General features: G+C 40.8%; 1 protein-coding gene across 1 annotated transcript; it reads right to left on the bottom strand.

Moving 5' to 3' along the window:
• Window positions 1–23,760: 23,760 nt before the first annotated feature.
• On the bottom strand, window positions 23,761–90,276 carry pdgfd (platelet derived growth factor d). The gene is made up of 8 exons (XM_075473594.1): window positions 89,718–90,276; window positions 54,934–55,123; window positions 52,668–52,845; window positions 40,669–40,725; window positions 39,121–39,177; window positions 36,570–36,786; window positions 28,149–28,366; window positions 23,761–24,255 (listed from the first exon to the last, which is right to left on the bottom strand). Exons 1-8 carry the CDS (start codon window positions 89,833–89,835, stop codon window positions 24,121–24,123), a joined length of 1,170 nt encoding a protein of 389 aa, XP_075329709.1. The 5' UTR covers window positions 89,836–90,276; the 3' UTR covers window positions 23,761–24,120.
• Between the last annotated feature and the right edge of the window lie 53,903 nt (window positions 90,277–144,179).

Genomic DNA, 144,179 nt, shown 5'->3' with positions numbered 1-144,179 from the left:
GAGGTGGCACCAGAGCTAAGAGAAGAAGAGTGCTGGTATTTACCAAGCTTTGCAGTGTATCACCCACAGAAACCCGATCAAATCAGGGTAGTGTTTGATTCAAGTGCCCAACAGTCTGGGATCTCCTTGAATAATGTGCTCTTGACTGGACCAGATCTGAACAATACCCTTCTAGGAGTGCTCATGCGGTTCCGAAAAGACAAGGTCGCTGTGATGGCGGATATTCAACAAATGTTCTATTGCTTCCTTGTGGCCGAAAAGCACAGAAACTACCTGCGATTCTTATGGTACAAAGACAACAACATAGCCAACGAGGTCATCGACTACAGAATGAAAGTGCATGTCTTTGGAAATAGCCCATCTCCTGCAGTGGCGATCTATGGGCTCAGAAAAGCCATCAGAGAAGGCGCCGAGAAATATGGAGCAGACACAGTCAACTTTGTCGAGCGGCACTTTTATGTTGACGACGGCCTCTGTTCTGTCCCAACTAATGCAGAGGCTATTGGGCTGCTCCATAGGACTCAAGCCTCGCTTGCCGAGTCTAACTTGAGGCTCCACAAATTTGCCTCAAACAGTCAGGCTGTTCTGGAAGCCTTCCCAAGCGAGGACTGCATACAAGCCAAAAAGGATGTAGACCTCAGCGGAGATGAATCACCCACCCAACGCAGCTTGGGGCTCCTGTGGGAAATAGCAAGCGACACATTCACCTTCTCTGTGTCAACCGACACCAAACCATTCACCCGTCGGGGAGTTCTTTCCATGGTGAACAGTGTCTTTGACCCTTTAGGGTTTCTGGCTCCAGTTACGATCAAAGGCAGGGAACTTCTCAGAGAGTTGAATTCTGAGACATCAGAGTGGGACACCCCATTGCCTGAAGATAAGTTAGGCAAGTGGGAAGCTTGGAGAAATTCGCTTCAAGACTTAAGGCACTTTCACATACCTAGGATGTACACAGACATCTGTTCAACCAAGGCTGAGCGAGTAGAACTCCATGTCTTTAGCGATGCATCTGTGAAGGCCATTGGTGCCGTGGCCTACTTGAAAGCCATCCAAGGAGACACAGTGGACGTTGGATTTGTCATGGCAAAGGCCAAACTTTCCCCTCAATCAGACCCAACCATTCCCAGGCTTGAACTGTGTGCAGCAGTCTTGGCAGTGGAGATAGCTGAGCTGATTCAGGATGAATTGGATCTAAAGCTGGATGCCACCAAGTTCTACACTGATAGCAAAGTTGTCCTTGGATACATTTACAACCAGTCCAGACGGTTCTATGTGTACGTTCATAATCGTGTCCAGCGTATACGCCAGTCTACCATCCCTGAACAATGGCACTACGTGAACACCGAAGACAATCCAGCTGACCTGGCATCACGGTCGGTTCCAGCAGCACGCCTCACACAGACGATGTGGTTCAACGGACCAACCTTCCTGCGCAAGCCCTCCATTCAGCCAGACCCAGCTCAGCCATTCAGCTTAGTCTCACTAGAGTCCGATGCAGAGGTCCGTCCAGTTGTGAAGAGCTACATCACTGATCTACAAGGGAAAGTTCTCAGCACAGAGCGCTTTGAAAGGTTCTCCACATTCGACACTCTGCAACGAGCCACCGCACTCCTGATTCACATAGCAAGATCCTTCAAGACTCCAACAGGCAAGTGTAAGGGATGGCATCACTGTGACTTACCTCGCTCGGCCTGGATGTCTTCGGACCTTGGCATGTTCACACCAGACGCACCAGAGGGACGCAACCTGAGAGCAAGTGCTGGGCCATACTATTCTGCTGCATGAGCTCCAGAGCAGTTCACGTCGAGGTGATTACCTCAATGGACACCTCAAGCTGCATAAACGCATTGAGGCGTTTCTTTGCCATAAGAGGGCCAGCCAAACAACTGAGGTCAGACTGTGGCACAAATTTTATTGGGGCCTGTAGAGAACTCGGGCTGAGTGCAGATCAACCAGGCAGTGCGATGCAGAGGTACCTGCACCAACAAGGATGCTCCTGGGTGTTTAACCCGCCTCATGCCTCACACATGGGGGGTTCATGGGAGCGCCTCATTGGGGTAGCTCGAAGAATCCTGGATTCAATGCTCCGTGATCACAGCACTCGCCTAACTCATGAGGTTCTGTGCACACTAATGGCAGAAGTGACTGCAATTCTGAATGCAAGACCATTAGTTCCAGTATCGAGTGATCCAGAGAATCCATACATCCTCACACCATCGATGCTGTTAACGCAGAAAGTCGGCGTCCCACCACCTCCAGGTGACTTCACAGACAAGGACCTCCTCACTAAGCAGTGGAGACAAGTACAAGCCTTATCCAACTTGTTCTGGAACCGTTGGAGACAAGTGTACCTGTCAACCCTACAAGGCCGCAAGAAATGGACAAGGTCCCACCAGAGCCTGCAAGACGGTGACATCGTCCTCCTCAAAGACAACCAAGTTGCCCGCAATGACTGGCCTTTGGCAGTAGTCACAAAGGCTATTCCAGGAACAGATGGAAGAGTCCGTAAGGTGTAATTAAAGACAGCAAACCAAGGACAATCAAAAACTTACCTTAGACCAGTGACCGAAACTGTTTTGCTCCTGCGCAAGGACTGATGTTTCAGATGTAGTTCTTAGTTGAGTTTAATGTTCATGCTTGTGTAGTGACCTCACAGTGGTCAGGCGGGGAGTGTGTCGCCATTAGGGCGATATATATATAAAGACCTTTATAATGATACCTTTTATTTTGATACGGTTTCCGGTAACTCCTTACCACTTCCTGCCTTGGCATCAGTTACTTCCTACTAAGTTCAGATCTGCTAAAAACGATTTCTACTTAAGTATTCCTGACCATGAACGATGCTAGAAGTAAAGTCGTAAGTAAATTTCATTGTTAAGTTAAATAATTAATGGATTAAGTTAAGTTGAAAGTTGAAAGAGAAGGTAATAAATAGGTTTAAAAGATCGTTTTTATTTACATGTATTTACAAGGATATTTCATGAGACTTCATGTCAAGCTAAACTTTATGTTAAAAACAGTCAAACTTTGTTTGTTGCAGTTTTCACTCTGCCATGTGATGCTGGATTCTTCAAGTAAACAACAGTGAAATGTTAACTACAGTACGGACTCCTGGTTATTGCATCAGAGTTTAACTTGTTGGATAGCTTCAGTTAATACACTGCAGTGAGGACAACACACATGCGCATGTATAGAAAGGTCCGTAAAAGCACAATAAACGTCCATTTTCAAAATAATCAACTCACCGGAGTGGTTACTGGTGTGCACTGGTAATCCATATCAAATTTCGTGGCGAAAAGTTGCTTCTGTCGTGTTTTATTTGACATTTTGTACTGGATGTTCATTGATATTACTCCGCCACCGCTAAGAAAATAGTGCGAGCATGAACGAGCTGCCAAGATAAGATCAGATTCAATATAAGATGAGGGTTGATCTACTACTGTAGACAACAAAGTATATGCTATATTCTACATGAATTTTTATGTTGTAGAGTTGTGAATTTATTTTATCAATGGAGAAATTGAGCAGCCTTGCGTTGTTGTCTACAGTAGTAGATCAACCCTCATCTTACATTGAAGCTCCCAGATCGAGGAAGTGACGTCGACGCAGCTTTAGCAGCAGAGAAGCTATCAGGCTTGTGTTGATAATAATAAACTCCTGGACTATGTACAAACTTCCAAATGCATCGTTTTGTGAGTACAGACCATATTTGTACTACTGTAGAAGTTTGGTGTCATGGCATGTGATTTTAGTGTGGTAATTTTGGAGATACTGCCAGGGTCCGTTAGCGCTTGTACTAAGCTATTCGGGATAACTCAGTAACTCAGCTGATGTTCAGCCAATATCGGAAAAACTTTGGGTGGGCTACTTGGCTGGATGTCACGGTTCAAATGACCCTAGGGTGAATCTACTCCGAAACACTTTCTAAGGCTGCATCGAACGGTAACTTTGTGTCCGCTGCCATGTTGGATTAACACTCTACAAGCTTCGGTGTAGCCATAGACGTCGTCATCGTCTTGCTGCCCCCAACCCCGTTCTGTGATTGGTTCCCAAACTCTGGCAAAAATAAGGGCGGTGGTTTCCAGGCTGACTTTGCAGTGAGAATGAAATCGAGCGCAAAGCAGCATGGGAATTCCCAGGCTACATTTCTACATAAATCCAAGTAAATGATGATAACTCTGTTAAACCAAATACAAAACTATGACAGTTGGAATGTATTTTTGAGGAAAATAATCCAACCATACATGGTTTTAGCAGTTGATTTGAAGGCGAAATCAGGATCAGGTGTATTTAGTCAATGGGATGACGCTCAGGTGTGAGTGGGCAGCTCGGGGGGGGGGGGGGGGGGGGAGATTACAAGGAGTCATGTTGTAAAGACTGTTGTAAATCTCTTTTGAGGTTTAATGACCTAATGACACCAAAACAGTGCATTTCTGCCTGAATTTTTTTTATTCAATTTTCAAAAATAAATAAATAAAAAAGAGCAAAGCATCTTTGTATAAGAATTGCATCTTACCTGTGAAACGAAAAGTATTGGGATTGCTCTTTGTGAACTGAATCTCACCAGAAACGATGCTTTGATCTCAATGGAGATGCAGTGCTAAGCCTTCTATGGGATTTCCAATCATGCTCCTGAGCCATGAAAACGATACCCGAATTCTGTTTGCACGTGTGTACGAATGAATGTCTGTTTGTGTGTATTAGATGTGTTAGGTCGAGGTATTGCCTCCAGTAACATGTGTTTCCTGTTTTTGCACCTTTTTGGTCTGACAGAATCTCCTCGTCGGGTCTGCCAAGAGCACACACAAGACACAGAATTACTTATTTTTCAAAGACAAACCACAGGTCACACAGGCTTACGAAACGTTGTTTTTCTTTCACATCTCTCATATTTCTCTTTTCTTGTTCTACATCTATCTATTATCAGAAGTGAAAAAGTCAAGTGTACATCTGCCTGCATGTGTGCTGTTTAAATCTATCTATATATCTATCTATTCAAGAACGCAGTACACGACATAATGACACACAGGATAACATCAATTACCAATTTTGAATTGTGCATGCAGTCTATGTCACTCCTAACTCTTGTCATCCTGTGGAGAAAGCTGCCCACCAGTTGCCTGCTCAGATAAACAGCAATAATGACACATTCACGTTGTCTTCTGCAGATTGCTCCATCGCCGAGAGACAAGCGTCCTGACAAACCTGAAGAAGTCATACAGTGAACATCGCATGATTGGCAGTGTTCCTACTTACAAGTACTGCCAACTCCGTTTGTCGTATAGGCCGAGCCAAACACATCAGTGCCTGGAAATTTAGCTCCATTTTCCTCACAGCATGAAGGTCCAGGGTGTAAATCCGTCAGGGATTTCATGATGACTTAGATTTCCCTGTTGTTAGACAGTAAGAATTAAAATAGTTCTGTTGTTTTTTTGTTTTTTTTTTCCCCTTTAGGTTGCATAATTGTACGAAGAACTGTGTTGAGCTGTTCAAAAGTAACTGGACAGATGCACATGAAGTAAAACTGGATCATTTGTGGAAAATATGCAGCAGAGATTGAATGTCTGAAACTTTTGTATTTTTCGAGCTTAAGGCCCTCTGTGTTTCTAGTCCAGCTTTCAGTAAGTCAACAGTACACTCAGACGTGGCAATAATGTTTCTCCTCTTCACCCTCAAAAGCTTTCTGGTTGTTGTGGCTGTATGTTTGAGACTGTATTCGAGCATGAAAATGAAACGTGTGAAATCTAAGCATACAGATACTCCTAGATGTATTCATCCTCCTGCTTCCGCTAACAGTAAGTTTAACCCTAACCCTTTCCCCCCCTCTTCTATCCATCATTCTCTTGGAGTTTAATTTATGTTTTGTCACAACAGAAAACTTTGCTCCTGACTTTACCTGTTAGAATATACCCAGTGTCAATCATTTTCAATCATTTTCTTTTCCTTTTTAAGCAAGAGTCATGGCAGCACGTATCCATCTGTGTCTATTTCACCCCATCATTTAAAGATTATGGATATGCGACCAACACAGAAGAACTTGTACATAGCCCTGACAGTACAAAGCCCTGGCAGAGATGACATTACTTGTAGGTCAAACGGTGATTAGCTTAAACTTAGCTTGCCCGCAACAGATTTGATTATGAAGGAGAAGAAGCGTGAAAAACAATAAAAACTTGAGGAAGCATGGGTGAAAAGCACTGAGACAGTCTTAATTAAATGTAACACTTGTTGGCCTGACACATCAAACTGACGCCGAAAACCAGCGGTGACAAAATGCACCCTGTTGTGTCGCCTCACGTCGCCTGTGTCTGGGCAAGAAATTAGGACTTCAACTCTCAGTAGGGACACTGCCTAGGATGTACGATCCACGTCTGCACAGAAGAGACATCATGCAGATTGAGAGAAAAACTAAAAAGAAAAGAAAGAAAACTCAAAGTTTCATAAAAGTCAGTTAACTTTGAGCTGGGTGTATCACGCCATTAAGTTTCACTCATGCACTAAGCAGCTTTTGTCCACTTTATCCCTGTTCACAATGAGATACGAAACATTAATGGCTTTATCAATCTGTGAAAGTGATAGCTTTCAGTCATTCACACATTGCTCACTTTTCCATTAATGGTCCTCGCCTTTCACTTAGACATGCCTGTAAAAGTGATAGAAAGACCCAAAACGGGCCATGTGAAATGCCTCGGAAGTGTCTTTCTCTTTCTCTTCCCTCTTCCCACCTCCCTTGTGCTTGATTGTAGCAGCAGTGCCTGGTGTGTGGCTCATTAGTCACCACCCCCACAAATACCTGGTTGCAGCACTCAGGCCCCGTTTACACGATAGAAAGACGCAGATATTTTCCTGCGGTTTGGCCTCTCATTTACACCAAAACCCCGTTTTTATCACAGAAAACGATTATTTCTAAAACCTCCGGCCGAAGTGGAGATTTCTGATAACGCCGGTTATGTGTTGCCATGCCAACTGGGAGAAACTGTGTTTTAGGTTCTTAAACGTCACATTATGCGCCAGAAAATGCTTAACGTCATGCGAGCGCCTTATGTTTACAGTTTGTTTGGCTACTGATCAGGATTATCATGGATGATGTTAAAGTACTACCAAAGGTTTACGTTTGTGCAAACGATTCTGGCCTTATTGCATTTGCAACAACTGCTCTACATGGTGGAGCAGAGGCGAAGGATTGCACGGAGGTCAGCATTTTTACTGCATCTTTCCCTTCCAAGACATAGGTGCATTGCCTATCGCTCGTGATATTTGTTGGTGTCGATTCTGAGGATTTTGATTGGCTTGCATGGCTTTATTCCTTTCCCTACACTGCCGCCAATAGGTTTGGCATAGTAATTATGGCGCTTGACGGCGTATTTATGCCCGTTGATGTAAATGACAAGTTTTTTTAAAACGATGTTGTGTGCACGATGTTATTATTGAAAACGGAGGGGGGGAAATATTCGTTTCTCTAAATACCCGGCTATGTGTAAATGTGGCCTCACTTGATGCCCGATTGTTACACGGAAATTTGGGTGTGCTGCTAAAGTTATTGTTTCTAGTTGCTTACCTTTGTGCCTTGACTTCTGGGCCAGATGAAATATTGATTTATGGTCACAAAGAGAGCAGAGGCTTCAGCTACAGATCAAATACTTTGTTCATTTATGTCAGATGTGGAGTAAAAATAAAAAACATATTGCTACAGCTAATTAGCCTACTGTAAATGAAACAATTGTGTTGGAAAATGAACAGAGATTTTACTTATTCAAAATCCCAACATGTCGGTTTTCTCTGAACATCTATCTGCTAATGTGACTGTTGATGTTCACACTTGTGTCCTGTTGAAAGTGATATACATGTCACTTGGTGTGACCTAATCAGATTTCCATCTCAAAATGTTTTAGAATAAACAACGTAGGGGGTCATTCACGCAATAGTTCTCCAGGCTTTCTGAAGGTCTATTGAATTGGACACTTCTTTTTATTTCTCATTTTAAAGTTTACAGAATATAGAGACCAGCGACCTCTACAGTAATTCCCTCCAAGTGGTAACAAAAAGAACTACAACACGGTTGTTTAAAAACTGAATATCCTATTCACAGAAAATTCCACCTCAGGTAACTCACCATTCAACTCTCCAACAAGCGCTTAAACGAAAACAACCATTAGGGTTGTTTGTTCTAACCCTTAGACATGACCCATAATGATATCCTGTAAGTACTGCCTCTCCAAGCGGCAGGAGGGAAATATGACTCATCAGAGAAGACGTCATTCTGAAACCTTTTGTTTAAGAAGCCTCAAAATCCTCATAGGAAGGAAAGAGGGGGTAAATGGCACTCACAGTGCTTTCAATCATACACTTTCCAGTGATTTGAGATTGAGACCAACCTCACCAAGCTGCCTATTTTCTCCATTTCTGTTACGTCCAGTCAGTTATACCACCACACTTCACTAAAACACCTGTGTCACTTACCGGTTAGGTTTTGGCAAAAAACTTTAACTGGTAAGGGTTAAAACAGTTCACTCTTTTTAGAGCACAACCTTTATGGGAGTCATTCTTGCAGTAGCTCTCGTGATCATTAGATGCCATATGTTTTTAAATGTAATTATACAGATGAGTCGCATCTGCCTGCATGAACATGCAAGGCGTGGGCACACTGTATGGAAGGAGTGCAGTCTCCAGCTCTGTGCTATCTCTGAGCCATGTGTGAGCTCATCTTTACATCAACTACTGCAGTCAAACACAGCCGCAAAGGAAATGTTTTGTAGATAAGCATCTGCTCACATTTAAATCTCTTTTACTGTCCCAATATTTATAGTCTGGACTTAGTAAAATAGTTTTTACACAATAACCCTCATGCTTTAAAGCTGTTTGAGATCTTATGTGTTGCTTGAACTTACCGAGGTTCACATACAACCTCAATTTTAAAATAAGTTAAATAGACAGTAGAGACTGGGTAAAATGAGAAGAAAATAGATAAACGGAATACGATGATTTACAATCTTTTAAAACAATCTTTTATTCCTAATAGAACACAGAAAATATGTCAGTAATATTTCATGAAATAAATGAGCTCATCTCAAATTTGATGGCAGCAACACATGACAAGAAACATCTGGAGGAACATAACTGATTAAGTTGTCAAAAGGTCAGTAACATGATAGAGGCAGAAAAAGAGCACCTTCGAGAGGCAGAGTCTCTCAGAAATAAAGATGGGAAGAGGCAAAGCAATCTACAAAAAAAAACTGAATGAAAAAAATTACTCTTAAATGTAAAATTGTGAAGGCTCTGATGATTCTATCATCTATTATCAAAGATTCAGAGAATCTGAAGACATCTCTTTGCACAAGGGACAAATTGACACTGGTTGCCTGGAATCTTCGGGCCATCATGTAGCACTGCATTAAAAACTGTCATGGAAATCTCTTCACCTGCTTGGGAACACTTCCAGAAATGACTGTCTGCAAACCACAGTACAACATGCCATCCACAAATGCAGGTTAAAGCTCTATCATGTCTAATCATCTTTGTCTCACTTTCAACATTTCATATGTTTCCTATGTTCTGTTGTGAATAAAATATTGTTTTATGAGAACAGCATAGCATTGCTCTTTGTATTGATTTAAATTCTAACCAGCATACCAACCTTTTTGCAACTGGTGTTGCTCTCATAATTCAAAGACCTGAATTTTCCGTTCCATGGAATATCTGAGACATACTTATTTTAGATCTCCTAATCCTCTGTACACGCCACTTCCCTGAAAATGTATTCACAATGTTGACATATACGGCATCAATTGGATGGAATAAGCAGGAACCACGCATGCACTTTAAACTCGTAGCAATGAGACAACATCCGCAAAAAAAGTCATCTACTTGTGTTTGTGTATCTGTGCATTTATTAGAGAAGATCTATTCGTTTCTCAAATCAAACTGAAGTACTTTTCCTCTGGTCTTTACAGTTATGAACTGCTTTTGAATGTAAAACACATTGAGTTTACATGTCATTAAATGTGCTTCACAAATATAACTACTCCTGCTTTTTGCTACTGTAGAAAATACATCACTCTGAAGTTTAATCTCTTGATCTCATTTCAATGCATCTTAAATCAATTTTTTCCTCCCCTTTCTAGTTTGCAGCTTTTTGCTCATATTTATGCACATTTCTTTTTCTTATTGCAATATTGCATGTGCTTGATTGTGTGTACTATTGTTATTGATGTTGTGGGGGCACAAATTTGTTTACACAGTAATACTGCTTAGATAATAAGGACAACAAGCAGGTCCCCATATCATGAATCATTGAAATTAAGGGTGAAGACTTGGTCAAAGTAATGCTCTCTTAAGTGATGGATACACAACCATGTGCACCTGTTTGTAGGAGAGCTCTTTAAGCCTGAGCACAGAGTAATTCAGGTAATTGAATAGTCTTTAAGAATAAAGTGTGCCGTGAGGTTGCTGCCAGGATGAACTCCTTTTATAAGTAACACATACACCAGCTCACACAGTGTGGTGAATCACTTTCATCAAATTAAAGTGACTCCGGCGCCTCTGGGCTTTTTTTTATTTATTTCCTTCTGTACCCTTCTCCTTCCTTTTTCTCACTGATCCCTTTGGCCTGTTCTTTTGCAATAGGATGCTGAGGTAAATTTGGTTTCTGATGCTCCGTGTCTCAGGGAGTGAGGGGAAAAGAATAGTCAGGTTTAGAAGCCACTGTAGAAGACATGCAGAGCTTTTAATGCATTCTACAGCCACAAAGGGTAGCAGGCAAGGTGAAATATTCCAATTAAGAAAACATTTTTGCTTGACAAAAACGGCTGCAATGTTATTCCTCAGTGTCCTGCCTCTTCAATGCATCTGTAAGCGGGGATTTGCAGTTCCTCAGCCTTAGCAGCAGAGCAGGGCAGTGACAGAGGCCTCACATCTTCACTTGCACTTTATATTAATCATTTATTTAATGGAACAGTTTGGATCCGAGAATGTCATTTTTATTGGACTATTTTAAACGTGCAAGTGAAGACAGACAAGTACGACTGTCCTTTTTCCCCCTGTATCTGCAGATTCCTCATATACGGACTTCCTCCATTATTCAAAAGTAATATCTAATATTCATACCTAGATGAAAGCTGTTCTATAATGTAGTGTGAAAGAGGCGTGGGATGGGAGCAAGGGACCCGGATGCAGACCAGAGGCTGGGGCAGAGTGGGTGACAGGGTGTTGCGGATTGACAAGTGCTTATGTCTGTGTGTGAGTGATTTTTGACAAATAAGAGAAATTAAAAGGAGAGAAGAATCAGGCGAAAGGCAGAAAAGTGAGGTCTCGGTGGTCAAAGTCAAATCTGCACCTCAAGTTTTTTCACTCTGGAGATATCGCAGCAAAAGTAAAACAGAAAAAGAAAGTAATCATGCTGCCATTACAATGTGAATGGTGGAAATTAGTGTAACATTGAACTGTCATGATCAAACATGTTCTTTTCTCATGTTGGAAATGGGCTTATATTCAAACAGAAAGAGACTACAGACTTTCATCCATCCCTGCTGCATGTCAGCTCAGTGTTTTTGATTTAGGCCTGTGCTGTCTCTCTACATCGTGTCTCAGTTAAGGGTCATATTCTCACCACTCTTTCCTACACGCCTCAATGACTTCATCAGCTCTCCTCCACCTCCTCATCATCTGTCCATGTGTCGTTTTTTCTCTGTGTGTCTGTCTTTCTAATGCCCTCCTTTCCATCTCGAGGCCTTTTCTCGGTCTGCTTGTGTCCACTTCTCTCTGTCAACTCCCCCCATTCCTTTCCCTCAACTCTTCCTGTCAAGCATCGTCTGTCTCTCTCAAGTAAAACTTCCCTCACTGCATCTGTCTGTCGTTTAGTCAATTCATCCAATTTCTTCCGGCCCAAAACATTGGCAATGCTAATTAACAGCAAACGGCCTCCGCCCTGCATTAGATCATACTTTGAGTTTGTCTTTCTTGTTTTGCCCGTTTTTCACGAAAATATCTCATGCTCTAATTGTTGACAGATGACAATGTGTCAAGGTTGGCATGGGCCAAGTTCAAATACAGCTCATATGAGTCAGAAGTTATTCAACTTAGTTTTATCACATGATATGAACTAGTGTTACAACAGCTGCTGAGACTGTGAAAAACCTGAAAGCCAGGAGAGTTAAAGTAAAGAGTTTTGGATGTATTTTTTCTCCTAAAGTTACAGTTAATCCAATGATTGGATGAGATCAAAATGAATGCAGAGTTAGAAGATGGGTGTAGTCAATCTTGTGTTACTGAATAGTCCATCCATCCATCCATTTTCTATACCGCTGAATATGTCAGTCGGGTCGAGGGGGGGCTGGAGCCTATCCCAGCGGTCAATGGGTGAGAGGCAGGGTACACCCTGGACAGGCCGCCAGTTACTGAATAGTCATGTGGTATTATATTAATGACTCCAGATAACTTAGGGATCCGAAGAGAAACATGTTGACAGGTGTCGCCATTCCTTTGATCACAGTAGTTGATAGCTACCATTGTCATTGTGATTAAATTTGCCCAAAGCACGAATGTTTCAGGTTCAAACAGTAAGCTTGGTGATGTAAGTTTGTCTGTGTGGAATTGTGTGTGGAATTTATGTTCAACAACAAACTTGATCCATCTTTCTTCTATACCTGCTTCATCTTGTTCAGTTAGGAGGGGACTTGAGTCTATCCCGGCTGATATTGGGCAAAAGGTCACAAGTCCATCACAGGGCTAGCCTGCCAGGATCCACGAAGCCTCAAATTTCTTGCTGTTGGAAGACAGTGCTACAACCACAGACAGGCTTTATCTTATCAGAAAAAAGGGTCAATTGCATATCTAACAAGTGACCATCTTGCCATCACATTAGCTGACTTTTTATACCACACCCATTGTTTACAATTATATATCCATCCATCCATTTTCTACATCCACTTAAGGTCACAGGGGGGACTGGAGCCTATCCCAACTGCCACTGGGTGAAAGGTAGGGTGATGGACAGGTCGCCAGTCCATCACAGGGCCACACAGAGACAAACTAGCAAGCACGCTCACACTCACACTCACTCCTAGGTTCAATTTAGAATCACCAATTAACCCAATATCTCATGCTTTTAGACAGTGGGAGGAAGCTGGAGTACCCGGCGAAAGCCCACTCAAACACAAGGAGAACATGTAAACTCCACACAGTAAGGCCCCAGCTGGGATTCGTACCAGGAACCCTCTTGTTATGAGGTGACGGCGCTAACCACCACACCACTGTGCAGCCCACAGTAATACATGAATATAGAAATATATATGTTTATACACCTATACAGATATATCAAATGGTGAGTTACAAATATTACTCAAGTACTAAACTGCCTTTGTGATCGATTAAATATTCTCGCTTTTGGGCTAGATTACAGTAAAAAACTATTTAGCAACATCTCAGCTGTACAGCTGTAATGCTTGTTTAAAGACTGAGTTTTACAAATGATTTTTTTATTTTAATAGACAGACATGAAGCAATTGTTAACTGATAATTACCTCCAGTTAAACTTGAATTAGACAGAATGTCCAATCATTGCTCCTGGCAGAGTGATTCCACAAATCAGGCAACAAATTGGCGCCTTAGACTCTACTGACATATTTAGGTGTTGTGTTTGACCAGTCAATGTCTTTAGACTGTCACTCCAAACAGCTGGTCCAAAATGTTTTTTTCCACATGGAGAATATTTCAAATTGAAGAAGGCCGGCACCAAAGCCTGAATAGGAGATGATTATCCATGCTTTTATTTCTTCTCATTTGGATTACTTTAACGCACTCTTTACATGTCTTAATAAAAAAATGATCTAGATTGAGCTTGGTTATGACTTTTAGGGGCTCAAGCCCCTCAGTATATTTCACAACTGTAAAAGCTCTCAGTTCATGAAATGAGACCTGATTTAAAACCTGTGGGGGGGGGGGGGGGGGGGGGGAGAGAGAATCAGTCCTTTCAAGCAGTTGCAAGTCATTTTGTGATTTTTTTATCTGAGACTGAAGTACTCGGTTGTCATAGTTTACAACCGGAATATGTGAAATACCTTTCACTTCATACATATTTGCATTTCATTTATAACATTTGATGCATCTCCATCCATTAAACGCACTTAGTCCTATGTCAGCCTATGTCAGCTATCACCGAGTGATAGGCTGGGTACATCCTTCCATCCATCCATCCATTATCTTCCGCTGCTCCGGGGATCGGGTCGCGGGGGCAGCAGCTTGAGCAGAGAGACCCAGACGTCCCTGTCCCCGGCCACTTCCTCCAGCTCTTCTGGGGGGACCCCGAGGCGTTCCCAGGCCAGCCGAGAAACATAGTCTCTCCAACGTGTCCTGGGTCTTCCCCGGGGCCTCCTCCCAGTGGGACGGGCCCGGAACACCTCACCGGGGAGGCGTCGAGGAGGCATTCTCACCAGATGCCCGAGCCACCTCATCTGACTCCTCTCGATGCGGAGGAGCAGCGGTTCTACTCCGAGCCCCTCCCGGATGACCGAGCTTCTCACCCTATCTCTAAGGGAGAGCCCAGAAACCCTGCAGAGGAAACTCATTTCGGCCGCTTGTATTCGCGATCTCGTTCTTTCGGTCACTACCCAAAGCTCGTGACCATAGGTGAGGGTAGAAACATAGATTGACCGGTAAATCGAGAGCTTCGCCTTCTGGCTCAGCTCCTTCTTCACCACGACGGGCCGGTGCAGAGCCCGCATCACTGCAGACGCCGCACCGATCCGTCTGTCAATCTCCTGCTCCATTCGTCCCCACTCGTGAACAAGACCCTGAGATACTTGAACTCCTCCACTTGGGGAAGGATCTCATTCCCGACCCGGAGAGAGCATTCCACCCTTTTCCGGCCGAAGACCATGGTCTCAGATTTGGAGGCGCTGATTCTCATCCCAGCCGCTTCACACTCGGCTGCGAACCGCTCCAGTGAGAGCTGAAGGTCACGGCCTGACGACGCCAACAGAACCACATCGTCCGCAAAAAGTAGAGACCCGATTCTGAGGTCGCCAAACCAGACCCCCTCAACGCCCTGGCTGCGCCTAGAAATTCTGTCCATAAAAATTATGAACAGAATCGGTGACAAAGGGCAGCCCTGACGGAGTCCAACCCTCACAGGAAACATGTCCGACTTACTGCCGGCAATGCGGACCAAACTCTGACACCGGTCATACAGAGACCGAACAGCCCATATCAAGGAGTCCGGCACTCCATACTCCCGGAGCACCCCCCACAAGAATCCCCGAGGGACACGGTCGAACGCCTTCTCCAAGTCCACAAAACACATGTAGACCGGTTGGGCAAACTCCCATGCTCCCTCCAGGATCCTGCCGAGAGTATAGAGCTGGTCCACTGTTCCACGGCCAGGAAGAAAACCACACTGCACCTCCTGAATCCAAGATTCGACTATCTGGCGGATCCTCCTCTCCAGTACCCCCGAAAAGACCTTACCAGGGAGGCCTGGTTTAAAGAGGGGGACCACCACCCCGATCTGCCAGTCCAGAGTCACTGCCCCCGATGTCCACGCGATGCTGCAGAGGCGTGTCAACCAAGACAGCCCCACAACATCCAGAGCCTTGAGGAACTCAGGATGGACCTCATCCACCCTCGGGGCCTTGCCACCGAGGAGTTTTTTGACCACCTCGGCAACCTCAGCCCCAGAAATGGGAGGCCCCACGTCCGAGCCCCCCAACTCTGCTTCCTCATCGGAAGGCGTGTCGGTAGGATTGAGGAGGCCCTCGAAGTATTCCCCCCACCGACTCACGACGTCCCTGTTTGAAGTCAGCAGAGCCCCGTCCTCACCATACACGGTGTTGACGGTGCACCGCTTCCCCCCCCTGAGCCGCCGGATGGTGGACCAGAATCTCCTCGAGGCTGTCCGGAAGTCGTTCTCCATGGCCTCCCCGAACTCCTCCCAAGCCCGAGTTTTTGCCTCAGCAACCGCCGAGGCTGCGTTCCGCTTGGCCTGTCGGTACCCATCAGCTGCTTCCAGAGTCCCACTGGCCAAAAAGGCCCGATAGGACTCTTTCTTCAGCTTGACGGCTTCCCTCACCACTGGGGTCCACCAGCGGGTTCGGGGATTGCCTACACGACAGGCACCGACCACCTTACGGCCACAGCTCCGGTCGGCCGCCTCAACAATGGAGGCACGGAACATGGCCCATTCGGGCTCAATGTCCCCCACCTCCCCCGGGACATGGTTGAAGCTCTGCCGGAGGTGGGAGTTGAAACTCCTCCTTACAGGGGATTCCGCCAGCCGTTCCCAACAGACCCTCACAATACGTTTGGGCCTGCCAGGTCTGACCGGCTTCCTCCCCCACCAGCGGAGCCAACTCACCACCAGGTGGTGATCAGTTGACAGCTCCGCCCCTCTCTTCACCCGAGTGTCCAGGACATACGGCCGCAAGTCCGACGATACGACTACAAAGTCGATCATCGAGCTGCGGCCTAAGGTGTCCTAGTGCCAAGTGCACATATGGACACCCTTATGCCTGAACATGGTGTTTGTTATGGACAATCCGTGACGAGCACAGAAGTCCAACAACAAAACACCGCTCTGATTCAGATCGGGGGGGCCGTTCCTCCCAATCACGCCCCTCCAGGTCTCACTGTCATTGTCCACGTGAGCATTGAAGTCCCCCAGCAGGACGAGGGAGTCTCCCGGAGGAGCACTCTCTAGTGCCTCCTCCAGGGACTCCAAAAAGGGTGGGTACTCTGAACTGCCGTTCGGTGCATAAGCACAAACAACAGTCAGGACCCGTCCCCCCACCCTGAGGCGGAGGGAGGCTACCCTCTCGTCTACCGGGGTGAACCCCAATGTACAGGCGCACAGACGGGGGGCAATAAGTATGCCCACACCTGCTCTACGCCTCTCACCGCGGGCAACTCCAGAGTGGAAGAGAGTCCAACCCCTCTCGAGGAGGCTGCTTCCGGAGCCCAAGCCATGCGTCGAGGTGAGTCCGACTATATCTAGCCGGAACCGCTCAGCCTCGCGCACCAGCTCAGGCTCCTTCCCCAGCAGAGAGGTGACGTTCCACGTCCCAAGAGCCAGCTTCAGTAGCCGAGGATCAGACCGCCAAGGTCCCTGCCTTCGGCTGCCGCCCAGCTCACACTGCACCCGACCCCCATGGCCCCATCCACGGGTGGTGAGCCTGTCGGAAGGGGGACCCGTGTCATTTCTTCGGGCTGTGCCCGACCGAGCCCCACGGGCACAGACCCGGCCACCAGGCGCTCGCCGGCGGGCCCCACCCCTGGGCCTGGCTCCAGGGGGAGGCCCCGGTGATCCGCGTCCGGGCAAGGGAACACGGTGTCCAAACATAGTATTCATCATAGGGGTTTTGTGAGCTCTTCTTTGTCTGGTCCCTCATCTAGGATCTGTTTGCCATGGGTGACCCTACCAGGGGCTTAAAGCCCCAGACAACATAGCTCCCAGACTCATTGGGGCACGCAAACCCCCCCACCACGGTAAGGTGACAGCTCAAGCGGAGGTGGGTACATCCTGAACAGGTTAATAGTCCAAACAACCATACACTTACACTTACACCTGTTGGCAATTAGGAATCACAAATTAACCTAACATGCATCTTTTTGAACTGTGGGTACCTGGAGAGAACCATTCCCCAGATAGTGGGAAGCTTCTTGCTCTGAGGTGACTGTGTACCCCTGACACATTTCAAAATGAAAGAAAATATCATTTTGGTGGAGTTTTAAAGTTTGAAGCTGGCAACAAAACAATCAAGGCATTGCCCACAGTCCAATAGTCACCTATGCTGTAAACAAGCTCCTCCAGTTTGGATCTGAACTACAATAAGACCTGCCCAATTGGCTGATGTGAAAAAGGTTAGAGAAATGCCTATTAGTTTGTTAGAAGTTACTCCTGTTATTGACGATCGATGTTGCTGTTTTTCAGGGGTAGGGTTGGGTGATGGTTAAGGGTCTGTATTTGTTAACCCTTTCTCGAACAAAACTGGATTATGTGAAAAAAAGGCTTCCTTTTGTGATAAATATATAAGATTTAAAACCTAATCTCAAAGCTATGAGAGAAAGAGAATTGTGTAAAATGACAAAAGCCATATAAAACCTGCAAAAGGTATAGATGGAGGCAGAGGTTTAAAGAAAGGCTTTGGGGATCTTTCTACTCATCTCATATGTTTCCATTTCCTGGTTTCCCCATGAACCGCATGCTGGTGATTGGTCATGATAAAACAGAAATGCCCAACGTCACTGGCAAGCTAGGATGAGAGAACGAATAAGAGGTTAATGTGAGGGAAAGAAAAGAAATATGATTTTGATGAAAATAAGAGTGTGATGTGGCACAAGTAAGTAAGTGAAGAAGATCTTGCGTGGGGGGTGAAGCTCCAGATGAAGAAGCACAGAACTGGGTCAAGAACGAAAAGGCCTCACTGATGGCACTGCACTGCGGTCATTTAAATGTGTGCATGTTAAAGAAGAATGAAAACACAGCCTGAAGGCAGCCTAATCTGTAAGACAAAGCGAGTTGACATTTGGTGTGGATGTGTGTGAGTTAACCCGCAAGGAAAAGATAAGAAGCTGCTGACAGACACAAAAACAGGCGTGTCAGAATGATGGGTTCAAACAAACAACATGCCCTGTTTCTCTCTGACCTTTTTTCTGATTGATCTGCCTTTCCCTACAGTCGCTCTCTCTGTTTACTTCACATAACCCTAATCTTAATTCTGGTCACTCTTGTTTATCTCGCTGTATGTTTCGTATTCAGTCTTGCTCATGTCTGTTGGGACTTTGAAGAGTTCACTTTGCTGTGTTAAATTTCCCTTCTTGAAAAAAAGCAAAAAAAAAGCAACAACTCAGTGATGGGTGTCGAATGGACAAATGTCTGGCTGGTTGGTAGACTGTGGGATGTGACTGTCTGGCTGGATGGGGGAGACTGCTGTGCAATGATAGCAGCACAGGAAGGGTTGCCACAGCAACAGCTGAGACAGGAAACAGCCTTGAGAGATGTAGAAAAATATGTGTAAAATGGTTAGGGTAGCAGTGTTGCAATTTGAAACAGTTGAGCCCTGTTTTGTCATGATCTTCTTTTGAAGTCTGTGGCTCATGCTGCACCCATGTCATACAGGGGTTACAGCATTCTCTGATTTGTAGATGGAGGTCAACATCATCAAGCATGCTGTAAGAAGAAACATGGAATTATGAGCGCCTCGTGTCAGCTAATCTCTCTTTCATGACTCATGGATAGTCATTAAATGTAGAGATGCTCATGTCCCCCACAGGTTCATTTTTCACGTGCGCCATCCTTGCTTTAAGTTCAGTTTACAAAGATTAAAAGTAACTTGGTAAAAAATATAGTTCCCAATTTTAACAAAGGTATTTTTTAAATTGAATTAACTGCTGATATGATGTTGTTCACTGGCATCTCCTCCCCATTCGTGCAGCCAAAATTGATTATGGTTTGTTTTTTATTAGTCATTTGTAGATATTTTTCAAGAGTTTCCACATGGTTCCAGTCAATGTGCCTTTTTAAATTGGTTGCCAACCTAGGAGATATTCTACCTTGTTTTTTTGTTTGTTTTTTATACCCAGTGGGCACAATTTGCAAAGACTGTGGCTGGAATCTATACTGATCCATCAGTAAAATTTCATCCACATCATGGCACTGCAGCACTGTTTGCTCTAATGGGAGCGAACAGTTGTCTCATCATGTTCTTCAGCTGGAAACATTCTTGTTTGGTTTATAGTTCACTGACAACATGAAGTACTCTTGTAACATCCACGTGCCTCAGTAACTTTGGTCCTCTCTCTGTTCTTTGTTATCGCCACTGACAGAGATTGACACCAATCATTATGACCACATAATATGTTCTCATAATGCAGGCAAAATAACTCCAACCAGACAGAGTATGGATAAAGAACATCTGAGGGTGTCCAAGTGTGTCTGGGAAATTAGAAATAGATCCTTTGGGCTCTACAGATGACACCAGATCCTATCAGTTATATGAGTTACCCTTAGTATTGTGCTTTCCTCCTCTCATATCCCTGTCCCACTGTCAGTTTTAGAGCGTATGCGAGCTCAATAAGCTGCTCCGTAATATTTTTTGTTGCTTTTTGCCTTACATGATTTCTTCTCTCAATTGGAATCTCTATAAAGTTTGCTAAATTGTCCACATCCTATTCAAAATTCTTCCGCTTGGAGGAAACTGAACTAGTTTATTTGTTTTAACAGTTCCACCTATTCGTTTTCAACACAAAGACTTTAACCTTCATCAAGTTTATATAGTTCTTAATTTCACTCTGTGCACTGCTGTTAGAAACATGAACCCAGCTCGTATCTAAAGATCTGCTCTTAACAACAATATCTGGAGCTGTATTTGACACTTACATTTATTATTTTGACATTTTACAAATTTCCAAAATCTGACGAGCGAGCAGTGAAACCTCTTTCCTTTGTATTTGGAAAATTCTGTCGATAATCATTTATGTATTTCCCACCCAAACGCGTTTTTTAATGCTGTATCTAAGATCAGCAGGTTTCAGACACTGAACTTTTAAAAAAATCCTGTTTTATATCTAATTATTCGCTGCATCAGTTCATTAGCATTCAAATGTTGTGTTGTTTATGAGTACATTTAATCTCGATTTTTGATTTTATTGGGTGCCGGTAAGAAAGTTCGGTTTCACATGGGCTTTGACTGGCACTTATTCTGGGTAATAGTAGTCATGGGCACGTGTGTGGCTGTGTAGAAAAACTCAGACAGAAGAAAAAAATAACAGAGAGAACCACCGTGATGGGCAGAGCTTGCCTAGAAGTCACTCCAAACACTGCTGACTCTAAGCTGGAAAAGAACAATTATCTTGCTCCCAAGCAGAAAACCAGCCACAAGAAGCTCACACTGAATGGCAAGGTGGAAATAAAATGACACTTCAGTCTGGTCACCAGAACCTTTTCCACGTGCCATGTGGCTTCTCTGGGGCTGTGTCCCAGGATCACAGCACTGCCAAGGCACAGCTGTACAATAAGTATAAATGGCTATAATAAGTCAACTGGCTCTACTATGTCACCTCTACTGAACTTAATGCTTATACACTGCTCTTAAAAGCACATTTATGGTCTCCACTGTGACCTGTGTGCAACATCTTTGACATCTAAGCTGTGCAACAGGCTCAACCTTCTTCGTACTTCTCCTCTTCGTTTTGCTGTCTTGTGCCTCTATTCACATGTGCAGCTTCTCAGTTTTTCTCCACTTCTCTCTCCAGGTGTGAAGTTTCCACTAAAACACTTTTCCCGTTGTATCCCACAGCTGATCAAAGGAGCTTTTGTTCAGCATCACATGAAATCTGGTGCAGTCAGATGTCTGATTTAAATAAATAAACAAAAAAAAAAAACTGTTTTTGGAGAGACAAAAAAACAAAGAACTGGACACAGTAATGCTAGAAATGTTTTATTTATCAAAACCAACCAGCTGATCTTTTTAATAAAACAATACAGAAGGACAATAAATTATTTAAGAGAAGCATAGAGTTTGGTCATGAATATTTTTTCCTAAATGCAGCAAAGCAAGTGGACTCTTGCTTGTTAAAACTGACACCAGTAACTTTTCTCTGAGTTGAAAACACAACAGCACGGCCGTTAGAATAGACAGAAGTAAAACAGCAACTTTGGTTTATATCTGCTTAAAATAGGGACAATGTGAAAAGTTTCTAAATTGTGTGGTTTTGATGTCCTTACTTGGTGCGAATAAACCAGTTCAGGGTCTAATTCTATTGTATCGAGCAGGAGGAGAAAACAAAACAGCTGCGTGGAAAAACAGGGAAGTCAAGGAACACAGAAGTCACTTTGGAGCACACAACTATGGAATGTGCTGATGGACGTCAGCAAACTGGCAGACATAGGATGCACACACACATATTCACTCTCATACTTTTAAAATGGTAATTAATTTGATTAATTCATGGAAAATGAATTAATGGATATTCATCCATGGAAAATCCGATGATATATAACAAAGATTATTACAAATCCTCTCCACTTTCTTTTACTTTCACTCGAAAAATCACAGACATGGTCAAGAAAATGACCAGTTGCCAAAGATTCTTCTGCTGATGATAAAATACTCAGCCAATTCTATCAGGGATAAAAGCCCAAACCTAATCATTTTGTAATAAAGCCTCTCGGAAAATGACTTGATACCTAATCTCACCGGATGGAAAAAAGTAATGGGTTGATGAACCTGTCAGTTGTCTTCAGTGAAACTGACTTAACTTCTTGCTTGAAGCACAACACGTAGAAATTAAAGCAAGCCCCTCAGGCAAACAGAAGGCGAAAGCTTTCAAGGCTCACAGCAAAGTGGAAATGCTTTTGTTGGACGAGCCACAGTCCACATCAACGAGTGCGTGTATGCGTGCACATCATGTGTGGCATAAATTGTTGGCACACTGCCCGACACCAATTGGAATAATTGAAAGTATCAAATGTCCCACATCTGCTGAGTAACACCCGTGTCTTACAATACACACGTGGACGTAGAAATGCTGCTGTGATCAGGTTTCACTGTGACTGAAGAATCATCTTGATGTTGAGTCACTTCTTTTTCCGCCTTCAGAACAAAAGTAGCGCGGATAATCTGATTTTCTTTGCTTAAATCCAATCAAAAAAGTGTGTGGCCGGTGGGTTTTAGAGGTCACCGTGGTGAGATGACAGATGACAATGTATTATTTCCCGCAGCTGGATCATGTGTTTGGACGCTGGAATTCTTGCCCTGCTGCTTTGATGCTCCTGATAACTTTGAAAGCAACACACAGTTGCACGCACAGTCACATGCTGACCGTTCACACGCTTGTATCTGCTGCCAGCTCCCTACCCGACTGTTGTAACCCTCCACCCCTAAAACAAAAGGACGTCTTCCTGAGCTGTTACGGGCAGGGTTAGGGTTGGGACAGAAGCACATACAAACAACGGTTATATTTTCAGCAGACAGCAAGGAATAGCTCTGATCCCTGCAGACCCCCCCCCCCCTTCCCAAACTTGAGAGGCGATCTTTTATGTGCCGCTCGAGGATCGACAGCATCTCTCATCCTGGAGTGCTGGACATCTACAAATAGAGGACTTGACTGTCCCTTTTGTGTCAGCCACCTCTCCGTCTCTCTTCCTGAGTTTCTATCTCCCTTTCCTCTCTTACGTGTTTAGGGTCTGAGGATCACGGTTTTATCCACGGCAGCAGAATTCCGCTTAGCAGCTGGAATGCCAGGAATGCTCCTAAAACTGGGCACAGCGCTGTGGCTTGATCTGACATTTTCTTTGATCTGTTAGGGAGTGAGTGATGAAGGGAGTTAGAACAAGAATGTGCAAAAGAAAAGAGGTGTTTAGATGGACGGATACACGACAGGAAGTGCGACTTGCGGACAAGAATGTGAGCGAAACAAAACAACTCCCAGTTTTCTGCACATATGACTACAGCTTTGTTTTTAGAAGCCTCGAGTGAATGTCTGCACGAGAGTGTGTGCGTGTGCTGGTGTGAAATTTTAATCTGGCGGGTTTGTAGTGAGCCAAAGTTCACATCAAGATAGTGTTATTTTGGTGTAAACTTCCTCCCTCTTTCTGTTTCTCACTCACTCTTCTCTGGGAGAAACCTTGCCTGAAGTTTTTCGAAATAGCCTCAACAAAAAATAGCTGCAAGTGCACACAGATGAAACAGAACTAAAGACTGCTTATACAGTGGTCGGAGTCAGTCTCCATCGGGACCCTTTAAAACATGAATCTGCTGTATACACTATTGGTATAATTGGTAAAATATTTATTAGTATTTTGTTTTCAAAGATTTCGTTCTGCCATAGAAAGTTCACTACCATTTCAACACTTCATGGTGTGCATGTGATGTTAAGATATGGGATAAATAGTGACAGTTTAAGCCCCCAGGTTGTAGGAAAGTTAAATTACATTCATGTACTTTGGCCTGTGCACAGAGAAATGTGGTTTCCTTGCAAGAGCAAATGTCATTGTGTAGGATACAAGCTGCAGTTTTATCAGTCAAATGGTTGCCCTCTTCTTTGCTGCATGTTGGCCAGCGTTTGTTATATAAAGTCTGATGCAAAACATATAAAAGAAATCATCCATCAGTTCCGAGCGGAATGAGGGTCTCAGCGAGGGGGCTGGGACGGACACGCACACTCACACGCGTCGTGATGTGCAAGGAAGATTTCATCGATGATCCAACGCACCCGCGGCCTCTGATGGCGCTTATACGAATTGCTCTCCGGGGCGTACTTCAGCACCTAGATGAAACGGAATGAGAAACAACAAGAATGAACAGACTGGACAGGAAGCAGGTCACGCCAATAAACCGGGTTTAATATGAGAGAAAACGTAAGAAAAGATATAACATTAATCACAACGCAAAAGAGAAGTGCTCCTATCTTAAAGTTAGGGCTGCATGACATATAATTTCATCATAGTCTCCTAAAATGTAATGCTTTTTTCTCTGTTTTAAACGCTTCATTGATACACGGGGAGTTTGTAGCTGAGTTGCATCCCAACTTTGCATGTATACAGCAAAATGATCAAGAAACAGGATAAAAAAACTACCAAAAAGCAAGATTTAGTTGCAAAGCTAATGAATCAGACTGTAGAGGAATGAGAGACTCGTCTCATTCCTTCTCTGTCCATCAGTCTGTCCACTCTTTTACAGATCGCTTCCAAGAGTGGGAGCCTCTCTGCAGCTTTGAGGCAGAACAAAGAGAAATGACTGCAGTTCTGCCATGAGCCTCCATCGTTCAGCTCCGTTCTGCCCACTGCTCTCCTTAATGCCATCGAGCATAGCCTCACTCCAGGGGTGTTAAAATATACCAGTATTGATAATTATTGTTGATATAATAAAAGAATGAAATATCTACATCATGTACATACTACAAAAAGTATCATGATGTGATATCAGCTGATTAAACAACACTGAATGTAGATTGTTTTTTTTGTGCAATTTTTCCATTCTTTCTTTTAAAGTTCAACAAAAAAAACCCTGTCTAAGCTTTTTTCTTTTTATCATCTTTGCTTTCTATGCGCATTCACTCCCCCAGAAAAACACTCAATTCGGTCAACTGATCTGGTGAGAGCTTCTGATTTTTTGTCTTATCACAAAATAAATCACGCAGAATAAATCACGCAGAACAAACTATTGCGACATCTGCTTTTTCAAGCATTGGGCAGCCTTAATGGCAAGTGAGCAACATGGACACCCCACGGATTAGATGGTACAGGCAACATTTCCAGGACTATATACTGTACATGTGATCAAACTTCCATCCCCACATTTACTCTTACCTGACTGCACTGAAATTCATACATCATTACTAATTTATTCTCTCTTAATTTCACAGTAAGTTTGAACTCTTCCCAATAAAGAACCACACAGGACAGGAGAACAGAGTTTTCAGATATTACATACATACATAGATACATTTACATTATTTTCACTAAGTTACCATTATTTTAAAATGTGTTGTCATGTCATTGTGCTGACATTCTCTAAAATTGTTGGTTAACTCTTTATCAAAACAAAGTCAATTAGCTGCAGAAGGCCCAATTATTTGTATGTTCCACCTTTAGTGTAGAAATAAAGAAGAGGTACAAATACCTCAGCAAAAGACGAGGCACATTTGTTCTCCAAAGCTCAATGAAAACGACACTGTTAGTGATTAATGTCCCGACTTCCCAGCACTGAAACAATAGAGGGAGTAATAATGTGCTTCTTTAGAAGTTAAGTCACTGAAGGAACTATTTAAGGTCTGTGATGTCGGTAAGGAAAGGAGAGGAAGCTTGAAATGTCACACACACACACACACAATTTCACACAAAACTGACTCGTGAGTCTCCAAATTCATGCTGTTCAATGCTGTTAAACCACATGCAGACACAATGCAGCTTTTTCATGCTCGTATACATTGTGACTTACACACACATCCATGCACGCACACTCACAGAAGACGGGGCACAATTACAACCCAAATCCCACTTTTGTCTAAATTCCTATTGTGTGATTTCTAACAGCGAGAGAAAGAGAAGCAGAAAAAGAGCCCTGTGGACCACGTTTCAATAATGAAGCTATGCAAGAACAAAGACACAAAGAGATGGAGGGAAGTGGGAGAAAGAACTGAATGACAGGCTTAAAGAACAAGAATGGTGCATCGCAAGGGGACAAATTGAAAATGGGAAATGGGGAGAATGAAAGGATGATGGAGCGCAGAGAGAGAAGGAGGAGGATGATGGAATGCTTGAGAGAGATGTGGAGGGACTGGAAATGAAATGAGAAGCAGAAAGAAAGCACAAGTCTGCTGTTGCGCTGCTGCTTCACTGTTGTTGCTCCGCCAGCCTCTGCACGCTCAATTTCTTCCTGCTCCTCCCTCATTCAGCATCTGAATCTCTTCCTCTTTCTCACTCTCCTACTTTCACACGCCATCTTTTTTTAGTCTCTTTCAGAAAATTCACCTCAAACGTTGTGGATGTGTGAATGTTAGTCACATGTTTGAATACCCCCTGGGTCACTTTTCTGTAACACAAGTTGAATGTAGTTGGATTACTGCAGAAGCCGAAGTTCGTGTCATAAGCACAATAACATCATCAAAGATACTGAGTTGTTTTTTCAAATTATAATCTTTAAGCATTATAATTAGAATGAAATATGCTTAAAATTGTTTTCACGATGTACTGTACGATTTCAGTGGCTCAACAGTTCCAGGCTCACTTTGTTCTGTTTTTCATGTCTTTTTATATGCCTAATGCTTCAATGGGTGACTGGTCTGGACTGCATCTAATGTGTGCAGAATGGATTCCGCCAACGTCTTGCTGTCTAGATAGCAGCTTACATTTTGCTCAAAAGGCCGATGTGAAGGTTACCCATGTCATATATATTGTTCCTCCCTCATATCACCAAGGATGGTAACTTTTGAACTGAGCGCTGATTACAGGTCAGATGGTCCCTCTGCTCAATAGCAAGGATGCAGCACTCAAGATTTCCAAAAAGAAACAATGAATTAACATGGTAGTTTAAACTTTCATTTGTGGATGCAGTGAGGAGTGTCTTTAGTAAAAAATGGTTTTCAGCAGTGTGCCTGAGAAAAGCATCAATTATTTTCTACCTTGCCAGATTAGTACACAGATTTCTATGGCTTCTCTGACTCTCTTAATGATATAATCCAGGGGCGAAAGGATTACCTGACAAAAGGCATGACTTTTAACAATAAAGATGTGATTACATCAGTACACATCCTGGAAATAAGGAATTTTATCATAATCCTCCCAACAATGGACAGATTCTACAGTTTAAAGTCAGTTAACTCGTGTTTTGATGTACCTCCTGCATCACTGATTGTAATCACATAACTGATTTCACACATGAATGTATGCCGCATTCAAATGCTTAAAAAACGCTAATCAGAAAAATAAACTGATAACAGATAAACTAAAACATTCTATTTTTATTCTTGTCCTTTGTGAGTGTGTTTGTTTATTACATATAGCACAATATATGAAACACGCAGTCTTGTTCTTGTTAGGTCTACATTATTCTCTATTGTCGCACAGATTCTAGTGTTACTTTACTCAAATCTAATGTTAAGATTATATAGATCTATTTTCTAATCCACAACCTCCCAACTGTTTTCGAAATAAGTTGTAAAGTGTAAAGAGTATTTGTCTGTTAGATCTACAAAATGACGTAACTGGGGACAAAATTAACTGAAGGCTCATGACTGTCTCTTTTATTGTACTGTCACTTTTTAATTGTTAATTTAATTAAGACTTCAAAGATTCAAATTCACTGAAAACTGTCACAAACTTCTTCAACACACAATTAATTCCTCTCTAGCTCACCTCAGAACCGCAGTTGTGACAAAAGGGTCTCTCCCACACACTTTGCCAAATGTCACATGAGCCACTGACATAATGGAGACTTATGTTCCTCACATATCAGTTAGATAAAGGGTTTTGCATTTGCACCTTTTTCTGCATCTTGTACCTCACCTCTATTTTGTAATGGATCCTATTGGAATCATTATACTATAACTTGTATTGGTAGTTATTAAAACTGAGGAAGCAAAAGTAAGACAGAACTACATATGTTAGTTTCTATCATGCAGTGTGGGTGTTTTAGCTGTGTGTGCGTGTGCGTGCACACCTCATGCAATTTGGTTGTTGTTTTTGAGGGCCGACAGGTGCAGCCATTATTCCAGTTATTGGTTCCGCAGCCACAGTTGCCTCCGCAGCGTTTCACCAACAGACATCGGGGAAAGAAAACGGCGCTGGTCGTCTTGAGCTCCTCACGCAGGTTCACTGAGTAGTTGCGAGGAGTGCAGCTATATCGCTTAACATCATCATAGAGACGATTAAGATCGACTGGACAGGAAGTGACAAAAGAGAGAGGAAAAAAGAGAAAAATATTACTTGTAGTTATGGCCTGGAAACGCAGTCTTCCACAAACCCAACAGTCATTAATGGAGTCCCACACAGTTCTGTGATGGGGTCAATACTTTTCATTTTAAACATGCCTACGTGAGGCAGCATTATTTGTAAACACAGCATGAATATCCATTGCTATGCAGATGACATTTGTCTGTATTGTCTATCTGACACATTTCAGTTACACAAAGTACAATCATGTCCTAACAACATAAAGTTCTGGTTGAATTGTAATTCTCTCTCCTTCAAAATGAAAAAAAAAACTGAGGTGATTATTTTGGGGTCGAAATGCCTCAGAAACACACTATATGACCTTGCACAGTAGTTACTCTGGATGGCAACACATTTTTCTTCAGTACTACTGTAATGTGAGGAGCCTTAGAATTATTTCAACCAAATAAAGCTAATATCTAGCACCACCTTTTTTAATCTGTCATATTGTCAAAATTAGGAACATTCTGTCCTAGAGTAATGCCAAAAAGCTGTTATTGCGATGCCCCCAGAACTCTAAAAAGCCCCCAGCAATTTGAGCTTCTCTTCTTTAAAATATGGAATCTTAAAAGAGTTTAAAGTATTTCTCCTCACACATAAAAAATAAAACCGTACTGGTCAAAGTCGTATCTTAAAGACTTAATAGTTCCATATTTTCTCAATAGGGCGCTTTGCTGCAGGCTTATTTCGTGGTTCCAGGTGTTTCTAACAGAATAGAATGAGGGGCTTCAGCCATTTGACTCCTCTCTTGTGGAACCAGCTCCATTTGCTATAGGCCCAGACTGCTGGTAGACCACCCATGACGAACAGAGAAGCTCCCCTGTATGTGCCTTTACTTCATGTCATTACCTCTGTGTCTTTCTCCAATAGTTTGAGCTTTTTCTTTCCATGTATCCTTCTTCAGGTCTCTCGGATATCTCTGGGTGCATGCCTCTGATCTGTGGTTAAGGACCTGACAAATCTACCAAGTGTTTATTGTTTGTCTCTCTTTGCATTTCTGTCCAGAACTTTTCCATCACACTGTCAATTAATACCTGGTCTAACGGAACTGATAGACTCTCTCTCTATGAAAAGGGGTCTGAGATTACTGATATATTGTGGAATGAGCACTATATATCACCAGAATGAGTTTGGCCTTTACTGAGATTTTTTTTAATCCTAATCTTTGTTACTTTTTGTATTCATCATTCATCATCACAGCAACTCACCTTCTATATTTTTTTTCATATATATATATGAGATAACTGCAAGAACAATTGACTGCAGAGGTGGTTACATGAGTGGATGAAAGACGGACACAAAAAGAAAAGAAAGGGAAGTACAGGATATTAATTGATTGTAGATGTCATGTCTATTAGTTTTATCATGTTTTATGTTCCTGGTTAGTCTTCAGTTTTTGCCATGTTTTCCTCAGTTTCCTCTGCCCTGCCATCAGCTTCACCCACATCACCTGTGTTTCTCCCCTCAGCTGCACTCAATCACTAATCACCCTCCTCAGTATTTAGTCTCCAGGTTTTTTTTTTCATGTTCAATGCCAGATCCTCACCGTCATCAGGTTTGTCCTTGTTGCCCATGGCAGGTTTATCTTTCATCGTCAGGTTTTTTTTTGATTCAAGTTTTGTCAGTTTAGGTTTTTGTATTCCAGCTCAGCCGCGCTTTTGTTTGGATTATTTATAATAAATTGCATGTTTTCTTTGAAATATCTGCATCCGGGTCCTCCTTCACCTCCACGCTACACCACCACGTTACAGTAGATCACTGTATTGAGCTCAGTCTTTCTTCTTATCATCAGTCTGAAGTAAAATTGCCTAATTTGTGCACATAAGACGTTCTGCAATCGTTCAGAACACATTTCAGAAAAGTCTAATGGTGCTGTGACCCAAATTAAGCGACACAAGTATCTTTTCATGAGGGCAAAAACCCGGTGCAGGAGAATAAATTGATCCCTAATCTACCTCTATATTTTACAAGATTCATTAGCCGCATTCGAACAGAGCAGTTGTGTCCGTGTCCTATGAGTAAACATTTCAGCCGTGACAACATGACAAGGGGCGAAGCTACCAAACAGCTACGTCAGATGTGTTTCTATAGAACCCAGAAAAGACCCAGCCTCGGAGAAGGAGCTAAAATGGTTATAGGAACTGAGGGCCATGATCCCGAGTTCCTGTATGTGTGAATGCGGGAAAAAACGGCCCTGTTCCTTAAAAGGTTATAGGAACTGCAAAAGATTCCTACAGTGCGAATGCGGCTATTATTAGAAAGCTCTGACTGAATGACACAAGCCTGCTTTGTTTAGCTGCTGTAGCATGTGAACATTTACTCTGAAGCTGCTGAATGGTTAAAATAGACGGATTAGATTTGCAATCTGAGATTGGCTTCAAGAGAAAACCACAACAAATATAAAAATATCTGGGAGAGAAAAATGCCAGAAAGAAACCACATCATTTCTGTGAGTGTTTTCCATTATTCTGAATATAATCCAGTGTAACCACAAGTGGTACAAAGGATAGAATCGGAAAGAAAATGAAAAGAAGGATGAGAAGAATAGAAAAAAGTGGCAAAAGAAGAGCCACAGTCCGTGTAGAATTGAGTGCTGTGTGATTGCAGTCAGCTGGATATTAATCAACATACCATCCATACCAAGGGCGATAATTACACCACCAGTGATTCTCTACTGTGATACAAATAACTATAGAGATAAACTTGAGTAAAGAGAAGTCATTAAACTTATAGACCCCTTCAAATTAAAATTAGTCTTTTAGCCTTGTTAACAAGTTAATATGGTGGTTTTTATGTGCGATAAGACATAAAACAAAGCAAGTAGTCAGCACCGTTGCTTAGCATCTCCACCTTGAAACTGTAGTGCACCATCAGTCTGAAAAACAGTGGTTTAGGTGTAACCAACATAAGGAACTAACACAAGGCTATGGGGCAGCCTTTGAGAGCTGGTGATTGGGAGCAAATTTGATCAAATAGTAGCAACATTATAGAAAAAGACACATAGAATACCTTACAATTTTGACAAACTATTTGTCGGAGACCCTGCGATTTGCTTTTCTTTACAATAAAGAAAGGTTTTTAATAAATCTTTGGCTGAATTGCACCAATATAACAATGTGCTGCTGTGTGACGTGGATTAGTTCTACAGTCTCAGAACAATGTCGAAGGTGAGTAGCTGCGACCGGACGAGCGAAAAAGATAAAGAGGCAGAGGACAATTTGCATATTAATAGGTCTGCGCATATCAAAAGAGTCAAAGGTGTAGAGTTACATCGGAGCCATTTTAAGCCATGAAAGGATTAGTTTAATAGAAAAAAGTAAACATGAGATTCTGATGAGCAGAATTTCACCAGAGGAACTTTGAAGAAACGGAAATGTAATTAAAAATGTCGGAAAAAATTGCACCACTCTTGCACATGAGAAAGGACAAAGTCCTAAGAAACTGTATAGAAGTATTGCGATGCTTGTGCCTTTGAGCTCTAACCATCTTTAAAGTATGTAGTCGCATTGCAAAGAATATGTTGTACTGTATTTAAAGAGACTAACTAAAATCACAATGATTCTTTAAAAAAAAAAAAATCTGTAATAAAACCTTTATATGTTAAATGCATTCAGTCTGGATATTGGCTCTGTAAACTTGCCTCAGGGGGAACTTCTGGAACCTCAACGAAGTAAAGGACGAGTAAAGGTCAGCACAGCCTGATGGACATCATTGCACAGTGCCAAAGCAAAGTCATACTATCTGTATTAAGTTGGAATAGTTATTAAAAAGGCTCAATGTGGGAACGGTGTGGGAAACTCCAAGTCTTCGATCTGATCAAATTACACTGATGTCATAAGGTGAAAAGAGTTACGAGTATTCCTGTATTGATTTCCCAAGATTCACAGGGATTATCCTTGAGCGCCATGGCAGGCACCCAATGGACTTCTGTCTGACTTCTCACAGCCTGCAGAGCCAAATTATGACAGAACAACCTCTTGGCAAACACAACATAAAGAGAAGAATTAGCTGATACATTCACCTTTATGGTGGAATGTAACTACCCTTTGTCCAAAAAAAAAAAAGTATAAGAAACCATTAAACTAATCAAAGACCGCAGTGGCATGAGCGCTCACACCCATAAGCCGAACCATTTAGGGAATGATGATGGACTTAGCCTATTCACACAGAACAGTGTGCACCACAGAGAGGAACAATCAACACTCTGTAACCATTCAGGGTTCAAACCATGAGCGGATCCCCAAGTATTGGCATCTGCTCTCTGTTCTGTTCACATATTGATTTTCTTCTGTGTATTGTGGCTTTGTTCTCTATTCAGGAGTCATTTCAGTGCCTGTATGACTGCGCGCCGACCCGACTGAATTCTTGCACACCCTCTATAGACTGAAAAGTAGTTGAATGCCAGTTTGTGCACGATGACTTTGTCAATATCCAGCACAAGGTGAAGTTAGTTAGCTAATTACTTCTCCTGAAAAGGTCCCTACAAACTATATTGAGACAATTTGTTGGTGGAATCCTTTTTTGAAGACAAAGTAGAACATTTTTTTGGGACGTCTTAATTTCCAGTGAAGATAAGTAACATTTTTTGGGGGATTACAAGATTTTCCACTTTTATTAAGCCAGTATAATACTTACAGACTTATCATGATCAATATTTGCAGTTCACTGCAGCAATGTGTCTTGGTGACACTGGTTTGTATTCGGTTTCAGTGACTATGGCCTAGTGTCACCAAAGCAGATCAGTCACAGCAGTAGAAGCTTTCTAATACCTGCATGCACATTGTATATGTATTAACAAAGACAAATCTGCTCGAACATGCTCTTCATTATCTCAGTGTATGAGGGGCAGAAACCTAATGAAAGCATGTTCGGAGTCAACAGAAACCGAATGCTATTGATAATCAATAAGCAAGTGCTCACAAAGGGAATTCTTATGGTGAGACTTTCTATTCATGTCACATGCTGGGAAGCCCAGTCAACAATACTAATCTCAAAGGTTTTATGTGATCAGGCAACTAATTCAATTAACTGTCTCTGAGGAAAATATTAGTAGAGGTTCACCCGCCTCGTAAATACCACATGGGCAAACTGTTCAATATGTTATTCTTCTTCTTGGAAATCATGGATTTCAAGTCCTCTCAGATAAAGAGGAATGAGACAAGTTAGTTTGGTATTAGTGCAAAGTTTAAAAGACAGAATTCATGATTCTCAGTGAGTGCATTAGTTTAGGTGACTTGCACGTCTGTGAAGGTATCATTATTGCTCAAAAAAGCTTAGACATTCCGTATGTGCTGCCATCCAGACAGCATCGCTTACAGGGAAGGCATCGTTTCTTTCGGTAGGACAGGTCTGCTCAGGCAGTTGGCTGCTGGAGGTCCGCTCCCACTGCTTCGCTAGGGAATCTTTTATGAAGTGGCATGATATGAATACATTTATAATGAACTAGATTGAATTGGACCATCTCTAATTGAACTTTCTCTTTAAAGTGCCTTGCGATGACATTTATTTTGAATGGATGTTATATGAATAAATTGAATCAAATCTAATTACAACCGAATGGCTCTTTGGTGAAACAGGTTGGGTTCTTTACTGGCCTGCCCGTGGTTCAGACCTGTCTCCCCCTGAAAGCAATTAGTATGTTATCAAAAAAGATATGGAGGATTTAGGGGTCTTAAGGAGACTCAGTGCGGTTGATCCTACATAAAAAAAATATATATAAAAGCAAGACTAGGAAATCTTTTCTTTTCCAAAACCCCAGCAATATGTCTCAAGTTCCCAAACACACAGAGTGTGTTGTTTAAAGAAGAGATGATGCAACACGTTGGCAAACAAGCCCTTGTCTCAACTTTTTTTAAACAATGCCAGCATTAAATGCCAGTCTCAGTCTAAGCTTCTCCTCCTATTTTTGGTTAGATACTTCAATTATTTGCTTTCTATTTTCACTTACATATGACGCAAAATAGTTGAGTTGCGACGTCATACAGGGATTATTTAGCATAAGAATTCATCTGGTCTGGAGCCCATTCCCAGCATTCTGCCACAACAGAACATGCTTCTTCTCACAGCCAAATCGGAACAATATTTTCATCTGTCATCTCCTTTTGAGAAAAAAACAAGTGCCAGTGAACACATCATCTCTACTATTTGTGAATTTTTCAAAAGAGCAATGGGGAAGTGATGGTTTCGTGGTCTGTGTGATAGAAGGCCCGATTTAAAAGTGGTGTTCCTTTCAGCCTGTGCTATAGCCCTGGCTCTGATGGGCAGTGTGTGTTGTGGTTAGGTGCACGTTTCTATGAGTGACAGTGACCACATAGGTTGTATTTGGGTGTTAATAGTGTGAGTGTGCTGGTGCATGTGTGTATATGTGTGTGCTAGCAGGGTTGAGCTTGTGTCTGTTAAAGGGGAATGCGTGTAATTTCAGGAAAGCTGTGGTGTGGAACCCTGTCAGGGTGTGAGGGAGGGAGAAAAGCAGAAGACATAGAGCGCAAGTAAGACTGCAAGAATGACTGTCACTCACGCAGACAGCAACACGAGGAAAGCGTAGTGTCTGTGTATAAGTGTGGGGAAATTACAGCCCAGTTCCTGCTGCAATATGCAGCACAAATACAAATAAAGCTTTGTTTATTTGAACATCATTATTATTTCATTTAAACCTGGGTGAGGCTAAATGTGTGGACATAACCTACTCCAATTAATTTTATCATCAACCATGTGGACCTTCATGACAGCAAAGATGAGTGTGAGGTTGTGTATCCTAATGAAAACAAAGCTAAGCTGCTGACTCTGGCAGATTTCTGTGCTGCGACACAGGTTGAATTTCCAATTAGAGGGTGCTACACTGGTTTATTAAGGACCTCCAGTGCCTACACAGCTTTATGAAGCCCTGCCAAATGCACAAACTTCCCACATACAAAGCCTTCCCATGCCACCAGAGCACACACATGCACTGTAAAATAGAAATAGATTTGCTGTCAAGTGCAAATATTTACTAAGGAACAGGACATCCCTCAGTTAGACAGACCAAAACAGTGCAGGCGAGGGATATAAAGGCACAGATGGGGGAGATGGGGTGCTTTTATACAGACGTGTACACGAAACACATACTCTCTAACATGTGTACTTACAATAATATTACTTTCATACCTCAAATACAGCTCTACCTGTGATACATTGTGCCCTATCACAGTTAGTCCTATGGACAAAATCTATGGCTATATTGACTCCATGTTGTTGGCGATGACTTCACAGTAAATAGTTGCCTTGAACTGCTTTTGTTTTGTTTGTAAATCTCTCAGTGACTCAATATGAGACCTCCCTCCCTCTTTCACCCTTTCCTTCACATCACCGAGCTCTACACTTTGACCTGTGTAATGCTCAGCCCCTGAGCTCCAACTATAGCCCAGTCAATGAGAGAACAGTAGGCTTCCTGCTGTGTGGGTCTGTCTCGGTAAGCACAAGGTCTCACATTCTTCCCTCCTCTCTGTTATCTATCGGATACCAACGACTGCACCGGACTGCAGAAATACTGTGAACTCAGCAGAAAAATAGGATGAAAGCATTCATCTTTCTGCATTAACTGTTCAAGATCAACATGTCAGTAAATCTCTAGGCTCATTAAAAACTTTATATAATATTAGTATCCACATGACCGGTTAATTAACAATTAAAATGATTGTTTTATGCATCAATAATTTTGATTTAATTGTGCTGGTGGAAGACACCACAGGGCACCCCCAGCGCGCTCAAGTCCTCAAATCTCAAAGGTCAGAGTTGATTTCACAGCACAAGGGAAGCCTGCACAGAATAAGGCAGATGGCTTTGATGATATTGCTGTTCCATGTCTTCAAATTTCTTGTGAACATTCTGTTTGTCATTATCTTGCCCAATGTCTTTTTTCTCAGACCCGTTTTGGAGAAATGTCATGAGACTGTAGAAGCACATTAACAGCCATAGTGTTGATAAAGTAACTGAAAGTGAAATGCAAACACATGCAGTATCTGTGTTTGACAGAATCAGATTGATGAATTTGTTTTAAAGTGATGTACATATGCATGTTTCTACGTGCAATACACATCCACAAGATTTCCACAAAGGAAGTTATAGACAGGTGTCAGCTGCCTTGTAAAACCTGTAGATCTGTATATCTTACCTTTATTGTGTCTGGTTGCCAGATAATAGGCCCTGGATCTATAATGAATGAACGTTTGAATGTAGATGTTGTCCAGGTCTTGCCTCCAGGTGTCTGGGTTCAAGGACTTGAGAAGCTCTTCCACCGTGTCAAAGGCTGCTATGGTTCTGTCCAAATCATCCAGTGACAAAGGAGCATCTGTCACTCCCGTTGGTATCTCCTTTTCACCGATGTCCATCTAAAAGCAAAAGGTCACAAGGTAAAGAAGGAAATATAGACTTTATCGTCAATTCAAACCTCTGTTAAATCCTTCTTGGGAGTGTCACTTTATTCTTTCGTTTCAATTCATTTTCCAATCATGCACAAAGGAAGATGTTTACATCTTCACTGCGTGAGTCTTGTAAAGCAAACTGTTGGCTGCTAATCAGCAGAGTGATACAGAAAAGAAAATAATCAATTTTCTGAACACGACAAGATCCTTAATATTTTTAAAGTTGCATATTTCTCTGCATATTTTTAATGATTAGTCTCCAGTTACACTGTATTGTGGCGAAGACAACAGCACTGTTTAGAAAACAATGAAAAGAAATCCAAGAATTCAAGGATAGATTTGGAGATATCCAAGCTCCACAACCGCACTACCACCTACCATTAAACTTCAAGTGAGATTCGCTCACTGTCATTCCAGTTCTCTCATGAGCTGTGCTTATTGTAATACACAGCTGTTACTTTTTAATCGTGAAAAGTGAAGAAAAACAAAAAAAAAAGATCCATTCTCATGAGAAGAGACCTCTGTTGAATGTGACAGAACTGTATTACACCTCAGAAGGCAGTTTATAAGCAACCTTTGTTGTAAAGTAGACCTTGAATCAAACTTAAAATGTAACTTTATTCATAAAAATAAAAGCAGGGATTCTTTGGCATCATTAAATCTCTGCCTTAATTTGCCACTGGAGCAACTATTCATTTGAATACCACTATGAAGCAATCCCCCTTTGTGTGGATGTACACATTTTTCTTGTTATAGACACATAAATAAACAAAAATAAAGATAAATTAGAGCGTTATAAAGATTTTCTTATTTATATTTTTCTGTTTGACAAGCTTTCTGTTCGACATCTTTGATGCAAGATATAGGTTTAAGAAGAAGATTCTTCAAAGGCTATTTCCTTCTCCAAATCAGTGAATGCTGTCAGTGAAATGACACAAAAGTAGCGGCTTATCACACTGATGATCATGGAGGGCCACTGGACCCTTCTGTGGGCCACTTCTGTGGATAGCACAAAACTATCATTACACCGGGGACTATTACATCATTGACATTAGCTGCTATACTCAGCCATGTCTTCAAAGGACATAAGTGAGTAATGAGAAGACTGAAGTAGCTTATGGAGGAGAGATGGAATCATCATCAGCCAACACTGGAACAGAAGCACTCTGCTGGGATTAAACATTTGTTTTAACATTTGTTTAAGTAAAGTGTGTTATTTATTGTGAGGGTTCAAATAAAATAGCCTAATGGGCATAAATCAAAAAAGATAAAGTGAGTATCACTACATATTCAATAGAAATGTGACCCTGGCTCATATTAAATAAGTTACTATATCGTTATGATATGGATTTAAAGAAAAAGACCCTGTGACAGACTTTCAACCTGTCCAGGGTGTATCCTGCTTCCTGATAGGCTCCAGCCCCCTCCCTGAATTGGATTAAGCGGGTATTAAAAATGAATGGATGGATTTAAAAAGGCATAAGTTCAACAATATAAAAAAGAAGATGGAAGTTAAAAAATATCCTCATCTCTATAATGAACTATAAACGATCAAGCATAACACCTGATGCATCAAAGTACATAAAATCTCTGTCGTAGAAAGCAGTTTCCAACTTATAATAAAACAGCCATAAAATAAATGAGAAGACCTATATAGTAGCCCTGGATGTAGAGTGGAAAGAGCCTACAAATCACACAAATCATCCAGTCTGCATAGCCAGTGAGATGTCAATACACAAACACAATCAATCCACATAGGGAAACTTCAATAGAGACCTACACACACTAATCATTATGAAACACATGTATCAATGAACTCCATCGAAGTAACACACACCCCCATAAATTATTCTAATTGCATGTACTTACAAAGAGTTAGTCTAAGGAAGCATTGCAACCTTCATGCATAATTAACAGTACACAGAAGAATTAATACATACTGCGTGTGTGCATGTGTGCTGCCTCATGCAAACGGACCCTGCAGCATGTCATAATCATTTGCATAGCTATCATTTCTTAAGTATAATTAAGTGCGCAGCAGCTAGGTTAGAAGGCAAGTAACCTATATATGTGTATTGTGTAGGAAATGGTCTCTTGGAGGTTTTTATCTAAAACCCCAATATTAGTCTGGAATAAAGTTGTATAATCCTGATTATTCACACTGACCCAACCGGAAATGTCTCTGACATTGAACTAAAACAATAATAACCTTCTTCCCATGGTTAAAGTATGACTAAAAAGCAGGTCTGGTTATCTAATTGGACTTGAAAATGTGTGTGTATATGTGTACGCATGACTCACCGACATGGGCATAGTTACAGCCTCCCAGTTGGTTTTGGATGCAGGGAGAGAGTCAACCTGCAGAAACACAACACAGAAATAACCGATTAAATGAAGAGCTGCACAAACCGCAGACGAGAAGCTACACAGATGATCAGAAAAACAGATGGTTCACTACTAAAGAATGACATTCGTTTGTGATTCTCATAAAGGTGATTCCATGCCTTCATGTGTCACAGTCATGCATCTTTTCATATGGTGACAATCAGTGTTGGGGGGTATTCAGATTGCTCTGCGTTGAAGTTGATGTCGACATTTAGCCATATATATGCTTGCATGACACAACATACAGTAACAAAAAAGGAAAGAATAAAAGAGGGAAATTCCCTTCTGCTCCTCAGCAGGCAGTCAGTCCTGTGCAGCTCGGTCAGACAGTGTGAGAACAGTGTTCACATCATGGAATTCTATCACTATTTTCAATTTCTGAGAGAAAAAGACAACAACAACACCACAGACACAGCTGAACAAAACATATAAAGCTGCCAGTGCTTCAGCTCAAAAGCAACAGCGGCTAGCTTTCAACTCAGCCAAAGTTGCCACTCTGAGGGAGCATAACTCTGTTTATTTGAAGGAAACACTACCAACATCAGGAACAGAGTTGCCATCTTTTTCTAAGATCATCAGTTAAATACCTACAACCTGTCAGGGTAATTGCTTTGAGCGCTTGGTGCGATGTTTATTTTTTACACATAATGATTAATGAAGCATCTATCATTCCAGTTGGTTGCTTGCAAAGTTTCAGATTATACAGCACAGAATAGAACCTGCTGTGATCTAGAGTAAGTAAATAAAAAAAAATAGGCATTTGCTGATATTAAAGCAAAAGTGAACCAGAAATTAAAATGGGTGGTTCATATGTGGTAACTACAAAGTATTCTGTTCTATTCAACGCAAGTAACTTGACTTATTACTTTCTATTAGCAGTCATCCTATATTCTTATTAATTACTTTAAGGAATAGCCTTATCCAACAGTGATGTCAAAAGTTGGCTAACCATAACTGGTAGAGGCTATAAAGTCAATTAAAATAGATGAGAGTGATTCTTAGAGCAAATGAATATCTGATTTCAAAAGTAACATAACACATGTGTGACGGTATTAGCAAACCTTCATACATGATTAACAGTAAACAGAAGAATTAATACATACTGCGTGTGTGCATGTGTGCTGCCTCATGCAAACGGATCCTGCAGCATGTAATAATCATTAGCATAGCTATCATTTCTTAAGTATAATTAAGTGAGCAGCAGCTAGGTTAGAAGGCAAGTAACCTATATATGTGTATTGTGTTGGAAATGGTCTCTTGGAGGTTTTTATCTAAAACCCCAATATTAGTCTGGAATAAAGTTGTATAATCCTGATTATTCACTCTAACCCAACCGGAAATGTCTTTGACATTGAACTAAAACAATAATAACCTCCTTCCCATGGTTAAAGTATGACTAAAAAGCAGGTCTGGTTATCTAATTGAACTTGAAAATGTGTGTGTATATGTGTACGCATGACTCACCGACATGGGCATAGTTACAGCCTCCCAGTTGGTTTTGGATGCAGGGAGAGAGTCAACCTGCAGAAACACAACACAGAAATAACCGATTAAATGAAGAGCTGCACAAACCGCAGACGAGAAGCTACACAGATGATCAGAAAAACAGATGGTTCACTACTAAAGAATGACATTCGTTTGTGATTCTCATAAAGGTGATTCCATGCCTTAATGTGTCACAGTCATGCATCTTTTCATATGGTGACAATCAGTGTTGGGGGGTATTCAGATTGCTCTGTTCAAACTGGCAACATAACACATTAGTATTGCAATTCAAGTCCCTGCGTTCAAGCTGATGTCGACATTTAGCCATATTTGCATGACACAACATACAGTAACAAAAAAGGAAATAATAAAAGAGGGAAAATCCCCTGATGTGTTATGTTTCCCTTCTGCTCCTCAGCAGGCAGTCAGTCCTGTGCAGCTCGGTCAGACAGTGTGAGAACAGTGTTCACATCATGGAATTCTATCACTATTTTCAATTTCTGAGTGAAAAAGATAACACAGTTCAACAAAACATATAAAGCTGCCAATGCTTCAGCTCTAAAACAACAGCGGCTAGCTTTCAACTCAGCCAAAGTTGCCACTCTGAGGGAGCATAACTCTGTGAAGGAAGGAAACACTACCAACATCAGCAACAGAGTTGCCATCTTTTTCTAAGATCATCATTTAAATACCTACAACCTGTCAGGGTAATTGCTTTGAGCGCTTGACATGCTGTTTATTTTTTACACATAATGATTAATGAAGCAATTGAGCAAATTAATATCTGATTTCAGAAGTAACATAAGACACATATTGGAAAACCTAAAAACCGAGTCTATCACAGAGGAAACACAGATAAAACATGTAACTGATCTGCAAATAAAATAAAAAGTCACTGATTATGTATGGGTACCTTTAGCAAATCATTAAAAGTGGATGATTTCTATTTTTAAAGCTGTTCCAAACGATATAAACTGCAATCTTCAATGACATGATCAAACACCCTGTAAGAACCCAGCACTCCACCCTTTATTACAGTATGTGACCTTCTGCACCCGTGAAGTACAGTCGCCCTGCATAAACATTAGCACATTGCGATCAGGGGGGATTTTTGTGTGTGGGATGTGGAAAACGTAATTAAATATACGAGACATAGGAGTCACAGTGCTCATATTTCCCCATTAGCTCAGTGTCTTGAATCTGCAATTTCCACACGTGCAAGCCAAAGGACAGTAACTTGCAAGTGATGGATGCGGTTATGCATCCCAGACTAAAGGTTAGGAGACAATCTTAATGGAGACCCAGACAGCTAAAGGTTTAATAACCCGTCTACCAGTTCAGTGCTCCTCTGTTTTTACTTTTCAGGTACTTGCCACTAATCTCAACTTGCAAAATTTTGGGTGGAGCAGTCATGTGTTTTCCAAGAATTTCAGCTGTCTGGCTGAAATACTGTCAGTATGTCAGCAGAATCTTCCCAATGAAGCCAGTCACAGCACGTCTTTGTAAATCTGTATAATCTATTTGAAAAAAGCAATCAGAGTCTGGTCAAAGTGCTTTTTGATAATCATCTGACTCATCTGACTTGGCATATTTGGCATCGCGCATTCACACATTCTTTGTTCATCTCTCCCTTTCTCCTGAACACACAAGCACACACGTCACTCTATCACCCTGTTCAAACACACACACACACACACACACACACACACACACACATAAAGTCTCACCTGCAATCGGATCTGTCTCATTGAAGAGTCTTAAATACCGTCTCTGGTCAATGTGGAACAGTAAATCTGCCTCAGCTGCACTTCAAAGACAGAGAGCGCTCACTTTGTCTTAGTGTGTCTGTTAATGTAACAGAGTTGACATCAAAGCCAGCCAGGTTGCAAAGGTTTTTTTGTCAAACAGATTCTTGTATGTGGCTTCTGGATAAATGTGCTCATACACAGAAATCGACACTCCAAGCAGCTGCAAATGAGGTCAGAAAGTTTCCTGTAAGAGCGTATGTCTGCATGTGAGTAATTCCATGTTTATGGGATTCTCGTCCCAATTTCCTTTTAAGATCAAATGTTTAATGTAGAGCGCATCTGGACCACTTAACAAGCTTGAAAATGAGACTGCTATCATTATAAGGCCGGGACAGAGAGATTTTGACAGTAATAAAAATTGTTGTTGATTCGACATGTAAATACACTGCCTGGTCAAAATCTTTGAACTATCTTCAGCTTTGGTTATAGCCTGCCTTTTATGTGGCATTACTGCGATGCATTTACCCAATGTCACAAAATCTATTTCCATCCGGAGTTGCATTCATTTTCCCCCAAGATTTTGTATCAATCAGAGTAAGATCATCGAGTAAAGTCTTCTCCAGCACATCCAGCACATCCCAAAAATTCTCAATGGGTTTAAGGTCGGGACTGTAGTGGCCAATCCATGTGTGAAAATAATATCTCATGCTGCCTGGCAATTAACTTGGTGATTTCCAGTATGTTCAGGTAGTCAGCTGACGTTATGTTTTGCAACCTCAGATCATATGGCTGCCTCCCGCAGGCTCTTACGTTAAATTAAACATTGCTGTATTGTTGTACGTTTTAGTGCTGACTTCTTTGATTTGATTTCACCAAACAGTGAAGCCGAGCCATAGAATGACTGCTAAATCTTCCATCTGTGAGAGGATTAATAGAGACATTCCTACTTCATTAAAAGATTCAGTAACAAGTAGAAACATGACAGAAATTCATGTTTTCTGGAGGCTCTGCAAATGCTCTGAGACACGATAGTTTTGCAACTAACTGTTCTTCTCGTGTCCTCTTTCTACCACATATATATGATAACATGGTTACCAGATCACACTATTATATATTTTTGATTATATATCTGTATGTTGGCAAGTGGCCAGAATGAAGTGGAAACTTCCAGCACACTGAATGTCAGCAAAAAAACAAAAAACAGGAGGTTTGCCTACTACAATGATTTCTTAATTGCGTTTGTAGAAGACTAGTACACAATGACATCATTTCATGACTTCAAAATAGCTCTCATTGATGCAGAATATAAGCTTATATATCAACATTGTGATTTTCACCACTTAAATACCGAAGCAGAGGAGATGAAGTTGTTACTGAAGTCCGCAGTAATGCCAGAGATACCTGACCTCTCCAAGGGAGGCCGAAAAACTCTGGAACCTTTACCCATTTGGGTTGTTTAATTTAGGCTTATGTAAAATCTGCTGAATAAACATTTTGGCAGGTAAAAAAAAAACACGACCAAGTTTTGCGTAAAGTCTTAGTCTGAAGTACGACATTCAAGTTGTGTTGGAAACGGCTGATGACCCGCTGGTGGACCGCTAGCATTTTAGTGTTCTGTCCGATCCTGAACCAGTGAAGTCTTACTTCATTCATGGAATAGTTTATTTATGATAGTGCTCTTATTTAATCTAAAAAAGCGCATGTTATGTTCCAACTGAATAGATAATCAGCTTCATGCTATCAGAGCCTTTGTTGTAACAAAAAAGAAAAAGCAAGTGTTGTTTATTAATTAGCCTACAGGCTCCTGGTTATCAAAAGGTTTGCCTGTTTACAACTCTGCGCTGGTATGCACGGCCCCACGTAGACTGCCCTGGTCAATATCAAAATGAGCTGCTTGCGTCTGCGTTTGCAAATCAGAACAGTTTCAGAATGTCACATGCAAAACAGGAGACGCTATTTATGATTTGTGACCACACGCTCCTGACAAAAGGGCGAATATCATCACACACTTCTTTATAGACAGTTTTGTAAACATACAGCAGGGATTGCTCTGCTGCAAACTATGGATTGTCATCAACCTTGAATTATTCTAAGCATCTTTTTCTGCAATATGTAATGAACACAAATGCCCAAAATATATCAGCATTTCTGTAATGAAACATTATGGATTGACAATATTGGTCTACTAACTAAGTGGTTCCATTCCAGAAAACGCATGAAAATGTCATTATTTGATGTTTTTCTATGCTTCATAATAACAAAATGGTCGAAACAAGAGTTAAAATTCACTTTGAACATCACGTAGCAAGTTTGAGAAAGTAGATTGAAACCTGCAGCTTGAAAAGAAGTCAAGAGGACAAACTTTTAGTGAGCCTTTGCAATAACAAGCTAATTCTGCGGGTGAACTGCTTTTGAATTGTATGATTTATGAGGCAAATTTCCATGGGGGCAAAAATGTTATATTTCAAAGACCACTGGCATGGTGACTGGAGGTGAATTCATATTTATAGTTGCAGTCTAGTGGAGGGGACATCGGGGAGCTGCCCTTTTCAACTCCATTTTGTACAGTCGGACACTAGAGCAGATAAGGATTAAGTGTGTGGTAGACGGTGAAGAAGGAGTGAGTATTTCTCTGTCATTTTTTACAACGCATGAGCTGTTCTCTTGCTCACAGCCAGAAGACATTTGAGTTATCAGATAAACCGCACTGGTTACATTTATGTTGTTTCATCTATGTCTGTGTCCAAGATCATTTTTTTAAGTTTTAGTCCTTTAGTCATTCTCAAGAAGCACTGAGGCTTTCCTTGTAGTTTGCTATTGCACATCTGTTCCCCATCAGTAATTTATTTTCAGGTTCGATATTTTCTCAGGGTGATTGACACTAAAATGGTTGATCCGTAATGACTTTACTCCAAAATTTGTTTTGCACTGATTCTTGGATTGGGTCATCAAATAACTGGAGAGGTGTGTCTGTAACTACACAAGAAGCAACAATAAAGGTTAAACATTTAGTTACAAATAGACTAGCAAACCAAAGAGTGCCAGCAAAGGAGTTTCATATAAACATGTTTTTTATCATTATAGTCGGAAAATTGATTCAAATAATTTTGCACGATGAAACGTGCATTATTGCATGGTCATATTTAGAGAATATTCAGGAAAAAACACGGTGAGAAATGCACACGTTCTGATTGACTCTAAATGTGATACTGGGACCTGACTTTCATCATGTCTTCTGCGACTGAAAGAGCAGCACGTGCCAGGGTAATCACTGGTACTGGCATGGTCTCAGACAGTTAAATAAATAAATAGATAACTAAGTAATTACAGGACACTTAAAACAAAAACAAGAAGGCACTATAATGTCCTGAAGACATATGAACAGAGACTTCCAGCTGCATCTTTTAACTATAAATATCACAAGGCGGGTTTGAGCACTCATTTTCCCCCCTTTTCCAACATTAGCTCCGAAAATGTTTATCTTACGCAATCAAAAGCGCTCATTACTTCGAGAAAGCCTGCACTGCAGATGACGAGTCACGCCAGCTGACAGCAAGATTTGAATAGGATCAAAGAGGGATAATTTTGAAGGAAAACAGTGGCCTGAATAATGAGTGAGGCGTCGAGGGCAGAGCTGCTTTTCGCTTCTTGAGGATAGGGTAGGGTTAAGACACGGAGGTTACTTTTTCCCCAAGAATAAAAACAGCTATCCAAACTCTGTTTGCATAAGTGATGTTTTTCAGATGTGATCAGAATCCATGCATACAGCTCGCCCCCACAAGGCCAAAGGGAAGAGATTTTCAACCAATTTTTCCTTGAGAGGTTGAAGTGTCGAAGTTTCAAGTAAAAGCCAGCAAGTATTGTCACTTTAAAAAAGAAAAACTCACAATGCTACCACAGCAGGATGATTACTTGGTGGCCGCTTAGCTTCAATAATGAGCAAGAACACAAGAGGTTTTTAAAAAAATATGTCAAATATTTATTTATATATTTATATATTAGTCTTTTCAAACGTGGATACAATATACCATATGCACAATTTCTGTGTCAAATTGCAAAAAACGTTGGTTTTTCAACATCTACAGTGCATACTATTGGTAAGAGATTCAGGGAGTCTGATGAAATCTCATTATACAAAGGCCAAAGCTGGAATCTGATGCACATGACCTTCGAGCCCTCGGGCAGCACAGCACGAGAAACTGTCATGCCACTGTGATCATTATAGCCACATGGGCCAGGGAGTACTTAGGAAAACTCAGCAAAACTGTTCTCCGGACAAAACTCATTTCAGATGGACGGAAAGACAGTGGACACGTGTTTTGTGGTCAGATGAGTCCAACTTTCAGCTGCTTCTGGGATAAAGCTAACGTCTGGTTCCATGTGCCAAAAACTAGAAAGGGGAAAAATCCAGTGTTTGTAACGGTATGGGGGTGTATCAGTGCCCATGGCATGACTGACCGGCATACGTTTGAGGTGACCGCTGATCCACAAGCTTATACTTGAATTAACATACATATGTTACATCTTTTCTCTGGAAGTCTGCGGTTACTTCAGCAGGACACTGCCAAACCTCCATCTGCACGACTTGCAACTGTGTGATTTCATAGACACAGACTGCGTACTTGGCCAGCCTGCCCAAGTCTGACAGACAGACCTGTCTGGTACTGAAAATATATGGTTTGCTGTGAGAGGGAGAATCAGACAACAACAACCAGAGATGGTGGAGAAGCTGAAATCTCGTATTCAGCAAAAATCTACACAGATTCTTCTGAAAAACATCAGTTGCAGAGAGTTGCTAAAGCATTAAAAAGTGTAAATAAAGAAGGGGAATGAAACCCAAAGGTAAACATGCCTCTCTCCCAATTTTTTTTTTTTTGTTTGTGTGTGTTTCTGCTTAAAATTCTCTGGGTGAGCTTACATTTACTCAACACAGCGGAGTTGGTTAGTGAAGAGACACAACAACTTTCCATTGTACTTGTGTCTGTTAAATTAAAAGTACTACAAGCAAATTACTTTTTGACAGATGATATTGATATTTTTTCTGTTTCACTGCTATATATTGGCAAATGTTATTAGAGTTGACGGGACTAAATGAAAAGGATACACAATATCCCACTAAAAAGAATGTAGAACATGGCTGTAAAGTCGAGGCCAGTGACGCCTTCCCTTCCTGTCATCTGGTGCCCCCGACTGGACCAATTTTTCCCATTATTATTATTATCATCATTATTATTATTAATACATGTAAGTAACTAGAAATATGTTGTACCGTGTTAAGTAGTTTGCTAATGAAATCTTTAACGACCATGGGGCTACTGCTAGTTTCAAAACAATTATTTCAATTTAATTTGAACATTAATTCACATCTAGTTTATTAAAGTTTAGTATATAATAATAATAATAATAATAATAATAATAATAATAATATATTTTATTTATAAAGCACTTTACATCAATTTAATGACCTCAGAGTGCTACATTTTAAAACTAGAAAAAAAAAAGAGCAAAATAATATTAAGATAATTCAGGCAAACTGAAGGCTTTTCTAAAAAGGTGAGTTTTCAGGCCTTTTTAAAAAGAATCCACAGTCTGTGGTGCCCTTAGATGGTCGGGGAGAGCATTCCACAGACTGGGTGCAGCTGAACTGAAGGCCCGGTCGCCCATAGACCTGAGCCTTGTCCTTTGGAGCTGGAGGAGATTTGCCTGTCCAGAGCGGAGATGACGTGAGGAGGAATGGGGGGCGATGAGTTCTTTGATGTAGGGGGGGCAGTGCCATGGAGGCACTGGTGGGACAATGGAGGGATTTGAGGATGGGTGTGATGTGGTGGTACCCCCCCCCCCATCAGGTTCTGAATATACTGCAGCTGCTGGAGGTTCTTGCTGGGGATCCCGATGAGGAGTGCGTTGCAGTAGTCCGGCCTGGACTACTGCAACGCACGCAATATCGTGTACATATTATAGCTGCAGTCCCCATCGTGCCTGTGCAGGTGGAACAGTACATTTCAAAGAATGCTATTTATGTCGACACTATCTACTGTTCAAAAACGAGATGGTGTCTTTCTGGTGTCTATGGCCTCAAATGCGGTGCAAATGTTCTGGCCTTATATACTACAGAGATAATTGCAACCAAGTAGCGCATACGTGGGCCGTCCGGTCACAACCAAGTGGAGTCCAACACATATGAACAGCTATGTTCCTCATCTCCCACTGAACCTTCTCCTGCCATGCTGTCAGGTGCTGAGTCGGGCTGAAGATACTGAGAAGCCAGAGGCCCTGTGATGACTACTTAAATGACTCATATGCAGAAAGTGGAGAGAGGTATAAAATGCTGATTTGAAACACAACAGGAGTTTAACAGTAGAGTTTTCTTTTGTCCTTGTCTTCCATCATGAACTCCATTCCGACTTTACCCTCTTTTATATACGACTGTCTTACTTTTCCTTTTGGCTTTTCTTACATCAAGTTCTCCTCGGTCCACTCCATTTTGCTCAGCACTTTGCAGCTACCTCTCTCGTGCTCTCTTTGTCCCTCTCTCAGTTCAGGTTGTTTTAGTCATTAGCTGCCATGCTGATACCATCTCAGACACCTGTTCTCTCCATCCAGTGCTGCTTCTCTTTATTCTCTCCATCTCCCTCTTCCTACTCTCCACTCTCTGCCTCCTCTCCTCCTCCTTCTTATCTTTCCGACAGGTCTGGAGAGAACAAATTAGACCTGCTAAATTAAGCCACACACAGAGCACCCGTCTAGCTGGAGGGAGGCTATAAATGCGCGTGTGCACGCACGTGTGTTTGTGCATGCGAACGATGGAAAGGCACGACGCACAAACACAGTTCAGCACGGAGGCTCTTTGAAAAATGGGTAAAACTGATCAAACGAGATAAGCCTGAAGAGTTGGATTCTGTGCTAAATGTAAAGAGGTGCGATTATTTGACCAAAGGAGAAATTACAAAGCTTGAGGAGGGAGGGGAAAAGACGTGAGAGTCTGAGAGGCAGAGATAAGAAAGTTGTTTGTGGTTTATGCAGTGGTGGAAAGTAAATAGTTACATTTAGGTCAGAACTTCAATATGGCAATATGGCAGAGTGAGGGGCGACACTCACTGCAAGGTGGTTGTGGGTCTGAACCTGCTGGTTGGCTGTAGTCTTTTTATTTAGAGTTAGCCTGCTCCCCTGTGCCTCAGTTTCTCCAGCTGTTTCCTCTCACAGTTCACACATCTGTGATGAGGTTCATCTGTAATTCTAAATTGTAGTGCGAGCGTGGGTGGTTGTCTGCCTCGCCATGTTAGCCCTGTGATGGAGTGAGCCAGGGTCCGCCATGTAATCCAGTAGGTGACCTATAGCGGGTGGATTAACAGTGGTGGAATATAACCGACAACAGTCTGCTCAATCTACTCGAGCACTTTACTTAAGAACCGGTTTTGGAGTCTTTCTTTACACAATAGTTTTTACATATTCTCCCCCACATCTCTGGGGGAGAATATTTTCAGCTCAAGACATTTATCTAAAGGTTTAACTCTTCATGTTGCTTAACAAATTGAGATGAAAATGAAGCTCATGGAAGAGCCACAAAAAGATAAAGAGCGCCCGTCTCCACCAATGAGAAGGTCAGCGGCTTTTTTTCATCATTCAAACTAGCAAACAGTTTACGAGAGCACAGCTAAACAAGTCTGATTGTGTCAGGATCTGGGTTTTTGGTTATGTTTTTGGACTTGGTTGTTGGTGTTATTTTTATTCAGTACCCTTAATGTTTTCTGTATTTAGATTCAGTCTTTGTTTCACCTTAGTTCTGTTTATCAGTATTCAGTTATGTTTTATTAGTCCTTGTTCATTTTTTGTGTTAGTGTGCTCTCCCTCGCCCCCTGTGTTCTGCTATCTCTCTCTCTCTCTCTCTCCTCAGTCTGTCTCCTGCTCTCATTCACTCTCACCTGCAGCCCGTTCCTATCAGCCACCAGTTCCTGCTCCAGTAATCACCTCCCCAGTATATATGTCTTTCTTGTTCCACCACTCCTCGCCGGATCCTCGTCCTATACTCCGGTATTCCTTGACTTGTCTTCATCTAAAATCCTAGTCTGTATTCCTCGTCTTCTAAGTCTGTATTTTCTGTTCCTACATCTGTTTTGTTATTTTCTTAGTTTTATGTTCAGTTTACTTTTTCAGTACTCCAGCCTTTGCTGCGCTTTTGTTTATATTTTTGAAAATAAATCCTTTAACTTTATTTTGGCTCTCGTCCGTGTCTGCACCTGGGTCCTCCCTTAAAGCTGCAGTCTGCAAGATTTGTTGTTGTCATACGTAAAGTCCTACTTTTTGGCATTTTAAGAGTTTACATGATCTATCAGAACGCTTGAAGTTGAAAACGGTGACCTCCGTAGTCGCAAAATGCAAGAATGCTTATTTTTTAACCGAAAAATAAAAAGTTATTCAACTTCCTGTCCCGCCCCTTCAAAACACATGAGAACTCGTGCACGTAGAGATGCGCCTACACGACTCCTCATTCATCAACTCACCTGTCATTTGCGATCATGGAAGACACAGTAAGTAGACAAGCCCGTAATGAAGTTCAATAGTCCAGATAAATAAGCGTGGGGACGAGCATACCTTGTATCGCGCGTGCACAATCGGTGATTGACAGGCAGCAGAGCCCAGCTCGTAACCTGATTGGTTACCTTTTACCGGTCCGGTCTGCAATTTTGTAAACAAACCTGCTGGCTTTGGAGGGACCTAGCGGGACATATAGGGGACCTAGAGAACTCATTTTTTTTTTGTATTGGGGTATTTAATGTACTACTTTCAGAATCCCCGGACAGTTCCAGGCATTATGCTTGAAAAAGAGTTGCAGACTGCAGCTTTAACACATCATGACAGATTGATTCATTTGCTGATCACAATAGCATTGGCAACATTTAGCCCGGTGCTGTCATTTTTCTTTTAAAAACCTCTCATTGTTCCGGCTTTAAAAGTCTAAAACGTTGCCCTTTCTACCTTCAGTCTTAGAAATTCTGAAGTACCTTCAACAATTTTGAGGCTTTGAAGCTTTGTTGGGCAAAATAAGCACGGTGTAGAGTCAGGGTTGTCACTTTGGACTCGGTAATTGCGAAGGACTTTCTCTGAGTTTACAATCGGTTGCTTAATGAACGCAGAAATCGTCAGATCAATTTATGTTAAAAATAATTATTTTTCTCATCTATATACAAAAAAAAATAATGAACTCCACCTGAACTACAACAGTAAAATTATGATTTTACATTATGGCAAAATGACCAATAACAAATCCAATTTTCCAGATCACATTTGATTTTAATTGAGTTTGTAATCGTGATCTTGTAAAAGAGTATTTTTACCGTATGATAGGAGTCATTTCACTTGAGTAACAAAAAGAAAGTGCAATACGTCCTCCACCCTTGTGAAGTATTGCTGTTGATTGTATCATTTCTTCATCCAGTGGTTTCCGTGAAGGTACAATGGTTCTGCAATCATACAGCTCAAGCATTCATTTCATGGCTGTCTCTGGTTACTGTGAGTACAAACTGTGATGACAGCTCCAATAAACGTTTTAATATCACATTTATAAAAATGAAGTATTAAAACGACACTCTGAAAGTGAAGGATCATAAATAATTACAGCATCCCCCTCGTTCTCTCTCTGTCCGTCTTGGCTTTTATTCCATCTGTGCTCATGCCACTTTTTTCCCCCACATAATAAGCAGTGTCACCAGCTCTTCATCTCTCCCACCTCTTTAGTCGTATCGGAGGAAGCATTTTTAAATGTCTCTTTGACTCTCTCGTCCCCCTTTTTCCCCCCAGTACAGAGTGGGAGAACATTTTCTTTCCTCTTCCTGACAAAATGACAAAGCTAATCTCCTTATCTATTCGTCTGCCAGCCTTTAAGAGAACATGTTTGCATTCTTCCCACCTCCTGCCCACCCTCCCTTGTCCGTCCATCTCTCCTCTGCTGTCGTATGGACGTGTGAGAAAAGCACAGTTCGCTAACACATTCTGGCATTTAACTGACAGCGTTACTCTGACCTCTCTCTTAGCCTTCCTCCCTTCTCTTATATCTCCACTATCATCGCTTTTCTTTATTGTCAAGTGCAGGTATAACAGTGAATGAAACATTCTTGACGCGAACAGTTACAGTGGCACTCAGGCTGAACCCGATGTGATGCAATCATTTTAAAAAAAACAACAAAAAAACCCAACAACTTTAAGCTGTGAGCTTTAAGGTGAGTCTCTGACCTGCAGTGAGTAGTTGACTTTGAATCCCGGCTTTGCGACAAAGTAATCATCGGACTTGAAGGTGATTCTGAGCTCGTTGCTTATTGACTTCACACTTTGTGGCGCCTTCTGCCCGCACCAGCGTCCCCAAGTTATGGTCCTGGTCTCTGATTGGTCCTCCACTTCAATAAAGTCATACCTGTGGTCACAGAGACGGGGAGGGATGGAGAAGCAGATAAATATGTGGCAAAGAGAAAAAGAACAGAAATTGGTACACGTTGAGAAAAAAAGGCTGAAAAAAACGATGAGTGTGACCTGTGACAATGTGTTGACAGATTGAGGATGTAAAGCATTATTTCTAATCTTGTTATTTATACATTTATATGTGTGTGTGTGTGTGTGTGTGTATACATCTACATATATATCTATGTGTGTATGCGTGTTATATGTCTATGTGCCGGTTATTTTTATGATGGTTAGGTCAATTTCTAAATTATTACAAGGGTTACAGTAATAGGGGTCTTGAAATAAACAGAAACAATTAAATTGCTAATTGCAATAGTTTGTATGTCAACTAATCCCCAACTACAATTCCAAGTACTCATCAGCATTTAGCAGCCAAATTGAAAAATATTTGATTCTTACTCAGCTCACCAAGCATTTTATTTCCACTTCAGAAAACCATCACGTTGTGACAAATTGCTATTAGAAGCACGCCAATGAATTTCAGAGCACATTAGACCGAGTAGTGTTGTCTGAAAGGTCCAGCAGACTGCCAGGCCAACATGACAACATGCTCCAATTAACAATACTAACATGATGATATTATAATGGGTGACGTCATCATGTTCATCATCTTATAACAATGCAAACAACTGTCGAACTAGTTCAACCGTTATGAGATCATGCTGAGTTCAGATATTTCTGTGAGGTAAGGCTTTACAATAAATCTGAAACTATTCAAATTAAATTTGACACCTTTTACAGATATGGATAAGTTTTACAGTTGGGAACCTCATAATAAATGAGTGTGTTTTTTTTTATTGTGTGTGTGCCCCTTGCTTTTATTTATTCATTTGCTATGTACAAGAGTTACAAGAGAGCATCTTCAGGTAATAACAAGTCCTTGGATAGAAATCTTTCTTGTGTCGGTGGAACTTGAATGAGATCTGTCTGTATTACCACTTAAGAAAAAGTGCAGCAGGGCTTGAGAGGAATCTCATTCAGAGATTATTCAAATGGTTCAGACACATTTCTGGGGAAAACCACAGTCAGGTCTCATCAGAGAACATGGAACAGGTTAGTTGTTCAGTGTCGAATTAAAATGTATAACTCAATGTAACGCCATCCACCATCCTTTCTGCTGCTTACAAGCGATAAAAATGAACAATGTGCATGTGCAAGCTGGGTCTCCTCCATATCGAGGTAATTAAGTGTTGAAAATGGCTTCAGAAACTGAAATGCTTTGCATTGACACTTCATAATGATCAGATCTGTAATGAGACTAAGTTTCAAATCAACAAATCATAATGATGAAGTAAATGACAAAAGCAGTGGAAATAAAATTCAAGAATAACTCTCACTAACTGTCCTATAAATCAACACCCCTGTCGCACAGACACATATAGCCTGCACACAGGTTATGGGACAAACGATATTCTTAAAGCTCATTCCTCCTTCTCCTTGTCTCTCTTCATGTCTCTTTTCTCTCGGCTGCCGCCCCCCCTGACCCCACCCCGTATGTCTTTTCAGCAAATTGCTTACAAAGACAACTGAGTTGCATATGTGGATTAAAAAGTCTATTTCCTTCCATTGGCCCTCAAGGACAAACTTCTTATATTTCTTGCCAAGAGAGCAAACTTCCACAATCCATCTCACTCACGTCCTTTCAGTTACAGTTTATTGTTGCTGTGCCAATGTGAACACATTAGCAAATAATTCTCACTTATTTTACTGCTGCCCTTTTTTCCATTTGAGTCTTTTACGCAATAAACTTTTCCTGTCCTCTCTGTCACTTTAAACCCTCAACTCCATCTTGCACTTTTTAATCACTTTTGTCTTTCATCTGACTTTTCTCCTTCATAGATGCTTGTAATGCATCAGTGCTGCCTCCTCTTTGTCCTCTCTCTCCAGGTATTGTCTTTCTCTCCTTTGATCTTTATTCACTAATACCTCTTTATGTCATCCCCCTTTGTGTCTTTAAATCATCTGTTTTGATCATATTTTTTTTTCTAGTTTCCCACCATCTCCTTCATTTCCTATTATCTTTCTGAATCTCATGTTTTACCTGCACACTCCACTCTCTGCCTCCTCCAGGCCGAAGTGTCCGTCAAACTCCAGGTGTATGCGGCTGCCTGGTGGTGACTGCAGTTTCCATGACAACAGCAGGTTGCGCGGATAAGCGTTGGGGTAGCGTGGGCTGTGGATGACTCCACCCATTGGTGTTACCGTGATGTTTTCCACTTTGTTGTACAAGTCTGTGGTGAGGCGATTGCTGTGTGTTAGTGGTTACAGCTAATCAGTTAGTTAGTCCAGTTCACAGACACGTGCACACAAGATGAAAATTCACACACTTGGGGAGGTTGGCAGAGATAAACATTTTTAAAAAGTGAAGCGCAAAACATAAAGGACAAGACAATAAAACACAAATTCAGCAATTGTTTGTTTGAATGACCAAAATATATACAAAGTGCAGTTAAATACTTAAAATTTTTTAAATGATGTTTAATCTAATTGGGCATTTCCATACTGTATTTTCTCATAAATATCGGCTCACGGTGCAGATATATCTGCAAAATGATATCTTATATCGACCTGGTTAATAGATTGGTTCACCGTAGAGATGCAGCAACTGGAGTTTTCTGAAAATGTGACCCTTGACTTACAAGTGCAAAAAAGGGTTGTCACCAGAGCTCTTCAAACAGCACACAGTATTTGTTCAAAAATCCCAATTTCCATTTTCCACTTTGCTCTACCAGGCTTTTCATCGTGCTAATTTATTCATAGTTTGTTTTGCTTTATTTGATGTTTGACAGGTGCTCTTTTATCACGTCACCTTGTAGCGCATCCTTCTCTTGTCCGGATGAACGAGCACTTAAAGATGAGAAAAGGATAAAAAAAAAAAGCATTGATTTTTGTTTGCCAATTATTTGAAGAATTCCTTCAAATGTACATTTCATTTTGGATGAAACCCCAGTTATTTGACGGCATGCATAAACATTTTTTTGCAACATCTCTTCTGGTGGAAAAGGCCATTTGATCGTAATAAAATGACTGTCGAAGAACAGAAAAACTGCACCAGGCTTGCTCTCATTTAAACAAATCTCAAGATAAAGTAATTTATGTTACTCGAGGTGTTTTTCTGTGCAAATAAAATCCATCTGAAAATTAATTGTTGGCATAAAAGACAGCAAAGGCTGCTGAAAGCATGCTCTCATAGGCTTTAGTTTGAATCACTTTGACTTTCCTAGGTACTGCAAATAAGACGTGTTCAGGTTTAGATTTGTTGTTTCATATGTTCCTTTGGCTTCCTATCATGGTTGTGCACTGTGGACAGCCGCTGCATGCTTGCACCTGTGACAATCCTGAACAGTATAGAGATTTTTCATATATATTCAGCTCATAAAACAAGCCGTGTTTTGTTTAGAAATGTCTATCAACAACAGTATTGATCTTTTCAGTGAAGGACGTTGCGCTGCTGCCAAAACCAATGCCTCAAACACACACATACACACACACACAAGCAAGGATTTACAAACTCAGGTCGTTCTAAGACAAAACTATATAAATGTGATGACGTCTTCTCTCTGCCCTATCCTGCTTAAGTCACATATTTGTAAAGAAGACGAGTATCCCTGTAATATCTGTCACATGCTCAGCTTATGAGCGTTACAGCCTTTGTGACTGTTTTATCTGTAATGACAAATTCTGAGGTTGTGTGTAAAGAATAATAACCGATGGACGTCACAATCACACCGACTGAATATCTAGCCCTCACCAATCAAAACAATCACAAATTCAGTTTTGATCGTGGTGTTGACTTCCTTATAATTAGAAAAAATGACTTACCTAACACACACACACACACACACACACACACACTTAGTGAGAAGGTCAGGGTATGTGCTGAAGTAGGCTGACAGGGCTGTATTTTCTGAGTGGTGTGTGTTTTTTGCGAGAGAGCTGAATGCATAATCAAGGCACCGCAGCATGCACCCCTGAGAGATGATGATGATGAAGCTTTGGCCTTCTCCTCCACCTCTTCACTGCCAACTTTGCTTACTTTCTCCTCTCATCCCATTTATCCCTTCCTCCTCCATCCTTCTTCTCCTCTTCTTCTATGCAGATTGATAATTTTGCTGATCGTCATTCCGCTTTATCTTCTCGTCGTAGTTTCACCAAACACAACCGAAGTTGCACTTCATACAGCATCGAGCAGGAACCAGCATGTCATTTGAGTTTGGAGAGTTTGTGCTCATGTGAATGTGCAATTGTGCCTGCGCGCATGCGTGATGGAAACAGATATGTTTGTAAAGGAATTCTTCCACTCCGCTGATCAGAGGTCTGAGTGTGAGGGTCCACTCAGTCATAAAAGTGCTTTTGTGTGAGGAACTTTCACCCACTAATGTCTCTGGGGAGCGTGGCTCATAAAGTCATTTGTAAAAAATGCACACATCACCATTACAAATTCTTGTATGCAACACTTTTGAGTCATTTGGTCATTTGAGAGTCTGCATAATTTGTGTCAAGCCAACATGTGACATTATTAGCTTTTAATGAAAGTGAATAAATTGATAAATCCGCCTTAACAACACTTGTTTTAGCCATTTATGTCACTTAGGGGCAGTCGTGGCTCAGCTGGTAGAGTGGCTGTCTTCCAGCCGGAGGGTTCGCAGATTGATCCTCAGTGCATCCACGTGTCAAAGAGCCCTCTGGCAAGACACGCTGAACCCCGACACGTTCATCCATGAGTCAATGTAGAGAAAAAAGCACTCCACACTCTATATAAAGTACATATATATGTAATAAGAGGTGCTGTATTAGTGTCTGTGTGAATGGGTAACACTGTGTGAGTGTGTGTATGTCTCCTTTTCATGACTGCACCCATCTGTGCACACAGGTTATGCGTGTGAGCATTAAGAAGAAGGAAGAAACTAAATTGGGAAAATATGCAAATATGCCTGAGAAGCACCGGTCTCTTTTGGATGTTTCACAGTCACTTCATTGACCTTAATATAAATCATGCAGTGAAGTCAGTGACACTATTGCAAATTAATGCAAATGATAAAATGATTAGGAGAGAAGTTCCTGCTAACTATCAGTCCAGAGACTTGGCAGTGCTTGAAACTGGCAGTTCCATTTTCTGATTTTGGGTAAAAAGCTTATATGAACGAAGGATTAAGCAGAATCCTGAGGCAAATCCTGCGGGCACAGAGTGCAGTGCAGCGTGAACAATATTTCAACAGCGAAACAGTTTTGTTTAGCTCTCCACTGTAGCACGGGCTAATTGAAATTAAATCACAAAATTACAGTTTAAACTTAAATGGTGTTTGAGAAATTTGATGAGGATTTAATGGCTTGTGCATGATTTCTACACTTCTTTTACATTCCCTCCCACCCATTCCCTGCAGCGTGGGTTTGTTTCCAACGCTTTCAAGACCACGTCGAAGGTCTCTAATCAATCCTGCATATCAGGTTCCTCTAATTAATGAATGAAGGCTAAATATTTGATTTAGTTGCTCTATTTGCCATTATTTTAATGTAACATTTTGCATCCTCAATACTCCCAATCACATTCCATAGCGAGATCCAACAAGTATAACACGCATACAAACAAAGAACAATTGGAGGCATCACAACCTAAATAAAATGAACTCATCAAAGATACGCATATAAACATATGAATCATAGATAGCGTATCACTTTTTCTTACATTTGTACATTCTTACATACATTTTGCATGTGGGAATGATTCGAGTTTTTAAAAACAACTGGGAAAGAGTTGGATTACGTGAGTGATCGAACCATCAAACTGAATTAACAGTTTTAGTCCAATATAAATCACTCCGATTGTATGAAAATGTATATTCCTCAAGCTTTACTATGGTTCTTTAAGCATCTTTTTAAAAAAAAATATACAAAAGGAACTTATCAAATGATAACCACGAAAAATCTTAATTCCAGCAACCCCCTCTCCATCTTGACTTGTGAAAAGCTGGATTTTTCAGTGATTTGTTTGGCATAAAACCAACATAATTTTCAAAAAGCAACACAGCAATGCGAATTGCCTTTATACTATTTTTTAGTTTAAGTACAGAATTTGAAGGATTTTAAAAATCATTGCATCATTGTTTTCATTTACACTTAAATAGAGCCTTGTTTTTTTTTTTTTTTTTTCGGAAACGGAGTGTCTCTGCACTTTCGACTGATCAAAGCCCATGCAGCTGTGCGCTCTTCGGATCAAAGCAAGAAAACTTGAAAATCAGTCTCATTAAAACATATCTTCCAGGACCTATGCAATTTAGCTCAATATCATCTATATCTTCAAAACCGAAAATATAGTTAATGGTTTGTAATCTCAGAACATGTACTCAAAATAATACTCACTGTCTGACTTGCATCCAAGATGTAGAAACACCCGCTTTCTCTCTTTCACACATGCACAGACATGTAATATCTGACTCTGGCAACTAAGCTTTTAAACTCCTGATCTAACTATTAAGCGTCTGACAGTGATGCTGCGTGACTGTGTGGTGAGTTTGTGTGTCGTGAACGGATAAAAGTGAGTTTGTGGATGTGATCGCCTACAAGAGAAAAGTTTTTCTTGCCATGTGTGTATTCGCTTGCATTCATGTCAGGGAGGTTGCATGTGGATAAATTCTCACTAATTAAACGTGGCTCTCCCACCTCCAGTGCCAGGGTGTGATGTTCTTCATGGCTCCCAGATCTATTTCTGATCCAAGTGCCAATCACACTCAAATCACCCAGCAACATGGTGCATCAGAGACTGAAAATTAGCTCGAGTGCGAGAGCGCTGAAGTAACAAGTAAAGACTCGATAACAAAGACGAAATGTTTATTTTTCCTTTTTTTAGTCTTAAGCCCACAGTGATGTGGGCAGGTCACAGCTGTGCAGGTGCCTTTTATTAATGTAAACCCTTTTTTAATACAAGTCTCTGTGCTGTGCAAACCAAACTACTTTTCATGACTGACGGCTGATACGTTCCCACTCAAAGTTATACTCTCACAGGATAATACACATAACGAGGCGAACCCATTTCGTAAATCTGCTGTCCGATGTCTAACATATCCTGTCTGACTTTGAGCTTCTCCCAAACCCAACACCAACCCAGCACAATCTTATAGGACATCAATAATACCTTCACTTTCAGATGTACAAGAAACTCCAGAAACATTTGGAGATAGGCTTTAAAGAAGACATTTGACAACTTTTTTTACGCAAGGAGACCCAATTACTTGAGGTCTGTGACGTACTTAGCCCATAACATCACACGGACAGAATACAACCGCCTCCCTTTCCACACATTGATTTACAGCTCATGGTGTGGGATGTCTTCGCTAAGATCTATCCTATTGCTTCAAGCTACCATGCAAACATAAATCTGGACAAAAATTTGACTCAGTAACTCTTGAAGTGCGTTGCCTTGCTCATAATAGCACACAAAGCAAACCCAGCTCACACTTCCACAAACCAAGATGATTCTGCAATTTCATTCTCAAATACTTCCATTTCCTTTATCTGCAGTTTGATCACACACACTTTTTACAAATCCAACTTTTTAGGGCAAAATCTTTCTGCGGATCATGTGTTGAACTGGCCCAAGTTTTTACACCATAAGAAAGCCAGCCAGCCAAATAATTTACCAGACAAAAATCATGCTGTACTTTCCCCATCACATACTGTATCTGGTCCCTTAACATTTGGTTTCACCATTGTTGCATTTTTTCAAAAGCTTTTCCTTGTATTGGCTAAGTTAAACTATTTTTGACAAATAGAAAATCTGAATACCCAGGTTCTAAGTTAGTAATTACAAAAATATATAAATTACAGAACTAAATAAAAATTCAGATCACGTTGTCAGGATGCAAAACATTAAACAAAGTACTGGTGTTGAAAGTAAATGAGAATTTGCTGTAAGCGCAGCAAAGCTAAAGCCAAAGAGTTTTGATTTCCCACTTCTCAGGTACAGCGAATGCAGGATGATTTGAACTTTAAGATGGATGGAAATAAAGATGAGGAGTCCAAATTTTTCTACAACACTGAACCTCTCATGCTGGGAGTGCAGCATAGAAATGTGCTGCAAATCTGAACCACTCACTGGTTGAGATATTTTGAAACCCAGGGGGCCCGCAAAGAAAGTGCCTTTTGAATGGAAGTGACTTCATACTCAAATATGTTGTCGAGCACAAAAAACAAGGACAAAATGAAATAAAAAAGTTATCACATTTCCCCTTTAAGATCACAAAAAATAAGTTATTGCAGTCGTTTTCTAAAATCCGGACGATCTCACCACGCATCACTCGGGCAATAAGTCAACATTTCTGGCAACTGTGTGACTTAGATGAGCTTCTTGAACTTCGGTCTTGCTCAAAGACAACAATCTCTACCACCAGCACTTTTAGCTGTCATGTATGAGCACGGTACACCAAAATGTGTCCATCAGAAACCTGAATAAATACAATAAAATAAATAATTAACTTAAGAAACTTTGGTCAATCCCCTACTGCAATTTTGGTTGAAGTGATTCAGATTAATCAAATTCCTATTTTCATCGGGCTTCCCTTCGGTAGAAGAAAACTGAGAATTTCTTGCATTGTGCAAGTTGCTTGACAATTTCACAAAGAGTAATAAGATGTTAGGTTACAAGCTTTTATGATGAATTGGTAAGAATGTTGCTTTGTATGCAGCACTTTATTACTTAGGCCTTAAGTCATTGCATGGAATAAGGACTAACTAAACCATGCTGTCTAAACATGATTTGAGCTTCAGCAAAGACAGAACAAGGTAACTCACCATAGTTTAGGCATAAATTAACCAATTACACTCACTACAAAAAAGACTTTGCAACTGACTTCCAAAGCAATTATTTTATGATCATCACTATCATTTGTATAGACACTTTCTGCAAAAACACTTTCTTTGTCTGTTTGGTGAAAGTTTGGAGTGTAAATGATTTCCCACTTGCAACTAAACCGCTGCTAAACACAGTGAGCATGTGTGTATGTTTGTGTGTTTTAGGGTACAGTGGGTTTATATGTGCACATCTGTTCGTCACTATATATGGGTCGGTGTTTGTGTGCATGTAAGTGTGCATTGGCTGTTGATGTGGAGAGCTTTACTTGCGCCCTCAGAGTATTTCCACCCTTGAGAAAAAAGCAAAGCCTTTTCCATCTGGCTAAATGTTAGCTCAAGGCCTATATGAAAATTTGTGTGTGTGTGTGTGTGTGTGTGTCTTTATGCATCGCTGTGCTGCCTATCAAAGCCTATGCTGGCTCCACTGTTTTGCCACTCTCTCATGACAAATCAGCTTTAAATATTCTCCCCTGTTTCCCAGTCACGCTCACACAAGCATATAGGCATAAAAAAAGACACACACACAAACACACACCCCGGGGGTGAACACTGCATGCCAAGGGGTGTCAGCTTTGGTCAGCATCGGCTTTCGACCCGCATCTCTCCACGACTACTCCTTCACTTCCTCCATTCCCTCCATCCTGCACCATCTTCCCGCTTCAGTTTCCATCTCTTTCTGACCACAAGACTGAAGCTCTGTTTTTTCTTTCTCGGTTTACTCAAAGGGACAACTGACTCAAGTCTGAAAATAGTTCATGCAAAGGGAACCAGCCAAATCTGTCTGAATTAACTGCCAACCGTTCAAAAACAGTGTATCGTTTTCTTCCTTTACTCCATTTTCTCATATCATTATTCTAGCCCTACATTTGCTGCTGAGACTAATGAACTTTTTCAGTTTTCTTTGATGAAAAAGAAATGTATGTTTGTTGCATTGGTAAAAGTGCGTGACCTTTTGGAATGGAGTGATGGTGCAGTTAGCAATGTAGAACGGATTGAGAGACAGGGGGGACTAGTTATTCTCCACTCCAAATACATGTCAAAGAAAGAAGGTGTGGGAGTGCCCCGTGCATTTAGAGGACTGCCTAAGAATTCATCTGATGTGCTGAGGCAGCTGCGGTGTACATATTCATAAATTATAAAAAAAACAGCAGGTCTATAGTGGAGAACGCTCCACATGCATGATGTCCCTTCAGCTGGACACAACACATTTGCTTGATGATCATCAAATTTTGGTGATAAATAGGTTAACATGAATGTGGGCTAAAAATGTATAAAACATAAGTGACAAAGCAAACATTCATTCTCCTGATGAGCTTTCCTAAATTAATGCCGGAGCTTCAAACCACAGAAGAGATCTTTTGAATTAGTGTGTGAATAGTAAAACTATGTACTTCTGAGTCATTTAAATGGCATTCATTATGCACATTTACGAGCTCGAGAGTACCCTGTAGTACAAGCCAGCCTAGAAACCGCACATCATAACTTTGGTTACCAGCCTGGCTTCACACTGTTTTGCATTGTGGTACCATGTCACACGCAGGCAACTAGATAGCAAAATGCTTTCCCCACGATACATTAAGTCAAAAAAGACAACAACAAAAATAATATATACATGCACACACCTTACCCTCTCTCTCATATTCTGTCTTGCAGCAAAAGTTTTGATCAAAATTTCAGTAACTATGAATAACTGTAAAAAGCAAACAGTGACTTTATTTCCAAATGAAAACGCGACACATTTTCTTTCATATCTGAGATTTCGTTCTTGAACAGTATTAAATGGAAAAATGTAGGCAGCCAGGAGTTCTTCTGTACTAGTTTGAGGTATTTGCACTCATTCTTTCTGCAAAAGGCCTCCAGTCTTGTGAGATCTGCAGAATTTAAATGTTTAGAAACATATGAGGGCCGCATCAAAACTGCAACTTGTTTCTTTAGAGTTAGTCCTCTTTAGGCAATGTTTACTCCTTTCAAATTGGCTGGTATTTAATTGAAAGAATTTTTACCACTAACAGTAAACAGCTCCCAGAGCCTATGGCTGGAACACAAGCCCAATGCTTGATAAAGACACTTAACTGCTGGAGAGGTGGTATTTCATGCGTGATGCCCCGCGTTCTGGTTTCACTTAATCAGTCCATTGTACTTGTTTCAAAAATGCATCAGGCACATTTAAATGTTAATTTGTGGACTTCTGATGCGGAATATTGTGGTGAGCACACAGGAAAAAGGTTTTCTTTGGATCACTTTTCATTGAAAATCACATTTGGGTGAGTTTTCTTGCACAGTAACAGTGCACCACAGCTGCTAAATGTTCCTCAGGATCTTTTTTTTGTTTATATTTTGATACGCCTTTCTGGCAATTCTATGAGCAGCTACCTCGGAAAATGTTCTTACCTCTACACAGATAGTGAAAACAGTCGTTCTGAAAATGCTTTGCAAGGCTTTTATAGCCATCCCCTGCTTTCTAAGAATTAATTCTTTTATTTCTTTATCAGTTGCTTAGAGAAGCTCCAGATTGTTGGTAAAAAGTTTAGAGGAGTTTTCATAAAGCTTTGACATTTGCATCACCTGGCCTTTCCTAACAAAGCCTGAGAACAAAACAACCTCGACAAGGTAACGTCTGAGATGTTGGTGAAAGTTATGTACCTACATTTTTGCAGAAGTGCTGCTTTTTCCTTTTTCACTCTTCCACCTTTAACTTTACGTCTTTTGGATATCAGTTGATCTCCAATTCACCAATCTACAAAGGTCATTGTGACCAAGATATACCAAATATTGTATGCCTTTCTTTATTTCTTTCTCATTCTCTTGCTCCTTTTCTATCTTTCCCTCAAGACAATAAAAATCAAAGCTCATCATGACCTAGCACTTGTCCTTATAGCCCCCTGCCTGGGGACAATTTTAGTACAATCCAAAACACTGTGGGGTGTTTGTCTCTCTCTGCGTTCTCCACTCCTGGAAGGGGTAACATGCTCTGTGTGTGCCTGTGTGGGTGGATGTTTTCAGTGTGACAGCGTCAGCATGTGAGAGGCTGCATGAGAAAGACTTTGCATGCTATGTGGGCGTTCGGGTGAATGCATACCTCTGTCGAAGGATTTTGAAGATTTTGTATAAGTGCAGCTGTGTGTGTGAAAATGTGTGTGAGAATGTGTGAATATTCCTTTGAAGCTGAAACAAAGGAATGCCCTGTGACACGGACAGGGGAGGTTAGACAAACAAATGTGGACATGACCGGAGTCCTGTTTACTGAGCTGGAGGACTAGAGAGTGGACATCCTTACGGGGGGGGGGGGGGGGGGGGGGTATAAGAAAACACAGAGAGAGTGACAAAATAAAAGGTGAGGACAGGATGAGATACAAGACTGAGACACACCGCCTTGATGAATGATGGTTGCATGGAGGAGAGAGCAACGGGGGGAGGTGATAAGCGAATGTGGAAGAAAAGTACAGAGGTCAGAAAAAAGGGAGACTGCGAGGGAAACAACTTGAATGTAAAGCCAGAGCCGATAAGGAAAGACTGCGAGGAAGACACCTCCACGGCTACTGTGAAAAAAACGAGGAGGACAAATGACCCCACAACGCATCAAACACTGCAGAGGCTGAACCAAGAGCATGTCTGAGTTGGATTTAGAAATCTGCAAGGACACAAACAACTCTGTATGTATTTTTGATGTAACGTTAGTGTTTGAGTACATCTTTCTCTTGCTTTGTCGGAATCTGTAAAGATTTGTGCAAATTCCAAATTAATTTGTTTTCCCAGCACTTTCAGAGGCAATAGAAGAAGACACATCCCTAAGGAGCCATGATTCATCATGCATGTAACATTTCCTTCGGTTCTGGAGCATTTCAGCTGGTCCTTACATCGTCACCAGCAGGTTTCAATGGCCCTTTTGGTCCTTTGATTAGCAAAAGCGTCCACTTAACTTTTACAAGTGCCTCTTGTGCATGTATGACTCAACACCTTTTGAGGGGACAAATTAGCCTAATGGGTACAGAGCAGGGGGATGGGCTGCTCTGTGCCAGATGTGGCACAAAATTAGTGGTTATGAAACTGAAAAGATACATTTTTAGATTCATTACATCTTTGGTAAATTCTCTGTGCTACGATTTTTTCAAATGATGTCATGATTTGTAAGCAACATGAAAAATCCAAATTAGTGAATGGCGGTAATCAACTTCATATAAATGCAGGTTTGATGCATCTTTGGCTTTAGCTTATCTGTAAAATAACACATTTTCACACATCGTGCATTGTCCTACACGTGTGGTGTTCAGTTCAACAGGACTCAACGAAGCCTATTTCATGGAGGTTTCATGACTCCAAAATGAAGAAACTCTTAAATGGTGTCTGAAGCAAGAGTACCGAATGCTCACGTAACAGTGCAGTAATCCCAGTTCATGTCCTCTTGGGTCACAATGTCAACAGTGGCAGTAACTTGTGGCAGTAAAACATATTTTCATGGGGTTCATTGATCATTTCCATTAAATACAACATGTTAAAATTCTCTTTGCACTTCATCCAGCTGAAAGCAGAAATAGACATGAACAGAGCTTGTTGAATTTTCATTATTATTAATTCCACCCGTCTTAATTCTAATGGATTTCATTACAATAAATGCATTTATCACAAAAAATAAACTATTGGTAAATGTGATTCTGCAGAGGTACATGGCAAATATTAACTATACGTGGCATATTGGTATTGTCTGTACCCCTTTTGTTGGGATGACATCAATTTCTGTTAAGTATTTGTACTTAGATTTCTATGCTGCGTTGCTTTGAAAGCCAGAAAATGTTGTTGGTCCACCAGAGTGGCACACCAACATCCCTCAAAGTGTGTTTCGCATGACTTACTTTTACATTCCATGGAAAATCTGCAGAATGCTCTAATTGGGACAGTCCTTGTTATTTCTTATGCATTGCATGGCGGGATAATGTGCTCATCAGGGTTTAGGGACTCAAGTAGATTTACTCTGAATTCCAACATCCTCATATTCAAGTTGAAACCAGACCGAATGGAAATGTGACAAAGCTTTGCTCTTGTTTCTACAGGCTAATCCCTGCATCGCACAAAGCTAAAGTCTATATTCTCCTCAGCTTGTGACAGTACACTTAGCAGGCTGCCGTCCTCTGCTGTGATGTGGTCCTGTTTAACACCTTGGTTTTACTTGCTGAATAATGCAGTGGGGGAGCAACTCCCGCTGAGTCAGCACTGAGGACAGGTCAGCGGAGACGCTGTGTTTGAACGACTCTGGCAGCCTTGACACATTAATGCAGAGGCGGCACAGACAAGCGGATGCATGGGTGCTCAGCGTTTTCACATAAACACAGGTAGTACAATGCATAGTACAATGCAGACGAGGAAGACCGGGTTAAAATGCATAATCAATGCAGATTAAAGCATGCTTCAGGGTCAACACATTTTCCACTGGAAGAATACATTAAGGCACACTAGTTAGCTTCCCCAGCTCCTAATTTATTCCCACTACTTCACTTACAGTCTCCCTGCATACACAGTTTAAACATTTTAAACTACAAATTGGTATATTATCAAACCGTGTCAAGCAAAATATCCTTTGAATACATTTTTTTTTTTCTTTTAGCATTTAGGTCACTTACAGGTGCTACAATATGCATGGGAGAATGTTATCACAAGAACAACACAGAGGCATACAACATTCACATGCTGTGTCATACACAAAGACAGTACAGCTTCAGGAATGGATGGATGGAGGAGAGGTAAAACGGACAGATTTTTGCGATATACAGAAAATCTGCACCTTATAAAAGGAGAGGGATAAAAAAAAAAGAAAATTCTGTGAAAAGAGAATGAGCGACAAATGGAGTGGCAGAGGGAAGGACAGAAAGACATGCAGAGATGGGAAGGAGAAAGAGAGAGGAAGGAAAGCAATCCCTGACTGGAAGTAAGAGGAGGAAGCAGGTGGGACGGACGATGACAGACGAAGAGAAGGGGTTTGAAGGAGGAGGGGAACTGAGATGGAAAGGGGTTTGTCCCTGTGTAACCTACTACACTGTGATGGAGCGTATTTACTGAGGCTTTGTCAGCAATATCCTCCCCATATGTCTCTGCAGTATGTGTGGCTTGATGAAGAGTGTTGCCTTGCACGTGGTGTATCTTTTATGCTATCTCTGTTCAGCACTGCCTCTGATATATTTAGAATGTGAAATACTGCACTTGGAAAACAAACAGGTTTATTTATTTATTTAGTTCCTCTTTTTTTTAGTTGTTGTTTGTTTTGTATGATTAGGCTTAAATTTGGGCGCGGGGGTGGCGCGGGGGGGGTTGGGTGTTGTCACGTATCAGACAACTTCTGGGGGATTTTCATCGGATATCTCTGACATCTGTCATTCAGGACAGGCAACTAAACGACCCTGGAAACAGCCAGCCTATTCTCATTTTGTGGATCTCTTTAGCGTCTTGCATAGGTGCGTGTGTGTGTGTATTTATAAAGGTCTGTGCCAACATTAAGAGTCAATGTAATAATGTTCGTGCTCGTGCTCGTGTGAAAGTGTGTGTTTGTGTGGCTTGTTAGAGAGGAAGCTAGACCCTGCTGACAGCTACTGCAGTCTGAACAGCAGGGCTGATGAGGACAATAAATTAGCCCTGATTTGCACGCACACCCGCACCCGCACACAAACACACACACACACAAACTGATATTCATGTTAATTTGTGCACAGTATAAAACATACACATTTTACCTTCAGAATATATCAGAACCCCTTAAAAATTTCTGTATTTGCCGCCTAATCAATAAAAACATCATCTACTTTGCACACGTTGTAAAAGCAATTACAGAGAGCAAATTAGTTTCATTTGTTATTCTTTGCACAGTTTGATATTAATTAATAGAGAGAATTGATCGTATGTTATGTATCTGTGAGGTGAAGTCTAACTGGGTTGGGCAGTGTATTGACTTTTTGATCAATCAAGCAGAATATAAAATGAGACTGTTCATAATGATATAGTTTGAATGTGTCAGATAACCCGTTTCTTCAAGATATCTGAAAGTTTTCACATCTCTTCTCTTTCACTGACCCCACAGAACCACCTCCCTCTGAGAGCATGAGCAAACGCAGTGGGCTGCTGATTCTCTCACAGCTACTGGTCATAGTTGCTAACGTAGCAACTTGGTGTGTTTTTTTTTTTTTTTTTTTTGTCCTCTTAAAAAAAAAAAGCACAAAGTCACAAATCTGGCTTCAAGGACTGAGCCCCCCTGCTCACCAAAAAATACAAATTAAAGCCTCTCTGCGGTTTGATAAAGATCACATGGACAAGCCAGAGGGCTGTTGGCAAACACATTTTGCAGACAAATTAGGTGAACTTGTAGGTTTAATAATAAATAATTGGGAGAGATCAATAACTGGGGACAGAAGAAATGCTGCATTCCAGCATATCTCATATGTGGTGGTAGTATTTTTCTTTGGATGTGTTTCGAAGCATCTAGTTCGACAGAACAATGAATTCTGAATATTACTAGCAATCATCTCAGGATATCTGCAAAGCCTTCATAAACAGAATCTCAAGAGAAAGTGGCTCATGTCACCAAAGTCATCTTACCAAAGATTGGTTGAAAATTAGATTGAATGTTTTGGATTGTCCCAAGTTAAGCCAAGCAAGCAGTTCATGTGAGGAGACCCATCAACATCCCACAGCCATTCTGTTTAGAGAAAAGGACAGAAACTGGGTGTGGATACATAAGGTACTCCCGCCCTCACAAATGTACAACACTCCACAGTTTCCCTGATGAATAAATGACAGAAATATTTGGACTTATTGATTTAATTGTGTTCTCTACTTACATACTTTTTAGAAGAATTTATCTTTTTTTTTTATTATTATTATTCGTGTTCAAAAACTTTACAACATGATATGCAGCCATAATCTAAGAGATATTCAGTAAATGACCAAATGCAGAGAAGTTTAACTTTCTGCTTTTAAATACCGGTAACTGTTAACTTTATTAAATGAAGGGAAAATATTTTTCTGGGCTGTGTACGTGTGTGTGTGGCATCTTTTTGGGCCCCAGCTGGGTTAGCACAAATTTATCAAGTTTATCAAGTTTGTCCCTCTAAGGACTGCTTGAACACTGTTTGCTAGATGTATGTTTGTGTGTGTGTGTGTGTGTGTGTGTGTTTGCTGGGAGCACTGTGCGTGATGCTGAGCAGATGCTGATGTTTTGACAGCCATCCTGCTCCCAGTCTGTCTGCCTCACATCAGCTGTGTGTCTCCATGAGTGTGCATTTGTATACATTTTTGTCAGCATGGGTTTGCCCAAATGCAACACTGCCTGTGTGTGCTTGCGATGTAGGGTTAAGCAGTGGTCTGACTGTCAAGTGTGTGTCTGACCTTCATCTACCACTGGGATCACTTATCCTGCTGCAGGCTCTGCAGTAGCACAGAACATCCTCCTCCTGCCATTTCGCCGCCACTTTTTCTTTAAAATATCTATCCTCTTTTTCCACTTTAACCTTTCTTTCTGCCACTGTGTCTCATTTTTCTGTTTTGATAGCCCTCTAACAATTTCCCCTATCCATGTCCCCGATCCCCAATCCTCCCTCTCCGCTGTGTATTCATATTCTCGGTTTCTCTCTCTACACTTGCAGCTGCCTCTTGCCCCTCCCCGTGCTGCTCAGAAAGCAAAGATCTGAGTGTTAACTATGAAATGAAAACAGGAGAGGGGAAGCTAATGAAAACAAGAGAAGTCAGGGGTAGAGAGGGTGAGACTGCAGAAGAAATGCTGAGATGCACAAATGAAGAATCAGAGAGAGAGAGAGAGAGAGAGAGAGAGGGGGGGGGACATATGGTGAGAAACGCTGACAGTTGGGGAAGTAGAGATAAAAGTGTTTGACAGAGGAGGGAAAAAAAAGAGTCTTTCATTTGTGTCAGGACACCATTGTCGGAGTAACAAAGACATAGCTCTCACAGTGCACTAGAGGATTTGTCAGACACAGTCAACACACACGCATGCACACATCTAATATAATATAAAACATACAGTGTTTATCTCTTTCCTTCAGCAGGGTTGAATCTCTCGGGGTGAAAGTAGCTCCCGCTCTCATCTTTCTTCAGTCACCTCTGACATTTGTCACGTTCTCACCCTCACTTAGCCCTGCCAGCGGAAACCTCCTGGCATTGTGACTGTTTTAAAATTCATTTTCATTTTCAATTTTTTATTTATTTATTTTTTTTGGTGGCGGCGGAGGAAGAGGTGGTTACGGGGAGTTTGAATCTTGTATTCTAAAGTTTTAGGAGGAACTGTAAACATTTGAGGATGGATTCCTTCGTGTCTCTTTTCGTGAGAATATATCTCAACAACTTATTTCCAGCAATCCTGCAATTCACAGAGGCTTCACGTTCAATAGGGAGCCATGGATAAGCCTTCTTCTTGTGATATTAACCTGCTGAATGAAAGGCCAGCAGCGAATTTGCTTTGGTATTTGGAGCTGTCCATCTCTTTGTGTCAGACTGGAGTGGTTTTGTTTTAACAGTCATATAACAACCAGGGCAACATGACAAAAAAAAATGCATCACAGTATTATTTTCTTTATTCATCACAGTCTTGATTAAATTGGCACATCGGCTGCTGTCGCATTTGTTTTTGGCGAGAGACAGGCCGTTTGGCCTATACGTGGACAGACTGAAAATGTGGAACGCTTTTCACCAAAGTCAACAGAAATTTAACTTGGCTCTAGCTTTGAGACTGTTTTACTGCCCAGCCCTAATTACAAGCCAAATGCCTTACAATACAGGACATTTACATTACATCTTTTTAGCAGCTTCATCCAAACCAACTTACAAGTAAGAAACACATTGATGGGCAATGTGGGGCTCCAGCCGAAAGACACTTTGACACGTTAAATGGGGAAGTTGGGGATCAAATCAGCAACCTTTCGATTGAAAGAAAATTACATTCCCTCCTGAGCTACGGCCGTTTTAAGTTGATTTTTGGTCAAAATGTGAGCTCACCACATCCCCAAAGTTGCACTCAGGTCAAAACAGCAGACATGGAGGAGGGATAGAAATGCTTTTCCTCCCTTTGTGATGTAACCTTTCCTCAAAACATAAACCGGTGGACACGGGGTTGCAGATCGGGCTTATGAAACGCTACATGTGGTCTGCGGCACAGTCTGAACAAAGCAGTCATGGCAGCAAAAATAAGAGAAAAGAACACTCAGCTTGAATACACTTGATGCAAAGAGCTCACTCACTGCGGTGGGCTGAGTACATTGGCAGTGAATACAGTGTCCAAGGGCCATTTTCCTACTTGGGACATGTAACATTAATGGTTTCATCAGACAGTATACAGTCACTTTTAAAAAAAAGTTTCTCACACCTTCACTCAGACAAATAGAGAGCCTTATGAGAGAGTCACAGTCACAGTTTGCAATAGATATTTGCCATTCACACGATATTCTTACAACTCCCAATTCCAAAAACTTGGGATGCAGTGAAAATGTAAATGAAGACAAAATGCAACTATCTGCAAATCTCACAAACCGACACTTCCTAATGTTCTATTAACAACAGAAAGGAAAGGACACATCAAATGTATAAAAGTGAGACATTTTAGTGTTTCATGAAAAATATCATCTAATCTTGATTTGATGGCAGCAACACATTTAAAAACATATTATGGCAACAGCAACAGAATGGTAGAAAAGCAAGTTGTATGAAAGAGAAACAGCTGGAGGATCATGTTGCAACCAATTACGTTCATTTGCAACATGTTGGTAACATGACTGGATATGATGAGCTGATGGTAAAATGTCTCACTTTCAGCATTAAATATGTTTTCTTTGTTCTGTTCTAACTAAAATAGTATCTGAGTTTAACAACGTTGCATTCTGGTTTTACTTGCATTTTACACAGCATCACAACCTTTTTGGAGTTAGGGTTGTGCAACGAATGAGGTCACAGTTTTATTATTACAACCAAACTCCACCATCAAGCCACTTCTCCCACATGACGTTTCTGCCGCCACAAGTCATGTTGCCGTGATATCTCATATCAAACAAGCATTTATCTGCAAGTGTACAGTTGAAAATATTGCTTTTCGTTCTGTTTAAACCTGTTGAGCAGGTGGTGTAATAAAGGCTTCTTCCTGGCCTCTGGAAAACCAGACGCGTTACTGCACTGCAGCCAACAAAATCATTGCTGTTGACTTTACAAAAACATTCTCTTTCACTTCACCCGGGTTCACTGTAAGCACAGCTGTCTCTCAGAGTGCAGAGGCTGCGACTCAGCCATAAATGAGACAGATAAACAGCAACATGCAATACAAAACATTTCAGGTCAAAGAGGCCAATCTTCCTTTAAGGGCGCCATCACCAGGATGTTCATTCAAACATGAGGCTGACATCTTCATTTTCTGTCAGATTAATGGAAAGTCTAACTGATGTATGCCTGCCAAACATTTTGACTGCTGAAAATGCTTGTATCTAATAAGTAATACACATTGATAGAAATCCACTTTTTAGAAGCTCTAAATGGTGAATGTAATTCTTATCAAAATATGACAATATAACAATTGATTAGCTAACGAACTGTTTCTGAGCCCGGTCCACATTTCGATCAAAACTACACACTTGTGAAACTGCATGATGGTTTTTTTCTATCCTCAGTAAGATAAACATAGTAACACCGCCCAAAGCACTGCAAACTAATTTGGTGGCATTGCCACCGTCACATTTTTCCATGATGAAAAACACACACACACATCGCGAAACCATTTGCCATATTGTTGAGGCTGGTAATCATCTCTCACACTCTGCTCATTGTCTCTGACTCAAACACAGCCCAATTCTCTATCATTTCATTAATGACTGAGGACTTTGTCTGTGGTTTGCGACGAAGGCAAGGAGGGCTCGGGCTGAATGCAAACACATACCGAAGTGCGCAGGTAAACATAAAAGACTGAGGCCAACAAGAGCACAGACCTGTAAGTCAAAATAACTATCGGAGCAGCAGAAGAGTGAATTTTGTTCTTATACTATACCTGCAGTTTGACTGATCATCTCTACATCTCATTATTTTATTACCTCACTCAATACTTAATAACTACTAAATATGTGTAAAAAGGGGGTTTTAAACTTCTCCAAACAACCTCCCTCAAGAGCCTGTTTCATTGTAGCCCCTTGCCTGAGTGGACATACAGTAATTCACGCAACAGCCACAACGACACCAGTTTCTTGTGTAAATATGAAATGTAATGAAGCCAAAATGACAGCTTTACACCACATTTGGGCATTCTGTGTTTTTTCTTCCTTTAGTGTTTTTGATAGTTCACTCAATCACTCACTTCTTTCAGTCAGTAGCCAGTGGCTCTATAGCCCACTATAGGTACATATACCCTAAGCTTCACTGCAGTGTTAATTTCATTAAACGAGACGAGACTAAAAATGTTCGTTGACGAGCCTTTCCCTATCACAAAAGACGTGACGATGACGAGACTACAGTGTTCTAAAAAAACACAAACGAAAACTGTGTCATGAGATGCATTTCGTTGACGAACAAAAACGAGACGAACATGCCATGCTAGAAATAAAAACGAAACAAAAAAAATCCATTTTCGTCGACCATATAATTTAGAAGATCCACCAGAACTTTTGAAAATGATTAAATGTGTTTCAGCCAGCAGTTGACATGTCACGTTCAACGTCCTCTTGCCACGCAGGCTTGCAAATAAGCTGCGACTGCCTGCCTACTTCACAGACAGTGCTAGCTAGAAGGAAGACACAGCTGCTGAAACAGCATAATGCTTGCCCTTGTTGGTCGGAAGAGGAGGATGGATATCTGGTCCCACTTCAATTATATTGAGGGAGAAAAAAGATCGCAATGCGTCAGGTGTGAGAAAAAGGTCGCTGGGAAAAATACAACTAACCTGAAGAGGCACCTTCATCTGAACCACGCGGATATCAAGGTAAGGCGTGAGTCTGAATGCAAGCTAATCTAACAACTAGCGTCCATGGAAGTAGCGATTCAAATGGAGGTACAGTGGAAACCGCTTACAGTGATCACGTTGGTCCAAAGCCAATTTGAACACTATAAGCGGTTAATTACGAAAACCGAATTTGTATTATCTTATTTTTTTTGCTATTCTATTTTTTACTCCCTTGATTCCTTTCTGGACGTCTGCTTCTGCCTCGCTAGCTAACGTAACGGGTTGACACCGGGCAGCAAGCCGAGATGCTTTGACATACTGGTGAATACATTACAAGCCATGTCAAACTGTTACAGCTCAATAGTTTTCCTTTTTCTTTTTTTCATAAAACGAAGAGACGTGAATAAGGGCGTATTCAGACCAGGAAAATCCGATAGTTCACTTGCTTTGGTCCGAACCTTTTTTTTTCATTTTGGTGCGGTTCGCTTTCAGACTGTACATTTCAGTAAACGGACCAAAATATGTCAACAAAGCCACGCGCCCTGAAGTCGTTCGGCTTTTGGTCAGAATCGACACGCGCAACACAAAGTGCTAAGTTCAAAAGTGAATGTAGTCATGGACGCTTTCCGTGCCGTTATTGCTTTTAATATAATCAAAACTATATGTTTTTTCAACGTTTTGCTATTTTCACAACTGTGTAATTACTATGCTGCTGTACGTTTGTCGCCTACTCATTTTCGGTCAAGAAATATTATTTTCGGTCTTTCGTTAGCTTTACCACAGCCGGTCTAGTAATTAGAAGAACGACGCTCTGTTCTGTTACCTAGCAGCAGACAAACGACGGATGCTCCCGAGGTACAAAAAAGCAAAAAGTCTGGGATTAGGTCCGGTCTGCTTTCACACCTCCAAAAGATCCGCACCAGGGTTCGTTTGATCCGGACCGAGTCCGACCTTCAGCTCGGTCTCGGTCCGCTTGTTTGGTCCGGACCAGAGTTCGGTGGTTTGTATTCAGACCATCCCAAAAGGTCCGAACCAACGAAAATCTGGTCCGGACCAAACGAGGTAGGTGTGAATACGCCCTAAGTGAGCAAACTAATTTGTTCTGTTCATTAAATATTTTTACAGTTTACCACCGCCCATCCTCAAACACTCACACACAAGCTCCATTCCCTCCTTCTATGCATCTGAAAGACGCTCACACAAACACATCAGCAGTTTCCTCATATATATATGCTGTTGAGTCACATTAGCTTTGTTTGTCAAGGACTGGGACAGAGCCAATGCAGAGAGAAGAGCACTACACAGTTAATCTACATCCTTTTAAAGTACACACTCCCTTCTTGCAAACTGTGCTTCCCTCCCTTTATTATCCTTCATTCTTATTCATCAATGTTCCTCTAAGTTTTGGGAGTACTGTGAATCTCTTTAAACTTTTCTCTCCATCTATGCTTGTCTTATCCCTCAATCACTGGTTTACTTTGCTTTCACTGCTTATTCAGCACACCCCTCCCACTCATGTTCCTCTATTGTGATGCCACGCACTCTTTCCCCCATCACTCCTTTCACACCTCTACTCTGTCTCTTTTCATATCCATCACACTCTATTTCAGTTGTCCCATTTCATCCCTCTCCCGTCTCTCCGGCTCTTTCGCGAGCTCGTTCTTTCGTGTGCTTGTCAGCTGTTTTTTGTTGAAACTCGCATATTGGCACACGACAGCATCTCCTCTCGGTTCCTTCAGTTCCTTCTCTGTGCTTCACCTTACTCAGCCTTTCATCCTCCCCTCATTCAGAACTTTTTTCTACTTGTTCATTCTCGTTTAGCTCTCTTAACCTAGTGCTTTGCCATCCTCTCAGAAACTTCTTTTTCTGCCATATTCTCTTCACCTTCCTCATATCATCCATCCTTCCTCTTCATCTTCATCTAATCATGTTTTTCCCTTGCCACTCTCGTTTGACTTTCTATGCAACCTCCACCTCCTTCCTCTCTGTCGCATTATCCTGCTCCTCTAACTGCATCCAGTGGTGGTCAGATTGGCTTACCTGCCAAGACTTACATGTGCTCTCTAATTCTCCTCTACTCTGTCCCCAACTCAGCTCATTTTCAGAAGTGCTTTATTGGCTTGTAAATTGAGCTAATATTGCCAATGGATGACAATACACATGAGCAGAGATAAATGAGCCTACACAATCCACAACAACTTTGCAGGAAAAAAAGAATCTGTTTGGAGATGTATGTTTGCTTCACCTCCAGGCTAAAGAGGAGAGGGATCGTCTGACTTGTCATTAGCAAACAGTTCAAAAGCCAGCTGTGATGGTATGGGGATGCAGCTGTGCACATAGCTTTGGAAACTTGCACAACTGTGAAGGCACTACTAGTGCTGACAGATATGAATTAGTTTTAGGGCAACATGTCTGCCACCCTTTTTCGAGGAAGCTCTTACCCATTTTGTACAACATTGGACAATGTTGCCCCTCTGAAAATGAAGAAGCTGGCTCCTTGGTATAATTCACAGCTGCATGCTTTAAAGCAGGCTGCAAGAGAGTTGGAAAGAAAATGGCGTTCCTCTAATTTAGAGGAGTCTCAGTTAGTCTGGAAAGATAGTCTAATAACTTATAAGAAAGCCCTTCGTAAAGCTAGAACTGCATACTATTCATCATTGATAAAAAAGAAGAAGAACAATCCCTGGTTTCTTTTCAGCGCTGTAGCCAGACTAACGAAGAATCCACGCTCTGTTGAGCCGTGTATTCCTTTAACTCTCAGTAGTGTTGATTTCATGAGCTTCATCACCAATATATTTTTTTCTATTAGAGAAAATATTAATGGAATCCATCCCACTATTATCAGTGATGTATCATCAAGTACAGCAGCTTTAGAAGTATCTTTACAACCTGATTTTTATTTAGACGGCTTCTGTCCAGTCAAACTCGCTGAGCTAACAACAGCAATAGTCTCTTCTAAACAATCAATTTGTAATTTAGACCCAATCCCAACCAGACTGTTGAAGGAAATTTTCTCCTTAATCAATACTTCCATCTTGGATTTGATCAGTCTGTCTTTGTTGACAGGATATGTACCTCAGACTTTTCAGGTTGCGGTAATTAAATCTTTACTTATAAAGCCTACTCATGATCCAGGAGTGTTAGCTAATTATCAACCTATATCCAAGCTCCCTTTTATGTCTAAAGTTCTTAAGAAAATTGTTGCAGCTCAACTTTGTGATCATTTACACAGAAATAATCTGTTTAAAGAGTTTCAGTCAGGATTCAAAGTGCATCACAGCACAGAAACAGCACTGGTGAAAGTTACCAATGAACAATGTGTTTTGCATTAATGAAAACCCATTGCAGACATTAAAGTTTGTGTATTTTGCCCGATAAATGTCAGACAGGTAGACAACTCATGAGGAAAAGAGTAAACACAAAAGAGCATAATTTCCCTCTTTCTTTAACTACGGCTGTAACATGATCTTTCTCCTGTGTCTTTGTTTACATTCATGCTATTAACTTTTGCACACAGTGACCACTCATTATTCATGCAGCTTCCGTTGGCTAATCACAAGCTGTATAATTGCAAGTGTACTGCCTCCCCTCCTGTCAACTGTTGCCTTTTCCTTTGCACTATCTTCAAGTCCCACTCCAGTAGCTGTTAATCCCCGGAAAATAATCATTTCAAAGTTTTTACCATAGAAGAACTCTAATGTGACTGCACCATTTTCTTCATTTGGTGAATGGGACTCTATGAATAACCTAATATTTCCCTGCCCACATTTCCGCCCACCAGCAGATGACACAGCCTGCCCTGTCTTCAATTCTAATTCTGGGATAATTCAAACATACATGCTAAAACCCGAGAGAGCGATTTCAAGAAAAGGGAACTAAATTATACAAGGCCGCATGCAGGTGGAAGTATGAGAATGGAAATGTATTCACTCTCTGTTGCCTTCAACAATGTTAGAAATGTAACAATATTACGCCGGTCCACCGCAGGCTTCCCACATCCCCCTGTGTCTCAGACACACCTCTTGAGTGCAGGAATCGCAAATAAGAAAAAAAAAATTGTAAAAATCTACTTATAACCTAACAGACAGGCCTACTCATACTCAAAGTTTTGCTCAGGTAAAAGGCTGGAACAGCCTAAGACTTTATAACTATTTCAGTTGCAAAACCCAGCTGTTTTTGGGTCAAATTTGCAAAGATGTTTCCTGAAGATAAAGGCTGCGGAACAGTCAGTTCTCTGTTTTTTATATGGGACTAAACTGAATCCACTTCTGTTGTAGTTTAACACCTTTGGGAAGGATGAAAAGGCTTATAGATGGAATTTTGTTTTTATCACTGCCATAAACTAGCCTCTCCCAAAGCATACAAGCTTCTTAGGTCATCAGTTCCCAAAAGCACATGCAAAGCTGCACAGTCCCACCCAGCAAATAGTCAGGATCAGTTACTCCAATATTTCATATAGAACATACTGACCATCTTCTCCAAGGCTGCAGGCTGTGCTCTGCTAACGCAGCCGTGGTGTTGATGGCTGATGTTGCTAACAATATGCCTTGATGTTGGATTGGTGTTTACATTATTGTTGCTTGTTTTTAAATTCATTTAAATTATTTTATTTGTTTCTCTTTATATTCTTTTATGTATTTTTAATGCTTCTTCCACTCCCTGCTGCAATGCTTTTATTTTATGTAAAGCACTTTGAATTGTTTTGTACATGAAATGTGCTATACAAATAAATTTTGATTTGAATTTTTGATTATTACATTCATATCAAGAATGAATGAATGAATGAGATCCTTCCCCAAGTGGAGGAGTTCAAGTATCTCGGGGTCTTGTTCACAAGTGAGGGACGAATGGAACAGGAGATTGACAGACGGATCGGTGCGGCGTCTGCAGTGATGCGGGCTCTGCACCGGCCCGTCGTGGTGAAGAAGGAGCTGAGCCAGAAGGCGAAGCTCTCGATTTACCGGTCAATCTATGTTCCTACCCTCACCTATGGTCACTAGCTGTGGGTAGTGACCGAAAGAACGAGATCGCGAATACAAGCGGCCGAAATGAGTTTCCTCCGCAGGGTGTCTGGGCTCTCCCTTAGAGATAGGGTGAGAAGCTCGGTCATCCGGGAGGGGCTCGGAGTAGAACCGCTGCTCCTCCGCATCGAGAGGAGTCAGATGAGGTGGCTCGGGCATCTGGTTAGGATGCCTCCTGGACGCCTCCCCGGTGAGGTGTTCCGGGCCCGTCCCACTGGGAGGAGGCCCCGGGGAAGACCCAGGACACGTTGGAGAGACTATGTTTCTCGGCTGGCCTGGGAACGCCTCGGGGTCCCCCCAGAAGAGCTGGATGAAGTGGCTGGGGACAGGGACGTCTGGGTCTCTTTGCTCAAGCTGCTGCCCCCGCGACCCGATCCCCGGACCAGCGGAAGATAATGGATGGATGGATGGATCAAGAATATTTATTTTATAACTTCATACAACACTTCTCTGCCTTTGCAGCTCCTCAAAATAAGTTGCTTGATTTAGATAATAGATAGCAAATGATGGCTGTTACTTGAAGTAACACATCAGTGGAAAAATGTAAATGTCTTTATATAGAGATTCTGTTTATTTAGAAAACAATGCATTTTTCGAAACAATCATACATGTGGCGTGAGATGAGGATACTAAATTAGACCTCGACTTCACTGAGTGTACAGTGAATAAAAGCTAACAGTCTTAAACTGGGGAAAGAAAGTCATAATTATGTCTTCTTCTCCCTTCAGCTACAGCTCTGATCAGATACTGAGATCAGATAATCTGCTTATGTTTGATACTACACTTGGTGCTGCTCTCCGTTTCCAGCAATTTCTTATCGCCCCTCTCCATTCCTCTATCAGTCCGACAGTACTTTCGTCTTTTAAAGTCTATCCATTTGGCTTGCCGTTGGTCTTACTCTATCTCTTTGGAAGCTGACGGCGCAGAAAAGTGGAGGGACCAGTCTTTTAACTTGGCATATCTCTCTCTACACCTTTTCCCTCTCCTCCTCCTCTGTGCCCTTCAACTCCCTTTTACTCTTACTCTCCCCCTGTCCTCGTTTTCCTAAAACCTGAGCACCATCTCATGCATGAGCATACACTCCACTCTCTTTCCAAAGCTACATTTCCTTCTTTGTTCTCTTTTGACACACGCAACATACACTCCACTCCCATAAGGGATGTCAAAGGGGTCACAACCCTTTTTCCCTGTGCAGAGGAGGAAAAGAGTGTCTGCCAAACATTTCGAGGTGGGGTAACTTTGGCTCATGCAAAGTGTGTATATGTTTATGTGCATGATGACAAGTGTTTATTGGGGGATTCCCTTGAAAGGGAGATCCTGTAATTGTGTGTAATTGCGTGTGTGCTGGCCTGGGTGGGTAGGCTGGAAGCATGTCGGGTGTCCTGAATGTGACTCATGAATTCCAATAACCTCAGTTGACATTCATTCCCGCCGCAAGCGTTTTATACATTGACCGAAAAAAGGAAAAAAAAAACGTGTGGAACATTGTTGCTGTCAGTGAGAACTGATCACGTGATATGCCAAGATGGGGTGAACAGGTTCATGGGTGTTCTCACGTAGAGAGACAATCTGTTTCCTATTTCATACATGAAAAATGCGTTAATGACTAATAGCAGTCGGATGGGTGCTTCAAAGTCCCGTCTTTCTTAGACTAGTCCTTCCTTGGATTTGAAAAACACCCAATGAAACAGACCTAAGAAGTGGGCAACGGCAGCCATTAAAGATCCTTCCTTGACTTTGAGAAGCCCCTTATCGGCCCATACCCATTTTAAGCTTTTTTGTTCATACGACCAATAGGAGTGTTCCTCTAAATCAGCGCCCACACAGGCGACATCTCGGATTTAAACAATCACATGAGATGCTGTTTGTACCCTGAAACACAACTCACATAAGAGTTTCCAAAAGTCATTAGGAAGTGTTTACTTTAATTAGCCACAAAGTCCTGATAAAGAGGAGGAAGAAGGGCGATGGAGCCAGTGAGTGCAGCTCTTTTTGGAGAGCTTCTAATTGGAGACTTTTTTTTTTTTTTGACGGTCGCAGTGGTGATGCCTTAATACAAGATTTTCCATGGCACAACTGCTGGAGGTCATTTTTAAACCACAGGTAAAGGATTATGCACACTTTTGAACAAATGGCCCATGGGGTTGTTTTTTCTTTGTGTGTGTGTGTGTGTGTGTGTGTGTGTGTGTGTGTGTGTGTGTGTGTGTGTGTGCGTGTGTGTGTGTGTGTGTGTGTGTGTGTGTGTGTGTGCGTGAGACTGTCTTGTGAATAAACACTGAGGAAAAACTGTCAATTGATAAAAGCAAAGAATAGCGCTTGGAACTCAACTTTTAAGTCAAAACAAATATAAAGAAGAAAGTTACGCGCTTTGAGAATAAACCAACAACTTATTCAAACAAATGTAAGTTTTTTTTTACTTTGGAAACGCAACATAATCAGTATGTGTGACATTTGTGGGACTGTTGCTCTTTGTGTGGATGTGAGTGACTTTTCACACTGTTGGTCCCCTTGAGCTCTCATGGCAAATAAACGATACTGCAAATATCCTTTTGTGTGCCACATTACCTGTCCCTATGCTTTTACCTTGCATATTGTTTGTCCATATTGGCCCCTGTTTTTATAGGCATGTGAATAAAGGTCTTTCAAGAGGAAATTTGTTAAAATATATTTTTGGGTTTCCAAACTACACTTGACAAAACTTATTATACTCGTGCAAGTCCCCTTTTTTTTCTTTTTTTTAACTTATAATGCCAGCGTACATATGTGTGACACTGCTTGTCACATTATATTTGCTCCAGAGCCAGTATGGTGAAACGGCTTTTGATTAAGAACAGAGGGGGAGAGATGGGAAGATAAAGACAGAAATGAGAAAGAAGGAGATTGAAAGAGGAGGATCTGGGGAGATGGAGTGATATGTAGCATTGCATAGACTGATAAGACAGGACTGAGAGAGGAAGGCAAAAGATAAGAAGAGAATTATTAGAAGAGAGAAGAGGAGGAATAGGAAGACTATGCCAGGACACTAAATACAAAATATTACTGCTTTGTTGCCACTAAGAAAAGCTATATCCTTTGTGAAGCAGAGTTGCGCTACAACTAATTAATGACTTTATGACACTGAATGTTTAAACCAATATGACCAACCAGTTTCTGCATGGTAGGTTAAACACTGTTTTTACTGTAAGCTTGATGGCTCTCTACATGTGACATTGTATAAGTGCAACTGTGTGCATCGCATGCTTGTATGTCAGTGTGAATGTCTACTTTTACAAATGTGAGACGTGTGCATGTTATACTGTTAAGTAGCTTCAACTTGAAGCCATTAAATCTGAAAAAAAGATAATGCACTTTAAATCTTCAGAGTATTTCCCACATACCGCTTAAAGTCATAGCATTGTGCAATGTCTTCACAGGACCTCAGCGTGCATGCATGTTAGATATTTTACACCACAGTGTCTCAGGACGCCAGTGGTCATTCAGATAGCCTTCCTGCACCGTGAAGGGAATATGTAAGCTTTGTCAATGCATGCTGACGTCAGAACTTTCTCTTCCAATTTATATAAAATGCAGATATGACTGTGAGAGGAGGAACCCTGCTCGGCGCTAAGAAATCACTGAATAAATCAAACAACGAATGAGAAGCTGCTGATTTCGCTATTTCTCTTTTTTTGGACTGAGTCTTCACTTTGATTGTATTGTATTGTATCTGTTTAAATTGTATTGTATTGTATTGAAAACCTAATGGCGGAACTGTAGATCGCTGTGAAAGGCAAAGATGACCTGATTTTTCAAAAGGCAAAAAGCTAAAGATGACACATTTCTTAAATATTTCAAGCAAGATTACTTTGTAGTAATCCATCATTACATTCTAATAAAAAAATGTAAAAAAAAAGGCCTGGCGCGAAAGTATGTTCATTACTTAGTAACAACCCCTTTAGCAAGTATCACAGCTTGTAAACACAGTTTTCGTCCATCAGTCTTTCAGTTCTTGTTTAGGAGGTTTTTCATCCTTTTGTCCTTCAAAAAGATGCATGAGCTGATCTTTTAAAGGCAATCCACATTGGCAACACATTCAGTGATATTTAAGTTTGTGACAAATCTTTGGCTTTTAAGGTAGTTCATTCTGGATTTTAGATGTGCTTAGTGTTATTATCACGTAGAAGGTATCCACTTCTTATTAGGTTTCTGGTATCATGTTACCTTCAAGAATGAATCTTTCCCTTAAATGGGGAAATGTTCCCCACACCACTGGCTGCAACATAAGTACACAGCATGTTCCACCTATCCCTGTCTTTAACACTTAGACACATGCCTTTAAATTGAAAACATTTGCTCGTTAACCAAAAGGTACGATTCTTATTTTTGTTAGTCCACTCGACTCGCTTCCAAAACTAATCCGGCTTGTTTAGATGTTTCTATTTCAGAACTGATATACTGAATTTTGTGGTGCGAACATCCATCCATCCATTTTATAAACCCACTTAACCTGGAGCTTATCCCAGCTGCCTTTGGGCGACAGGCAAGGCACACCCTGGACAGGCCGCCGGTCCATCACAAGGCCACACAGAGACGAACACACATGCATACTCACACTCAGTCCTGGGGTCAGTTCAGAATCACCGATGAACCCAGCAGGCATGTTTTTGGAGGTTTGATTTGCCTTTCTCAGCTATGTCAGGTTTTTTTTTCCTGGTCTCTCTCACCTCTAACTGGACCTTCACCATTCCCCCTAACCACCACCTTTTATTTACATTATGAACCACAAAAAACTGCTTCCTGAAAACACTGTGCTATGTTTTTACGGCTTTTTTTCTTACTTTGCGGGGATCAGTTATCTAAAATTTGTATTTTACTTCATTTGTGACAAGCAGCTGCTTAGATAAGTCCAGCTGCTGATTGTTGGTACAAGATTTAAGGAGTCAGAGCGTGCATAAAGCTTTGAATCTATGAGCAACACTTACGAAAGCTTAATATTCACCATTTATACATTATACTTGAGTCACCAAAGTATATTTGGCAAACCATTTACATATCTATATGTTATGTTTTGGCAAAATCTTTAATCTAATCTATCTAAAATGGTTATTTTTTATATCATTCTCTTTGTTACACATGCATACAACACAGACTTATCCTATATGTGCACACACTCTTCTTCAAAATGGACAGGAAGAGTGATTGTTGGCTTACGCAGTTTAGCGTCTCTCCCCTTAACACATAGTAACATTTCAGAAACCTTTGATAACCTAAAAAGTGTTTAGGAATATAAGGTTTTTTTTTTTTTTTTTTTAATAAAACCAATGCTGTTTTTCAGTGGAAGAGTCTCCTTTTAGGTTTTTTTTTTTTTTTTGGTTATTTTTATCTTGCATGTTACGTCCAAATGTAGCCTAACGTACAGCATTTATAAACCCCTGTCCAACCAAGCTAACCTTCCAGTATTGTCAAAACCCAAATTATACACTTCAAATTCCTTTCACTTAATCAAGTGCAATAAGAAAAGTTCAAAGTTAGAAATTATTACCAGGGGTGCCAAAACTTACCATTTCATTAGTGTCACAAATGCTCTAGTGCCTACTGTAGATACTACATATTAATAATGTCTGTCACATATTCTCATTGGGACAAACATTGTCAGAACAGGGCTAAGATAAGCTGACACAGATAGAAAGTAGATAAAATAGACGTCCACTTACACCCTGGTGAATATGTGTGAGGGATTACAATGTTTAAAGATGGCACTGTTATGTCTGGGTATGCGTGTTTGCCTGTATTCGCGTATGTTGAGATAAGTTTCTTAAAGCAGAAAGACACAATTATGTGTGCTCTCTTCAGTGTATTGACATGTGGGTTTTTTGTTTTTTTTCTGTTTCCTTTTTTGAAATATACAGTCTGACTCACCCCTTACCTCACCCCAACCCCTTTTATGCTCACACAGACACACTTCAATCGAAGGCTAAAAGAACGAGCAAAACGCTTAACAACCTCAGGAGGAAAAGCTCGGACGGGGGGGGGATTCCTCGACGTGAGCTAAGACATTCTGTCGGAACATTTATACACAAACACTCACATTCAAACACACGGGGGTGCGCTCACAAGCACGTTCACACAGCAGTTATTGGACAAGCGGGAGCTGCAGAGTCTCTATCAGCATGCACAAGGAAGCAACTCTAATCAGCACCAGTCAATCAAATAACGGAACTAAGCTCTCATGTTCCACATAAGCTGTATGTTAAGGGAAACACACACACAAACATACAAGTAAGGATAACTTCTAAACAGTGAATTATTGCAAGACTTTAGTGGATTAAAGAGCTTTCTCAAGAGCAGCGATCACACAGCCTGTGTGATCATGACACAAAATTGTTTTATCGTACCAATCTGACTTGACATTATCAGTTCAAATATATGGTTTGAGAAATGTGTCAGGGGAATCCTCTTTAAGTACCCGCCCCATCCCACCGAGTGACAATCTATTACAAAATTATCATCTTAGCTCAAAAATTCCTGTGTCAGCCTCATAAAGCATTTTGTGGTTTCAATGAGAACTAAGTCAATTTTGACTGTAATATTAGAAGGTAGGGCCCGACCGATATGGTTTTTTCAGGGCCGATACCAATACCGATAATTATGGAAATGGGAGGCCGATAACCGATATGTGCAACCGATAAATAGAAACATTATTCACGATAAATTAAAAATAGCACACACTGGCACAAACTTTCATATTCATTAAGTCTTTTTAATTGTAAAAATGAAAAGTGCAGGAAGCTGCCAGCAGCATTTGTAAAATAAAGCCAAACATAACTTAGAATAAAACGGGAAATAAAATAATAATTATCAATAAAAAAATAAATCACTCCCTGCTATGAGAATACTTGAATATATGCTATTTTTATATTAAGAAGTAATAGAAAATGAACTGACTGAGAACTAAAAATCAAGTGTAGGGAGCTGCTTATAGCATTTTTAAACAGTAAAATAAACATAAACATCCCTGTACAACTTTACAATGAACCATTTGAGTCGCGTCGCGTACGGCTTCATGAAGTTGTTCACCTAACACCATGGTTGTTAGCGCAAGCCTGCTAGCTACTTGGTGGTGGTGTGACAGCCTGTCTGGCTACCCGTAACAAGATGTTACTCCAGATGTTTGAAACGCAGCGACTGGCCAAAACTTAATTCTATTAAAGTTAATTAAGAGGGACATTACGACCAATCACCATTGGTTCTAATGTGCTGGGTAACCAGTTGTTACGGAACAAGATAGGCTCTCACACCGGCAGGCTACCAAGTAGCTAGCAGGCTTGCACTAACAAATGGTTAGTCTCAAGAACAAACACGTTTTATTTGGTCTTCATTGACCATGGCTTTCAGTCCACTTTTCGTGTAGAACTACAGACACGTTCACGTTTCCATTTGGGGGTTTTAAAATTACTGTACACTATGCTGAGACTGCTTTATGGACAACCGTTTCAGTGAGGAGTATTCACTGTCATTCTGGTTATCCTTACGTGAGCTAAAGGTTTGCGTCGTTACACAGTTCAAATGGACCATTTTCACTAGTTGTATACACTAATAAAGACGTTGTGGTGCCGTGCTTTTGCAACGTTGGTGTGTTTGTGACTTATTGCAGGGGATAAGGCTTCGTATATGCTTACCTTGAAGGGAGTTTGTTCTCTCTGCTTCAAGTAGTACTGCCACCACCGTGGCCCCACTTGCACCCGCACCGCAGCCGCCTTGAAACCGCTCACAGCGTTCAGTAGCCACCCCGCCCCCAACTTGCACCACGGCCGCCTTGAAACCGTTCGCAGCCTTGCGTGTTGATTGGTTGTATTCCGTGTGCCAAACAAATCAGATGCTGTGACGGGGCGGGGCAATGCTCATGAACTCAAAGTGGCGAGAGCGAGAGCAGAAGACGCGTTCAGAACCAAACGGCTGCAAAATTGGTTATGAAAATTATATAAACTTATCTGTGGAAATTTATGGAAAGTATGGCCGATGCCGATATCCCCAAAATGCTAAATATCGGCCCGATATATCGGTGGGGCCGATAATCGGTCGGGCCTTATTAGAAGGTGTCTCACAAACATCACACACAACTGCGGTACAACAGCAGTTATTAAAGATAACCGTGATCGTTTTGTAACCTAACCAAACAGTGAGGTAAGACAAAGTGACCGAATGAATTCTTAGGATTTACTACATCCACCACTGCCTATCCAACACCCACTCTACAAAGGCAACAGCCAATATGGTTTCAAGTTAAGAGAAGAATACATTTTTTAATTGTAAATCATTAAAGAAGAAAAAATCACGTTGGATTTTAAAACTAAGGCTGTTGGAAAAGTGGAAAGTTTCGGGACAGGGCAAAGTTTTTGAAAATAACAGCTAAAAAATGCTGCCAAAAAAAATGACAGGAGGCCACGATGAAGGCAAGGACAAAAAGATCAGAACAGGCAACTGCGTGAGAGGAACACTGTGTGAGAAAGGGTTTGCTTTGAATGCTTTGAAGCACTTCACTGCTGTCCAAAAAAAAAAAGCATTTTTAATTAAAAAGTAAACATCAGACTTTTATCATCAACCTCTTACGTGCATATTAATTTTTGTTCATTAGTACTTTTATTTACCTTCATTTTTACTCAACTTGCTATTTGTCTAGATGTGCTTATTGTTACTGTCCTAAAACATAGCAGCAAAGATGTCCAAACCTACTTGGCAATAAAGACAATTCTGATTCTGATATAATTCAAATATTTCTATCATTAGACTTTGGGAGTTGAATCAATTTGTTAATGAGCATCCAAATATGCAATTTTATCTGATCTTCTTGCTCAATACTTTTTCTTCACTTGAAACTTTTTATTTTGCTGCTGGAATTTTGACCTTCACCAAACAGAGCTGGTGCAGCTGTTGTCTTCTGAGAGCATTAACTTTTAGTTTGTAACAAGCCATTTCTTTCTCATTATTTCCTACATTTCTATCCTGCCGCTGCCCTCTCACAGTGCTGCTACAGCACAGCTGTGGCTACTTGTTGAGCCAGATCATTTACAGTGTACACATGCTCGTTTGATGTGCAAGACATGCACATGTGACAGTGCAATCAGTCAAACGTGAAGCATGTGGATGCTGCACACTTAAAAGCCAAAATGATACAACTCTGCTGCAGATTTATGGAAAAGAGGTCAGATATATGGCCGGCTTTGGCTCAAATGATTTCCCACGAACAGATGATGAAAAATGAACGGTTGACAGTTTTAGGGGAGGATTTGTGGGGCAGCAAAGGTCATAGAAAGGGAGGCTTTTTAATTTGCCAAGAGTCAAACTTTTAGTGACCCTCTCACCTTCTTTTCTGTTATCTTTACACACACAGAAACACACAGGGGTGATTGGTGAGACAGGCCAGAGGGGCAATCATCCAGGTTAGAACTTAATACACTGGTATTTTCACGTTTCAAAGCCAAAAGCAACCTCCTCACAGCTGAGAGTGTGAGTGTGCAATCAAAGGCTGGCCACTTCACCCTGGCTTTAGCCTGAGGGCCCAGATAAAAGTAATCATGGCACACCTTCAGGAACTTAGATATGCAAGAGGATCGGGGAATTTGTAGACCTCAGCTTGCACGAGGGACAGATGCTCTGTATCCATAACACGGTGTCATTAAAAGGATTTTAGCACCCACATGGCTGAGGCTTCTGTGTCCTGGATTTGACTTACAACTTGGAACAATTTGTGTTCAAACAAAACTTGGTTTGCAACCGCTTAAAATAATTGAACTTCCATTGGTTGCTGTGCAAAATGTGACTTCAACACCCCAAAGCTGCTCCACACAATCAGTCAGGGTCATGTTTCTCCATTGTCTCATAAATACCTAAAGGCGTGCTCTCAACTCAATTTCATAGCTGTGACGTAGAATGCACAAACAAAAAAAAGATTACAATGCTGCATTGAAATTCGCTTTCGAAACTATATAACAGACAGCAGAAAAGTGAGCCAACTATAACAGTAGCAAGAGAAGATAAAAAAGCAAACAAATTAAAATAAAAAACAAGACATCTCACCGTTTCTCCTGCTGTTACCCCTCAACACTTTGGCATGAGAAACCTGAGCCTTTACAACTCCGGTTATGGTCCCCATCAATAAAACCATCCACATCTGAGCAACCACCAGTCCTCTCATGGTGCTGACAAACTCGTGCGCGTTTTCGAACCTCGTCCTCTTCACACTTCCAGCGGGTCAAATGAAGGATGACTTACTTAAAACACCCCGAGAACAATTTAGTTTCTCTTTGGCAGCTTTCCATTCAGCAAAGTTGAGCTTTCCCCAAGTATGGCTCCTCTACAAGAGCATGAAAGCCACTTGTTGACTCCGACTACAGACGCCCGGACACGATGTCCCGTCTTGTGCCAAAACTTCGGAGAGCTTGCTGTTAAAGTTAGGCGCACCCGGAGACTCTGACGACAAAACTCCGAGACAGTAACGAGCAGGTGGAGGATAATATATCTCCTTTCACGGTCAGACATGAGATTATCGGCGCCGAAATTCTTATCACTGTGAAGCCCAAAAAATTCTATTCAGTCACTGACAAATATCCTGCATTGCTCAGCCTGGCTCCTATCTGACGCCTTTGCACAGTGAAAGTCAGCGCGCGTCAAACTTTGCCAACTGACCGGTGCGCGCTCACGACGTGTGTATCGTGGGTGTGTGATGTGGGTGTGTAACAGCAAGAGGTGCTGGGCCGGGAGGTCAGACAAGGAGTAATTAAAATATATACATATATATGAATGATAAGATAGAATAAAAGAAGAAAAACTATAACAAAGACAAACACATCCATCTGTCTGCAGAGACAACGAAAGAATGTGCCACTGAAGATGATTTTTATTTTAAGGAAGCTCCTTTGAGTATCTATCCATGCTGTCTGCTGAAATAAGGCAAGGCAAGGCAAGGCATCTTTATTTATACAGCGCATTTCATAGGAGAGGAGAAATCACCACAGGCAACCACGGATTTAGCCCTAAGACACCTAAGTATTTTATGTATTTAAATTTTTTTTTTTTACAAAAACAACATGTAAAGTCCCAGTAAACAAGACGTTGTAATAAATGGTACATTACCAAGTATTTACTGTAAATGACCCTCTCTCCATACAATACGATTTAATCTTAATCTATGTTTAACAGAAAATAATTGGATGAAAATATGTCATTAAATGGGCAACTTTGTGAAATGCAGGTCATTTAGAGAGTCGTTTGATAATGCAAATCTGGAAGGAATTTCTGCAGCGCTGCCAAGGTTTTTGCGCACTGAATGTTCTATATAAGCACAGACTGTTAGACGATAAAAGACAGTTATGGTCTCAGGTGTCAAGAATGTATAGCCCCTGCCCTGTGTGGGCGCTGTCAACGTTCACTCTGCCCAATGTCCAGCAGGGGGCTACTTCTGTGGTTATAAAAGTTGTTCATAACTCGCAAAAATGAATGACTGCGGGTTTTAACTCTATGAGTACACAGTCCTGGTCTTCAGTAAAACATGATGGTCCCATTTAGCATAAAACTGAACATAAGGAAGCATATGGTTTAGGATCATCATACCTTGTGACCTCAAGGTCAAAGGGCACGCTTAGTTTGCATACTTTGCAGTCATATTCAAAACTCGTGTCATACAACTGGTTTCGAAAGAGGAAGATGATAATGGCCAAAATGCAAAACACAATGATTCAAAAGGGAATGATTCACAAACCAGCAGTCTTTTTCTCACATCACTTTTAATGGGGACTGATGGGTCTTTGTTGTGCATCTGGAGCATCTGTGACTGTCAATTCTCTGTACCACGTCAGGGCTTTTTTTCCCCAGAAAACTTGTCACGTTAAAACACTGTTGGGTTGGGCAGTGACAGAGATCACTATGACCGACTGTTCAATGTAGTGAATGAACTTTGTATCAGTAAGTTAATGCAACTTTAACTGTGTTGCCTTTCGGTGCATTAAGCTGAAATACTCAATAAAAACATACGTCTACAAAACAATCCCTGTTTAAATGAACAAATTATGTGAAAAATGTGTTATTTGTAGGGCTAGGCAAGTTAACTCGTTATTATCACGTTAACGCATTTCAATTATTTAACGCTGATAAATATTTTATCGCGCATTAACGCATGTTTATTTATTTTTTTAATTTAATTTAAAAAAAAAAATTAATTAAAAAAACAAAAATTTTGGGGGGCTTTTGTACCTTAAAGAAAGTTCAGAGAGACAGGAAGCAGGGGGCAGAGAGAGGGGGAACGACACACAGCACAGGGCCGTCCGATGCGGGACTCGATCCGGGGCCAGCTGCAGCGAGGACTATAGCCTCTTGTACATGGGGCACCTGCTCAACCCACTACACCACAAACCACCCCTGTTTTATCATTTGTTTTATTATTCTAAAAGTCTGTTGCTCACAGGCTTTTATTTTGTAAAAGTCTGTTGCCGTCTGCTGCGGAACCGGAACAAAAAGTAATTGGCGGATCCACCAAACATGGAGAAGGGTACGGAAGGGACCACAATGGAAATAAGCCTTAGGGCTTTTTTGTGTTATCCCTGACTATTTATTTATTTTAATGTATGGTTCAGTTGCTGTACCATGATTTACAAAATAATAGTCAAATAAATTAATTCATTCATTCAACTTTTACTTGGAAATTTTCATTTTAAAGTTCTTCCAGACAGAACCAAAGTCATCTGTAAACACTGCCAAGTTGAATTATCTTATCACCGTAGTAGTTCCAGTCTAAAATATCCCTTAAAGGCAAAACACACAATTGATACCAGCAAGTCATTCAAGGAAACAGACAGTGGAGCGAGGCTTCTACATAAAAACTACATAAAAATGTTAAAAGTGTGTTTGCACAACAAATATTATGGCACTTTAATTCATATGGCAGCACATTTAAAATAAAACTAAATACTAAAAGCTTTACACTACTTTTGAATAAATGTTTGGATTTTGCGTACAATGCGATTAATCGTGATTAATAAGGGAAATCATGTGATTAATTAGATTAAAAATTTGAATCGTTGCCCAGCCCTAGTTATTTGAAACTGAAACATAGTTGTTGTTTTTTTTTTTAAATCAAAACACATTAAAACAGCCTATAAACAAATTAGAATCATACTGAATGATATGAACTGAACTAATAATGAATTGACTTAATACAAACATTGTTTCGTTTACGTTTTTTACCTATTGAATTTATAGTCTCCTGCTCCGTTCTGTATGCCAAAGTTGTGTCCTCTTGAGCACAAATACATAGTACGTTGAGGCCAGAAGAGGTTATCTTTGTGGGGTTTTCAATTGTTCTGCCCGACACACCGCAGGGGGTCCGCCTGTCACCTCTTGATCCTGACATCACTTTGGTGTATAAGAGCTCCTAAAGCCGGAGTTATAGTTGACGCGTCTGTCACGGCGGTGGCGGACCGTGACGTCAAAATGACGTTTCAGGCATGGCGCTTCCCTTGAAAAGACGGCGCAGCGCGGCATCGTGCACCAGTCGATTTTTGTAACTTGGCTGCGCCGAGAACAACGAACCGGATGGACCAATGTGAGACCAGGCTCAGTCAGGAGGTGCGTTTGTACAGGTACCTGTACGACACTGCAGTGAAACAGCACAGGGAGCACGTAAACTCCCAAAACTGGTGGACAGAGATTGGCAGAACTTTGGGGAAAGAGGGAGAGTTCTGTAAGAATGTGTGGAAGAAGCTACGGGACAGATACGTGAAGGAAAGAAGAGGGCAGAGACTCTGTTGATGCCGGGGGCTTCAAACCTTCACCTCTATTAACTGAATTAAAAAATTTAAATGATCCGAATACTGCAGCAGTATCATTAATTACAGTATTCCTGCTCTTGACAGCGGCATTGTTTTCTTCTCCACTTTCGTGGTTGTAGAGTAGCGGTAATCTTCACGTGGCAGCGCCACCTCTGTGACGGAGAAAATTGCAACGACTGGCGCATCGACTTGCGCCACTATATATGGCGGGCACGAAATCGTGACGTCATCAACACCGGTCGCGCTAGCAGACGCGGCAACCATGCTAGAGCCTTAAGGGGGCGCCAGCACCTCAGAACACACTGCTCTAAGTAACAAAGCTGTAATCACTCAGATGGTTTTCTAGGATGTTGGCTTGATGTGTGGAAGCACATACTGATGTGGCGCTGAGACACCCGAGTGTGGTTTGTGTGAATTACAAAAGAGGAAAAGCAGGCTTTTTTTGAGGGTGGTTTTCCCGTACAGATAAGGTGCAACCGGTGTGTGCAGAAGGCTGATGGCTCATGGTGGCCCCATTCATTTTGAGCAATCTATGCGTTAAATAAAGCACATTCCCAAACATCTCAACATCATGCTAGACTCTTTTCGGACAAGAAACATTCCTCACAAAGGTAAACTGACAAACCAGAGCCATTTTCACACACAAACTAAAGATGATGATGATACAGAATTAAGCATGGACCCTGTTCACGCTTGCCTTTTCAGAGCTGCACCAGACAACAGAAGGCTATCTGTGTAAGACACATACTCACCTGTCAGGATGCAGCACTCTGGAGGCTGAACATGTTGTAGCTACACAGTGGAATTTGCTGAGTTTTGTTTACAGCATATATTGGTTTTTGGACAACACTTTCTTCTTATTGCCATATGGATAAGTGTTTTTGAGTTAATCATTCCTTAAAGGTGGGGTAGGGGTTCTTTTTCTGGAACATTTTTTTACATATTGCTTGAAATACTCTTCACACCCCCATTGCAACCAATTAATTAAAAGTTTTGACACAAATATGAAAAGTTTTAGTGGCCTCTAGAATGTACAATCTAGGAAAAACACTATCCAATCATACTGAACGGACCGTTAATGATGATTGGATTCTGATGCCGTCTATCAAACTGCAATCTGCTCCTCCCTCCCCCTCCTTCCCCCTGTGCGCGTACCCTGCTCCGTGAACGAATTAAGGCTCTAGCATGGTTGCCGCGTCTGCTAGCGCGACCGGTGTTGATGACGTCACGATTTCGTGCCCGCCATATATAGTGGCGCAAGTCGATGCGCCAGTCGTTGCAATTTTCTCCGTCACAGAGGTGGCGCTGCCACGTGAAGATTACCGCTACTCTACAACCACGAAAGTGGAGAAGAAAACAATGCCGCTGTCAAGAGCAGGAATACTGTAATTAATGATACTGCTGCAGTATTCGGATCATTTAAATTTTTTAATTCAGTTAATAGAGGTGAAGGTTTGAAGCCCCCGGCATCAACAGAGTCTCTGCCCTCTTCTTTCCTTCACGTATCTGTCCCGTAGCTTCTTCCACACATTCTTACAGAACTCTCCCTCTTTCCCCAAAGTTCTGCCAATCTCTGTCCACCAGTTTTGGGAGTTTACGTGCTCCCTGTGCTGTTTCACTGCAGTGTCGTACAGGTACCTGTACAAACGCACCTCCTGACTGAGCCTGGTCTCACATTGGTCCATCCGGTTCGTTGTTCTCGGCGCAGCCAAGTTACAAAAATCGACTGGTGCACGATGCCGCGCTGCGCCGTCTTTTCAAGGGAAGCGCCATGCCTGAAACGTCATTTTGACGTCACGGTCCGCCACCGCCGTGACAGACGCGTCAACTATAACTCCGGCTTTACACGTCCAGAAGCTTGGCAGGAAGCTAAACTAGAGCCAGCTTGGCTAGCACCTAGCATTATTAAACGTATAGTTAGCATATACTAAATACTAAATACTAAATACGGCAACGATCGATGCTTGCTGTCAGAACAGCGCTCGTGCACCTTCGTGCTCGTGCGCGTTCATGTACTCTAGAGGCGTGCCTTCGGGGGGAAAGTGAAGAAAAGGGTTGGGACTTTTTACCTGTGTATTTTCAAAATGCAGCTTCGCTGGACTCAAAATCCAGGATCTCCTACCCTACCTTTAATTGTTTTGTCACCTGATGGCCAAATACTTATTGTTGGCAGCTTTTCTTTGCTTTAATTTCTTGTCACCATCACACCTAATTTTGATCGATATTTAGACTTTATGGGATGAACTTGCCAACTTGAGGTTTCAGCTGGTTCAGCACAAAGCCTTCCCATTACCCTGCAATTGGCTAATGACTACTGCAGCACCTAAAAGTTGGAACCACTTAGGGAATTATATAGGTTATTAATAAAGAGGAGAAATTAATTAAAATTAAAGGCTATTAGACTATCCTGCTAAGCTTCTAAGGCATATGCACCCTGGGAGTGAATTGTAAGTGCACATAAAGATCGCTGGCAGGCACAAATGTGTCATACCTCATGTTCGTGCACCTACACCTACACACACACACACACACACACACACACACACACACACACACACACACATACATACAGATGACTTACTGCTATTTCTCACTGCATTGAAAATATGATCCGCCAAGACTTTAATGAAAGGGAAACAACGCAAAATGTCACACATGAGCAAAATAAATCTATAGAAAACATAACCATTACCATTGTGATGCACACTAACTATTGTCAATAGCACTTCACAATAACCATATTCTGTAATATTGGCTTTTAGAGTATCGATACTGCTGTGCCAGTAGCAGATATAATATTTCTCTAACTGTATTCTCTACTCTCTCGGTTCCATCTTTGTGTGTGTGTGAATGTGTGTCCACAGCATGTGTCTGCTTGAATGATCTGGCATTTGTCTTGTTTTCCCTGAAGCGAACACACAGTGCACAGACATACTGTTACCCTCATGTCCAATGTGTGTCTGTTTATATGAGTGTAGCAAGCTTTCTTTTTACAATAAATTGATTTAATCCACCTCAATGACAAGCCTGTTGTGAGTGCTGAAGTGCCCTTTGGCAAAACTCAGTGAGTCTTAACTCTGAATATTTCAAGAATTTTTCTTACATCAAGTCATTGAAATTTACTTGAAAACATACCTTTATATGTAAGCAATGGCAGTCTTAAAGAAAAGTAAGAGCTTCTGACTTGCAGCGGTTTAAAGAACGTTGCAGATTTCACTCTTCACTGTTCACTGAATTTCTCCAGCACCAACAGGCCAATCATTACGCTGTGAGCTTAATCTGGTGGTTGTAGGCGATGGGTGGATGGGAGTCTTGATTCTGCCACAGTCATTGTCAGTAATTTGTTGGGAATTGTCTATGACAGGTAATCGCCCAAGCCTTATAAAGGAACAGTGTGTAACAATTACTGACTTCCACCTATCGAGCTGGAAGTAGCACCCAAATGCTTTCCACCCACTATCCAGGACAAATTGCACCTATATTGGTAAGTTTAATCATGGTCTGTGGAGAAAACAAGAACCTTTGAAGACCTTCATCGCCCATTTCCATTGGGGAAGAGCCACACCTCGTTCTTTTTCTTGTTTTCTGGCTTCAGCTATTTTGAATTTTCTTCACCTCTTCATGCCTCTGTCTCTTTCACAAGGTAGCTCACATGATCCTCTATTTTTCAAATGTGTGCCCTCAAACTAATCCACACAAACAGTATCTAAAACCAATGTTTCCCCCACTTTTGTCTTCATCATCACCCCTCCGAATGGCACTCTCTTTGTGTGCCATTTATTGAGGTGGGTGTTCTGTTGTGAAGAAGCACAGCTGCTCAGACAGATATGAATGGTTCATTCCAAAGTTGTAAAATTGGTTTTGCAAAACGATTACATTCGGAAACATAGTTTTTCATTGAATTATTTTGTCTCCTTTGTTATTTTTCCTCACTGTTTCCTGAAACTAAGATATTTTTGAACCGGAACTATTTGAATGTTCATGCATTGTTGATATTTCAAAGAGATATGATTTAGAATAAAAACAAAACAATTCAGACAAGGTACTGAAACACTTATGGAAGAATCTAACACAAATTGACATCAGAGGCACAATATCTTACATATCCTCAAGCATATCTGAAAGGCATTGCAACTTACTTTTATTTTACAAAGTCATCAAAATGTCACCGTAACTTCAAGGTTGCTCTGAGCATGCTTGGAAAACTTTCTGAAGTTTTCTGTTGATTTAGGCTATCTCACTTGCTTCTGTCTCATGTAATCCACGACTGATTTGATGATGGAGAGATCGGGGCCCTGCAGGGGCTGTGCCATCTGCTGCAGGGTTTCTTGTTCTTCTTGTAGATGATGATTGTTCTTAATGACTGCCTGTATGACCATGGTTGTTGACATGCTTCAGTATGAATAAGGGGCCAATCAGACAGCTGCTGGGGGGCATTGTCTTATAGGAATCTAAACATTTGCAGTGCCTAAATCTCCTTCGCAGTATGAGCTCTAATTCAGACTTTGTAGATGTAGCTATTGTTTATATCTGTACATCTCTAAATTAGTATTTTTCCAGTCGTCATTGTAGCATTACCAAAGACATAAGACAAACGAGGCTAAATCCAAAGACAAAGATGCTATATGTGATGGTTTTGGGTTCACTTATATCTCTGGTTTTATTTGAAAAGTACTCTGTTCTTGTGCATTTCTGGTAGTGATGCTTCCCATTTTTGTTTCACTCCACACCCATTTTGAGCTTTTAATGATTAGCTCACATCTTTATTTTGTTCAAGTCATACCGTCTTCTTTGTCTCAGGCATCACTCATCTGGTATACATGATGGGCCCAAATCGTCCTCCTTCCTTGGGAAGGTTCATAATAGGGTGAAATGACCTGGAAATATTTAAGTGGCAGCTATGACAAAAGCTGATGAAATTCCCAAAATGCCGAGTAAAAGTGCATTAATGTTTTCTTTATTATCTCCGTATAAATAATAAACACTGGACCATCTCATATGAAAGGAAGGGAGATAATAATTTCCCATGTTCCGCAGTTACTTTTATATCCAGCAATGTATAAAACAACCCTGGATTATTTTCATTCAGTCGTGATCAACATTTAAAAATGACAAACAATTGACTAACTATCTTTTATAAATTCTACAAATTGCAGCATGACATTTTGATTCATTTTTTAAAAAAATGAAAAAATGGTTTTAAAATCACTTTTAAACCAAATAGAAATAAAACTGAAACTGAAAACTCTAAAACAAACTGCACTCAAATTGTTTCCCAATGACACTGAAAGCCTCATTTAGTTTCCTAGCGACTACGAACGCAGCATGCTGTGGTTAACTTCACGCAGAGTGGTGTAAAAAGAAGAGGAAAGAGATTGATATATTCGAAACATATAGGAATGAAATGCTAATAACTGAGTCAAAATGGGGTAACACTGTTTTTTTGGAGAAACGGGGGGAAAAAAAAAGAAGAAAGAACTGGAGATTAACTTCACATAAGGAGCCGGATGGTTTAGTCAGACAGATACTATAAGGCAGTTTGTATGTGTATATGTATATTTTGTCTCGGTGTCTCAGCCTCTATGATACAGTTGTCGAAATGACAGAATAACGGACACACAAAAACTGCCGGTCGTGTATAGAACACGCCGCAGTGATGGCTTTGTGCTTCCAAGATGCTCCTTATGTTAACATGCATCTCAAATGTTTGTCCTCAGACACTTGCAAGTAATGCATGATGCAGCGGCCCGCTTATGCATGTGAAAGCAAAGAATAATGCTATTTTTAAAACTTTTTTAATAGACTTTGAGCATTTTTATGCACCTTTTATGCAGGTGGTGGGATGAGGCTATGGTGCTGTAGGACAGTATCTAAATAGATGTCGCGCTGCGCCCCCATGACACAACAGTGGTTTTGATGCCCTCATCCACGCCTGTTGTTTTGACAGATTCCTGGCCTTCTCCTGTGGCTCATTATGGAAATGCAGTACGTATGTGTGTGTGTGTGTGTGTGTGTGCTGTTACTTGAAATATATTAGCATTGAGGACTACATGTGCAAAATGAGCTCTGCACATGTACAAAGTGAAACACCTACTGAAATATGGAGTTTGAAGAAATGTCAAAGCTACGTCAGTTTTAGCGGTAGATTACACAGTATGATGGCACTCTGTGTGTGTGTTTGTGTCTTTATGCATTGATTTACGCGGCACACGTACATGCTCCGTCAGAATTTAAAAGTTGCATTTGGACTTATTAAAGAAATCAAGAGTGTTGAACCTCTTCCTTTCCAGTCTCGGGGAAGCGTCATACTCGGGCCGTAACTTTGAGATTGCTCCTTCTGGTTTATTTGGTCCCAAAGAAACATTTTCATGACGGCACATACAGTAGTTCTTATACTGTCAAAGGACAAGCTGTTTGCAAACCTACAAGCCAAACGCAGTTTCGAAGTGTATTCTCCCACTCAGCTCTTTGTGCCCGTCAGAGACATCAGAACCCATAGAAACAAAAGCCTATGATAGGCTGTCAGTCTCAAGCATCTCACCTGACATCTCCCTGGGCAGAGCTATGCGAGCTGATACTGATCACTTTGGTAAAAGGAGTAAGCTTGACTGATTACACTGGAAAAAGCTGCCACTAATGTTCTGGATGTTATTCCTTTGCTGTTGGAAAGGAGGAGACGTGTTCGGTCTCTCAGGTCAGGCACCAATTTCTACAGTTGCTGTGCTTTTGCAGGATTCTGTACAGGTGAAACCGTGGCTTTAAAGGGAAAACGGAAGGTCTTTTTCCTTAACAAAAGTTCATTCGGTAAAGGTTCTGTGGATGGAAATATTTCGGCTGTCATGGAATTTCTGCTTTGCACAAGAGCAAAAACTAGATAATGTCCATGCGTCGGGCCTATTGCCTCCTTCCCTTTCTTCTTCTTTTCTGCTTTCTTGTTTCATTCCCTGCAACCTTTTTTGATCCTTCGCGCCCTTCGACTTAATACCAGGTAAAGGGAATTAACTTTGGAAGAAGTAGATGTGCTCTGTGTTTTGGGAGTCATGACACAGAGACTGAACTAAACTTTTATCACTTAAAAGTAAAAAGCAAAGTTTGAAAAGGAGGTGTAGATTATAAATGACACTGGGAATACTGGAGTTATTTGGCCTGTTTTAACACACATGCTTGAAGGTGTACAGCGGCCTTTAGGATGTGGGAGTTTGGAATATCTTTTGCATACAGATGACCAATATGGATTAGGTTGCACAGCTGCTCCGAGACTTGTGTGTTTGAACACTTGTTCCTGTTGCGCATTGATATGACATGAATCGAAGCTGACCAAAGCAGCTGTTTTAAAAGCTCCTTGACAGCCTTTTGAGTCAAAATACCACCTCCTTAAGCTAAAGTTTCAGCATTCAGCCAGTTTGTTTGATTTAGCGAGTGTTGTCACACTGTGTTGAAATGGGGGGGCTATTGAGACATTATAAAGCAAAATGTGGGATTGCCTGTGACTGATGCTAAACCCGTCTTTTATTTGATTCTGTATAATTTCAAGTCATCAGGACAAAGCACCACGTCATCTTCCTTAATTATTTTCTTTCCTCTGGGTATTCAGTGTGTCTCTTCAGGTCAGAATAACAGATTTCTCTTGGTTCCCAAAGCCTGTCTGTCTTGGCTGCCCTCTGGGTATCTCTTAATGAGCTCAGCGTTTTTGTGTGTATGAGCAAAGAAGTTTGTGCGTACCCTCGTATGTTAGTGTGCAAGAGTTGTGTAGTACGAATAGGCATGCATGCGACGTTGGTAAGGTTTTTTTTTTCCTTTTTTGTGTGAGAGTTTAGCGAAAGCAGAGAGGTATTGTGGACGTCTGCTGTGTAGGTTTAAGTAATTGTGCACGAAGGGCAATGCGATCATATCTGTGTGTGTGTGTGTTCTGACACGAGCATCCCAGCTTTTGATATTTTGAGACTGTATATCATCTGTGGGCATTTTGACCGAACTTGTACTGTAGATTAAACAATTCTTCATACTCTGGCTTTTCATTTGTCATATTAGGATTACACTGGACACCTGCTTTCCTGAGCTATTCTCACCAAAGCTTGGAGCTTTCCGCATCAACAGTTATATGTCCTTATTAAATCTGACTTGCACTGAAGCGCTCTGAATTATGCATGATTAGGTTCTACAGCTAATTATCAGGGGGGAAAACACGAAGCAGGGAAGTTTAGACAGTTATTTATCTGATGACACAGTCTGACAGATTCTTCTAAAAAAAAACAAAGATCATATGTCCAATTAAAAGCCACAAGTGTATGTGCCGACCTGATGATGTCACGGCTTGCAGGCCGGACTTTTGAAAGTAGTACGTAAATGTTAATAGGTACGACCTAGATTGTTGATCAGAGTAACAAAAGGCAGCGCTTGTCTGAAAGGAGCAAAAGTCATGTAAAAAAACAAAGTACTCCCTCTTTCAACTCTAGAATGTTTTTTTTGCATCAGGACAAAGCTACAAGTTGAACTCTCTGTGTCACAAAACTGGTTTGCTCCTTCTCTCTGGGGTGTACCACGACTGCAAGTTATGCAGCAAACCCAACATTCTCCTGAGTAGGTTAGGTTTGGAGAGTTGTAAAAGCGCTTGCACTGCCTCCTGGCCAATCAGTTCTTAGTGAATCGGGGGAAAATAAAAACCCAAAATAGATGAGTTGCAGCTGAGGACAGTGACAGTGTCTCTCTGATGCTGGAGCGAAAACAGTGAAACGCTGTTTGACTTCCACTGAGAGGCATCCTCGTGAGAGAGATCTCAGCAGAAGAAAAGGTTTTGCTTAAAGCAGATTCTCCTGAAAGCTCGTTTCTGCAGGTTTTTTATTTTTATTTTTGCCTCTTATGCCTGTATTCACTGAACAAAATGTTTTAAAGCTAATTAAAATCACTGCTCAACTAAAGCCCTGCAATTGAAAAAAAAGGAACTTAGACTTTTGCAAAAAGCCCTCAGACTGGTTTGAATCGCTGGTTTGTTATTTGGTGCAAAGAGCATTTTAAGCTGTCAGTTTTGCATCTGACAGAATAAGACTGAAACATTCTCACAGGCTTCAATAATACACTTACAGCACATTCATCTAATAGAATATGCAGTCATAAATCTTCAGATCTTGTGCATTAGTCATGTGGCATAAGATATTGATCAGCTTATTAATTTACGCATTTACACAGTCGGCATGCTTTCCCTTTTCTGTTAGCTTCTCTTCCTGCTTCGGCTGCAGTAGCAGTGTTAACTAGTCTGGTACAAGTATGACTGGAATTGGTTGTCTGATACCAACTCCACCTATTTCACGTGAATGCCAACATATCCAATGTTGGAAAACCTAGGTTGACTTACTGAGTTGATAACCACTGTCGTGGTACCCCTCGAAGAATAAAAGCCAGAAGCAGTGTGTGAGAGAAACTAAGAAGCAGTAACTTGAAGTAACTGTTTTCACGTTGTTGTGGTTGAATTTTGGCCATTGCAATACAGTGTGAATGGAGCGTCACTGCTGTTCTTCTACCTTTTTGTTGGCGAGCTTTTTTGAAGGTGCACAAAACTGATGCTTAAACGGCTCTAAATGTTATTGCAATGCATATGTCAACATGTTTTTTTTTTCAAAACCCAGCTCTTCCTACATGTATTTATCCTTTAAGTCACTGGAGTTGTGAGATGTGCAAACAGTAAGCACTTTTTGGTTGTTTTTGTAGTTTCCTATGGCTTTGGTTTTAGTCTTTGAAACCAATTTAGAGGATTGCAGCAATTTCCATGCTCTGATCCCCCTGGAATTACAATTGGGCAAACAGCTTTCACTCAATATAGAAATTTCTTATTCAATGATATAAACACAGAGTAGATGGTTTTCCTTCGGCTCAAATTGCCACTTTGGCCAGTCAGAATTGACTTTTTTTCAAATGGTCCCTTTTCTTTTAACAAAGTAACATTTGAGTAATTTGCCAAAACTGAAATTACTATCTGTCATGCCAGGTTTTAGCACAACGATTTTATAAACCTATCATTAAGAGGGGGAAAAACATACCCAACAACCTTGAAGTTAAACAGTCTGCATGTTGATGTGTATTATCTGCAACAAAGCCTTGTTATTATATCATTTATTCATCTTTTCTTTTTAAAAGAAATTGGAACAGAGCCTGTGATTTTGAATGGTTGCAGTTGTATATGCTTTTCTATTCATCGTGTGTGTGTGCTGCACGTGTGTTTTGGTTGACTGTGCTATTCTTATCGGTGTATTAAGCTGGCTCGATACACATATCAGAGGGAGGATTATCAAGACAAGCTTATCTGTTGCCTGAAACTGTTAACTGAAATGTCACAAACACGCACAAATGAAAACACATATATGTGTGGTCATGCAAGTACATGCTGACATAGGAGCCATTCCTGTATTAGACACTAGCCTATGTTTTTGGCTACATGCTTTTTTTGAGAAAAAGTTTCAAAGGGTCTGAAAAGACTTTGAGAAAACCGAATCATTTAGGTAGCAACAGTGTCACTCAACAAGCCTAGCTTCCATGCGTATTGATTTGGTGTAAGTGAGCATCTAGAGGATCAATCAGAGATTCATTTTAATTTGATTTTGATCTAACCTTGAGTAAATGATAAATGATTTTATCCACATACTTGCAGGATGTCTTGAATCAAATGCATTCAGTTTAGAGCACGGCATGGAAAGAGTACTGCACGCACATTTTGCAGTGGTGGTTAGTTCTGTCGGCTCACAGCGAGACGGTTCTTGCTGACTTTATAATGGAAGATACATTGTTTTACACCTCAATCTCATGAAGGTCTGTACTAATTTTCACAGCAATCAATCCAAAAGTTTAGCTAAGAATATTTGAGTTTTTTCTCTAAAACAAATTTCAACCTCATGGCAGCATTAACACTAAAATGTTAAGGGATTAGCAAAGTTAGCTGCAGCTGTCCTCTGGGCTGCGTGGCCACATGTACACAATTTCATGGCAGTTAATCCAGTTGTAGATATTTCAGGCTGCATCAAAGAGGTGGACGGATGCCATCCCTGCAGCTATGCTGCTGGTTTGCCCATGAAGCTGCTGATTAAAAGTCTACAGTGTGAACTCATGAGCTCCAGAAATACATAAATGCACTTGAAAAAAAAAATAATAATAATTCCAGTGCAGTCTTCAATAGAAATTTTAAATACAATGTTAGTGAAAGAAAATAAGGGAATGATGGTAAGGGCTCCACAACAGTTCAGAAAGCTCCTTCAGCATCTTAATGACTGTTCATCAGTCATAATTTATAATTAAATCATAATCTGTTGTGATAGAAATGGTGAAGGTTGGATGTTGGCATGAGCAGCACAAAGAGAGCAAATTCTCAAAGATGCAGGTAGTTAAATGCATTTTCCTGTTTTGTGAATGGTTTCAAAGTGAGTACTCCCAAAGACCACTTCTCAGATTTTTTGGTCAGCTACTTTTCTCCATTTTCATTGCAATATAGCAAATATATCATTTGCGACTTTAGCTTCCTTTGCTTAGGTTAGGAGGTTACCAGAGCTTGCATTAGGCCAAACTAATACTAGTGTGCCCTCTGCTGAATCAGACAGCAAATTTCTTTAAACAGCCTGATGCATCTTTTCACGGAGCCTTCGCTCTGGAGAACATGCAGACCATACATTTAAAAAAAATCTGTTTGAATGGGATACTGTTGTTCAAACTTCAAAGAAAAAGTGACAGCCAAAGCTAATTTGTGGTGTGGCATGCTGTTGAGTTAGCTACATTTGCTAACATGATGTACACACAATTGCTAAATTTTCCAGCACAGTCTCGGGGCACAACAAAACCCAATATTCAAGTTTTGACTGGTGGACTTGTATTCTTGACATACTGCCAAAGCAATGCTACATGTTAGGGGGCCAGAGACAGGGAGGGTAAATAAAAGAGAAATTATATAATTTTATGTTACATAATTATATAATAAATATATATATATATAATATTTGAAAAACCAGCAGCAGAAATACACCCGGAACATAATAGGTTCTGTTCAGGGTAAACCTGCGAGGAGAAACTCACAGGAATCAGGAATCTGATTGAGCAAGAACAGCATGCTCTTTGAGAGTTTAGTCAAAGTGAACAAGAAAAGGTGAGCAACAGGAGTTGAACAAGCCAATCTTCTGCTTTGAATACTGCACATCACTCCTTACACACCTGTCTTTGATACCCTGATGACTTTGATCAGCCTATTAGCCAACTGCACCCATTGTCACAGTTTTGCAAATCTAAGCAACACAACACTACTCAACGTGACAAAATGCTTGTAACATTTTAGCTAATGTTCACAAATTAAAAAAAAAAATTATTATTATCAATTTGAGCGAACTGGTATACAGAAGTTCAAGTTTAGCTGAGAAGATAGCTAGCGTGGTTAAATTCACACCATGACTGATGCAGGCTCGTTTGATTATTTCAAAGCCATACCATCAATATGTCAGTGGATACCTTGTTACACTAGAATAAGAGGTAATTCCCTTTTAGTTGACTTATTAAAGATACTGGTGCATGAATGATAAATTGTTACTGATATTTTCTGCTTCTCAAGTGGCAAACTTGCACCCCTATCATTTTATCCTATACTCATACAGAAGATACTGTAGGGTAGTGCACTTACATAGAGGTATGTCACCAGGTGTTTTTTTTTTTTAGGCACAGACCTTGGTTGACCTTGGACCTTGTTGGATCTCTATAAGGTTCTTAAAGGTATTTTTTCTTTCAAATGAAGGTGAGGGGAAATATTTTCCTGGTAAAAAAAAGAGGCATTAGAAATGTCAGCCTCGAATGGCCCATTAATTCCTGTTCATGACAGATTGTGGTCTGCGGAGGCATTTACTGTAACTGCATTCACCGCCATCCCTCTATGCTTTCCAATTACTCTAAGGATAATTCCTATGCATTACCCCCCCAACCCTTTTTTTTATGGCTCAGTAGAAACAGGGCAGCAATCTATTTTGCATTTTGCTTACATTTTCTTCACTAAGTGTAGTTATGCAGACACAGTTTTCCAGCAGTTTCTCATTTCTGATTAATATACCAAAAGTTTGTATCGTCACTGCAGGGAGCCACTTTTGACCTCTGGGCTGCCCCATTGAAGACATTGGGGTTCGAGCGTCTTTTTGTCTCTGCTAGTAATTCCAGGGATCAGATTAATGATCCTCTTCTCACATTTAGGTCACCGCTACTTAAAATGGTGAAGAATGCAACTGTGTCCTCATTCATGATAACAATTATGTTGGGTTTTCTAGCCTTCTTCAAAGTATAAGATGATATTGATTTTCATATTGTAATACTTACACATATGACACAGTAAGGACTCTTAAAACCAATTATTTTTGCAACAAGACGTATGGTGCCATAGATGTAGAAAAAGTAAAAGAACAGTGACTTAAGTGGCGTTTCGATTGACGTTATGCAAACTTCGCACCATTAATGCAGAGACACGTTTGATCCCTGTAAATGGTGAGAATGTGATTAGGCTTCGCTTTCTAGATGAAGAATGATCACACAACACAAACGGCGTCATCACACTGGGCAATAATTGCTCAGCGATGAGTTTCCTCACCTGCCGCAGGCCCACAGGAGGATCTGGCTGGGAAATAATTGGCCTAGAATGATTCCCTTTCATTGACGGTACAGCGTCTGATTCCTCACCGTACTCCTTGACAATACATGCATCTAGACTGAGGAAACCGGATGAATTGGAGCGGGATAATTTCCACCTGGAAAATCACAGGAATGTAAAGTTATTCTGTTTTTCTGTCCAACAGTATTGCCAGCCCAGGCCCTCTTTAGTCAAAGTCGTTTTTTTTTCACCCAATGCACCAAAGGTTTCCAGTGGGTAACGCATCTGGAATTGTAAGCAGGCCAGTTGAGAAAGTATTCTCACCAGGGCTGAAATGGGACCGATTTTCAGTCAGGGTGTTTCATATCCAAGATTAGCCCGGCGAACACAAGGATTTACTTTCCAGTCCACATTAACATGAAAGCCTCTGAGTTCTCTAGAGTGAGCAAACTTCTACTTGTTCTTCTTAAACTTCAGTAGAAGTTTCTCTCACTGAAACCTTGAGTTGGTGATTGAACAATAGATTTTACGACTTTAATCCATTTTAATCCACGAGTTGCAGTGCAGCACATTAAATTTAGAGATTTGAATTCTTAAAACAAAAAGAAAAAATAGTGATTGGGCTATCTTACTCTGATAGACTGTGGTTGCTTTAATCTACAACATAAACATCAGAAGCCTATGAACATTTAGATTTCATGTAAAATCCACCCGTTCCATTCTGTTAAACTGTAAGAACACATATTCACCCGTATTGTTTGAACTGATTCACATTATGATCCACACTGAAACTACCCAGGAGCGGCCATTTTTGCTCTTTTTGTTCTAGGTCACCCACCAACAACTAGATAAAGCCACACTTAAAAAAAATAAAAAACAAAAATGAAATAAAGGGAAAAAGATACTTTTGCCTTTTCAAGTAAAGTTCAAGGGGGGAAACAGATGATGTTGTCACCAAAAAAGTTAATGAATAAGAAAAGAAAACCCCAACAGAACCTGTCTAAAAAGTGTCATGACCCAGCCGTGATAAAAAAATGGGAAAGGACACGCAAAGTGCAATCAATATCATTAATTGTATAAAAATATAGGTTAAGCTTTGAATAAATAAGAACAAACCAGAACAAACTAGAAATCAACTGAAAGAATGCATGGCATGGATAAGGGTGAGAGAGAGATTAGTGAAGCCTGAGCGTTTTATAGCTCCGATGCACTGGGCCCAGGTGCTCTGGAACCACCCACTTAGGAGGTGGATCCACCTACGGACAGACAGAACTGTGAGTCTGTGTTCTCAGAACAACATAAGAATTACTGGGGGCATCACAATAGTCCAAACAAGTATTTTTAAATGAAAAGTGCTGACAGTAGCAGTATTTTTTTTTTAATTAATTAGAAGGGACCACAATGGAAATAAGCCTTAGGGCTTTTTTGTGTTATCCCTGACTATTTATTTCTTTTAATGTATGGTTCAGTTGATGTACCATGTTTTTAACAAAATAATAGTCAAATAAATTCATTCATTCATTCATTCATTCATTCATTCAGAACAAATAAAGCTGGATTCAGTTATTTTCTGTTGGCGATCACATATGCTCTATGGTCGTTAGGAAAGATGTTGGTGTTCAGAAAAAAATAAAAATAAAAAATACGAACGCTATGTGTTGCGCACTACCAAGCCAGCCGAAGTTCCCAAGCAGCGACTTTCGTTTAGTTTAGCATTGTCTGCTGAAATAAAAAGACCTTTTGTAAAAGATGCTTTTCCCCAGATGGCAGCTTGTGATTGTCCAAAAACTCTACAGATCACTGGAATGCCTTTTACAGATGTGCATGTTACACATGCTGTGGGCACTAATCCAACCCCATACGTCATCCATGATGGACTGGCTGTTTTCTTAAGCTTAGATTTTTCAGCTCACACAACAGTTTTCCACTTTTCATTTGTCCATTTTAGATTAGCTCAGGTCCAAATGCTGCAACGGTGTTGTTGAATGATGTCCACGTGTCATTTTCTTCACACGCTTTTACACATGTGGATGCAGCATCAAACGGCCGCTACTGTGCCGTTTAATACAGTATATACGATACTAATGTTAATAAAAGCATGATTGGTATAGAAATGAGATAATTACATATAATTACATAAAGCAAATATAGATGGTGAACTTCTGTGCTAAAAGAGATGAACTGTCTCCAGTCTAAACGCTGGTCAGACTGTTAACCCTGATCAAAGCACCCTCTAACAACCACGTAGTGTGCATTATATTTTATGCCATATATTCTTATTACAGTCATGTCCTCTGGGCTAATTTTTTGTGACAAATTTACTCCCTTAAGGGAGTGAGTAATCGCATCTCAAAAAAGTTGTGTCTGTTGGAGGAAACTGATGCATATGAATGAACTGAGGAGAATAACCACCAAACCTGTCTACACTGAACCAAAGTGCACTGCTGATGAAACATCCACTCCTGCACACATATTTTTTCTCTTGTTGTCTTCACTTCCATCTTGTCTAATCTATCCAAGCTTTTCTTTTGGACGCGAAGCTTAACGAAGACACTTTCTTGTAAAATTTAGATTCCAGTGTAACAGGGTAAATCTTATATTTGATGATACTGGAAAATGGAGAATGTCTGTCATGCCTCCAAGACATTCTTTTTTCATCTTAAGAACTTTGGTGATCAGTAGGTGGTTTTAAGAATGAAATGTTTCATCCATGGCTGGATGAGCAGTTATGATTTTTGCTCCCGATATTAAGCATCTCCTCAGAACTAATCCTGCTGTAAAACTAGTCCTTAATGGATGCCTTGAATTTTTTCCAAAGTGCCGCTTCGGTGTTCAGTTCAAGGTAGACACTATTTGAACTTGGTGCGCAACAGCATGCAGACTTCAGCCTTGAAAAAAGCTGTGACTAAGTACAGCTCTGCAGAGCCAATGACATGACTCTATGCTAATGTTGAATCATTTATGTCTTTTTCCTCATATCACTGTTTCATATAATTCTTGTCCCTATCCATCCGTCCCTTCCTCTATTGTTAAGTCTCTTTATGTCGTATCTGATTCGCTTCTACTGAACCTCCACCTCTGAACAACCCTTGCCTCCACCTCCCTCTTCTTCCCTTGTTCCGCCCCATCCTCTGCTCCTTTTGTCCTCTCCCTTTATCCCTCCACCTCCCGGCTTTTCCTTCTGTCTCCTAATCATCTCTCGTTTTTTTAAATTTTCCTGGTAGACGGCTCCAGTGCTGGTCCATTTAGTCACAGGCTTTTAATTAGGAAAAAGCAGATTAGGAAGGCCACTCGCTACTCTGCTAATGGTGAGCAAACATGCAACAGCCCCCAACACCCAGCTACCTTTTCACCTCCACAGGCACACACAGTAAAACAATGGGCACCATTCACCAACTATTCTGTTGAGGAAATTTATTCACGCGGCTTTGAATCAGACATTCTGTTGCTTCTCATGACGTGCATAATTGACACGGATTCTACAAACAGTTTGCACTTGAACAAGGAGCTCCTGGAGACACATTTTCAATCTTTATTAAGCGAGAAAACGCAACAAAACAAACAAAAAAGCTGTTATAGTTTTTTGACTGCCATAGCCAAATTGAGTCAGAATATTCTTTGGGCATCTTTTTTAATCATTTTTGGTTTGTAGAATAATGAATGCCTGTCATGTGTTGTGTTATGTTGTGTATACCTTCTCCCCTCGGCCATCACAACGATGTGCATCCTTACCCACTGGGCTAAGACGACAGATTTGTGGTTCAAGCTTGATAGAAATTAATTCCCTAATTGTAAATAAATACCGTGAAATTAATTTGACTTTGAATGTTTAATTAAAGCTTGCATTTGTTCCCAAGAAAAAGTATCCCTTGATAACACAAAGGTCTGGCTTCATTATTCAGTTTTTGTATTAAGAACCTGGCCTTTATTAGAGACAGGTCTTTATTTTGAATTTCAAATTATTAGTATGACTTGTCATCTCTCTGCAGAGCCTTATGAAACGTCCAAAAAAAAAAACACCCCAAAAACCAAAGGGAAACCTGGAACAGTGCACATGAACACTTCCACATTCCTGTGTGTATGGCAAAAAATTGAATATTTGTAGTGGATTGTGGAGAGAGATTGCACTACATGCCAGTTAGCTGGACAAATGAAGTACTGCATCACACAGGCTAATAGACCATTAGCTTTAAAAGCTGCGTCTGCACACTTAAGACTGCCTACTCTGTTTCAAATTAAACTCCCTTCAGAATTGAATTGGATAGAAACGCTCCCCTTTTTAATTTTTTTTATTTTGTGTCTATGCAACAGCTCCCTGGACTGATACGAGGTGGTTCAAAATGAAGGAATAAAAGGATAACTTTGACGAATGCTAAATCCAAGAAAATATTCAAGACAGCAAGGTTATTTCATTAAATTATGAAGAAAAGATCGCTTGTCTTTTGTATGCATACTGAAAAGACAGGCGTGTTGTTTCATTTTCATTTTCTTCGTCTTCTCATTGTCATTCTGTCCCACCTGTTTCTCCTTCACAAACTGTGTTGGGAGCTTATTTCTATTTGTTCAGGTCAGCCTCAACCCTAACCTCAGCAAACTGAATCATGTTTTTTTTTTAATTTGAGTAAATAGGGTATGTAGAAAATAAACCTGCATGGCCAATGTCAAGTTATCAATTGCCAATATCCCTTGTTTTGACTGTCTTGTTTTTGGTTCTGTTTTTGGGTGGCGGTGTGTGTATTTGTGTGCATACTGTGGTGGTAGAAGTGGGCGACCAGATCAGTAAGGTTGTTCTTATTATCAATGAGTGTTCTTTGTGTTTGATGTCCTCTAAATGCAAGAGCAGGTCAGACAAATCGGAACCCTTCGGACACAGACTGAGTGCAATAGCAGGAAAACTTATTCTTGTTACAGTTGTTTCTTTAAGTGAAAGTATAAAGAAATCCTTAAGCATGCAAGAAGCCAGGAGTGAAAAGAATCAATTATGAGTCATGGAATGTGGTCTTTAATTGGTGTGTGGGAGGTACAAGATCAGCTGCAGCTGTTACAGCCCTCCATATTTCAGTGACAATTATTTCTAATGCATGAACAAAATTTGCCATGTTCTATAAATGTGAAATCCACCATTTATTTCACCAGTTTTAAAAAGAAATGCAATACCTTTCCTCAGACTATAACAGTGCCATACAGTCAAAAGTAAAGTATTATATGAATAGGTCTCATGTGTATTTCATGTAACAGAAGATATTGCTGGTTAAATCCCCACTCCAACTGTGCAGTTTGCAGGACTCTGAATATGAATCCAACTTGTATGAAAGGGGATAATCACATCGGATAAGAAAGTTCACTCTCTGTGCAATCAAGTCGTGCTTTTTGTGGCCACTGCAGATAAGTGATAAAGCCTTTTCCAGATTAGATGAAATGCATGCTGCTTACTCCCAGCACCTGACAGGATATAAACACAGCTCTCAAGGCAGGAAGTGTTTGTGTATGCCTGTGTGTATGTTTGTGACTGAGCCTTTTAACATTCTGACTTGCTCATCGTACTCTTGTTATCATCCAGTTTATGCAAGGGCTAAATTAGTATGTCTGTCTGTCCTTTTATTAAGGGTACATGCACACATATTTGATTATCATTATAATGAGTGTCATTCCTCATAATGGTGCTGGTATGAATAAATAAGAATTTCTCCTCTGTTGCTTTTTTTTTTGCCCAGCAGGAAGCCATTATGCTAAACAACCGTTTTGTTCTTTGTGTTACAGAACAACAAAACCGGACCATCATGTGCACTCTTTGGGGGATGTTCTAGTTTGTTAAAATATAAATGTGTTGTGACTTTCCAGTTTGTTTAGAAAATGACCAACTCCTTTTTGAAAGCAGAAAAATGTATGCAGAGACAGAAAGGGTAATGTGTCATTAGAATTCGTAAAATGCTTTCAGTTTGACTTTTTTGCTCATAAAGTCAAAGTAAAGCAGTTTTGATTTTGTCACAGACAAAATGCGCCGTGAACTGCCCAGCCAAGCATGAATGATTAAAACAGTTAACGGGTTTATAAGAATTAAGTTTCAAAATCATAAAAAATTTGGCTCTCTACTCTTTCTGAGCCACTTGGGGGATTTCGCTGAGTAAGCTTCCCGATATTATGTAAGTTTAGGCTCTAATCAGAAAACAATGGGCATGTCGCATCCTACCAACTATGTGGGTTGTTCTGCAGCTTTCAAGACATTGATGATACGGAACTAAAAATTAAAGTCACCAAAGTCCACAGGTCTTTGGTCAGATGCAGGTTGCAGGGCACTGCTTCCTATTGGTGCCAGTGGCGTCACTTGACGTGCTTCATGTGATGCACCGTTGCAGTGCACCAATGGTGTCCTCATCTGAGGCTACAAGAAATTTAAGACCTGAAAAAGATATGAAGTGGCCGCATTCAACAATTCTGTACTTATGTTTTCTAACATGTTTTAGCACTAATTTTTGAACATGTATAAAGTGTTTTCATGCAAACATCTAAATTTGCTTTATTCAGGTTTAGCCTCCTCTCCTTAGAATACCTTTGTTCACGAGTTGTCTGTAACTAACTTTAGCTTACCTAAGTTTGTTGCACTTTGCACTTTTTCTAGTTGAACTTTCTCTAAACTTTCCATCTGCTCTTAGAAAAAAAAACACCCACATACTCCTCCAAATGCTAAATCAGTGTTGTTTATTATTGCAAAGACTATGATTCACAGTGAGTGAGCGTCTGGCATTTAACAATACAGAAGAAACGTCAGTCTCATTGTTGCTTATTCAATTATAGTGATGCCAACAATACTACACAATTTGTCTCATCTTCAGCACTTAGTTAGCAATGAATCATTGTCCTACTTTTGATTTAGTTTAATTGACTCTTGAACTTTTTGTGGTAATTTTATAAAAAATCGTGACTGCTTAATTTACTGCATTCTTTGATCAACCAACATCTTTGAGACTACAAGTTTGCTCAGAAATTGAAGTTATTTTTCTCTTGGATTTGTGACTGCTTTACGACTGTTAACTCGACCCAACATTACAGTTTATCTAATAGCTAACCAGCATTGGTTCACAGTGAGGCCAGTTTTGAAGAATTCATAATAAGTTCTGCTTAACATTCCCTACTTTTTAGAATTAGTTTGTGACATCAAAGGAAAGCATGCTCAAGTCTCTGCCTTCCCAACCCCAATGCTTTTCCCTGCACGCCGTGGGTCCACTGAGCAATCGCTCCATGTAATTTCTTCGGGCTGTTTCAGACCAAAGCCCCATATGGCATCGCTCACCCTCTAAGTGCCTGCATAAGAGCTCCGCTCCTTTGCCTGGATCATTCACTCCAGGTAAGGTGCAGCTGTGTCTTGGCCATGAAAGGTCCAGGTGAGATGGTTTCTGCGTCTCATAAAGATGCCTCCTGAGAGCCCGTTTTTCGTACATGCCCATAGGAGGTCCCAAGGTAAAACAAGAATTCCCTAGAAGGATTACATGTCCCATCTAGCTGGGGAAAGCCTTAAGCTCCCCCAGGAGGAGCTGTGAAGTATAGCTGAAGTATCATCTTTAGAAATTGAATTATTTTTCAGCATCATAGGTCTCATGATAGATACAATATATATTGAAGTATCCAGTCTTACCATATCCTGCATTTAGCCACTTGTTCTCACCAGCACGTCTTAGGAATTTTCCATCTATAAAACCATTTGAAAGTTGTACCTTATCGTCTGTCTCTGCTATATTGCAAAAACTTCTCCAGAATGTGAAAAGTCGAAAGCGCCAACCCAGTATTCAGAAAACCCTCAGTAAGTCTGTAAGATGTACCGGAAGAAACCTAACACATACTCTAAGGACATGCTGCCACCGCCCTGGTGACAGACAGTTCAGGGCAAACCAAGAAGTCCGAGTTCAAGCTGCTGCTGCTGTATTATGGGAAGCTACACATTGTTAGACACATGGGTATAATGTCGTGGCTTATTTATATACATGTGGATGCAAACATAATGATACAGTTGTCTGAATTTGGGTGTTTTTTTCTGTATGTACTTGGGTGTCTGCCTGTATATGGACGCTGAACTCAATAAAAAAGCTGCTGTTATTATAGCAAGGGTGGAACAACTCAGCTTCAGTGCGCAGGCCTCAACATTAATTCCAGCTACGCCATCTTTGTTCAAACACAAATAACTTTCTTCAGAGTTGTTCTTTTCATGAAAATCCAATTTCAGCCTTGAAGCCTGCCTCAGCGTATCATTGAGAGCCTATGTCCTACTTTTTTGTAAAATGTACTTTAATATTCAAATTCTGTCCTTTTTAATGAGCAAAGTAAGCTACTGTAATGACATAGTTCAGCTGTCGAAGAAAATGGCGAATGACTGAATTAAAGTCTAGGCTATCATTTCTGACAGTTTTGAGAGATCGACAGCAAATGACTCCATGCCTGAAGTGACTTCACCTTCGCCTCATCTCATGTATGAGGTTCATTTGCCCAACACTATGGCTCAGATGTCTGACACACTTAGAAGCTCACAGGCTATATACAAAGTGATATAGAATCTTGACATACATATTTATTTTGACAGTGTCAATTTTGTTCTTTTTGGCTTTCTGCATCACCACATTTCTTTTGATATAAAGTTTAAGTGTGAATCAAATACCACACGTGGCAACCGAAGATTTTTATATTAAATCCCTTCCAAATGAACTCACACATGGCTCCAAGTTAGTCACAAATTGAGACTTTTTGTTTAGTCAAGGGGTGATCATGTGTGTGAAGATGATCATAAAAAGCAATGTTTACAGCATGTAAAGTAGACCACGGGGCACAAATATGGTGGATGACCAGAAATGCTTTCGGTTTCATTGCTTTTTGGATGCTTTTTATTTCTCTGGAAGAAGAGAACTCCCAAAGGATTCACCACAAACTGGACTGATGACAAAACAGCTCCATCAAAATGATGAAGAGTGGAAAGTGGGGGGGGGGGGGAAGGAACATGATTCATACCACCTTGTCTTTCAGATTGTTTTGTCATGGCTAAGGGCATCTGTCGTGGAACAGGAACATTTATTGTTTATATGACTGCTTTTGGAAGCACGAGATAAAAGGAGTACGCTTGGATTTATACCACCTTAATTGAGAACAGAGAATATGTGTGTTGCTCATTGGCTTTCCAATGGCACCGCCATCATGTAATGATGTTTTTAATGGGTGGTTATTTATATTATGTCATGTATTTCTGTGAGATCATGCTGTCCTTGATAAGTCTGAGCCTTCATTCCACTTGCTTTGACCAAAAGCTAAATGCAAAGTGAGGGTAACCGGACTGAAGATCTTTAATAAGAAAGGAAAAAGGAAACCCAGGGATGGCATAGTATCTGCTGATGTCTTTCAATCAAACACTTTTGGCAATTCCTGACATCATGGGAAATCCCAAATAATATTACGGTACATGTGATGGTTTAGAGAAACATCAATTTAGTCAATTTCTAGTGCCATTCTGAGCCACTGGAAAGGAATAAAAAGGTCAAATCTCTTCGTGCCTGTTCTTATCAAAAAACAAATTCACTTTTCTTAAGATTATGCAAATAATACGGTTTAGATATATAATGACTGCAACTCTTGTAAACGTATAATATCTTTGTAGTAAACCAGACTACAGTCTGCATAGTATAACCAAGTGCAGCCAGTGGTTAAACATCACCACAAAAAAGTCTGATAATTCTTTAGTTCCTTATTAGAAATCAGACTTTTGAGTCCAGGAAGCGACGAGATAACAAGTTCAGTCAATGATGCTCATTAAGCTATCGTTAATTCAACCGTTAATTCAAGACAAGACAGCCTAATGCCCTGTTTATTTGTCTTTATCTCAGCACTATTTATGAAGCCCAAACCTTTAGTGTGTGTCTTTTGCACAAAAAAAGCTTCAGACACAAATATTGAAATGTATTTGTTTGTATCTTAAGGTACACAATGCATCATGAATAAAGTTTGTAAGGTGCACGCAGTGTTTATTGATTTATTGATTTATTTTTTAAATAGAAAAGGCCACTAATAAAAGCAGTATACTCACACATACAGTCCGTAAAAACATAAGACACTAACTCTTTGGACAGCTCCTCAGAATGTCTTCTTTTGAAGCAGAAGAAGAGTGTGAAGTTTCTCCGGTGCCATTCTGTCTGTGAATGTCAGTCTTCTTACCTTCCATTCCTTAAGAAGGTCAGTGCTACTTTTAGAACAACAACAAAAAAAAATAACAGCCAAGAGTCTCTTTTAAGCTTTATCGCACTGATGTGTGATTCACCAGACGAATTCTCATTCAGTTTCAAAAGTGGGAAATTTCAGAATTACAAAAGAGTTGCATGATATTGGAGAGCAGTAATTTCGTTTGATCATCTATCCGTCTCTGTTCTATACCCACTTAATCTGTGCAGGGCTGCAGTGGTCTGGAGCATATCGCAGCTGATATTAGGTGAGAGTCTCTCTCTGTCAGTTCTTTTTTGTGCGCTGAGCCTTTATGAGAGACAAGGGATGTTCTGGTGTTGCTTGTTTGCAGGCTGAAAATGCCTCACAAGCCTCAGGCTTGCACTTGTACAGATGTTCTTATATATATATATATATATATATATATATCTTTGTTTGAGCCAGCCATGATTTCATTCACAGCAGTGGATCATTACTGTATAAATTCTAGGTGTGGATTTGTTTTCCTTCCTCACCACCGGTGTTCAGTTGCTGATGGCCGAGGTATCCGATGTTGATATGGCTGCATTGGCCCATTAGTAAAATGTTGGGAACAGGATGGCTGTGAGCAGTCTCACCTTCGTGTGAAAGAATGAAACTTGCAAATTCAAAATGCCATGAGTGTGTGCGTGTATATGTGTCAAATAGTGTTTTTTTCAAATGCTCAGATTAGGGTTGCTAAAGGGCGGGAAATTCCAGAAACTTTATTTATTTATTAAATAGTTATTCTGTCAAATAAGATCAGAAAGTTAAGAAATGCAATGATCCTCAAAATATTTTACAACAGATGTATACAATTGTGTTTGATTACAGAAAACCATCCAGCAGGAGGTTTTAATAACTTCTTTAATGCAATGGTGCTAGCGAGCTTATTTTTAGCATATCTGGCTTACCAGTTAGCTAGTTACTGTGTGAATACATTTTGATTTAAGAGTTAGTTAAACTTTAACACCAAATATCTCTACCTCATAATATCATCAAACGTACATGACTTTATTTAGCGCTTGGGCTCCAATGTGTGGCTTTAAAAGTTCAGAATTCTAGAAATCCTCTGTGCGTGTGATGGCTCAGTCGCCTTCAGTTTTGAAAATTTCCAGTTTATTTCTGTTAATTCCCATTAATTTACTGTTAATTTCCAAAATTGTGCCTTTGAAATTTCCCAGCATTTTGCAACCATATCACAGAATAATTTCAAGCTCACAGTAGACGAGCTCTCTTTCTCCTTCAGATATAAAATTTAGCACTGAGTTGAGATACAAGTGGTTCATCTTACAACAGCTCTATACAATCGTTGATCGTTTTATTGAACAAGTGTATTTTTTTATGACCATTTGAATTTAACATTGTTGTTTTATTGTACTCCTTTCTATAGATGGCCCACGTGTCGGTGCATGTTTTTTAAAAACACACTACATCAGTGAATGTACAATAAAGAGCAGACGGACGATAAAACAAAGCCTTCATAAATGTTTATCTGAATGTGTATGTGCGTTAATTAGTATTTACACTCTTGCTCCCCAGCCAGTTAAAGTAGAGCAGCAATAAAATAACCTAATTGCCCTCACAGCCCCTTGAGATAAAGGACAGAAAGCAAGAAGGGATGTAATGAGTAGAAGAGGAATGAAGGGAGGAATGAATGAAAGTGGTAATAGAAGATGGAGCGGGATTGAGCAGAATTCTGAATCACTATTTCAGATTAAAAACACACACACACAATTTAACTCTTTGGATCCTGAATAAATGAAAAGTAATACATTTTAAGATATATGTTGATGTTTTCAAATTGACGCTGGCATCTCACAAATAACTTTCCCTTTTTTATGGGTGATTTGACTTATTTTCACTGATTTCAAAAACATGCAAAGTGACTTTATGCTGGGAGTGAAGGCAGTTATATATCTTCAAAACAACTAGTCACAGTCTGTGAACTCAGACCTCTCACACTGCGTGTTATGTAGTCTACTTAAGAAGAGTGGTAATTCCTCCGATTTCTCATTGAATCATTGGATCTTTCTCGAGGAGATTACTGCAAATATTAGTTGATCCCCTTCTGTGTATCATCTTTTATGTGGCTGGGTGTGTCATTCAGAATGCCCCTTTTTTCCTTTTATGTATCACTGAATGACATAATAAATGGTCTGTGAACAAGCACTTAAATACATGTAGCTCTGTTAGACAATTACAGCGGTCTTCCCGTCTGAAAACCTCAGGCACATACATGTGTGTATTCTAGTTTTTATACGAAACAGTATGTATGCCTTACATGTGTACCGATCAGCCAAGAGTACCATCTCGGTATTAGGCAGGTGGTATTATTGTTATGGCTTTTCGCTGTCAATATGTGTGTGTAGTTATGTGAGTGTAATCCCATATTGTGTATATAAAGTCACTACTGTGCCGACAGTATGCAAAAGGAGACTGACAAGCAAGTGTCCATGCATGAGCACGTATACATCTCGGTTCAGATGATCTAGTATCTAAGATGTTTGTGTGTCAGTGTCTGCACCCAAGCCTCAGAGCTTCCCCATGTCATGCATTTTGAAATTTGCCCTGTGGCTGTTCCACTGAACAGCTGCTCTCTCCTCAAAGGCTTCCTTTCGTCTTCTGCTCTCTTTCCTCCTAAGACGTGTCTTGCTGTCTCTGTCCGTTTTAATTTTCTCTCCTCGTAGTTCATTTGGTAACATTTGTTGGTTCTCGCTGATGTACGTGCATCTGTCCCATAAAGAAATATGCAGATCCTTGCACTTCAGTGCTTCTCTTTACAAAGTAGAAACCTTCACTCACTTTACATAGTCCCATGTCTAATCCACCTGAATTTTACTCCATTTTTTTTTCTTTAAAAGACATGTTTATTGCTGAATCTTTTGATTCAGACTTAAAACTAGTGAGGGTCTAAATTATGTGACATTATTGTCTTTGCGTGATATATTTTACATGACCAGGATGTCGACCGAAACAGCAGAACCAAAACCTAAACCTCTTCATAGAAGTTTTGCCTCTTTGAGCTCTCCACAATGGAATATTCAAAGTTGAATTCAAAGGACATCTATCAGACCCTAGAGATTTTACAATTATGTTCGAAAAATCTATATAATTCTATCATTTAGCCAAACTCCCAGGTGATATCCACATGTGCATCAACCAAAAACAGTGTTGTTCCTGCGTGGGGCACAGCCACTCTGCGAGGCATCATCACAAATGCAGCAGCTCTCGGGCGCTGGAGCTACTGTTGTCTGTCACTGAGTGAGCAGTGTGGGAGCTGAGAGAGGTGATCCCGAAGCAACAAAGAGATCTCATTCGAGAGGGTTAGTACTTGCAACTGATTGTCCTGGATGTTGTTGGATTTGTTTTTAGGTGCTTTTTCACTCGTCTATCCAAACGTCAAGCGAGATGAAAAAAGACAATTCAGTCCAAAGCTTAATTCCTCTGGTAAGTTCTGTCGTAAATGTGGACTCAGTGCAGTGGACTATAGAACCACGCTAATCAGTGTTTATGAGAAAGAGCATTATTCGTTGAATTCATGCAAAATAAATGGTCTTCTCTTCGTGCTGCAATGAATTAAATTTTAAATTAAATGGAAGAGATGTCTGGCATACTAAAGACGAAAAATTGATGGTTTGTACCCTCTGAAAGTAGAGGCCTGGAGTAGTACTGTAACTTGGCTTTGTGCTGAAATAATCCACACAGAAGTTATTTTCTTAAAGGTCCTATGGCATGAAAATAAATGGAGGCTTTTATATATTTTTATAGGCTTTAGTGGTCCCCTAATACTGTATCTGAGTTTTTTCTTGGTGCAGAATTACAGCCAAAAATGAGCTTTCCTTACGGTTCCTTGCGAATTTTCGCACCGCGTTACTCGCACGAGTTTTGCCGAGGGTGTAATTGAATTTACTCGCGCTATTCTCACGAGTAAAAAACGAGCGAATAACTCAAGGGGCTATCCATTTCATTCTCTCATCAACCATGGCTGATATAAGTACCATCGCGTCCTTGTACCTGCTGTGGCAGTCCGAAATTCGTCGGAAACGCACACGCTGTCGTGTCTGGGTCAGTGACATCATCCGGAGGTGCACTCAGCTCAGAGAATTTCACCACCTTCTCCAGGAGTTGCGTCTGGATGACGGCCGCTTCCAGCGGTATTTCAGGCTCACCAGGAGGACCCAGTTTGATGACCTGCTCGGGAGGATCGGTGCCGTGATCTCTCGGCAGGACACCAACTACAGGCGCTCCATTTCAGCTGCGCAGCACCTGTAGTTCAACGCCTGCCGAGAGATCACGGCACCGATTTCAGGTGATCACGGCACCGCAGCTCCATTTCAGCTGAGGAGCGCCTGTAGTTGGTGTCCTGCCGAGAGATCACAGCACCGATCCTCCCGAGCAGGTCATCAAACTGGGTCCTGGTGAGCCTGAAATAGCGCTGGAAGCGGCCATCATCCAGACGCAAATCCTGGAGAAGGTGGTGATGTCAGACACGGCTCCATTTCAGCTGCGTTGAGAATCTCAACGCTGATAGGCTGTCGTGACGCGAATATTTCGGCAAAGTTGGATTTTCTGAACTCGCGCGAATTCGCATCTTTTCACTCGCGCGGCGGCATTTGCCTCATTCGCATCGCTGGCTCGAATCCGCGTCTATTTGCGTCTTTGCATTGACTTTGTATGTAATCACGTCGCGCGAACGATTCCGGTCTGAACGCACCGTTAGGATCCTCAGAATGAGCTGTTTGCAGGGTCTGCAGCTTTAAATCCAAAGCGGAGGGTGGGGGTGTGGCCTTACTTACGCCCGTTGTACCATGCGCAAATGTTTTGTGAATCGCTATGGCACGTAGATGGCACGGCAGCCCTATGCCGTAAATCTAGTGAAACCTGTTGAAATGAGCTTACTTTGACAATATGACAAACTAGTTACTGAACAACTCTCCTAACACAGTCAAACATCAAGCAAGTGCTACACAAGACACAGCAAGATGACAAAAAAGGCATGCGTGAAGGGGAAAGCAGGAGTGAGGACTTTGACATTCTCATCTGATTGCTCTGGTTTGCAAAGATGCACGTAGCGCTAGCGCTGGAACCATGAATGAATCATTATCCCGATGAAATGCACTGAATTTGCGGATTCATTCTTCTTCAGGAAGCTTGAAGTAGGGGGTTTTGGTCTAAAATGAGCGAGCTAACCATCTCATGGGCATGCAAACACCTCCAACAGCCCAGTTGGCATAGATAAGTGCTTGCAGATGCTATTAGCTGCATAGCTAACGATACAAACCCTTTCTTGTGGTAACAAGCTATGTAAATATACTATACATACAGGAAAGCAACACAATAATAGAGCGTTAAATTACTTACTCTCGGGAATGAGATCCTTCCCCAAGTGAGAGATGAATGGAGCAGGACATTGACAGGCGGATCGGTGCGGCGTCTGCAGTGATGCGGGCTCTGCACCGGCCCGTCGTGGTGAAAAAGGAGCTGAGCCAGAAGGCGAAGCTCTAGATTTACCGGTCAATCTATGTTCCTACCCTCACCTATGGTCACGAGCTGTGGGTAGTGACCGAGAGAATGAGATCGTTTGATGAGTTTATTGGCTCTGGGTGGAAACAACCTCCACTACATAAGCGGCGCCACGTCATAAGCGGCAGCTTTCCCGATCAGGCCATCTGCATGGTCACATTACCAAAGGCGGAGAATAATTTCCATTGCATGGTTTAGGTCTATCGTCATTTTTAGCCACTGGGGGACCGCAGGCAGGCTAGAGGAACTCATATTAATGTTAAACAACCTTAAAAAGTGAAAATTTCATGCCATGGCTCCTTTAAGGCCTTACTATAATAACTCTTTTGTTCTCCAGTACAAAGTCTGTCTTTGAGGAGTGATGAGCACCATCCCAGAAACATGGCTCAGTGGAGCATCAATCAGTGCATCAGACATTAGTCAGTTGGAGATGGAACAAATCAAAGTTTGTGCGCCTTAATTCCAACAGAGCTACTGTTGAGAAATGTTATGACCACTGAATGTGACCTTTTAGATAAGTAATGCTCAAGTTAATTTTACCCAGGATAATCTGACTTCACTAAACCTTGCAATCATGAACGATCGTTTTTGGTCTAACAGGGTATGTTAACATAAAATTTGCAATCACGGACAGGTCTAAAGCCACACGCTGAAGGCGAACAAATGGTACCTTTAAAGTTTTTACATTTGATGACAATCAAGGTGACAAATAACAGTTCCAAAAGCAACCCCCCCCCCTTTTTTCATGTTTTGTTGCCTCACAACCTGGAATTAAAATGGATTGTTTGAGAGTTTGCACCATTTAATTTACAGAACATGCCTACAATTTTGAAGATGTATTTTTTTTTTTATTGTGAAGCAAACAACAAATAGGACAAAATAACAGAAAACTTCATCGTGCATAACTGTCCACCCCCCCCTAAAGTCAGTACTTTGCAGAGCCACCTTTTGCGGCAATTACAGCAGCAAGTCGTTTTGGATAAGTCTCTATAAGATGCCACATCTTGCTACTGGGATTTTTGCCTATTCCTCAAGGCAAAACTGCTCCAGCTCCTTCATGTTGGATGGTTTTTGCTTGTGAGCAGCAATCTTCAAGTCTAACCACAGATTCTCAATTGGATTTAGGTCTGGACTTTGACTCGGCCATTCCAACACATTTAACTTTTTCCCCTTAAACCACTGGAGTGTTGCTTTAGCAGTATGACTCTGGTCATTGTCCTGCTGGAAGATTTACCTCCGTCCCAGTCTCAAATCACAGGCAGACTGACACAGATTTTGCTCAATAATGTCCCTGTTTTTAGAACCATTAGTCTTTCCCTCGACTCGGACCAATTTCCCAGTCCCTGCTGCTGAAAAACATCCCCACAGCATGATGCTGCCACTATCATGTTTCACTGTGGGGATGGTGTTCTTGTAATGGCTTTATTTTGGCCACTTTACCATAAAGCCCAGTTCTATGGAGTGTACGACTTATTGTGGTCCTATGGACGGACAGATATTCCAGTCTCTGCTGTGGAACTCCTTCAGGGTTACCTTTGGTCTCTGTGCTGCATCTCTGATTAATGCCCTCCTTGCCCGGTCTGTGAGTTTAGGTGAGCGGCCATCTCTTGGCAGGTTTGTTGTGATACCATGTTCTTTTCATTTGAAGATGATGGATTTGATGGTGCCCAGGGGGATCATCAAAGATTTTGATATTTTGAAGATATCAAATCAAAAATCAAATCAAATTTATTTGTATAGCACATTTCATGTACAAACAGTTCAAAGTGCTTTACATAAAATAAAAGCATTGCAGCAGGGAGTGCAAGAAGCATTAAAAATACATAAAATAATATAAAAAGAAACAAATAAAATCATTTAAATGAATTTAAAATCAGGCAACAGTCTAGATAAGTTAAAAGATATTTCATGCATAGACACATGAGAAAAGAAATGTTTTTAACCTGGATTTAAAAATGTCTACATTTGGTGAAAGTTTAATCTCCACTGGCAGTTTGTTCCACTTGTTTGCAGCATAACAGCTAAATGCTGCTTCTCCATGTTTAGTCTGGACTCTGGACTGGACCAGCTGACCTGAGTCCTTGGATCTAAGAGCTCTGCTGGGTTTATATTCTCTGAACATATCACAGATGTATTTTGGGCCTAAACCATTCTGGGATTTGTAAACCATCAGCAGGCTTTTAAAATCTATTCTATGACTGACTGGAAGCCAGTGTAAAGATTTTAAAACTGGTGTGATGTGTTCAGATCTCTTAGTCCGGGTTAAAACTCTAGCAGCAGCGTTCTGGATGAGCTGCAGATGTTTAATGCTCTTTTTGGGAAGTCCAGTTAAAAGAGCGTTACAGTAATCGAGTCTACTGGAGATGAATGCATGGATGAGTTTCTCCTGGTCTTTCTGGGAGAGGAAACCTTTAATTCTGTTGATATTTCTGAGGTGGTAAAAAGCTGCCTTGGTGACAGCTTTGATGTGGCTGCTGAAAGTCAGATCTGAGTCTATCAACACTCCGAGGTTATGAACTTGGTCAGTGATTATAAGGTCCCGAGTCTCAAGATATGTACCAACGCTGACCCTCTTCTCTTTGCTCCCAAACAGAATGATCTCAGTTTTGTCTTCATTTAATTGTAGAAAATTCTCTCTCATCCAGGTGTTTACTTCCTCCAGACACTGACACAGAACGTCAGCTGGGCTGCAGTCGTCCGGTGACAGAGACACATAAAGTTGTGTATCGTCTGCATAACTGTGATAATTGATGTTAAAATTCTGCAATATAACTTTTGAAGGTAATTGGTTGCACCAGATCTTTTTAGGGGCTTCATAGCAAAGGGGGTGGATGCATATGCACATGCCAATTTGCAGTTTTTTATGTGTTCAAAGTACAAATAAAAAGAGAAAACTTTTTTTTAATACATATTTTTCTCATTTCATTTCACCAACTTAGACTATTTTGTGCAGATCCATCACATAAGATCATAAATAACAAAATAGGTAAAAAGTTAAGGGGGGGGGGATACTTTTGCAAGGCACTGTAGCTGAACAGGCCTGCTGTGTTTGCTCATGATTTTAGCACAAACCAGTCTGTTTAGGTGTTTGGAACAATCTGTGCTAAAAAAAAAAAAAAGAGGAACTTGGTTGTTGTCATGGCTGCAACAATATACATGAAGCGAAGGTTATCAAATTTTTTTTTTAAAAAACAAGTAAAATTGAAGTTGACTATTGATATAAAATGGGAAATGACCAACCATGTCCAACCTTAAAGTCAGATTTGGTCGTCCTGTCATTTCAACATCTCATTCCACTTTAACTGCTTGCTAAGATGACTTTGTGACTCCCTAACCTCACACCTCCTTTGCTCCTGTCAAAAATACATTCAGTATTCGATGTCATGTTTCATATTCCAGCTTTGAAATATCATCTTTTTGTATCCGATCAGTTCCCCATTTATCTTATCCCCGTCCTTTTTATAAGTCCAACCTCTTACCCCTCCGCCTCGCTTTTCAATTAGGCAAGAAATGGAAATGAAACACGAAATTGAGGTATTCTTTCCATTTCTGTTGTCTGAAAAGGTGCAGACTATTGAATACTGGATGAGAGCTCAGAATAAAAAGGAGAGGCGGGCAAGCTGGTGCTGGTATGTGATGGAATGACATGCTCCCCTCCGCTTTATGGTACAAAACAGAAATGCTATATGCTATATTGAGCCTTTTCTGTGCCTCAATTATTCATTATGTATAACACTACTTTCTCCTCTCATCATGTCTACCTCCTCTTAAATCTCTTTACCTGTCCATCTCACCCTTTAATCTCACTCCCCTATGCACACCATGCCACCCCCTTCTTCCCCTGATACAATCTTTAGATTTTTAATGAGCCTGCATTTAGCCTTGCTGGATAGGAGGAATGTCTCTGAAGCATTTTACCTTGAGCAGCATTTTTGCTGTCACCTTGGACATTTTTTTGCCATCTGCCACATGCATTTTATTTTCCCTTTGCCTCGTATCGCTCCCTCTATCCATCATGCCTCCAAGAGATTCATTATGACACATTAGATACATTAGTGGAGGGAATGGAGGCCAAATGCACTTGTATTCAAGTAGTAACACGTTAAGTCCATTAGGAACCTCTCCTGCTGTTCTAAATACCTCCAATACTTTGTGTGTGTGTATGTGTGGTGTTTGGCTGCATAATATTGTCAAAATCCTCCAGGAATTTTATAGTCTCAAATAGAAGAAAGGTGCATCACTGAAACCATATCTGATCCTCTATAGGCCGATGTGGCAGCAACAACAACTTATTTCAAACCTGATTTCATCTTCACACTTATAACTGCCACACAGTCGTAACGCCAAATGCATTTAGTATTTTATAATAAATACACTTGTAAAATGCAGAAATCAAAAGACAGAACGTTCAGTCCAGTCAGAGGCCACATACCTCCACCAAAGCTGTATTGAAAAATTTCCTGCATCCAAATATTGTTGACATCAAAAGGTCATTATGCCATGCCACACCTATGGTGACATTTTGGTGCACGTTCATCCATTACTATTTCTGCTAACAAACAGATGAGCCAAATTAACCACAGAGCTTCTTTGGCTGATGTAAAAAAAATCCAGACCTCTTTGGCTGTTGTAACAAAACCTGCAAATCCTTGTGACAGAATGTCGTGACCCCATTGAAGAAAGCCTTGGCACTGGGACTGGCCCTCCTGGCACAACGTCATACTGACTAATTAGTGGTGGGTGGATGCTGAGGAGAAATACAATTGCAGGAAACCCATGTACATGCGCACACGCACGTGCGAACAAAGTTGTGGAAGTAGGGATGGTTGAAGCGGAGATAGGAGAGGATTCATACCCCACACATGCACGCAGGGACATTTCTCAGCTGATAAAACTGTTATCCAGGGTTGATGGAAGATCAGTGCTGTTCCATTAAACTTTATTTCAACGCTCGCTGTTGGGCAGTGGTTCATTCATCACCTTTGAACGTCCCGTGAGCACATCTGCTTTATATCTGACCGCTTCTTTCCTCATCCACAGCTGTTTTTCTGCATCTTTCACGCCTACCAGCTCTATTACTTGTTTTTTAACCCCAAGTTTTTACAGTTTCTGTCCGTCACCTTCTCAAGATGCCAGATTTTTCTTATATTACTCAATGTTTCCTTATTAGTTATTTTCAACCCAGACTCACTCCAGCCTCATCACATACTGAGGCTCGGTCAGGAGCTGCTGTGTCGGCTTTCAATGCACGAGATACCTCCATAGCGTAATTTTATGGTGTGCACAGTTTCCCGAGCTATTAAAGACCTGTCCACGGGATGTGCCATCACGGCTGTATAGAAAATGCCGGCGAAGCATTCCACAGTAAAATGCATGTTTTTGTGTAACCAATTTTATTGCCAAACAATGTTTTTCAAACCTTAAACTTGACTTTTAATGTGTAACAATGAGTTGCAGTCGTAAAGCGAAGGAATGACAATAGGAGACGTCAAATTAAAGATGGGGAAAACAAAGGAAATAAAATGGTACTAGTACTATCAAGGTTGGACTCCAACACAAGTTATCTGTGTATCTATCCCTTAGCTGTTGATAGCTGGAAATTAGCTGTTAATATCCAGCACTAGAGAACTTCATTTTCCTGTGGCCATTTACTATTGACGTAACAGGCATAATCACAAAAGTGACCATAAAGGGATACTGTTTGCTTTGGAAAGTGGTGGTAAAGGGGTATCCCATGTGTTGATAACTGGCATAAGACCAAGCAGCTGTATATGATGATACGTGGATGTTTTTCTGCTTAATTTGGCTCCTTTCTGTTCCATATTTTTCCTTGGTAGACTTCTGTTTCATTTTGTGTCCCACTGCGGGTGTCAGGTTTACGTGTAGGGAAGGACACGGATGCGGACTTCAAAAGAAAGGTTGGTTAGTTAAAGGACAAGACCGTTTTTTTGACATTGGGCCCTTGATTTCACATTATAACATGATGTTCTACTCACCACTGCTTGTTGTTGGTAATTTGGAGCTGTTCCGAAGATATTCGAGAGGCGTCTGGCTGCTCTCTTGAGCTATTCGGCCATGAAACGGTTTCCTATGGTCAATGTTATACAGGCACAAACTATGCTGTTTATAATTTATTAATTACTGTACACTAGCACTGATAACGTGGAGGTGCGTCGCTTACTTAAAAAAATCCGGGTTACTGTAATTTTGAATTTTTGTCGTAAAGTGGGTGTTACTGACGTCATCGTGCTACTACCACAGACAGCCCACAGACCCACTTTACGACAAAAATTCAAAATTACAGTAACCCGGATTTTTTGAAGTAAGCGACGCACCTCCACGTTATCAGTGCTAGTGTACAGTAATTAATAAATTATAAACAGCATAGTTTGTGCCTGTATAACATTGCCCATGGAAACCGTTTCATGGCCGAATATCTCAAGAGAGCAGCCAGACGCCTCTCGAATATCTTCGGAACAGCTCCAAATTACCAACAACAAGCAGGGGTGAGTAGAACACCATGTTATAATGTGAAATCAAGGGCCCAATGTCAAAAAAACGGTCTTGTCCTTTAAGGCAAAAATAACAATAACAAAGTTCAAAGTAAAAGCGCGGCTGAGCCGGATTCAAAAAACATAACTGGGAAAAAAAAAAAAAAGATTTTCATGGCATGGAATAAATAAATACTTAGCTTAGGTCAGAACAGGTTGTGGCATGGCATGAAGGGCAGGTGACAAACAAAGAACCAACAAACAGACAGGGGAGACAGGAGACTAAATAGAGGGCTGGGAGTGATTGGAGAGGGAGTGCAGCTGGTGACAATGACAGACAGGTGAGGGGAATGAACTAATTAACAGAGTGAGGGGAAAACCAATGGCAGGACTAAAAACTCAAAATCAAGACATGAACTGAACACAAAAACGTAACTTAAAACATGAAACTAAAAACATATGTCCATGGGCATGACAGCGGGGCTGAGTGATGAGAAACCGGATGATGGACAGTGATGTTGAAAGTGCTGTACAGGATGTGCAAGGCAGAATTAAAAATTGTAAAGATGTATTGATGTCAGTCAGTTTAGCTTTGGAGAATATTTACTAAAAATAGTTTTACTGCTGTTTATATTTGGCTCACCAATGCAAACCATTTTCCATTATTATAATTATTATAATTATCATTATTATATCATCTAAACCTGCTTTTTTTTCTTTTGACAGACTTTCTGTATTGATTTTTTTTTCCAGTCTCAAACCCAACTTTTTAGGTGTTCTTTGCAAATAGATGAAAGATAGTCAACAGAGACAGAGTCTGACCCCCCCTTGCATTTGATTTACCGCACATGTGCGGCTAAACACAAATAACCTTTAATCAGGAAAGGGATGGGTTCCTCTTTCAATGGATCATTGTGCTACTCGACAACGAGTGTGTGTGTGTGTGTGTGTGTGTGGGTTTGCGCGTGCGCACACGTGTGTGTTTCGTGATGTGTGTCACACTGCGGAGTTGCTTGGGCCTTTAGTTTAGTATCTCTGTGTGTTTGTGAGTGTTAGCTTGTGATGTAGGATGATACAGTAACAGGTGATCAGGAAACAGGGTACTCCAGGAAATTCCGCAGGGCATGGGAGAGAGCAGCCACAGGAATGTGCACATTCAACAGATGCGTTCAGATGCACGCACACTCACGTGTTACGTGCAAGTCAAACATAAATCAAGTTACTTGTGTTTGCCGCTGGCTAATTTAGCCTCATTTACGCCACATTTAATTTACCTCAAATGTTTCTCTTCAACATATGAACCATGTCAGTCATGTGAGTAAGTAAAGCCAGGTTCGGACGACAACATTTTCAGTGCAATCTGAACTTTGTACAGTATTGTTCAGACTCGATGGCATACTTTTCTTGTGACTGGAAGTTTTTAAATCATAGTCTGTCCACATAACACAGAAATCTGCAACAGGGGGTCACATGCCACAAGATTATTCGCAAGACTTAACCCTTGACTCATCTGACTGATCATGACAGCATGAACTACCAAGCAGTTCATGCTGTCATGCAGACAAGTCCCTCTCTTGTCATTACGGTAATACTATTATACAAGCAGCTCCTGGACTTTCAATCTGTTTGGCACCTGGTTGTTGAAGAAAGCTTGTAGTTCCTCTTCTCTCTTTTGAATCTGTCACGTCACTGGAGACATCATAGAGGTATGGGTGTTTTCTCAAATGTTTCATCAAATTCTGCCTTGTTTACAGAGTTGCTTATATGGTGTAAATTTGCTCTGATGTTGCCTCTGTTTAAGGTTTTAACCTCTCAGATGCCGCTCTCACACTGCTAAAAAGACTTTGTTGAAACAGTAATGACCATTTAATTCCACCACTGATTTGACTTTTACTCAGTGTTGTTACCCATTGTATCTTTGAAACCCCCGAAAAATAGCATGGCTAAAAAGGTGAGAATCTGTGTCTCGCCTTCTTTGTTTCACTCTGTCATTTTCTTCCTGTCTCAGATAATTCTTTCTTCTTCCACCGCAGGGACCACAGAGTGAATATTCTTTATCTCCCCACTCCCTGCTCTCATCTATTCCAGTGATGTTAACGATAAGCAGGCGTAAAATGACTAAAGATGATCCCTTGCTGTCTTCCCAACTGCACACACTGCCAGGTTTGAAAGCCGGCATACCTCATCAGTGAAACATTGCTGGAGGCACCCCTTTTTTTTCTCCTTCCCCTTTAACTGCTTTATGCATTTTTGATAACACTACTCTGACTCTGCCGCAGTTACTGAAGAATATTTTAATTTTCATTCTCATATCAAGCTGGGATTAAGTAGCAGAACTAAACAAATGTAATAGAATTCTTTAAAATATCGCTTCAAAACAATTTACCCAAAAGTAATCTACAAAGAAATAAATCGCCTTAAACTAAGGATAAGACTGTTGATGAAAGCTGATGATATTGGAATTGATAAAATCATTTTTATATTTGCCTCGGAGTCTTTTTACATACTATAAATACTAGTGCATCTGATACGGTGGCCCACCGGCTGAATATGATTGACAATTACCTTCATGTACTGTGGTCAAATGCTTTCTGCTAGTGGTGTGATCCAGTGAATATCAAATGACCCAACCAGCAGGTGTGACAAGATCTGTTTTTACCTTTGCTATCAGGAGATACACTGAGGTATGAGGGTGGGTCTGGAGGGCTGATCTTAGCTGCTGCCTGCAAGAGAGGAAGAATACTGATGAGACTGAAGCCGAGAGTGAGGAGGGGAGACACAGGGAGAAGATGGCAGAAAACAGGGGGAGGTAATGGTGGCGGTGAAAGGGAGATAAATGGTGTGAGAAAGTTGATAACAAGTATTGTGGTTCCTCAGCCGTGAGCGGTGGGGAGGGGGCGCGGTAGAACGGAGGATAAATGAGAACTGGGTAGGGAGAAGAAGAACAAGGCTGAAATGTACACTCTCGCTCTGTGGTCCCTGCAGTGATAGATGAAAGAATTATTTGAGACGGGCAGAAAATGGAAAAAAAAGTGAAACAAACAAGAGGAGAGTCACAGAATCCCCTTTTTTTAATATGAAATAGTGGTAAGCAAGCATAAAAGCCAAAGTGATGATTCTTTTTTTTTTTTTTTTTTTAAATTGTAGTGTCAAGACAAGCAGGGGCACTATATGTCAGACTGATTATTTTATAGACAAGACATCTGTCGCCAAATACCATTTGAGACTCTGTGATGATGCCTTAAAGATGTTTTGTGAGCTAATAGCCAGGAATGATGATTTGTTCATTTTAAAGTCACTGCACAGTTCTGATTTCAGCACAGAAAAAATATCATGGCCTGTAAGTTTACAGATTCGGCACAAACATATAGACAGATGCCCCCACAATCTCCTGAATTCTTGACCAGCTGATACACTCTAGCTGTTGTTACTGAAGGACACTGTGTCCGCCTTACCAGAGCGCTGCAGGAGACTGCACTCTTGTCGTGTCTCTTCACGACGCACACTTCAGACTTCCAGCAGAAGAGAGGACGGAGCAGACTCTACTTATTTAGGAGCCTTAGGTCCTTCAGTGTCAGCACCTTTTTTGGAGAGTGCAATCTGCTTTGCAGCCATCTTTTGCGGATGCAGGAAGTAGACTGGGGTGACACTAAGGCAATCCCAAACCAGCTGAGCGATGTAATCTCTCAAGTGGGTCCTGAATCTATCTTGAGGCCACCTCCCAGTGGGATAAGACATGCTTGCAACACCTCAACGGAAAAATGTGCACAAGGCATCTGAAAAGCATATTCCACATTAAGAAGGAGCCTCTGCAGGCTTTTTTTTTTCTAACAGATGAATGAGCTCCTCACCCAGTCCCAAAATCTGAGGCCAGCCTTTATTTTACATCCACAATCTCATTGTTTTGATAACAAACCCCAATATGTGACCGCGGGTGAGGGCTGAAACATGGCTCAGCTGGTAAATCTGTCAATTTACCAGTCAATCTAAGAGTTTAAATATCTCTGGGAGCTCGATTCAGGTACCATAGCGCTACAGAAGAGCACTTCTCAGATTTATTGAATGCAGGGTTTATTAAGGTTACTTGTTTTGGTGTCAAGTGTTTCAAGTCTTAAGATTCCTGTTGTGGAAGCTCTCTTCTAAAAATCAGACGAATTTAAAAAAAAAAATCTTTGGAATATTTATTTTACATGCACTGGTCTGCGGAGGGAAGGCAAGATAGCCCTTTCATAATTTATTGTCAGCTCTGATATCACGATTTAGCAATGTTTTTATTTGAAGATAAATGTTGAATCAGAATGTGATATTGCTGCAGAACAACTTTGTTTTGATTATGTTCTCCCCTTCCTGTGCCTCACAGCAGTTTGTTTCACCGTATACAATCGGCCCAAACAGCTCTCAGCACAAGTCTCTCTCTGGAGGTGAATAAGAGTTTGCCTGAAGTTAATTTTAATGTCCTGCTCCAGCAGTTCCTGATCTGTTTTTCTGAAAACTGTATCATTTTAAGTTTTGCATTGAGAAAAAACTCTTGTGACTTTAATATTACTCAGAGTTGCTCTCCAACTTTATCCTCATGTAATGATTGTGTGTGTGTGTGTGTGTGTGATGGTGGTGGGGGGGGGGGCTCCGAGCCATCATGTATCTGTCTGTCATGTATCATGCCACACACGTTACTGCAGTGATTGACAGTCACCGTGTCACCGATCAATTCTCAGGGCTGAACGCCGCCGCAGGTGAGAAGATGGAGGCATGTCCAGCAAGAGGAAAATGGAGAAAAAACGAAAAGCTTCGCCCCGAAGGTAAGTATGCTGTCGATGTAAAAACTTAAAGATTTGGTTAATACCTAACTTCAGCTTCAACTCCTACATGACTGAAATCATGTCTCCACAAATGAGATACTCGAGATCATTTTTTTTTTCAGTAGCCTTGAAACTGGGGAAGTAGGGATTAACTGTCTCACCAAAAGAGACTACTTAGAGAAAAGTTGACAGATATGTGTGTATTCGAAACATTGTGGACAGAGGGCAGTAAATGTGAATGCATATTTGGAATTAAGTCTGATTTTTAATTAGACTGTACTTATAATCCCAACAACAGTAACAGTTAAAGGCAGTAATAATATTATCTGTTATTCGGTTTATTATTAGTAGTATTTGTATTAATCACAGGTAAAAGGATTCCCGCCAGACGTTGCTGCCTGTCGCACCTCCGACGGTGCCATCCGGGTATTTGCAGCTGGGAGCCACCCTTCATTGATGTTTCGCTCCTTTAATGCTCCCTCTTCAACCTGTTTTTTTGTCTCAGTTTTATATAGCATTTATTTATTGAGCTGACCTTTTTGAATGGTCTCTCTCTGAGGCTGAGGGCATTGCTTTGCAGATTCATGTCGTTACAATGCGTAAAATCCTGCCATTCAAATGGATGTGACTTTGATACATGCCAATACTCTGAAAGTTTCTGCAAACCACTCACGCCCACACCCCCACACATGGCAACAGCCCTTCTCTATAGTCGCAGCCTCCTCCTGCAGCACAGCTGTGGGCCTCGTGAAAACTGCGCGGGACAGGCTTGAAAACTCAGAGATTGTGTTGTTTACCTGGCCACCAAACTTCTCAATCATATGCGATGCGATGGCGTTCCTAGACTCTGGGACACCCAGACACCTTCAGATGTTCTTTGTGTCTGCAAAGACTGGTCAGAACTCTTTTGGACCTTCTCAACTGCTCAAAATTATGTAGATGGTCATAACATTATGGTTGATCTGCATGGTGTATTTTAAAAACCTACTTCATGATCACATCACATGGTCAATGTCTCATTGGCAAATTAAGCACACTGCCTGTCTGTCTGTGTCACCCCAAAAAAATATGATTCATCACTTTGTAATGCAGCATTTGAATTTCAGGTTGTAATTGGTTGTTTCTTTGGGCAGCTGTTTGCCACTGACATGGTTGATCTATATCAGAGATGCAGAGGGAAAGCGCATTTAACCTTTCGTTTCTAGTTGAATGTTATCTCCAGCACTGACATGTATTAGGTGCTTGAGGTACTACAGCTGCAACTGAACTGAAGTGCCAGCAAAATACAGTGGGTCTGTGAGGAGCTGAAAAGCATACAAAACTGCAGAAGAAGTAAAAACGTAAGAAAAAGTTGGACATGGAGTGTGGTGTACTGTGAGCAGAGTAAGGAAGATGACAAAAAAAAGTCCCAAACCTGCTCCAGCTGTCACAAAGTCTGACAGCAAGAAAGACAAAAACAGTAGATGGGAACTAGAGGAAAGTCCCAGGGACACTGAGGACACACAGTAACACACACAAATCATAGCTCTGTCACCTTCCCCTGTGTGAGAGAAAGGAAAGAAAAAAGGCAGCTGAGAGGCCAGGGAGAGATTAACTTGGAGAAGAATGTATAGTGTGAGAGAAAAAAGAAGTTTGAGAGTTGTGGACGTTAGAAAATGACTCTTGGGTAGAAGAGACAGACTAAAATGGGGACTGGGGGTTTGAAAGAAAGGAAGAAAAAAAAAGCAGGGAGATTGAGTGGAAGAAAGATATTAAAAGTTAAATCTTCGACAGATTAAAGACAAATTAAAGACCACTAAATGTCTTCTTAAAACAGTGGATTTAAAAAAAAAGGAAGGAAATTACACGTCCAAATCAAACGGCACGACTTCTCGTTTTTATCTGTGCCCTCTGGAATGACTCATGAAAGTGATATCTGATGCGATCTGCAGGGCTAGAATCTTTGTACATTCCATGGTCCTTAAAACATTTCATCCTTGTGATGAAAGTTTTAGTTTTGTTTTGGCACAAAAAGGACTTGAAAAGGTTTAAGTACAGGCTGTGGCTCAAGCTGTGCTCATGAGAAAACAAACGGCTGACTCTTGTGTTACTATCTGTTGTTTTTTTTGTTTTTTTTTAACCTTTTCACGTACCCGAAAATCTTCAACCATGCAGACTTTCAACTCTCCACAGTATATATCGCAGTATAAGACCTGTGTGGGTTTAAATATATCAGAGTTGCGTTGCTGGATTAAAATAACTCTTTATCTTGTGTGTTTTTTGTTTTTCTTCTCGCGACCATCAAAACCCGGTGATGTGGGCATCGCCTCACTTCTTATTTTGCTGGTGTCATATTCGCTACAACTGCAAGACTTTTATCACTTCAACGCAAGTGTTCTTTGAAGCGAGGTAGACGCAACTTGCGCTGCTTCCTGTGTTGTCTTGTCATTCCTTTTCTGAAGAACAGCCTAATTCACTGGAATGTAAGATAAACTCAAACGGAGTTCATTGTAAATTTAGCTCTACATAACCCAACTATAGTAACAGCACACTGTATACTGTTAAGAATTTGGTAGATTTTGCTTTGATGAGGCTGCCTATGTCACATGGCATGTGTCTCTTCAATTTGCTTGATGGCTGTCCACTACCCTATTGTGTGTGCGTAAATCTTTGCATGTCTAGTGTGTTTCATGTGTCTTAACAGTTTTTTTTTTTATACCCCTTCTATAAAGGTGTCCCTGTGTTATTTTGTGTGTGTGTGTGTGCATGTGCTTGGAGAACTGAATGTGCATAAGGCACACATCGGTGTGAAAGGACGCATACCTTATAGATTCCACACAGCTGTATGCGCAGCCACCATACTGCAGTGCTTGAGCCCCCTTGGGGGCTAACATCTTAGAGAGACAAGGAAAGACTGGTAGAGTGACATAAAAGGAGGTTTTAAAGAGAGCTGCTGCAACAGAGGGAGGCTCAAGAAGGGACGGGGCTGACGGAGTACTCTGAAGATGAGAGGCTGACATTTTAGAAGGAGAAGTCAGGAAGATGGCCTTTATGCACACAAAACAATGAAATAAACATTTTTATATTTAACAAATTTTTCATCAACAAACAGTGAAAGAACACCATGTTCTCTCACTATCTTTATACGTTATTATTTGCAGATAATTTACAAATATATTATGAACAAATGACAGCAAAGGTGTAATATGGAGAGAGGAGTCAAACAACAGAAATACCTAAAGAAAAACAAAAGAAAACAACTGGTTAAAATGACATATTCTGGGAAAAAAGGCTGTTTTGTGGCAGCTTGGCTAGCTGCAGGCGAGTCCCTGCCTCGTAGTCCAGAGCAGGTGGAATTTTTGTAAATGATCATGGTTTTCCAGAGGTACAGAGAGACCCCTGAGCAGGCTTAAGTGCTCGAAATAATGACATTCAGTTTTCTTTCTCCGTCTTCTTTTTTGGAGTGAGATTCTGATGCTGTGTTGGATGTTTAATTTTGTGAATTACATCGTTAAGAAGTTAAACTGCTCTCATATATTGCTCTGAAACCAGAAATACGTGAAACGAGTCATTCTTGTATTATCGTCCGTGTGATTGTTATGTTGATAAAGGTTCCTAGATTTAAGGGATTCATTCAGTATTGAATAAAATAAGAGGAAAATAGGCAAAGACTCAAATATTCAACAGTTTGTTGAAGGGAAGGTCTACAAAGACTTGTCTTAACAGGGCGAAGAGATGGAAAGGCATTATTTTTCCCTTCCAAAAACAATGTTGCTGGTGCTTTGGTCCTTTTTAATTGCAGTTATGTCAGTTTAATTACATTCTGTGCTTCGAAAGCAGGCACGATTGCAATGGCTGTAGCAGGGAGCTGTGACATCGAGCGACTCTCCTCGCCAACACAAAGCTGCAGATAAGACTAAACGATTTCAAGGCGACATGCTGGTGTAGCCAAAAAGAAGAAGAAATTACAAGGCCAAGATCAAAGGGAAAGTTGCAAACTTGTGGGAGGTGTGGAAAATGTAATGGAGAGCTTAAGAGAGAAAATGATGAATGAAAAATGAGCCGTGGAACATGGGGAGGAGGTTAATAGACAATGCGGAAGTTCAAGGTGCTTGGAGAATAATTTAAAAGGTAAGAGGAAGGTGGAACAAATAAAATCTTTTTCAAAAAGCGAGAGCTTCAAAAGCCTGCAGAGACAGAGGAAAAAAAGATAGCTTCCCCGGATGATTCATAGTTGGCTACAACCTCCAAACACTGACAAAGTGAGATCGAACTAGAAGTTAAGGTTATTGATAGAAACTGCAGAGACACATTATTCACGATCTCTGTAAGCAAATTGCTCCTCTGGTGTCGGAACCAGACGTGACAGGTACATTTACTGCAGCAGCCATTCCTCAAAATAAGCTCATCAGCAGGAGTGTTCAGAAAAAAACCCACAAAGGCACTTGGAATGGAATCTATATTCTGCAGTGGTAGCCAATTAAAATGTCTCGGGCATAATGTTTCTTGAGGCTGTCGACACTTTTGAGGAATTTGTGGAACTATCAGTGTTGCATTGTAAAATATTTGACTCTTCTCCACAAAGACACTACAGGCTTTTTTGTCAGTTGGCATTGGACAGCGAGATTTCAACTTCAGTTGTATTTCATGGCCAGTGTTCTGAGTGTGATTGATCGGCTTTAATTTTTACAAACATCTGTGAGAGAATGATTGTGCTGATGATATACTTCATGCTCATAAAGTCTAAAGTATATTTGGTCACTGCGTAAAGTCATACAGTACTTGGTTGTCGCTTACTACTTGTCTGCACACTGGTATCTAGAAAAAAAAAAAAAAAAGCCCTTCGCCTGCTCTTATTTACACACAAATATTCGACCAGATTTTCAACTCGCAAGTGAACACTCCCCTGGAGAACATTGCCATCCATCTATCTGTGATCATGTCTGGTGAAAAGCTGTCTTTTCTTCGGTACGGAACCAGCTTCTTCTTTAAAATTGTCACAGTGATGAACGAGATGCATCTGTCCCTCTGCACTCAACCACAGAGGAGTGGAGCGGTGCCTGATATGCATAATAACCACATAACAAACACTGGGATTACTGATTACTAAAATGGACTAACTGCAGTGAGAAAGGTGTCAGTCTGAGAAATTACACTGAGCTGCATGACATAATAAAAAAGTCATTTTAGATTAAGTATTAATAGGGACATGTAGTGGGAAAAAAATTAGCTTTTTTTATGTGCTTAAGGGAATGTATTTGGGTGGCCGAAGTGACTGGGGACTCCAGCATAACTAACTCTGTCACTTATTTAAGGCGACATAGATCTGAAAAGGTTTCATTCAAACTGTTCAGGTTTTTAGGATACTGTCATGTTCGGGAATGTAGTGGTATTTGCTTTAGAGTACAGCAATGCACCGATCAGAACATATGAGCGCACGTGCACTGAACACAAAAGGTAGATGCACGCGCATGTGCGTATTTCATGCTGCTTCTTTTTACAGTTATGTAACCACCGAGTCTGTGGAGGTATGGTTTCATATATCAGTCGGCTCTCGTTGTCCACACAATTATACGATGTGCCATAAACACCATTTAAGGAACAACATAACTCTTCTATGTCTTACACATCAGTCAGGAATCCCTTTAAAGAGACAATGGCTAAACATCAGGACACAGCCACTCCTGCGTTTTGTGTACAGCTTTCTCTCTGATACACGCTCACTGCTGTCTCTCCTCTACAGACATCACCCTGAGTCTTTGCCAAAGTTATCTGAAACACTGCTCACTTGAGAAGTCAAACTGCCTCCTCGTTTGGTGTTTCTTAAGTTTAACAGGTCACAAAATTGACCATTACCTCAACAAACCATCTGCTCATCCGATGCATTGCCAACACTGACTAAAGGCAGCAGTTGCGTTTTGATCAGCTCAGCAAAGACATGGTGGGAATTGAGGCTTGAATCAATCAACCAGCAGAGTTTGCACTAATGTCACCCGCTTCTCCATTGATTGCATGACGGGATTCCCACCCGTTCAGTGATATTGGTGTGATGCAGTTGTTTATTCATGAGAGGAAAATAGTTTGTCACTTGCAAATCTCCCTACTTGTTCCAGCAGCTCTATATCTATTGTTGCCTCAGCTCACACTATCATCTACATGTGAAATTATCTAGAGTCATCATTTCTATTTCCACCCACAGCTTCACATCACCCTGCATTATCTGTACCTGAAAAATGGGAAGTCAGAATTATTTTGCTTTTATTGCTCTGCTGTCAATAGCAAATTCTCATGAGCAGTTACAGCCTAAAGTTCACTTAACTTAAAAAAAGGAAATCAGCTAAAAATGCTCCTCTAGTACTTTGTTGAATGTTTTTTAGATCAAAAGTGGCAAATTAAAGATGATGTTATTACTTACTTACCTACTTTCGCATAGGCTGGGGCTGATGAACCTTCCCCCCGCCTCCCAAGTGTGAAATTTACCTCATTGTACTCCCATTTGTCATTGAATACAACATCAACATCGCCACTTGCCATTACAAAAACAAACTTATAAACATCAGTCAAATTTTGCCAATTTTTGCATCAGTTCTTAATGTTAGCTTCTGAAAGCAAATGAGTTTTTATGTTTCCTACCATCAACTTGGCCTTTGTTTTTGTTCCTCAATAAAACAAACTCATACACAGGACTCTTAACATAGCTTGGAATCATGCACGTGCTGTGAGCAGTGAAGGACACTGGAACAACGTTATTTCAGCCATGTCCACAGCTTACAACTACATGAATAGAAAGCTTAGGATGGTCAGCAGTCTCTGACACTCACACATGCACACAGAAAAACCTCCGCCTTGAGACAGACTTACAGACAAGTGAGATAGATACCGTCCTGTAGACATGAACGTCATAACCTGTAAATATGTACTAACACAGAGGGAACGCAGAAAAAGACCGATGTGCATAACATGCATATAGATACAGAAAAAAATCAGTCCCGTCACTGCACATTTCCAAATGGGTATTTCTAGGACATTAACAGCATTCCTCACAAATACTGTGCTGTATTCTGCAATGCAGCTGATAAGATCTAAATTAAGCTCAGTCCCACCTTCATTTACACGGCCACGTTTTGAGTGATGTTACAGCCTCACAAACATTTGGCCTTTTTTTTTACTTTCGTGTGTGTCTCGGCATCACTGGGAGATTATGATGCAGCCTTCTCTATTTTCCCTTAAGTGTTTCTTTCCCTTTCTTTTTCCTTGGCCACCTTTTCTTCCACACTGCCTCTGGAGTTGTTAATTTGCCTCTCCTCTGCATTTCCCTGCAGTGCTGATTTTCTCGTTCTCCCTCTCCTAACTTCTGTTCCCTGTCACTCCCTTACCCACGGGTCTTCTTCCTCCGTCTCTGCTTCTGTGCTTGGAGGTGAAACTTGATCGAGCTTGAATGAGTGCACAGTGGAAACCCCCCTCTAAGGCCTTCGACATTATTAGTTAGCTGAGATATTTATATTTGCTTAAGCTGTGGAGAGAGAAAATATGAGCAATCGGGTCTTCGGATAGAAATGTGTACACAAATTCATTAACGTATGATGTAATTACTGGGGAATACAGAAAGCATTAGATCGGGAAAGTGTGGTGGTAGTGGAAGAAACGCAAGACGGCAAAGAATTTGGGGACGTGTGTGTTTTACATTTGAAACCTCGTCCTTGGATTGGCAAAAACAATGGGTACACACACACACATACCATACCTATACCTTTTCATTTATATGAACTGGCATTTCTAAAGGAAGAATGTGTGGTGAGTGTGCACACATTACACATCTGTCAGACCATGCAAACACACTTGTTCGGGTTTCAGCTTCATATAGTGAAGAAAAATAATGCAAAATAGACATTTTCATGATGCTCTGCTCAGTTTGAAAGTGTTTTTTTTTTCTGATTTGATCTCTTATCATTAGTTTCTATAACATATTCTCCTTTAATTGTGGTGCTATAGGTTACAACAGTCCTGTGTAACGGTTTTGCATCGGGAAGGATGCTGTTATGCCGATGGAAGGCGCCGCTAATGACAATAAAGTAAGCGAACAAGTATTTAGAGTGTTGTGATTCACTGACACAATGTGATAAATGATTAATGTCAAGTGTTTTTAACAGGTCAAGCTTTCCCACACTTGAAAAGGGAAGGGTCTCACACTCCCGATAACTAGACGCAGGACTTCACTCAGTGCTTTATCCTTTTTCTTTATTTTGCTTTTGGCACAGGTTTTGGCACAGTTGAAAAACCTTTAACAAATCAAACACAAACAAATTATTAACATAGAAAAGCAAAGTATTGCTAGATATATATATATATATAAACATATTACTTCAGTGTACACAGATAAATTTAGCCATCTAACATTAATAAATATATCAATAAAGGTATCAATGTTAGCACAGTTTTTTACAGTGTATACTCAGTGCATGGTTTTAGAGGCATTTCAACTCAAAAGATTTGTCTGTTTGTTAAATTAACTAAATCTATTTTTAATACATCCTTTTTTAACTTAAAGGAACATTCCACCAGTGGAGACATGAATATGTATTGAAAGTGGGCCATATATGTAGTAGAATAGTAGCATAAATTTCTAATTTGGTGCCTTCTTGATCGAGAAAACGCAGAAAATGACTTTTTTGTGCTTTTGGATTAAAGACAACAATCCCCATAGTGCATTGCAATGCTCGAGATCCTCAGGCCACTCCTCCGAGAGTAGCACCGACTACGCTACCTGGAAATCATGTCACACAATTTCTAGTGAAGAGTTTGCGAAATCATTAGTGAATTACTCCTCGTTTGTGTATCGAAATGGTGTGCACTTGCATGGTACCGGGATGTTCAGCCAGCACAAGGAAAATACACGGAGTAAGTTTTCATAGATTACCCAAAGAGTTGGACTTGTGCAAAAAGCCAGGAACTTTTGGAACTGCTAGCAATGCTAAACGCATTTGCCTGGAGGTAAGGCTTTTTTTCTAACTCGACTCTAGCGGCTACTGAGAACACACACTGATATAGTCGTCTGCTGTAAAGCAGCACATCTCATATGATTTGGCTGTTTACAAAGTAAATATCTTGTATGTTTTGGTCGCTTGCTGTTCTAGTGTGTCTGCCTCGCTAACTCCACTCGTCAGCAAAGTTAGCAATGTAACGTTAGACACTTTGCTATGTAGATCTAAATAAGTTCGTTATTAGCAATGTAAATCCACCATGTTTTACTGTGTTAGTCTGACGTTATTCAAATGTTTTTAACGTTATTGAACGTATGACATTTCAGACTAAAACGACGTCGACGTCTGCTGCAGAGTTGTCCTCATCATCAGAAAACATTGAATCCCAGACAGCGCCAGACGTCAGCTGTACCTTAACCCATTCCTCGTGATACATTTTGTAATATTACCATGTCTTATATGTCCTAAATGTCTTTGTCTTATATGGTCTTTTGACCTTATCATGTCACTGCCTTACCTGTTTGCACTTCCATCGAGCACTTTACTGTATACTCAATCACAGGGTCAATACCTTTTTTTTTAATCGTGTGGATACTGTTGTTTGTGTGTCTTTATGTTCATGACAATTCTTATTTTGTGAATTAAAAAACAAAATGTCACTCCTTCTCTCCTGTCTCCCTTCAACAAAGTTTAGAATAGCATCATAAACTTGGAAGGAGGTAACTGATTTGCAACAAACTTATAATGCAATGTATACTTGTAATGCTTCGTAATTTATAGTAATTATAGGTAGGCTATGATCACAATTCTGTCGTTTTGTCATCTGAGGTAACAGTAGCTATATTGTTCCAGTTCTGAAATGTTGGTCGTTAAATAACTCGAATACACTTGGAGCAACATTAGGCTACTAAGAACCACAACAACGTACATTTAACCATTTAATTAAATAACTATACAAACAATACAACTGTTGAATGAATATAAAACAAGGAAACTATCTCCTGAGCGTCCTCCACTTCTTGGTGGCCGCAGTACTGGCCGTCTGGAGCTGGGTAGTTCTGGCGGATAGCCTGCACGACACAAGCAGGTAACACGACACGACGCCCTCTGCCCAATCTCTCTCCTTGCTTGACCCAC

This window comes from Odontesthes bonariensis, chromosome 9 (genome assembly GCF_027942865.1).
Source record: "Odontesthes bonariensis isolate fOdoBon6 chromosome 9, fOdoBon6.hap1, whole genome shotgun sequence".
Lineage (NCBI taxonomy): Eukaryota > Metazoa > Chordata > Actinopteri > Atheriniformes > Atherinopsidae > Odontesthes > Odontesthes bonariensis.
This window is presented reverse-complemented; position numbering and strand designations above follow the sequence as displayed.

Excerpts from the sequence above, each read along its gene's own strand:
- pdgfd (XM_075473594.1), bottom strand. The coding sequence starts at position 89,835 with ATGAGAGGACTGGTGGTTGCTCAGATGTGGATGGTTTTATTGATGGGG. Across the intron at positions 36,787-39,120 it reads CTGTAACTATGCCCATGTCG|ATGGACATCGGTGAAAAGGA; the intron begins GTGAGTCATGCG and ends TTTTGCTTTTAG. Across the intron at positions 28,367-36,569 it reads GGCAACCAGACACAATAAAG|TCGATCTTAATCGTCTCTAT; the intron begins GTAAGATATACA and ends CTTCCTGTCCAG.